General features: G+C 37.7%; 1 protein-coding gene and 1 long non-coding RNA gene across 3 annotated transcripts; one reads left to right on the forward strand and one right to left on the reverse strand.

Moving 5' to 3' along the window:
- Nucleotides 1–39,532: 39,532 nt before the first annotated feature.
- On the forward strand, nt 39,533–74,129 carry LOC107968300 (uncharacterized). Of its 2 annotated transcripts, XR_008538981.2 has the most exons (4): nt 39,533–39,736; nt 43,309–43,414; nt 43,594–43,662; nt 73,908–73,993. It is a non-coding gene; the product is annotated as an uncharacterized LOC107968300 (long non-coding RNA). The 2 variants fall into 2 exon arrangements; XR_008538980.2 differs by lacking the exon at nt 43,309–43,414 and having other exon boundaries at nt 73,908–74,129.
- Nucleotides 59,987–60,372, reverse strand: LOC129136964 (non-histone chromosomal protein HMG-17-like). The gene has a single exon (XM_054665927.2). It carries the CDS (start codon nt 60,338–60,340, stop codon nt 60,068–60,070), a length of 273 nt encoding a protein of 90 aa, XP_054521902.1. The 5' UTR covers nt 60,341–60,372; the 3' UTR covers nt 59,987–60,067.
- Nucleotides 74,130–144,179: the final 70,050 nt, after the last annotated feature.

Below are 144,179 nucleotides of genomic sequence, written 5' to 3' on the forward strand. Positions count from 1 at the left end.
AAATAAAACTAGCTGAATAGGGGATAGAGGATAGAAGATGGATTAAAGAGCTATCAAGGGGTTACAAGTATCACTAGCATTTGGTTAGTGGTTTATGCAGAAAGTAAGGAAAAGGGAGGAATCCAGGCTATTCTTAGGTGTTAATATGGATACTGTTCACCAAGAAAGAGAAAGTTAAAAAGTAGAACAGTTTAAGAGAAAGATGAGTTCTATTTTGGATGTGATGAAATGGGAATTTTCATAGGACATGTGAGTGGGAATGTCTGATAGGCTGTTGGCTTGAAGTGTGGTGGGGGAAAAAGGAGGGAGGGAAGGGAAAGAGAAAGAGGGAATACAGAGAGAAAGAGAGACAGAGAGAGACAGAGAGAGAGAGACAGAGAGAATCTGGGTTAGAGTGTTAGAGTGGTTTTCTTGGGATAGACCATCATTTAGAGTATAACTGATGTCAAAGAAATAGATGAACTCATCTCAGGAGAACATGCCAGGTGAGAGAAGAGAGCCTCAGATGGATCCCTTCTCCAACTCTCAAACTCATCTTTTTAAGTTGGTTTCTTGGTTAATCTGTGATATCAGTCAAGGTTTTATTTCTTCACTGAGATGGCTTTCTGCCACCAAACAGAAATGTTTCTTCTGATCTCATTTACCCTCACTGCAGCATTTAACATTGATTGTAACTTTGCCTTTTTGAAACTCCCTCCTTTTATGACATATGTGCCTGTGTAAGTGTATTACTGAGCAAATATGGCATTTAATAAAAATTCAATAGGAGAGAGTAAGGAGGATGTTTACATCTTGGGCTACATAGCATTTCCAGAAATTTCCTTTGGGTATCTGACTTCTTCCCTATCTCTCTTCTCAATTCTACAGCTTTGTCATTCTTTCATTCAGAGCAATTTTTTTCTTTTTGGCTTCTACCTGCAAGCTTTTCTACCACTACCCACTACTTAATACTGTCTTCAAGTACTCCATAGTCATTAAAAGAAGGATTAAGATTTTAATTGTTCTCAGGAAAAAAAAATCCACCTGTTACCAAAACCCATCCTTCTGTGAAGGCCTCAAGAGAATACATACAACAAATAATATTTAGCTGTTGATATCTAAATAAAAAATATATGCACTGAATGAGTCTTTTAAAATTTACCAACTGAATATGGAATTATGTTGATTTTTTTCTGGGAATATTTTAGCCCTTAGAGTTCATCACTCTGTGCAGCTGACAGTCTGCTTTTCAATCTGGCTCTACTACAACCCTTCCTTCTGATGAAGGGAAAAAGTGTGGCTGTTGCAGGGATGTGGGGTATGAGATTGAGGGGCATTAAAAGGAACACACACATTTGGTAAACACCTTCCCACACAGTTGACACTGTGATCTCTTCATTCAACATTTCATTAACAATTACAGTGTGAGTTAAATATTATTGTTCCCATTTTATAGATGGGAAAAGTGAGGATCAGAGGTAGAAAGTGAGGATAGAAAGTGAGGTAGAAAGTGAAGATCCACTTTGGGAGGCCGAGGCGGGCAGATCACGAGGTCAGGAGATCAAGACCATCCTGGCTAACACGGTGAAACCCCGTCTCTACTAAAAATACAAAAAATTAGCTGGGCACAGTGGCGGGCGCCTGTAGTCCCAGCTACTCAGGAGGCTGAGGCAGGAGAATGGCGTGAACCCAGGAGGCGGAGTTTGCAGTGAGCCAAGATCGCGCCACTGCACTCCAGCCTGGGTGATGGAGCGAGACTCCGTCTCGAAAAAAAAAAGTGAGGATCAAAGGTAAGGTAGTTATCTACCTTATTTCAAGTGGAAGAGCTCAGGATGTCCTGAGCTTGACAGCATATGCTCCTGCCACTGAGCCATACAACATCCGTAGAAAGACATCCTATGCAGGGCCATTTCCTATTTTTTGGCCTCAAGAAAAGAAAACAGCTTTGGTTCTGTCCTTTTGTTGTTGCTTATTTTAGACTTTCTGCACATGGTAAGACTAAACTTTCCATGCCCAGAGGCTAAAGATTGGCCTGAAATATGGGTAGCTGAATAGGGTTTAGGGTTCTAAATGTGTTGTTGTAAATTAGAAATCTTCTGTAGGTGAGGAGAGGGTCTTCCTAAAGTTATCAATTTGGAAATTTGCAGAATTGTGTTTGTGCTATTTGGAAATTGCCTATTTATCATTAACTTCATGATTTAGCAGCTAATGTATTTTTAATTAGGCCTCAGACTATTTGGGAGAGGACATCTATAATACAGTTTTTATAAGTAAGTCTATAAAGCAGTCACTGCAAGAATATGAGCACTGGCAGCCAAGATTGCCACATTCAGTCCAACATGTTACAATGTCTGTTGCCCTCAGATGAAATTTGAAAACTGTCATGTAATTGCAGTAATTCCAAGGGCACATAAAGCTGCTTCACTATGGAAGAAGGAAGAAAGCCTATCTTAATTTCCATTTCCATTTTATTTTGTTTTGTCTTTGAGCTAGACCCTTTTCATTTACTCCATGGATGCTTTCCAATTCATAATGTTACTTTCCATGAAGGGCTTTACAGGGCAAAGCTTTGACAACCACAAAAATTTATGAATAGGTGCCAAACTAGCCAACTGCTAAAGAATAAAAAATATTCTCCTGTTAAATAAGAATAACATCTCTAAATTGAAGTGCCCAAAGCAGTGATGGCAAATAAAAATTTACTGCTTTCAACATCTGTTGTTCCACTTCTCTGGTACTCAGAAGTAGGAATGTGTTTCTGTGGCAAAGTAATAGATCAGAAATCAAGACTAAAGCACAAAGAGGCAAACTTTTTGGAATAATGCAATCAGAGGCACCTCATGTGGCTTTTGGGTATTGAAGTCCATTAGTCACGATCATTGGCCTCATTCTTTTTTTCAGAGGTCTCCTTATTCAGATAGTTCAAATGATGATAACTCCCTTTTCACCTCAATTTCAATACCTTTAATATTTTTTAAAGATACTCTGCTTGAAGATGTAGGGGATGCAGACTAAATATGACGTATTTCTTTAAAATTTTTTTTATTTCAATAGGTTTTTGAGGAACAGATGGTGATTGGTTACATGAATAGGTTCCTTAGTGGTGATTTGTGAGATTTTGGTGGCCCCATCACCTAAGCAGTGTACACTGTATTTGATGTGCAGTCGTTTATCCCTCACCACCTGCCACACATTCCCCTGAGTCCCCAAAGTTCATTGTGTTATTCTTATGCCTTTGCACCCTCATAGCTTAGCTCCCACATATGAGAAAGAATATACAATGTTTGCTTTCCCATTCCTGAGTTACTTTACTTAGAATAACGGTCTCCAATTCCATTCAGGTGGCTGCAAGTACCATTATTTCATTCATTTTTATGGCTGAGTAGTATTCCATGTTATATATATACCACAGTTTATTTATCTACTCATTGGTTGATGGGCATTTGGGCTGGTTCCAAATTTTTGCAATTGCAAATTGTGCTGCTATAAACATGTGTGTGCAAGTATCTTTTTTGTATAATGGCTTCTTTTCCTCTGGGTAGGTACCTAGTAATGGGACTGCTGGATCAAATGGTAGATCTACTTTTAGTTCTTTTTTTTTTATTTTAATGGAGTTTCACTCTCGTTGCTCAGGCTGGAGTTCAATGGCACAATCTCAGCTCACTTCAACCTCCACCTCCTGGGTTCAAGTGATTCTCCTGCCTCAGGCTCCTGAGTAGTTGGGATTACAGGCGTGCGCCACCATGCCCAGCTAATTTTGTACTTTTTTAGTAGAGATGGGGTTTCTCCATGTTGGTCAGGCTGGTCTCGAACTCCTGACCTCAGGTGATCCGCCCACCTCGGCCTCCCAAAGTGCTGATATTACAGGTGTGAGCCACCATGCCCGACCTACTTTTATTTCTTTAAGGAATCTCCACACTGTTTTCCATAGTGGCTGTACTAGTTTACATTCCCATCAGCAGTGTAAAAGTGTTCCCTTTTCACCACATCCATGCCAACATCTATTATTTTTTAATTTTTTTATTATAGCCATTCTTGCAGGAGTGAGGTGATATTGCATTGTGGTTTTTATTTGCATTTCCCTGATAATTAGTGATGTTGAACATCTTTCCATATGCTTTTTGGCCATTTGTATATCTTTTGAGAATGTGTCTATTGATGTCCTTAGCCCACTTTTTTATAGGATTTTTTTTTCTTGCTGATTTGCTTGAGTTCTTTGTAGCAAATATGACGTATTTCTTAATTTTCAGAGTTTTGTAATCTTTGGATAGAAAACTCTTAATTTTTAGTTTTGTAATTCATTTTGTAATTCAGGTAACTACAAGGCAGATTGGCATAAGGAAAGGTCCATTATTGTAGTAGAGTTAGCATATTTGGGAAATAAGGGATAGAAATATTGATTCCAACAGTAGAAAATCTGGGGTGGAGAAGATGAAATCTGACCAAGTCTTTGAAGTATGCAGAAGACTTTATGCAGAAGAGGGAGAGAGGAACAGTTAGGGCAGATGTGATTGTATGATCAAAGGAGTAGGAATTGGACAGTCTGAAATTGTATAGTTGGAGATAAATTTGGATGGAAATCTGAGGTTACTAAAGGTATTGCATAAATGAAAGATAATGCCAGAGTACAATAAGAGTTTTCAGAATTACATTTTCTGATTTTGAGACTCTAGATATAATTTAGTAACTTTTTGCTCCAATATTCTCAATAGTTTTTTAGTACTAGATTTTACATTTTAATATATAATTTCTGTTATTATTTTTTTCCTAAACTTTTTCCTAAAATAATTTTTGTCTAGTCTAGTACACTGTCAGTTTATCCTTTTCCTATGGAAATACCTTATAACTGGTTTTCTTGTTTCCCTTTTTGCCCTCTTCCAACTTTTTTTCCTGTACAGTAGCCACAGTGACCATTTAAAAAAATAAAGCAAATTTTTTCACTCCTTTGCTTCAAACTTGTGGGTGGATTTCCATCATTCTATTTAAAAAAAATAGATTAATGAACATCTAGAAGACTTTAAAAAGAAATAGGCTATTTGCGATATATAAGGGAAAAGAGTTCAATACTTCTGAAAGAACTTTCTTTATGATCCATAAAGCAAGACTTCCTGTCAGGGGTTCAGATATAATATGTAATAGTAATAGTTCATTACCACTAGGCACTGCTTCAAGGACACACACATACACACACACACACACACACACACACACACACAATCCTCACCACTATTATATGCATAAGGTGCTAGTATCATCTCTATTTTATAGGTAAGAAGGCAAAGGCACAGATAATTTGTATCTAAAAATCCAGACAAAGAAACCTTAGTCAAACTAGTGATCCCCAGTTTCATGGTCTTCTAATTTTGTGATCCCACTGACTGCAGATCAGTGGTGTCTGCAAGACATTTTTCACTCATCATTTCTTGTTTCATGCCTTTCTACTAATGCTTTTCAATTTGCTATTTGCTTAAGTCTATCTAGAGTGAAAATCTGTGGGAGTGGGAATTTTCTTAATGTTTGTCTAAAAATGTGTTTATTTTGCCTACATTTTTTGAATGATAATTTAATAGGATATAGAACTCTAGACTAAGCTATTTTCCCCCAGCACAATGAAATATTATTTTTGGATGCTAGCCCCTGTTGCTGCAGTTGAGAAAGCTATTGTTTTTCTAATTGATTTGTTTTTCCTCTTTGGTTACTCTTATTTATTTTTAAAATTTTATTGATGTATAAAATACACATAGGAAGTGTACAAATCATAATTGTACAACTCTATTAATTTTGATATATATACACACTTACTTTACCACTCAGATCAAGGTTTAAAAACATTTCTAGTATCCAGACTGTTCCCTTATGTCCATTCTCAGTCAACATCCACCCTTTCCCCTCTAGCACTTGGATCTCTCTCCTTTTTTAAAATCATAAGCTCCTATCTACACTCAATTTTTTTTGCTCTTTTATCCAGCATTTCTAGGTGTTTATGGATGGAAGTTTTTCAAGTGATCTTACTTGAAATATGACGTAAAGTAGAAGTCTAAGGTAAAGGTTATTTCCCATTGCACTTAAAATAAAATCTCACCTACTTAACCTGGCCCACATTATTCTGTATGAACTGGCTCCTGTGCACCCCTTGAACCTCATCTCATACAACTCCCTTTCTCATTCAAGCAGCACTGGCCTCCTCTCTGTTGCAGAGTACAACGAGCCCTTTCCGAATGCCAGGCCTTGTATTTGCTGTCCCTCTGCTTAGAACCTTTTTTTCTGTAGTTCTTTGCATGGCTAGTTTACCCTTCAAGTCAGACTGCAATGTCAGCGCCTCAGTGTCCTCCTCAGTGTGACCTTAATCTCTACTCATCACTCTATATATTTCTTTCACAGCACTTATCACAGTGTATATCTTAATTGGTAATTTATTTTTATACTTCTTTAAAAAATCAGCTTTTATTTTAGATATAGGGAGTACATGTGTAGGATTGTTACATGGGTATATTGGACCCAGGTAGTGAGCATGGTACCCACTCCCTCCTGCCTCACTTTAGTAGTTGACAGCATCTATTGTCCTCGTGTTTATGTATATGTGTGCTGAATGTTTAGCTCCCACTTATATAAATGAGAACATGTGATATTTGGTTTTCTGTTCCTGTGTTAATTCACTTCAGATTATGGCCTTCAGCTACATCCATGTTGCTGCAAAGGACATGATTTCCTTATTTTTTATGGCTGTATAGTATTCCATAGTGTAGGAGGCATCACATTACCCAACTTGAAATTATACTACAAGGCTACAGTAATCAAAACAGCATGGTATGAGTACAAAAACAGACACACAGACCAATAGAACAGAATAGAAAACTCAAAAATAAAGCCATACACCTACAACAATATGATCTTCAACAAGGTTGACAAAAACAAGTAATGGGGAAAGAACTCCCTATTTAATAAATGGTGCTTGGATAACTGGCTAGCCATACACAGAAGAATGAAACTATACCTGTACCTTTCACCATATACACAAATTAACTCAAGATATCATTTCTTTTTCAAAAATTTAATTTTTTAATTTTTTGTTTCTGACTGCTTCTGTATCTCAAATGTCAGCTCTCTGAAATTAGGCACATTATCTGATTCATAACTATGTGATTCGTCACCACTATATTCATTTTCTAAATAAATGAATGAAATAACTTTTGTAGCTTCAGAAAATTTTAACTCCAGAGAACATATATGTTACGTATGCTTGATCACTGAACACTTAATCTGGTTCTCACACTGTGAACCAGATTCCTGCAGTGCTTAAGGCACTGCTCACTAGGCAAGTTAGACACCTTCTGAAATCTGGGCCAGTTGTGGCAAGTTAATGATAGACCATTTAATAGACTAGCAAATAAATGTATTAGGTTGATGCAACAGTAATTGTGGTTTTTGCCATTAATTTTCAATAGTATCTCAAAAGATATCAAAATGGCAATATTTCTGGGGTGGTTCATAAACAATCTAAGCCCCATTGATGTTGGGTCCCACTAACCCTTGTTATCTCACCCCCAACCTGCCTTCTGGGTCTAATTTTAAAGTTAAGCTCTATTTCTCCCTTATCTCTCTTTTCCAATATAAGCTACCAGCCCATTTCTTGCTATCAAGTTTTTAAACTATTTCTGCATTTCAAATAGAGTCCTGAAAATTCCTTTCATAAATCAGAAGGGTTATCTGCCATTTTCTAAGCAGCTGATTTAAGAGAATTGGATATATAATTGTGCCAGGTCCTTAGACAGCTCATTATATATGTAAGCTTATATTTTATTGCTTCTAGAAAACTGCATAAAAGCAAAATCACAAATTCCAGCAGCATACTGAAGTGACTACATTGAATGTAGATATTAATCTTTGCATTCTCCAATCTCTTATGTGCAAAACCATTTGTGAAAGCAAAGATAGCATGCAAGCCTCTTAATGAATATTTGTCCAGTGAACATAAGAATAACAACATTTTGATATTTTCAATCCAGGTGATAGAGCTTTCTTTTTCCCTCTGCTCTCTCAGATGTCTCTAGTGGAGTCAATGGTTAATTAATTGGTCAATATTTTAAATATTTATTTGCACTTTTACTATGTGTTTAGCAATGGGAGAGGGCTATTATGTGCAGGGGGAAGAGAGTGGCATCAGTAAGGAGGTGGAGACAAAGCTTTAAGACAGTGTTTTTACATGAAGATAAGAGAACAAAATAGTAGTCATTCAGCAAATATTTATTAAGTACCTATCATGTATTAGGTATTGTCTTAGACATTGGAGATACATTCTCAATTCTCATGGACTTTAAATACTACTGGAGTGAGAAAAACATTTAGCAAACATATTGGTAAATTAAATGATATATTATGGTGATAAGTATTAAGGAGTAAAATAAAGGAGTGAGGAAGTATAGGGTGTTCAAAGACTGGAGGCCTATAATTTAAATAGGGTGGTCTGGGAAAGGGACAGTGAGAACGTGATATTTGAGCGAAGACTTGAGAGAAGGTGCAAGTGATGTGGATATCACAGGAGTTTACGGTTATAGAAAAATTTAATATTAAGCAGATTATTTGTATTTGTTTCTAAATCTAATAAATAAATAAGAAAATAAATAAATAAGCAAAAAATCTTGAAACCTCTATGAATACTGTCAAATCAGCCTGATTAGTATATGGGTCTGCTCTGCTAGTCCTTTACAATCCTGTTCTTGCATCCAGTTGAGGTGGTGTCTGGCTGAGCAGATGGGCTGTTAATAAGCTTGAGTTCTATTGTGCCATCTGAATCTTCTTCATCTCTGTAGCATTAGATGTATCACAAGGTGAGTCAGGGAGCTGGTGAGGCAGATGGCACCTGTGTCTCACTGTGGTTCCATTAGGCAATGTCCTATGCATGCATATGGAAGTGCAGACAGACAGTGCAGCTGGGTGGGAGGAAACCAACTACCCAGAGAATTTTCACTAGAAATCTTCTCACAGCAGAAAACTGGAAGGTTGATCACCTTATATTTATTCCTTCATTACAATGAGGACCTGCAGAGTTTTACAGCCTAAGAAATGTGTTTTAAGAGGCAACTTCTCCAAGAACACTTCTCTAAAGAAGACTTTTTGTTGCTCTCTTAGACTGGTTCAGGTGTGACTTTACTATGACTTTCTAAACTTCTGCTGAATTCTGCTCTTTTCACCTCTGTACAGGAAAGGGCAGGCCTTGTTGACTATAGGATTGCTATGAAACTTTCTTAAAAGTTACCCAGAGGTGGTGTCTGTCTTTCAGAATGTGGAAGATAGTATCACTTTAATTTGGCCATCTCTGAAGATGGAAATAGGGAAGGGAGTTGGTATTATAAGGAGGAATTTTGATGTTATTTTTTCTACCACTTGCATATGATTAGTGGCCAATTATAGGTATTCCAAGTTAGTCATAGGATCCAGTTATTCTCATAAAATTCAAATGGTTCACCTAGAAGTCAAGTTTTTTTTCCCCATAAAATATTGGGAAAGATGTATTTGTTTTATTGCTTTTGTTTTGTTTTGTTTTGTTTTTGGAGACAGTGTCTTGCTCTGTTGCCTAGTCTGGAGTACAGTGGTGCTATCACAGCTAACTGAAGCTTCTATCTCCTGGGCTCAAGCTATCCTCTCACTTCCTGAGTAGCTATGACTACAGGTGTGCACCACCACACCCAGCAAGTTTTTATTTTTGGTAGAGACAGGGTCTCACCATGTTGCTTAAGCTGGTCTAGAACTCCTGGACTCAACTGATCCTCCTTCCTTGGCCTCTCAAAGTGCTGGGAGTGCAGGGGTGAGTCACCGCACCTGGGCCAGAAGGATTTATATATTACATTTTATGATATCTACAAAGGGAAACTTTTGCTAGAAGAAAATATGTCTATTAGGCAATCATTCATGTCCCAAATTGCAATTACAAGAATCAAAAAGGATGGGGAGAAATAAACATATGTTGAAAACTTTCTGTGTGTTGGCTGCTTTCCATATATGGTCATCTATTTAAACTTCACAAAAGCCCCATGAGGAAGGCATTGTCCTCAATTGATGGGTAGGAGAGTTTAGGAAACTTTCCCAAGGTCACACATCAAGAAAGAGGTAGAGTCTGAGTTGAATCCAGATCTGTTTGACTCCAAACTACTTCTCACTGTGCTATTTCCTCTCTGCATGGATGGTGCTTTCTGACTTTCCCATTAGTACCATTAGTTACTTGTTTTACATATTTTATTGTCTCTTTGGCAGATAATGGGTATTAGGTGCCAAGAATTCATTAAAACATTATACCATAAAACAATTATTTATAAAACAATATAATATAAAAATAGTATTAACTTTCTGTATTAGTTATCTATTGCTATGTAAAAATTATCCCAGTTGGGTAATAATGATGTGTCAATGTAAGTTCATCAATTGTAACATATGTACCACTCTGTTGGGGGATATTGACAATGGGGGCGGCTCCATGCACACCTGGAGGGAGAAAGGGTATATGGGATATTTCTGTACCTTTCTCTCAATTTTACTGTGAATGTGAAACTGCTAAAAAAAGAATTCTTAAAAAAATTTCGAAACTTATTTACCCCCAAACATAGCAAGTAATGACAATATATATTTATCACTTTCTAAGAGTTAGGAATCTGACAATGACTTAGGTGGGTGATTCTGGCTCAGGATCCCTTATGAGGCTGCATTCAAGCTGCTGGCTGGGGCTGCAGTCTTCTGAGGGCTTGTCTGGGGTAGGAGGACCCATGTGTAAGGTGGCTGTGAAGAAGAAGCCCCAGTTTTTTGCCACATGAGCCTCTCACTAGGTTACTTATGACATGGCAGCTAGTTTTCCCCAGACCATGTGCTACAAGAGAGAAAGAGAGTAAGCAAGCTGGAAGCTGTCCTGTGTTTTACAATCTGATTTTGGAAGTGGTATTTCATCACTTCTGCTGTATTCTGTTGGTCAGTGTGGGAAAGGACTGTATAGAGGTATGAATAATAGGAGGCTATCTGTGAGCCTTCCTGGAAGTTGGCTATCACACTTTCTACAATTTTAATACTTTTTCTTGGTTGAGAATTGGGAAAAACATCTTCCATGAATTGTCTTTTTGGGCAGCTTTTGCCCGCTTCTTCCATGATAATATTTAAAGGTTATCTAATTTGATCATTCTCTTGTTAGCTTAGTATCAAGCACATGTGCTGGAAAGAACTTTGATTATTACTTTTGTAGGGACTATTCAGGCTTCATATCCTGAACACTCTTTATAGAAAGAGATGCGGAATTCTTATCCTGTATCTTATTTTAGCTCTAACCCCAACCCCAAACCTAAGCATCATATGCCTGCAAATTGCCTCAATAATGTTTAAAAAATCCAATCATATCTGATCAAATATAGGGCCATCTTTCTATTCTGGAGTATCTTTTCTATTACTCTTTGACTGCGGCAATTTTTGTTTTATCTCCAATTGTCTCAGAGTTGAAGCTGGCAAAGTGAGAGTAAATATTCTTCCCCAGTGCAATGCACTCTGCTATTTAGACCATGTGCATTTGGTTTAATACATAAGTGCCCAGTGAATAAACATGAGTTGATTGTCTTTAAATGACAGCTCCATCTTCTCAGGACATCCAAGGTCCAAAAGACCATCTGTGTCATTGTGGTAGACGTTGTAGCTTCTCCCTGCCCATCTTAAGTGCAAGTTTTTACACCTCAGCTCTTCTCTACTCAGGTTGAGCCCCTTCCCTAATCCAAGGTGACCATTATCCCTCAGCAGCTTAGATAACTCACTCTAGGGATTCTAGTGTCAGCTTTTTATAAAGCTCTCTGGCCTCTCAATCAAAGTAGTCCTGAAGCCCATATCAAGAATATTTTATCTTATTATTTGTCAAAGTTCTACTTTTTGGAAGGTGGGAAAACACTTGTTAAAAAACGCACATTTCTAGGCCTTCTCCAGATATTCTGAATCAGAATCTCTGTAATTGGGTGGGTAGGGAGACTCAGACTATATCTGTGATTTTTTTTTTTTTTTTTTTTTGAGAAAGGGTCTCTCAGTATCACCCAGGCTGGAATGTAGTGTCATGATCATAGCTCACTGCAGCCTCAACCTCCCAGGCTCAAGCAGTCCTCCCACCTCAGCCTCCTGAGTAGCTGGGATTACAGGTGCACACCACCACTCCTGGCTAATTTTTGTCTTTTTGTAGAGATGGGGTTTTGCCATGTCACCAAGGCTGGTGGTTTTTAATTTAAATAATACATTTATTAAAACGAAATTTCATACAAAGAATTTACCTTTTTAAAGTATACAATTCAGTGGTTTTCAGTATATTCACAAAGGTTGGCAACCATCACCAGTAATTAATTTCAGAACATTTTTCATCACCCCCAGAACAAATCTTGAATTCTAGCAATCACTTTCCATATTCCCTCTCCCTAGCTCCTGGCAACCATGAATCTACTTTACTTTCCGTTTCTATGATTACTTATTCTGGTTATTTTATATATGGAATAATACAATATGTGTGGCCTTTGTATTGATTGGCTTCTTTCACTTAGCATAATGATTTCAAAGTTCATCAATGTTGAATCATAAATCAGTATTTCATTCCTTTTTATTGTCCAATAATAATCCATTGTATGGATATAGTATACTATGTTTACCCATTCATCAGTTGATGGACATTTGGTTTGCTTCAACTTCTAGCCATTATGAATGCTATGAACATTCATGTATAAGTTTTGTGTGGACATGTTTTCAGTTCTTTTAGATATTGTTATGGCCTAAGTTATGCCCTCCCCACAAATTCATATGTTGAATTCCCAACCCCAATATCCCAGAATGTGATTACATTTGGATACAAGGGTTTCAAAGAGATGATTAAATTAAAATGAGGCCATTAGGATGGACCCAAATCCAATCTGATGTAAGAAGAGATCATGACTACAGAGAGATACCTAGGGTACACATACACAGAGGGATGAACACCTGAAGAGGTGGCAAGAGGGCAGCCAGCTGCAAGGCAAGGAGAGAGGCTCCAGGAGAAAGCAGCCCTGGTTGGCACCTTGATCTTAGTTTTCCAGCTTTCAGAACTATGAGAAAATAAATTTCTGTTGTTTAAGCCACCCAGTCTATAGTATTTTGTTTTGACAGCCCTAGCAAATGAATATAGGTGTACAGCTAGAAGTGGAATTGCTGGCTCATATGGTAACTGTATATTTAACATTTTGAGGAATGGCCACACTGCTTTCCAAAAAATTGCACCATTTTACAATCCAATTCCTTCACATCCTTGCCAACACTTGTTGTCTGCTTTAATTTTTTTTTAGCTATCTTAGTGGGTATGAAGTGGTATCTCATTGCAATTTTGATTTACATTTCTTGAATGACTCATGATGTGTGCATTATTTCTTGTATGCTTGTGTTTTAAAACAAAGTTCACAAATAATTTTTATTCATTCCAAAATTTGAGAACTGCTGTGCAGATTTATCATAATTCAAAGTTGTTACCCAGCTTAAACGCTTTATCTGGGACTTCAGTTGTCCAAATTAAAGCGACCTATGCTATATTATGGTCAGTAGAAAATATCTATGTTAAAGTTAATTTATGAGTAGGCCAATCAGTCCTTAGGAGTATATGTGATGTGACCTCAGAAACTTCACACCAGCTTGTTTTCTTGCCTGCATCTGTGACATCTAACCTCTGAGAGCAGTAAGTGGCAAAGTCCACTTTGTCTTGGGAGCTAGTTAGTGGGAAAGAGAAGCCATCCTTGTGTGATATCCTGGGTGTGACCCTTGTTACCACTAGAGACACAACCATCACTGTGCCTCCTCATGGATTAACTGCAGGGTGGCTGAGCCTTTAGAAACAGTTCAGCATCCCCTAGTTTGGACTTACTGCTTTATCCACGTCCAGCTTCTGCTTTTGGCTTCACTCACCTTTTGAATTTACATTCTTTTTTGTCCAATTCTGAGAAACGTAGGTGTTTCCAAATTTACACTCTCTACATGTAACTGAGTGTTGATATAACGTGGCTCTGAAATACTGTTTGAGAGTCTGGGAAACAAAAAGTTGGGCAATCTCTTTGAGGAAATGCTGGGCGGTAGTTTTTACTTGTGTCTCTATTATAAGTCACATGTTCTTATAAATAAGCAAGAAAATTGCTTTAAAATTAAGTGCTGTGTAAGAAAACTGGATGGAAATATGTCACTTTTATTCCTCCTTACCATTGCTAGATTAAAGTGTGTCACTTAACTGCATGTTGGGGCCTTGAGATGCTGAGAATAGAAATCAAGTTCTGCTCTCTCTCCATGAACTTTTGGATCAGTAGGCCACCACTGTTAATAGCAGTAATACTAAACCCCTGAAAATGCAGTATTATTAGCTTGAAATTTCTAGGCAAGTTTTTTTTTAAAGATTTAACAATTTTTGGCAATTTCTACACATTTATATTATGTGGATTGTTATTTCTAATTCCTGCTATTAAATATCTGGCACAAAAGTAGGGATGTTAAATCTTTGCATTTCAGAGCTCAGCTCAACACACGTGGTGAAGTTTCATAACAACAAGTGGGATGCTAGTCTGTCAGTTTTCAGCAAAATGCTATCTCTCTTTGTTATGATGCTTCTTAGTGATGATAGTTTCTCTGTAAGGCAGTCCTTGGTATTAACTGAACATAATTAAGCTTTACTTCTGCATTGTAGCAATTAAAGTAAAACAGAAGAAAAATCTGGCCTGATGCATGTTAGAGTTGTTAGATTTTCATTTCCATCCTCTATTTCTATTTGTGGAAAATTCTCCATTCTCCCACCATTCTCCTTCTAAAGAAGCTTCAAGGGCCCTTTCTTCCTTTTCCCACCCTCTGGCATTGAGGATAAACTAGATCCCAAGATTCAGCAGCTACCTCAGCTGCCTAGGAGCCACCTCAAGATTTTTGTACATGTTAGATTGAAAGGCTTAATGGACTCCCAAGGGGGAGAGATCTAACAGGCAGTTGGACACATGGACAACACATTTATTTGACAAAGTTGGACAATGAAAACAATATATCAACTCAATGTTTCTGTTTCAGTAGCAAAATATTTGCAAGCATTATATAATAAAATATGAAATAATATAGAAGTAACCTGATAGATAATTTGTACATAATGTCCTAGTAATATCTAAGGAAAGTGGTAACATCAATCCAAATTACAGAATTATCATAATGGTTTAGTTATATGAAAAGACTGTTAACATTTCATTGGTCACCACTGATAATCTCTTTTTATTAGATTTATATTTAACAGTGATTAAGTACCACAATGTGCTGGCAACAGAATAGAATAAGGGCTCAGAAATTGTTCCTCTCCAGTGATCTTATAATCGTGCCTTATGCCCATGAATTTTCTTTTTTATTTCTTCTGTATGGACCATGGAACAGTTTGCATTATTACTGCTCATAAATTCTGCCCTGATGAGATTAGTTTTATAGATATAGAATCAATAATACTTGAACACATTTGCAGCTGTGTACTGCCCAGTATTGCTCATTAATGGCTTTAAAAGAATCAGTGCATTTTGCTAGAAGCAAAGATAATGAGCCATTGATTATCCCTGCACAGCACAATTTACAGCCCATTTTATTTTTAATGCAATGTTAAATTAATTTGTAAAAGATCAGAAGCATTGCTTTATTTTCAAGCTGTGATTAAACAGTTATTGAACTTTTCATGGAGAGCATTAATCAATTCTCATCTCTTCTGATTTCCCAGAGTTCTCTGAAAATAAAGATGAATAGCTTGTGATTACCCACACTTATTGTGAGGCAGCAAACATGGAGGAGAAAACATCCTTATGGGGTTCATCTCTATGTGATGGAATTTGTCAGGAAGGGTTCTAGTCCATGTATTTTTCCTTAAGTTCAGATTATGGATATATTCTAGATCAATGAGTGGGGATGGAAATTTCACTAGAGTTTTAACTAAAAGCACCTTGAAGAGTATGAAGATACATAGAAGTTAAGGCATGCACGTGTATTAGTTAATTCTTGCACTGCTATAAAGAAATACCTGGTCAGGCACAGTGCCTCACACCTGTAATCTCAGCACTTTGGGAGGCCAAGGTGGGTGGAGCACTTGAGGTCAGGAGTTTGAGACCAGCCTGGCCAATATGGTGAAACCCTGCCTCTTCTAAAAATACAAAAATCACACCTGAGTGTTGTGGCACACACCTGTAATCCTAGCTACTTGGGAGGCTGAGGCAGGAGAATCAGAACTCAGAGGCAGACTTTGCAGTGAGCCGATATCGTGCCACTGAACTCCAGCCTGGGTGACAGAGTGAGACTCCGTCAAGACCTGAGACTGGATAATTTATAAAGAAAAGAGGTCCACAATTCCACAGGCTCCACAGGAAGCACGGCTGAGGAGGCCTCAGGAAACTTACAATTATGGCAGAAGGTGAATGGGAGGCAGGCACATCTTGCAAGTTCAGAACAGGAGGAAGAGAGTGAAGGGCAGGTGCTACACACTTTTAAACAACCAGATCTCATGAGAATTCACTCACTATCACGAGAACAGCAAGGGAGAAATCTGTCCCCGTGATCCAGTCTCCTCCTACCAGGCTCTGACTCTTAACACTGGGGATTAAAATTCTGTATGAGATTTGGGTGGAAACACAGATCCAAACTATATCAGCAAGAGTCATGCTTTTGCTTTGGAATGGTGTATGATTTAACTATGCTCACCTACCTGTATTCTTTCTTCTTAAATGTCTTTTAAGCTCACTTTAAAAATATTTACAAACTCATATAGCTTTTACCTTCTTTATTAGCAAACTTCTATCCTTAACCGAGTCTAGCTAAATTAGATATTAATTGTACAGAAGGACTAACATCATTGTGGTGAATTGCTTAGGCCACTAAAATGACCTTCAGACACCTGTTTGACTTCAGAAGTAAAGGACTGATTTACATTCTCAGTGAAGTACTTCATAGTAGATACTAGGGAGAAATTACAGGAAAATGAGATGAACAGAGTAGAAGAAAGTGCTATATAGAGTCAGATGTCACAATTTTTGATTAGATGGTGATAGAACTCTAATAGGAAAGACAAAACTGTTCTATCTGGGAATTAGCAGGATGTAGAGGCTTCTTAATTACAGTGGGAAGAATAGATTTAGAGGGGCTAAGAACAACAACCAGACTTTCCTATTAAGGGAAGGGCAAGTTCTAGAATGGTTGGGATAAGAAAATTATCCTGTAAGGGCTGGAAGAAGGTCCACGTTAAAGTTAGTATCCACGGAATAAAGTCAATCAGGCAAGCAGTTACATTAGGGGCCCAGAAACAGGCTATAGAAATCCAAGTAGTTTGTCAAAACCCAGAAATGGGGAATGAGGGACAAATTGATCTTACAGGCCCCGCAGGACAGTTAGGGAGAAACTATGAGCTCAGGATTCCAATCCCTACTTATCAGAACTAAGTAGCAGTCCTGTTTAAAGTTAGAATAAATTTAGTGGTGATGTTCACCCACCATCAAGTATCTACGACACATGCTTTGGCAGGTCTGATTTGTTGGATTAGATAACGGCAACATAGGCTGAACTTTAGGGACCTAGAGATGACCTATGGAGAGTGAAATGCCTTCAAATAATACTAACAGGGAACACTAATGAAAGTGTTTACAGGCTGGCCCAGTAAGCAGGTAGTCATCTAAAGATGTGGTTCAATGACTGATGAAAGGATGATCTGCTTCAAAATGGCTCTTTGACTGGCTTGTTGTCTGATTCAGTATCTTCAGACCTTCCCCACTCCCCGCCACTTGCTTTCTCTCTCTTTCTCCTAGATTTTATTTACTCTTTGAATTATTGTTTCTGAAATATAGATATGTTGCTTGGGTAAAAAGTCTTAATGATTTGAGGTTGACATGTTTTAGACTGAGGCACAGAGAGAGTAAGACACAGAACAAATTTGCTTTGTGTAGGGTAGGAGAGGACAGAAGAAATTAGACACTTAGATAGATATCTCCACAGATTGCAAGCCTGGGTTAAAAGTAGTGAGTGGTGCTGAACATCTGGGGAATTGTGAAGGCTCTTGTTGCTCTGAGGGAGTGGAGAAATTCCAATAAAGGAATGCAGAGATTTGGTAAGGGCAAACTTCAGTTACCTTAAAATGTTGTCCGCGACTGTTCTGTACAGCAGTAAATCAACAGGTTAAGTAAGGTTTACATTGGAAGGAAGGATGGGTTGTGACTCTTTCTTGCTTGTGTATGTTTTTGTGTGTGTGTTGTAGTTCAAAAAAATACATAAATAAATGAAATTAGATTGAAATCCACAAATGGGAAGGCAGTGGGATGCACTAACATGAGAGGCACTAAGTGGTCACATGGGAACTGTTCAGGTAGTGGTGTTGTCAGAGTCAGATGTGTAGATTCCTAGGTAAAGGGAAGGCATGGTTAGACAAAGAAAAATGAGGGACACATAGGTTATATGCATTAAAAGGATGTAGTGAGGTGTGCCTCAAGGAATTGTAATAAGTGACTTAAGGAGAAATTGATATAAGATTGAGGAGGTGTTCAGTATTTATAGATTCAGGATATGGGGCTATAAAGTTACATAAAATATTTGTAGCAGCAAAGAGCTTGTGTGAAATCATTGTACTTGTTCAGCTTTGAACCCAGATCATTGCTATTATCTTTTCTGTGTCAAAGAGAGGTGTATGCTGTTTTGGGAAAACTGAATATACAAAAGTATATATTCATATATATAAAAATACATGTTGGAAGTGATTTGTTACGTTAGAAAAGGGTTCATTTCAGCATGACCATGCATTCTTGGGGGACTATTGCCTTTGAACTGGCATGGCCATAGGGGAAATCTGATCCAAGCTTTTACCAAGGCAGGGAGCCCATCCATAGCAAATCTGTTACACAGGTATTGCCTTTGTGTTAACACTTCACAGTATGCAGTAAAGAAATCACTGTCTCAGTTTTACAGATGGGAAATTAAAGTAAGAAGATATCTAAAGTTATTTAGCAAACTACCCCTGATTTCTAATTCAGAGCTTTTCCCAGCCGGCTCTCCAGTTGCTCATCTTCCACCAATATTATCAGATGCCTCTTTGCTCTGAGACTTTCCATTAGGTGGGGTATTATTGAGACAACTGGAAGATGATGCAGCTTTGGGCTCAGCCCTGGGTTTAGACATTGGCTCTGTGATCTATTAGCTACAATTAACTAAACCTCTTTGAGTCTATTTGCTCACTTTTAAAATGGAATCAGATGTCTACTTTATTTTTTTCTACAAGGATTAACTGAGATACTGAATATAAACTGCCTAGGACAGTACCTGACACTTGGTAGGTGCTCAAAAAATGTTTGATTGCTTGCTCTACATATGCCTCAGTTGTTCACTTTGTCTATGAATACATGCAGAGCTATCTTAATGACAGACTAATTTCTGCAACGACATGTCCTTTCTAAATATATAGTTCATTTCTTTTTAACACATGCCATTCATCTAAGCCTCTCTGTGGGCTGTAAAAGATTCATAAAATTCTTGATTTTGACATATTTCTAGTGATCGTTTTGAATTAGAGATTAAAGTTTGAACTACTGCAGAACTTTGCATAGGAATTTGACTTATTTGTCTTATACCTTAACTGAAATAAACTTGATATTAGACCTTTGCTTAAGTTAGCTGAATTAATTCTGCTTTAATTCAAGTTCATCTCTGCAGTGGAAAATGACAGGCATTATTGAGTTATATACACTTCTCATCCTTGCAGGAGCAATTTAATACACTGCAGAGCCTGTCAAAATTCAATTCAAGGTTGAATGACTAATGCATAAAAGTCAGTTCCATATCCTATCACAGATAAAGCCAGTTATTTCTTTTTATCAAGTAGATGGGGATGCTATTTGGATCTAAGGTAGTAAAGGTTTGAAACTCCAAGCTTTGCAAAGTTAGAGGAGATGTGAGTGTGTGGAAAACTAGGGAGTTTCAGGAGTAACATCTGCCTAAAGAAATGAATGAACACAGAGTTTGACTTGGTCATTTTGTCCTTTATGCAAGTACAATTTCCATAGCTTTTGAATTTAGGAGTAAACTTAACACAAAGCCAAGAGCTGGAGGAATAAGAAAAGTTTTCTAAGGCTCTTACTTTCTAGCAATGCTGCTGTAATCTAAATTTATATGTGGGTATGTATGTGCATGTGTACATATGCATGTATATGTGTATTGGGGGAACCTGCCCCCGATAGTCGCATAGGTTCTTTTCTATTTTCCCTAAGTGTTGACTGGTCTGAGAAATAAAGGGACAGAGTACAAAAGAGAGAAATTTTAAAGCTGGGTGTCCGGGAAGACATCACATGTCAGCAGGTTCCGTGATGCCCCCTGAGCCTTAAAACCAACAAGTTTTTATTAGTGATTTTCAAAAGGGGAGGGAGTGTACGAATAGGGTGTGGGTCACAGAGATCACATGCTTCACAAGGTAATAAGATATCACAAGGTAAATGGAGGCAGGGGGAGATCACAGGACCACAGGACCAGGGCGAAATTAAAATTGCTAATGAAGTTTCGGGCACACATTGTCATTGATAACATCTTATCAGGAGACAGGGTTTGAGAGCAGACGGTCTGACCAAAATTTATTAGGCAGGAATTTCCTCGTCCTAATAAGCCTGGGAGTGCTACGGGAGACTAGGGCTTATTTCATCCCTACAGCTGTGACCGTAAAAGACAGCTGCCTCCAAAGCAGCCATTTCAGAGGCCTCCCCTCAGGGATGCATTCTCTTTCTCAGGAACATTCCTTGCTGAGAAAAAGAATTCAGCGATATTTCTCCCATTTGCTTTTGAAAGAAGAGAAATATGGCTCTGTTCCACCCAGCTCACTGGCAGTCAGAGTTTAAGGTTATCTCTCTTGTTCCCTGAACATTGCTGTTATCCTGTTCTTTCTTCAAGGTGCCCATATTTCATATTGTTCAAACATGCATTCTCTACAAACAATTTGTGCAGTTAACGCAATCATCACAGGGTCCTGAGGCGACATACATCCTCCTCAGTTTACAAAGATGATGGTATTAAGAGATTAGAGTAAAGACAGGCATGGGAAATCACAAGGGTATTGATTGGGGAAGTGATAAGTGTCCATGAAATCTTCACAATTTATGTTCAGAGACTGCAGTAAAGACAGGTGTAAGAAATTATAAAAGTATTAATTTGGGGAACTAATAAACGTCCATGAAATCTTCACAATTTATGTTCTTCTGCCATGGCTTCAGCTGGTCCCTCCATTCGGGGCTGCTGATTTCCCACAACATATGTGTATGTGCATATGTGTATGTCTGTGTGTGTATGTATGTGTGTGCATGCACATTAGTGTGTGCAAAAAGGCACAAGCATAAGCATAGGTCCTGGCACTGCAGGCAACCTGCCTGACATTTTTCTGGATGCTGAAGGTATAGGAGTGAAGAAAAATTCCTACCCTATGGAGCTTATATTTTAGTGGAGGGAGAAATACAATAAATAATAAAAATAATAAGTATATTATGCTGCATGTCTGATACTGGTAAGCGCTACAGAGAAAAATAAAACAGGGGCAGAGGAAAAGGAATATTGTGGGAGGTACAGCTTTGTTAAATAGAGTGAGCATGGAAGGCTGAAGTGAGCCATGGAATTATTTTGGGGAAAAAGCATTGTAAGTAGAAAGAGCAGCAATTACAGAAGCTCTGAGGCTGGGCATGCTGGCATGTTGGGAGAACACCAAGAAGGTCAGGGTTTTTGAAGAAAAGTGAGTGAAGGGGAGCAGTAGGAGATGAGATGAGGGAAAAACAGGAGTCTAGATCCTGTCCGCCTGTAGAGGTGACTTAATGGACTTTGTCTTTCTTTTGGAGTGAGATGAAAGCCATTGGAGGGTTTTGCAGGAAGGATATGATCTGAATTCTATTTCTGTGGCTGCTGTGCTCAGAATAGACTTTAGAGGAACATAGAGAAGCAGGGAGACCAACTAGAAGGCTAGGATATGACAGTAAGGTGCCAATTTTTTCATAATGCCACTGTTGAAGCATGGCTACAGGAGGAGAGGCTGAAGTAGGAGGAGGACAAGTTAACTGGAGGGGAGGAGGTCAGCCCACGAGGCCATGTTATTGTAAGGGTCATCTACATGTGTGAAGCTAAATGTTACCTCTTGAGGAGATTTGCTGGATATGACTTGGGGCTATACTCCTAAGTCTTAATGCCTGCTGTCATTGGGCCTGCAGAAACCATCAAGAACTTTCATTGGAAAAGACTACAGCAGGCTGGCTGGCATTTTACCTTTGTTGATATGTACCCACAGTCCTTCTCATTAGCCATTTGGCCAGATAATACCCAAACTCAGAGTTAATACAATGTCGGTGCATTTATTTTTTGTTATACTTTAAGTTCTGGGGTACATGTGCAGAATGTGCAGTTTCGTTACATAGGTATACACTTGCCATGGTGGTTTGCTGCAACCATCAACCCATCACCTACATTAGGTATTTCTCCTAATATTCTCCCTCCTCTAGTCCCCCATCCCCTGACAGGTCCCAGTGTGTGATGTTCCCCTCCCTACGTCCATGTGTTCTCATTGTTCAACTCCCACTTACGAGTGAGAACATGCGGTGTTTGGTTTTCTGTTCTTGTGATAGTAATATCAGTGCATTTATGATGAAATATTCTCTTCCACCAATATTCTCTATGTCCTGTCTTGGAGATTCTACTGATTAAATACATTTCTCATTCTCTTGGCATTGCATTTTCATTTTATTTCTTTTGATGAGAAATTCACTTTTAATAGGGAAAGTGAGCCTTATGCAGGCACATTTTTAGAAGTAATTTATATGGATAATTGTGTGTCTTTAAAAATTTTTGCATCATACAAAATGTTCTTATGTGATAAATATAAGCCAGGGTTTCTTTTATCAGTCAGCAAATCAAAGCATTTAATTAATTTTTGTGTGTGGAGAGCAAAATATAGAACTCAGGGAAGAGAGCTACAAAGGGAACAGAAGATATAATTTTTTTCCCATGAAACTTATGGAATAGTTTCAGCGTATACAGAGAAATCGAGAGAACAATAATTTTCAAAGGAGCCCACCAAGAGGTCATCTAGCCAAATTCCTGGTAGAGGTGTGAACAGAATTAGGCTTAATCACGGAAGCCTTCTTAGAAAGATGGACATTGATGGGGCCAGATTTTTATAATGAGCTTCTATCTTAGAGGTACAAAGGGAGAGGAAATTCCAAGGAGAGAATGAAATGAGTTCCATGCAGAAGATCCAAAGTCAGTATGTTTGGGGTAGAAAAATGCATGGAAGGAAAAATTTAGAAGTGAAGTTGGTGAGTCTTCACTGCTGCACTGGGGATTTGATATGAGAATCAAATAATGCTGGATAAGTAGTGTCATATAATGAAAAATGGTGCTGTTGTTTTTTTTTTTGGAGACAGGGTACTCCAGACTGGAGTTGTAGTGGCCCAATCAAGGCTCACTACAGCTTCAAAGTCCTAGGCTAAAACCATTCTCCTGAATAGCTGGGATTACAGGTGTAAGCCACCACTCTTGGCTAGTTTTTTATTTTTTATTTTTTTTTCTTTTAGACAGAATCTTGCTCTGCCACCAAGGCTGGAGTGCAGTGGCACCATCTTGGCTCAGTGCAACCTCTACCTCCTGGGTTCAAGCAATTCTCGTGCCCCAGACTCCTAAGTAGCTGGAATTACAGGTGTGTGCCACCATGCCTGGCTAATTTTTGTATTTTGAGTAGAAATGGGGTTTGCTATGTTGGCTAGGCTGATCTCAAACTCCTGGCCTCAAGTGATCCAGCCTCCTCAGCCTCCCAACATGCTGGGATTACAGACATTAGCCACTGGGCACAGCCCCTGCTTTATTTTCTTTGCACATTTATAATCAAACACAGTCTGAATGAGCTGTTTTAAAATTCCCTATATTATGCATCATTTTACTAGGATGTGAAGCCTGTGAGGCAGGAATTTCATTACTTTTTGTCATGGCCAGCATCTAGAACATTGTCTGCGCATAGTGGGTCCCAGCAGACACCTGCTAAATGAATTAGTGAATGAGCTGCAGAGTTAGCCAACAAAGGGAAGCACGTTAAGCCATAGGCCTGGTCTACAATGGATTAATGGATTTCCCATTGAACTTTCAGAATCTGCTGGCCTTCTATCACAGTTGCTCTGCTGCAGAGCACCATTTTTGCTATTATAGGCATTAAGCCAGCTAGCAAACAGCCATGCTGGGGTACTTGCCAAACTCAACAAATGCCATTTAGAAACAAAAGAACCTCTAATGGAGACATCAGCCGTTTGTTAAACAAACCATTAGTTTGGAAGCAGAAGCTGCACATGTGATGAATCTACTAATTTACAGAGCATTATTGGACATTAGTTAATTGCCAGACAACTTCATGTCCCAGGATACATTGAGGAAGCCTCTATCACTAAGGAGAGATTGGATGTCTTGCCTGTTAATGATTACAGGACGCATATACAAGAATGAACGAGTGAGTAGCTCCTGCATCATTCCTAGTGTTTCACTGCCACTTCTAGAATTATTTCTGAGTTTTTATTTTTAAATAAAAGTTATACTTACATGCTGAATATTTATTTATATTTATTTATTTATTCATTTATTTCTTGAGATGGAGTCTTGCTCTGTCCCCCAGGCTGCAGTGGCCTGATCTTGGCTCAGCAGAACCTCTGCCTCCCGGGTTCAAGCAATTCTCCCACCTCAGCCTCCCGAGTAGTAGCTGGGATCACAGGCATGCGCTACTGCTTCTGGCTAAATATATATATATATATATATATATATATATATATATATATATATATATATATATTTCAGTAGAGATAAGTTTTCACCATGTTGGCTAGCCTGGTCTCAAACTCCTGACCTCAGGTGATCCACCTGCCTCGGCCTCCCAAAGTGTTGGGATTACAGGTGTGAACCACCACGCCTGGCCTTTGCTGAATATTTAAATGTAACAGAACAATTAGATAAACAATTAGAATTAGTCTCTCTACCCGAAGTCCCTTTCCAGATGCATTTCTTTGGTCATTATCCACATATAAAATGTCACAAGCACTCCTCTTGAGATTTTACTTAATGCCACATTTAGGAGATTTTTACAGCACAAACAAATATAACCAATTCTTATTTAATGGTTGCATAGTGCTCTATTTTGTGTGTGTTTAATAATTTAATTAATGGGACAGTACTGATAGTTGGTATTTAGGTTTTTTTTTTAACTATTATGCAAAGAACAAGATAAATGTACCTGTAATGTCCCATGACATAATGTCATGAGTATATTTGTAAAGCAAGTTCCTGACAGAAGTATTTCTGAGACAAGGAATATTTGTGTTTAAAAATATGAAACTGCTATATTGGCATCTTGAATAGAAAGTGGCCATGAGAGTGCCTATTTCTCTTCACTGTTGCTAAACTTACATATTGTAACATTTCAGTTTGTGCCAATTTGAAAGTTAAAAAATTATGTCTAATTTTTATAGTTTGCATTTCTTTAATTCTGAGTAAGTTTGAATATCTTTTCTGTATACCAGTTGGTCTTGTATCTCTCTCTCTCTCTCTCCCCCTCCCTGCTTCACTCCCTCCCTCTCTCTCTCTCTCCCTCCCTCCCCCTCTGTGTGTGTGTGTGTGTGTGTGTGTGTGTGTGAAGGCAAGGTTAATATGCCATTCAAAAGCTTTGCCCATTTAAAAGGTGTGGTTGGCCTTTTCTAATAGATATATATCTGTGGATAGGACTTAGGTTCCATCCCTCCCCGCTGGACTGTGACTCTGTAATGAAAGGACTATACTGTATTTATCCCACAGTTTGGTAAATGGGTAGATTTCTTTTATGTATATGGATGGTGTAAAAATTTGACAAGAAGTCATTTGGTATAGTAAGCATCAGGAATAGTAAGGCTAATGGATAGAAAAATAATGAAGGAAATCAAGTAGCTTAAAGGAAGTTTGCAGCCAGTTGAAATGCAATTTGCTGAAAACTTAATGCAAATAAATAATTATATCTGCACAGTTTATGATGCTGCATCACATTTTCACTTTCAGTTTCTGACATTTGTAGGAAAATAATAAAATTTTAAAATGTCCTTATTATTCATTTGAGATCTGTTAATATTTTTAACATTAGTCTAGCAATGTTGATATTTTCTTTGTAAAGGGTAGTAAGCTCAGGGTGAGTTCTTAAATATCTAGGAACCCATTTTTTCCCTCTGTTAAAGCATGTATTTAATTTTATGAAGTAAGCAGAAATACAGAAATTATATGGAAAACAGAAAAATAGAAATTATATACTAGAATTTTATTTAACTTGCTGGGGAAATTTTTTAACATGGGTAGTGATGCAATCATTACTTTGAATAAACTTATGTATTTATTTAAGTATTATTTATAATATTTAGAATACTTTTTCAGACCAAATACATGTTGGAATTAAGTGTATTGTACATATTCTCTGCAGTTGAGTGCATAGCTGCAACATAGATATTAAAATCTTCTTTTCAAGCAATAAAAAACTTTAAGCATTGCCAACATAATTTAAATGCATATGTATGTTTCATTCTTTTCTCTATCATAAAAGTAATCGAAAGAGTGTTAGATACCATACCAATTGTTTCAAAATCATGACTGCCCTCATTTTTGTTTGTGGTCTTAAAGTATAAATATGTGAAGGCTACATGTAAACATAAAGAGAGCCCCTTTGCAACCAATAGTCCTTAAAGTAATATACTGGCACATCAAAAACCTGACACAGTCTTAAATCTTTACCGAAGGTGTTGTAAGAAAAAGCAAACAGAAGAATGAAGTCGTATATATAAGAACATATGAGGTAGGTAAAGCAATCAGCTTTGGTTCAAGACAATAAATCAGAGCAGGTTACATTATTTCCTGGCCACAATCCTTTTGAATGAAAAGCAAAGGAAAAGAAAACACAAAGCCGTGGAAGCATAGTTGTTTTGGGTTGAAAGTGAAAGTTGGTGGACCTAAATAAATGTGAACCTGCTTGGTAGACAGGCCTCTCAAGTGTGACTTGTCTGCAGTAAATTTAACTTTTAACCGCATATTCTTTCCCAAATCAATGAGATATTTGTTTGTTTTATGGGCTGGAAAAACAAAATGATTGTTTTCTAAAAGCCAAAATATTTTATTTCTTTTCTGGATTATGGAAAGTAAAAAGCAAAAAGATGGAAAACTGAGAAAAAGCCCCAGAGCACAACTCTGAGTAATTACTATAGCTAAGTGCTCTTTCTTCTTTCTTTCTTTCTTTCTTTCTTTTTTTTTTTTTTTGAGACAGAGTCTCGCTGTGTCACCCAGGCTGGAGTTCAGTGCCGCAATCAATACCCACTGCAACCTCTGCCACCTGGGTTCAAGCAATTCTCCTGTCTCAGCCTCCCAAGTAGCTGGGACTACATGCACAGGCCACCACACCCGGCTAATTTTTGTATTTTTAGTAGAGACAGGGTTTCACCATATTGGTCAGGCTGGTCTCGAACTCCTGACCTCAGGTGATCCACCCGCCTCAGCCTCCCAAAATGCTGGGATTACAGGCGTCAGCCACCTTGCCCAGCCTGCTAAGTGCTCTTTCTATTCACGTTATAAGTAGTTTTATTTAGAGATTATTTTCCCTTCTGCAATTTCTCTGTCTAGTCTTCCCTGTCATTCTTTAGCAGCCAAGATCACTTTTTGTCTAGGGCTCCAGGCCCTCTCAGTCATTTGGACTGGTCTCTGTGGGCCTTTGTTTCCAATGGTCAACACTTTCAATGACTTTTTTGCCTAATAGGTCTTCAAAGAGTTCACAGAAAATGCATATTATTAAAAAAAATGTTGTTCTTTGCCCATTTTTAAAATGAGGTTGCTTTTTGCTTGTTGACATGAAGAGACACTTCTCAAAAGAAGATATACGGCCGGGCGCGGTGGCTCAAGCCTGTAATCCCAGCACTTTGGGAGGCCGAGGTGGGTGGATCACGAGGTCAGGAGATCGAGACCATCCTGGCTAATACGGTGAAACCCCGTCTCTACTAAAAATACAAAAAATTAGCCGGGTGAGGTGGAGGGCGCCTGTAGTCCCAGCTACTCGGGAGGCTGAGGCAGGAGAATGGCGTGAACTCTGGGGGGCGGAGCCTGCAGTGAGCCGAGATCGCGCCACTGCACTCCAGCCTGGGCGACAGCGACACTCCGTCTCAAAAAAAAAAAAAAAAAAAAGAAGACATACAAGTGACCAATAAACATATGAAAAAATGTTCATCCTCACTAATCATCAGAGAAATGTAAATCAAAACCACAATGAGATACCATCTCATATCAGTCAGAATGGCTATCATTAAAAAGTCTAAAAACAACAGATGCTGGTGAGGCTGTGGAGAAAAGGGAATGCTTAAACACTCTTGGTGGGAATGTAACTTAGGTTAGCCACTGTGGAAAGCAGTTTGGAGATTTCTCAAAGAACTGAAAACAGAGCTACTGTTTGACCCAGCAATCCCATTACTGGGTATATATCCAAAGGAATATAGATCATTATACCAAAAAGACACATACTTGCAAATTTATTGCCATGCTATTCACAATAGCAAAGAGATGGAATCAATGTAGGTGACATCAATGGTGGATTGAATAAAGAAAATGTCGTACACACACAACATGGAATACTACATAGCTGTGAAAAAGAACTAAATCATGTTCTTTGCAGCAACATGGATGGAGCTGGAGGCCGTAATTCTAAGTGAATTAACATAGGAGCAGAAAACCAAATACCACATGTTCTCACTTATAACAGAGAGCTAAACATTCAGCACTCATGGACATAAACATGGGAACAATAGACACTGTGGACTACAGGAAAGTGGAGGAAGAAGTGGGAGATGGGTTGAAAAACTGCCTACTTGGTACTTTGCTCACTACCTGAGGTCAATATACCCATGTAACTAAACTGCACATGTACCACCTATATCTAAAATAAAAGTTGAAAAAAAACCCACAGCTATGCACAGATTTCAAAAAAAATTTTGTGCCAAAATTAACTTGTACTAACTTATAACACTGAATAGAATCTAGTTTGAGGTACTAAGAAAGATAAGACATGAGTTTGAAAAGAGCTCCTATCAGAACAGCATGACTTCTTCGAAAATTGAAGAAAGAACAAACACCAGACTTATTGTGAAGCTTGGGTGGAAGAAAGAATGGTAAAATCATTGATCCTTTATGAAAAGTTTATGGGGATAATACCCCAAAGAAATCAGCAGTTTATAAATGGATAACTCATTTTAAAAAGGGATGAGATGATGTTGAAGATGAAGCTCACAATGTCAGACCATCCACATAAAGTTTCCAGGAAAAAATTAATCTTGTTTGTGCCCTAATTGAAGAGGATTGATGATTAACAGCAGAAAAAATAGCCAACACAATAGACATCTCAACTGGTGTGGCTTACACAGTTCTGACTGAAAAAGTTGAGCAAACTTTCCACATGATGGGTAGAGAACTGTTCCACCCAGACCAGCTGCAGACAAGAGCAGAGCTTTCAATGGAACTTTTAAATAAGTGGGATCAATTTCCTAAAGCACTGGTTCCAAGAATTGCAACAAGAGATGAAACATGGCTTTACCAGTACAATCCTGAAGCTAAAACACAACCAGAGCAATGACTATCAAACGTTAGAGGTGGTCCAGTCAAAGCCAGAGCAGATCAATCAAGAGCAAAGGTCATGACAACAGTTTTTTGAGATGCTCAAGGCATTTTGCTTGTTGACCTTCTGGAGGACCAACGAATGATAACTTCTGCATATTATGAGAGTGTTTTGGGAAAGTGATCCCAAGCTTCAGCAGAAAAACCCCCAGGAAAGCTTCACTGGAGTCTTTCTCTACTGCGACAATACTCCTGCTCCTTCCTCTCATCAAACAAAGGAAGTTTTGCAAGAATTTTGATGGAAAATCATAAGGTATCCACCTTACAGTTTTTATTTGATGCTTTCTTACTTATTTTGTTTCCTAATCTTAAAAAAAACTTTAAAGGGAACCAATTTTTCTTCAGTTTATAATGTAAAAAAGTCTTCATTGACATGGCTAAATTCTCAGGACCTTCAGTTCTTTAGGGATGGACTAAATGGCTGATATCGCTTATAAAAGTGTCTTAAACTTGATGGAACTTATGTTGAGAAATAAAGCTTATAGTTTTAATTTTTATCTTCTAATTCTATTATTCTATAACCTTTTTGAAGTTCCTTGTATTTGGAGTACTAGAAGTGCTTTATGCTGCCTGTAGCATTCGTTGCATGTGTATGTGGATGAGGGCGCATACACACACACACACACACACAAGCTGAAAGTGAATCCATACATACATATGTGCATGAGGGTACACACACACACACACACATACACGAGCTGAAAGTGCATCCATGCATGTATATGTGCATGAGGGTGCACACACACACACACAAGCTGAAAGTGTATCCATGCATGTATATGTGCATGAGGGTGTACACACACTGACACACAAACACAAACACAAGCTGAAAGTGCTTGGAGTTGTATGTCCTCCAGGACGTCATGGGCTTTCATAGCCTTATGTGATGAGGGCTTTGAAAGTCCAGCTCCCTTACCTTCAGCTGAGACAAACTTTATACCCCAGAGCTGCCCTGAGAATCTGGCAAAGCCTGGGACTTGGCTTGTCCTCTTCCCCTTTCCTGTCCTGTTTCCTCATTCTTTTCCTGGTTTCTCTGGGAGCAGTTTCTTAATAAATCACTAGCACAGAAATCTCCCTCTCATGTTTACTTTTGGGGAATCTGATTAAGAGAGCTTGGTATATTGGAGCTTACCCTGAGTCAATGAACAGTAGCACAAGACAGTACATCTGAATGAGTCTGAACTACAATTTCAGGTTTTCTTCTTTGTGGTCTTATTTGGAGTATCACAGAAAATTTGTGAAATGTGCCAGACATAGTTGTGCTCCCAACTCACAGATGGGAAACAAAGGGCCAAATGACTTGATCCAGCTCGTGGAGCAATCACGGCCCGGGATGCCTGTTCTTCAATGTTTCATCTTGTGCTTGCTCGGCTTCACTGTTCAGCTTCTTCAAGTTAGAGATTTTGTTCTCTCCCAGCGCCCCCATGAGGCACTGAAAGAAAACTAGGTCCCTTTTAGCTTCTCGACCCTGTACTGTCCAAAATAACAGCCCCTAACCCCATGTGGTTATTTAAATGTAAATAAAGTTAAAAACTCAGTCAGACTAGCCACATTTCAAGTGATGAATACTCACAACCTTGCAGAAAGTTCTTTGGATAGTGCTGTCTTAGACCCTTTACTCCTCAGAAGTTTTAAGTATTTTTCTCTTTGCGTGTATCTGCTAACTTGATATGTTTTTCTTTTTTTAAAACGATCTTGGGACCAACATCAGGGTGATTGCTACCTTGAATTCACCATTACAGGCATCTGAATCTGCATAAACACATGCTAGATGGGCTTTGGGTAAAAGAGAAGGGGAGTGGCCACAAATACACATGTAATTAGGAAAGAAAATTTCATAAGGACCCCATTTTTCTCTCCCTGAAATACTAGTGAAATAATTCCTGCTTTTGCCTACTACACAGATGTAGAATTGAGGTGAAATTATAGAAATAAATTAGAGCACCGAGAATGAATTAGAACAATTCTAAAACTTATCTTTGAGCTTATTTATGTAGGCATAATGTCAGTATATGGGATCATTAGATTTTAATTAAATGTTATCTGTTAATTAACAGAAGACTGCTATTTTCTACAAAATGAAGAATACATTTTTTAAACAGTAATAAAAAGATTTAGAAAAAAATGACAAACTTATGATTTTAACCTTTGAATATGTATTATCAACGAAGACAGTCAATTTTTTTGTGCTCTGGAGTAGAGTGAAAAAAACAACAGCATCAAACAATGGTAAAGAAGTGAAATGATAGGGATCATAAAATTTGGCAGGATGGTGACGCTTGCTGTGAGAATTTGAAGGCTGCCATATACCACCAGAGGCTGAGGAGGCTTTGTGAGATGATGGGAAGAATTAGAGAAGCTGCAAGTGGTAGGCATTTTTGGAAATGGAATTAAATTTAGAAACCAGTGTTTTTACAATTTAAGGCTAGAATGAAAATAAAGTGTTTATGCAAAATTTAAATAGAAGTTCTTTCTTTCCTCTTTATAAGTACTTTTAAAGCAAGAGACATCGAATTGATAGCAATAGAACAGAAAGAAAACATTACATATTTTGGAAAAAAATTAAAGATTTATTTTCAGAAAGCCCACATTACCCGCCAAAATTTCCAATACATAATTTCAACTATAGAGATAGAGATTTATCTTTTGGGCAAATTATTTTTTTCTAAGGCTTGGCAAATATTGCATAATAAGTCACAAAATGCTAAGACGAATGAAGGTAATTGAAATCACATTTCTCAGTATAATCACATACTCAGTTGAGTATAATGCTGGATAATGAGGACACACACACAAAATATGTATATGATGAAAAAGTCTTCATGTTTGTTAACATTTTAGTTTCAATGAGATGGACTCACTTGTTTATTTACTTTTAAATTTGATTTAATGAGGTTTTAAAAGCAGAACTATTCCATCTAAGTAAATTTGAGAACTAAAAGTGCTAATGACACCAGATGTCAGTCTCAATTTCAAAAAGTAAGATCAAGACTTCTGTAGGTAAAAGAAAAATAGTTACTGGGGAATTATTTTATATTATTTAAAAGAAAGGGCGCTATTAAGAGAAAGCGTAGCTATGTCTACTGAAAGGAATAAGAGAACATGAGAAAGCTAAATTGTTCTGCATAAAAAGGCCAAGGGGGTTGGGGGGATGGAGAAAGAGGAGTGGCATTACCTCTGATGATTCAGGAGGTAGGAAAGGTGCCTCTAAGCCATATAGAGAAAGGATGAAGAGGTAGGTGGGAGCTAGAGAGGAGAATTGGAGATGGGAGGTGTTCAGTCATTCAGTGTTGCATACAAATTACCCCCAAACTTAGTGACATAAAATGAAAATTTACTATATTCACAGATTCTGTGAGTCAGGAGTTCTTAGATTTGTTTGGGCAGTCTCTCATGTAGTTGCAGTCATATGCTGGTTGGGGCTTCACACACCTGAAAATTTGATGAGGGTGCTGGAGAACTCACTAGCATAGCTGGTAAGTTAGTACTGGCTGTTGACTTGAGGCCTCAGTTCTCCATGTGGGCCGCTGCATGGAGCTGCTTGAGTGTCCACATAACACAATAACTGGCTTTTCCCAAAGCAAGCAATCCAAGAGGGCAAGTTGGAAGCCATGCTTCCACTATATACTCTTGATCACTCAGAGCCAGTGCTGATTCAGTATAGGAGGAGATTACTCAAGGTCATAAAAATCAGGAAACATGGATCAGTGGGGTCCATCCTGGAGGCTAGCCACCACAGAACAAGGCCACAGATATATTTATTAGAAATTTGAAAATTATTTTTACACATAATGTGCCATTAACCATTCCTCAGCCTCCTCACCCAATTTTCAGTAAATCTAATACACTCATTAATGTTTTGTGGAGTTGGATTTGCTCCTGAGGTCTGCTTTAAGTGGGCTTGAGACAAGAGGAGAGGACATCTACAGTTTTGGACACATCTGAGTTACGTACATATTTTGACATTTTTCCCAAATGAAGCAGGGAGTCTCTGAATTACGTTATAAAAACTCCTGTAAAAGTGATAGGAATATCTAAGGTTTCTTTTTCTATTCTTCTTGCAAGTGACAGATTACTCTCATTTTGTCACCACAATTACAGTGAGAACATCTAATTATTTTCCTTCCCCTAGGCAACATATACCTCAGGGTGAAGAGAATAGCTTTCTTCTATATTTGACCTTTTATATTGGCTTGAGACCAAAAAGCTCATGTAGGAGATTCCACCTAGTCCGATTTTTGCCATATACACATCCTCAGAGGGTCACTTAAAACTCTCTCCTTCCATGCAAGAGCACCTTCCCTCCCACCTCTCTTTTCCTGATACCTTCACAAGGAGAAACAAGAGCCATGAGGATCCAGAATGAGAAATAGGAAGACTTAGGGAGGAAATGTCCTCATCCCAGAAGTTCTGGGAAGTCAGAACTTCTCTTTTCAGTTCAGCTCATCTTCTGTTTCACAGGGAAAATGATTAGTCCTGAAGAATTAACTGTTCATCAAAAATAAAATCAAGTAAAAACAAAGGTAAAGGAAATTGACTCTTTACCATTGTGGAAAGGGCTGAAGATCTGTCATTCCTATTTCAGATTTAGTCAGAGAGAATTTGGGTAAGCACTGGCTTTCATAAATGCACTTCATGGCACACAGCTCCATGAATGTTCTCTCACAAATCGTCCATGTGAATTGATGTAATACTCAATAGCATTTCCCTTTGGAACCTGTTTTAAAAGAGCTATTATTGTGATGGCAAGAATATGCTAAGCACACAGACTATTATCCATTTGATTTTCTGCTGAAGAGAATTATTGCAAAGGTACCAAAGCAGTTTGATTATCACAGGGAGAGTTTTTATTTTCAGCTTTTTCAAGCTGTGTATTGAGTTGCTTTGCCTTCATTTAAACATTACATTCTATAATTAATTTACAATACACTCAGGGAAAAGACTCCTTGGTGTAAAGCAAAAAGCTACAAAAAAGTAGAAGATTTAATTCCCTCAAAGCCTTCAAATTAAATTTCAATTCAATGCAATTAACATTTATTGAATGTCTGCAGGGATCATGGCACTGTGTGGGTACTAGAATTCAAACTATGCAGAAGTTCAAGAGGGTTTCAAAGTTAATTTTATAAATATAGGTAGAGAAAAATCAGAATCATTTAAACTATATTCTTTTTGAAGTCTAGATTTCCTTTGACAGATTCTCAAAGTGGTGTGTAATCTGATTGGGAGCTCCCTTGGAATACGGCAAAGAGCACAAAAAACATTCTTTCTTGAGTCTTAAATTTGGAGTAAATAAATTTTTATTACTACCTCAAGAAATGGCTTAAATGATAGAAGAAACTAGTTTAAAATATTTTAACTGTAATTAGTGAATGATAGTGTTGCTTTCAGAAAGATACCATAACATAAAAAGACTCCTGTTATACATGGAATTTAACATTTCAGATTTGGAACATATTTACTCTTTAAGTGTCATTGAAAAAATAACAAGTAGTAGTCTGGTTATCACCAGGAACTAGGAATAATTTGGAAAAAGAGTAGAGATACTTTTAGAACTGCTGGAATTTTTCAAAAGACCTACCAAAATCTAGCAAAAGAAGTCCATCAAAATTTCTCCAGAGCCCTCCTTACCTAAGAATGTTTCATATATCTGCCAGCCCTTTTCCTGCAAAAGTCAAAGATGGGTCTAGATACAAAGCAGATGCAATGAGTTCCTTTCTTAGGATCAAAAACCACACCTCATCTGCAGACGAGATCCTGAACACAAAAACACTGTTTCTTTGTCTATGTTTTATTATCAATTTGTCCTGTTTATCCTGTGAGATTCTTTCTTAAAATTTTGTTAATGTGATTCTATGCAGCCATAAAAAAGAATGAGATCATGTCTTTTGCAGGGACAGGAATGGAGCTGGAGGCCTTTACTCTTAGCAGACTAATGCAGGAACAGAAAACCAAATACCACATGTTCTCACTTATAAGTGGCAGCTAACCGATGAGACCCTGTGGACACAAAGAGGGGAATAACGCACATTGGGGCCTATTGGAGGAGGGAGGGTGGGAGAAGGGAGAGGATCAGGAAAAATAACTAGCGGGTGCTAGGCTTAATACCTGGGTGATGAAGTAATCTGTACAACAAACTCTCATGACACAAGTTTACCTATGTAACAAACCCACACATGTACCCTTAAACTAAAAATTAAAAAAAATTAATTTAATTTTGAGTCAGTACTGTTTACTGAAAAGTACTTCCTTTCCCCCTGCCCTATGGTGGAAAGTGCCACCACTTTCACTGTATATTAGCCAACTGTATATTTGTGAGTCTGTTTCTGCACTCTATTTTGTGTCATTTTTCTATTTGTCTATCCTTGCATCCATTCCATTTTAACTGTTATTTATTGACCGTTGCAATCTGAAAATCCTCTAACTTTATTTTTCTTTTAAGTTTGTTTTGGGTGTTCTTAAGAGTTTTTATGTCCATACAAGTTTTAGTTCAGCATCAGCTTGTTAATATCAACAATTGAAAACAGTAGCAACAACAATAACAACAACAACAACAACCAAAGCCGAAAACCAACCAACCAGACAAATAAACCTCTTGGGATTTTATTTGAAATTGCATTTAATCTATGGAGCAATTTGAGGAGACCTGAAGCTTTACAGTATTGAGTTTTCTAGTATGCAGACGTGGTGCATTTTATCATTTATATGGGTAGCTTTAATTTCTCTTATAAATGCTTTCCAGATAGAAGTCTTGTGTAAGTTGCATTAGATTTATTCCTGTATTTGACTGATATTTTTGAAGCTATTATAAAGGGTAGAAGTAAAAAAAAATCCAGTTGTTTGTTGCTAGCATGTAGAAATACAGTTGATTTTGTATATTGATTTTGTATCTAGAGACGTTTAAAAATCACTTATTTGTTCTAATATTTCACCTGTAGACTCTGCTGGATTTTCTAAGTACAAAACTATGTTGTGTGCAAATAATGGTAGTAATCGTTTTTCCCTTAAAATCTTTATAGTGTTTCTTTCATTTGCATTACTGTACTAGCTAGGATATCCAGATCAAAATCGAATAGATGAGGTAAAAGCAAACATCTCTGTATCGTTCTTGATTTCCGGGAGAATGATTTTAATGCTTTACCATTAAGTATGGTATTTACTATAAGGATTTTTGTAGATAAGGATTGATTTTTATTATATCTATTTTAGTTGTTAATAATTGTTAATCGTTGTTTCATGTCTTTTTCTTTAGCCTACTTTCTTTCAGCCTGAGACTGGGTCCTCCTACAGCCTCCAACAGCTTTGTAAACAGTTTTGTAAAATGCCTCTTGATTTTCCACATTGTCAAATCTGCCAGTTAATCAGATCCATTCCTTTTTTTCCTTTTCTGGAGACATGTAGATTGTTTGCACTCCACCTGGGTGCTTCTAGGACTCCCTTTGCCATCATTCTGGGAATTTCAGTTGCCTTTTTGTGATTTCCAGGGGCTGTTCTTGGTTCCTTCATTTTCTTTCTTCTTGGCTTCTTCCCATGTTTCCGTGGTAAACAACTTTAGCCATTTCCTGTAGGCACCCGAGCTCACAGTGCAGCATGGAGCATCAGGGTAGGTCTGTGGGAGACTGATTTGAGAAAACTCAAATGAGCAGAGGGGCTTTAGGACAGAAAGTGAGGAGGGGAAAATGGGAAGAAACAGCTGCTATGCTTCAATCCATGACCATAATGAGGCCATTTTGAGTAACACAAAATTTGGTCAATACCATATCTAAGAATGTATTTTCCATACCATTTATCAAAATGGCTAAAGCACATTAAAAAAATTCAAGTAAAATATTCACAGAATTCCTGAAAACCACTAAGATTTATTAAAATTTGAAATTAATTACCAAAGATTCCAATGAACTTTTCTGTAAATAATTAATATTCATTCAATAAATATTAAAAAATATTCAGTATTTTTATATGCTCCTAGATGTTTGAAATGCATAATTGAACAAAATAGACAAATCTCTGCTTTCATGGGGGAAGATAGGCAATAAACATAGTAAGTTACTTTGTAGCATAATAGAAAGTGATAAGAGATGTAGAGAGGATATGGATGACTAGGAGTCCTGGGCAGGATGAAAAGTGCAATTTTAAATAAGGTTGTCAGAGTAGGCTTCATGGAGAAGGTGGTATTTGAGCAGAGATTTGAAGAGGAGCACTGCAGGCAGAGAAAATAGCCAATGCAAAGGCCCAAAGGTGGGCACATATCTGGCATGTTCAGCAACATGGGGGGCCAGTGTGGCTGAAGTAGAGTGAATGAGAGACAGCATAACAAGAGGTTAGGTCAGAGAGATGATGAGGGCTAAGCCATGTTGAACCATAATGGCCATGATAGTACTTGGGCACTCACTCAGAATGAATATAGGAGCCCTGAGTAGCGTAGATTTGGAGCAGAGTGACATGATCTGGCTTGTATTTTGAAGCAATCACTTAGGGGTGGTGTTGAGAAGAGGCTGTAGGGGCCAAGGACAGGAGGAGGAAGGCCAGGCAGAAGCTACTGAAGTGATTCCGGCTGGTGGCTCCAATCAAAATGGCAGCAGTGCAAGTGGCAGTGCAGGTAGTGAGAAGTGAACATCATCACTGCTGGGTAACACTGCCCTAAAACCAAGTGGCTTAAAATAATTTATTATCCTCATTCTGTGAGCTGGCCAAGTGGTTCTTCTGACGGTTTCTTCTGGACTCATTCATGTGGCTGCATCTGCGGCAAGGCTGGCTCCCTCACATGGCCAGGGGACCTTGGTTCTCCTTCATCCAGCCTCCAGCCTTTCATCCCCCAGTGCTAGGCCAGCCTCCTTATGTGGTGGCCTTAGGGAGTATTCCAAGAGCGGGAGTGGGGATGCTACAAAGTACCTACCTTGAAGTCACATAATATCATTTCTGCCACATTCTACATTTTTAAACCAAGTCACAAGGGCAGTTTAGATATAAGTGGTGAGGGAAATAGACTCCATGTCATGATGGGAGGAATAGCAAAGTTAATTGCAAAGGAACCTGCATCCTGGGGTAGGAGGAGTTTTTATCCAATTTTTTAATCCACCAAAGAAGTACTTAGCATGCTCTTTTTTTTTGTTTTTGTTTTTGTTTTTTTTTTTTTTTTTAGACAGGGTCTTACTCTGTCACTCAGGCACAATCATAGCTCACTGGAGCCTCGAACATCAGGGCTCAAGTCGTTTTCCTGCCTCAGGCTCCTGAGTAGCTGGGACTATAGGCATGTACCACCATGCCCAGCTAATCAGTTAATTTGTCAGTTTTTTGTTTTTTTAAAGAAGGGGTATTTTTATATTGCCTAGGGTGGTCTTGAACCCCTGGGCTCAAGGGATCCTCCTGCCTCAGCCTCCCAAAGTGTTGGGATTATACTTTGTAAACCCAAAGTGTGAGCCATCACGTCCAGCCAAAAAGTATTCAGTATTTTGAGAGTATAAGTTGGATATGTGATGTGAGAGAAAGAGAGGAATCAGGGATGACTTTGAGATTTCTGGCTTAAGCAACTGGCAAGTAGGAGTTTTTAATCAACTGAGGTGGGGAAGACTGTGGGTAGACTAAGTTTTGGGTGACAAGAGCAGGATTCAGTCAGGGGAACCGAAGGGCAGGCTCTCTGTACCAGCACTCAGTATGCAGTTTCATATCAAGTCAAAGGCTGTCTGAGGCCAACACTGGTCTTTGAGAGTGGGAAGTCCAAGCAAGCAGAAGATGACAAGTAGGTGTCACTGGCTCTAATGGAAGATGGGCAAGAGAAGACCTCTACATTCTAGAAAGTGAACTTGCTATGTGGTTTGCCTGGCAACGGACAAGGTGAGGTAAATAATGCCACAGAAGTTCCAGGATGAAGGATTACAAGAGGTTTGTAAGAAAACTCAAGGGGTACGGTGGTTCAGAAATGGACATAACAGCCTAGAGGAAGACCTGGGAGAAGCCCTTGAATAACCATTGGTCCATTGTGCATCTAGGGTCCTTAACAAAAAGATAAAAGACAAGTGTATAATATGTTGGAAAAAAATTTCCCATTCCCACACAGGTAAGTGTCTACAGCAAAGCTATCCCTGGATCTTGTAAATGTGGAATATGGCCCACAATTTAAAGTCAGCTTCTTTTTTTTTGAGTGAGGAAAAATCTCATAAGGAAATGCCTGATCCTTCTTTAGGCATAAAAAGAGCATGATTCACACCCAAGGAAGAGAATGTTGAGGGGGAGTGCACCCACGCTGTGTGAAACTTCATTGTCATGCCTCTGTGTGAGGGTGTGTGGATACAGTGTCTGGGTATTTGCACACATGTTTATTTCGGCAAATATTGGTAACTGCCTGATTGACCTTTCTTTAGGGCAAGGACTCAGATGGTTAGGAGGGAGAAACAGGTTGCTCCTCAGGCTGGTGCACATTCTTGGCTACATTTTACAAATAAGCTGTAAAAGATGGAATATATTTGCTGGCTGGTTTGACAGTCTACCCAGAGGTAGGAGGATGGACTCTATGACCTTTGAAAGTCAATTTTCATCCCAAGATTTCATGTTCCAATGATGGCTGATGGACTATTTAAATAAATGATGGTTTTTCTATTAGGAAAGAAAATTGACTGGAATTCATTCTATTTGAGCCACAAAAATTTGAAAATAGGTCAACTCTTAATTACCCAGGGTAATAGGGAACATCTTGGATGGATTATCCCAAACCACAGGTAATTAACAAAATGTGCAAATTAGGCACTGATTCATAGCATTCATTAAAATTTACATTTAAACTACTACTTAAGCAGCATAGATTTATAGATGAGCAACTCAACATGGTAAAAATAATTTTAAGATGAATATACGCATTTTAAATAAAATGTAGAGTTGAAGATATTGCCAAAAGACTGGACAATCTGAAATATTTTCATACTCTAAAATTCAGAACATTTACCTAGTGCTCCATAAGACATTTGGCAGATTTAAAAAAAATCTCATTTTTATAAAAGGCAAGGGAGAGATCAACAGAGGTTTTTCACCCCCTGGAAACTCCTGTGCCCGCCCAATGCTGGACCCTTCCCTTTGTGCTGGTGTTCAGGCCCACAAAGCCACCTCTTTCTCTCCCCGACACACTTCTGTGAAAAACGTTGACAGAAGAACAAAGACTAGGGTGAGTCAGGAAGTGAGAAAAAGAAACTAGAGACAGGAATAATTATAGCACAATCCTTAACCGATTATGGAAACCAAAATTTTAGTGCCATTTCTATCTTACCCAAGGAAAACAATGAAATGAACTTTACTAAAATTTAATATGGGTTAGCACATAACACATACATTTATATATAAATTTACATACATTGGCTGCAGCTATTAAACCCTGGCTCACATAATCTTGGTCTTCCTTTGTACTCTATTGTATGGCATCCAGTCGTGCACAGGTGCGATCTGTCAGCCTCATGCTTCAGCTCCTCCATATCTCTATCATCTATTATTCTTTCTCTACCTCTCTCCAGCCATGCTCAAGCATGCACAAATATGGAAGTGTGAGAAACTTGACTCAATGGGAGCTGAGAGCCAATGGATAAATACTTACCTTTCCTGTGTCCTGGATGAACAATTCTAAAGTGCATTCTACATGGTTCTTCAGAGGGACCTCATTGGCCCTTATTGGCCCTTAATAGTAACCAGCCCAATGATGTCCCCTTTGAATTGGCCTCTGCCCTTCCCTGTTTTCCCTTTTCCAGCCCCTACTATCCTGTTCTCCTTGGTAGGATTATTCCTGCAAATAAACTCCCTTTATGGAAGCCATTGTCTTAGACTCTTTTTGAGTCTTAGACTCTGTTCTTTTGAGGAAGAAACCAGGCTATGCAAGATGTATACTAAAACATCTTTATGAAAGGGTATAAGACAAATATTTTTGAGACTACTAATCTAAAGCATCGATTGTCAATGTATTTGTAAAAAATAAGCCCACAATATACTAATATTTGTATATGTGGCAAGCTATGTGCCACACATGTGCTGTTTTTATGAGCATATTAAGTATACCTCTACCCCTTTTTCTCCCACCCCATGCAGCATATTGACACAAATCAGAAAGAGTACTTCTATTATGGGGATGTTCTTACATTTACTCAAAGTTATAAATAAAGCTAATCAAGTGTAGGCTGTAGTACTTTATTATTAATACCAAATTTCTTTGAAGGCCTGGTAACTAATTGTGATTCAAAATGTTTTAGGTGGGATGCTTTGGTTGAAATCTCTAAAGCAAACAGATTCAGGTTTAGAACGTGGAACTCGATGCTAACAACTATTTTTCATATTTAAGCAACTTCTCAAGTTATTTACTTATAAGCTATACATATAACTTTACATCTTTATATAAGAGATTACATACAACTTTTTGCCATCTTAGTCCTCGCTCAAAAACAGCTCAGAGGTTTCCTTCATATATGCCAAGAATATTAAAAAATTAAGAGTAAGTTAAGAAAACAGCTCAGGGGTGTTATGAGAAGGGTACTTTACCTCTTTAGCATTTTTCGTCAAAATTTGTAACTTCAGTCTAATGAGAAAATATCAGACAATCCAAATTGAGGAGCATTCTACAAAATGTCCAGTACTCTTCAAAAGTGTCAAGATCCCCCAAAACAAGACAAGACTAGAAAACTGTCATAGATCAGAGAAGAATGGAGAGACCTGGTGACTAAATGCTTTGGGATATCCTAGATTGGATTCTAGAATAGCAAATAAGGTGAGTGGGAAAAGTGGTGAAATACGAATAAAGTCTATAGTTTAGTTTAGTATTGTTTAGTATTGTGCTAATATTCATTTCTTAATTTTCAAAAATGCAGCATGGTTTTATAAGTACTAACATCATGGGAAGCTGGGAGAAGGGTATAGGGAAATACTCTGTACTATCTTTGTAACTTTCCTGGAAATCTAAAATTATTTCAAAGATTAAAATGGAAATATATTTTAAAATAATGTCCAATTTAAAACAAACAAACAAAGCAACTCAGGTAGACAACTCTGGTTAATTTGGGCAGACTCTTGCCTGTAAGTCTTAATTAGGAAATACTTAAGGAGACATGGTCTATAAAAGCAGAAGTGTGTGTATAGAGAAGTGATGTCTACTCAGTCAGAAGAAAGTGCTCCCCTGAGCTTTAGAGAGCCTATTTGTACCATGAAGACCCAAAGTCTACTTTTTTCCTCATTTAGGGCATTTTTGTTACAGAATTATCTAATCACTTCAAGATGCCACTTGGCACAGCCAATAAATCCAGCTCTCTTTCTTCAGGGAGTTAAGTGGTAGCTCATCATTTTTTTTTTTGTAATTATTTTTCTATTAGCAACTTTCAGTAAATACTTTTTTAATTGCCCATGAGTTGTCAAGCACTCATGAGATGAAGTTCCAACTCTACAGATGAAAGCCCTGTTTTTGAATCAAGCACTTCATGAGTAAGGATTTCACAAAGCTGCAAAATCTGCCCTTGAGAACCCCTGACAACTAAATATTCCATGGCTTCCACTGATAATCATGCTGTCAGTTAAGTATTTTGCTTTTTTTAAACAGCTGGGTATATTTTTTTCTCTATGAAATTCTGTGAAGAGAGTTTGATGTAGCAAATTTTTTTTTTAAAAAAGGCTTGTCATATACCAGGAGGTATCAACAATCACCAAGCTCTCGTGCATTAACTACCTGTTTCACCTCCATTGAGGGATATGTCTCATGTCAATAATTGGATCTATGGTGAGTTATACCAGCTGCATTTTTGGATTCATTTTTATATTTAACCCAAATATATGCTTAAACATTTTTGGTCATTTTTAACATCATAAAAAGCAACATTCTGAATCATAAAGTTATCTTTAATCAAAAACTAAACTTGGTTCAAATAAAATGTATTTCCATTTTAATCCTTTTCTTAGAAACCTGGCTGTGATAAATACCAAGGAATTCTATGCCAGTTCACAGCAGTAAGAGTGCAGAAGTGCCAGGTTAGTACAGCATGATCATTATGTTATATGACTAGATGTGTGTAAATAGATCCATCAAAATCTGTCTGTCCTTTGGTAGGTGACAAAATTAGATCAGGAGACCTGGTATCTATCCCAGATGATTTCCTTTTCTTTCTCTATCAGAAACTTGATATTGAAGCTTGAATGGATCTTGATTTTGGACAATTAAAAAATGAAATTGTGGGGAGAAGGAAAATCTTTCAACTTTGAATTCAGACAGAACCAACAGTGAACCAAAAAAACACTTACAATTTTGCCTATTATAACTTGCATTTTTAACATCTAATGGGCACTTAAAATTCATGAATTTAAATTTGTCATTTTGACTAATGGAAGGCCAGAGCAGAACTGCTGTTTTTGAGTACATCACATGAGTGGCAACCTAGATTTGCACAACACAATGCTACTGCCCCAAAGCTCACGTCTCTCACATTTTATCAATGTGTTGAGGGATACCTTGGAGTCATGGGTTTTTAGGATGGTATGCAAGTTGACACCCTTTTGGCTGGTGAATATGCCATGCTTGCCACCCAGCAACTACATCTCAATTGACTTGTTATATATGCAGACAATATATTTGTAGATTATAAAAGTAAATTTACAGAGAAATCTGAAGCTGATTATAGTAGTGATGGAAGAGAAGATAAAGTTAATAAGCTGGAGGAAAAAAATGTAAAAATCAATTTTTCAGGTGTGTGAAAATCTCAGTTTTATGCCTGTCAAATGTCAGGAACTTCAGAACATAAAATTGCAGCATGTCATTCCCTTTATTATCTAAGAAGGTAATCAGTCCATTAGTAAACACATCTTCAACAACTATTTTTTGTTTTAGCATGATTCTTGAGGCTTAAGACAAGTGAAAGAATGACCAGAGGTGATATCAATCATCAGTTCTTCAAACCTTTTTGAGAAGACAAAAGGAGCCTAGAGGAGACAGGAACAGTAACAGTGTTGTTATAAAAGCCTGTCTAGAAAAAAAAGAGCACTGATTGGGAGTCAGGAGAAGCAAATTTAAGTTCCAGTTCTTAACAATAATTTTTCTCCACTACCTTCCAGAAGCTGACGTGCCCAAGAACTGAGCCCAAGTCTTAGCACAGATCTTCATCCATCACATAACTGTAATTTATCACCCAGACTGAGACATTTCTGAGAGTGAAAGGGAGCTTCATGAGTAATTATTCCAGAACAACTGGAGTATATTGGGACTGTCTTAGACAAACTAAAAGGCAAAGTCATTCTACTCCCATTCTACTCCCAAACTTCTAGACTCTGGCTGATTCTCTCCACAGACCTCTTCCCAATGAAAATATCCTCCTCTTTGTAGCATATTTGTACTTCTACTGAATGATAAATGATTATATGCATTCCTTGTTTTTATGTAAGAAAATACAGTTTCCTGATATTGTTTGAGAATTTTAGAAATTATGTCCTCATTTTGGTATTTTAATCCATTAATGGGAAATTTCAGACTGGAAGAAAGAAAACCAGTAACCCTAGGGAGATATTTTCATCTAGACCAGTACTTTTGGTCACTTTCAAGTCTCCTGCCTAGGCAGCTGTCTGGTCAGCCCATTTAAAATAATCACTGAGATAAGTACTAATAAAGTGAATTCAAGAAAATTGCTTTCTGGATGTTAAGTTGATAAGAATATATGCCTATTAATAAGTACCTGTGTGCTTACTCTGCACAGGGTTATGGTATGTACAGTTTGTGCACATGGCATATATATGATCAATGAAAACATGAAACTTGTTTTAACAAAATCAGTAACAGGGAGTAACATATGCCAAATGTGTGTTGGAGAAAACAAGAACCACGGGACCCAGAAAAGGAGAGAAATTGAATTTGACATGTACCAGGAAGGTGGATGGAGCTTATATGGGTGGTGTGTATGTAGGGCAGCTGGCGGGTGGGGGGTGGGGGGTAGGTTCGGAGCATGCTGGCGGGAGGACAACCGGATTGTCTTTTAGTCTGCCAGTGGTGACATAAAAAAATTCTGCTCTTTAAATTTGGCTGACCAAATTCTATAAGATTTGAATCACATTTTCCCATCAGAAACTAATTCACATCACACCGAACTGTGAAAGTTCAATCTGCAAGACAGATTTGATTTAACAGTCCATGCATTCCGCTTGTGTGTGTGACGTTATTGAAGTAGGTGTGCTCTAAAGGCATTTTGTAGAAATGCCTTTGTCTAAACGGTGCTTAGGCACAACACGAGTGGCCTTGATGATGTACTTTACGCTAAGGTAAATGTGTAGAGAAGCCTCACGTGTGAATGTGTCGTAGTAAATCCACAGCAGACTGCAGATTTATGGATATCGTTATTCCGTTGTACAGACGGCACCTCCATTGAATTTAATGAGCTGAACTAGGTGAAAAGTTCATTCTAATCTCCTGGTGCCTGGAACTCAAGCACTCCCTGAAATCACAGAACATATGTCCTTCTCTTGTTTTAAAAACTGAAGGTGACTTTCTGATAAACAAGTCTCTCTTGAGGGTAATGACATAGGAAGTTATTTTGAAGACGTTTCCTTCAGTGTCTTGACTGAATATTAACCTACAACAGCTACCTGTTGCAAAGCTGAGAGGTGATTTGTCAAATTTAAGATCGATGGCAGATTTGCTTTAATTGATTTTTGTTCCCTAGAGTGAGTTTATTACTTTGAGAATGGCTTAGATTCTCTCACCCATGTTTCCTTTGCTATTCAGAATAAGCATTAGCAAGTGATTTCTCTTCTGCAGTCTTTTACATGGTAATTCTGAACTAATTCTAACATGTTTATCGTAATTAGGTAAAATGTTTATGAAAGATGTCTCCAAAACTAACCTGATGTTCCCTCCATATTTAAAAAACACTCAACAATGAATTTAGGTAAAGAAGACTTTTTTGAGACAGTCTCGCTCTGTCACCCAGGCTGGAGTGCAGTGGTGCGATCTCGGCTCTCTGCAAGCTCCGCCTCCCAGGTTCACGCCATTCTCCTGCCTCAGCCTCCCAAGTAGCTGGGACTACAGGCGCCCGCCACCACACCCGGCTAATTTTTTTGTATTTTTTGGTAGAGACGGGGTTTCACCATGTTAGCCAGTATGGTCTCTATCTCTTGACCTCATGATCTGCCCGCCTCGGCCTCCCAAAGTGCTGGGATTACAGGCGTGAGTCACCGCGCCCGGCCTTTTTTTTTGACAGTCTCTCGCTCTGTCACCCAGGCTGGAGTGCATGATTTCGGCTCACTGCAACCTCTGCCTCTTGGGTTCAAGCGATTCTCCTGCCTCAGGCTCCGAAGTAATTGGGATTACAGGCACCAGCCACCATGCCCAGCTAATTTTTGTATTTTTAGTAGAGACAGAGTTTCTCCATGTTGGCCAGGCTGGTCTCGAACTCCTGACCTCGGGTGATCTGCCCACCTTGGCCTCCCAAAGTGCTGGGATTACAGGCGTGAACTACTATGCCTGATCAGAGAATACTTTTGTTGTTGTTATTGTTTGTTCTTGTTTTTTCCACTATCCTCCGCTAGAATAGAACTTTTAATGTCTCTGATGGAAGCTTTGAATTCTCACAGTGCTGCATTCACACATGGGAAGCACATCAGTGAAGTGAAACAATGGGTGTATCTCAATGGGGAGGCTCCTGGCATTTTGTGGGTGTGGGGACATTTTGTGTGTGTGCAAGTCTGTCTACCTTATTAAAGGACTTTTACAATCACTGGACCCTACACTGTAAATGCCAGGATCACACTCCAGTTACTGCAACCACCAAAAACATCCCAACACAGCTATCTAGCAACTCTTAAGGTATAACTCATTGCAGATGGTAAAAGGGCAACTGCTACCTAGATGTAAGTAATTTCTAACTTGAACAGTTTATGTTTTCAAAGATGACTTTGTTAAGTCGAAATGTAGAACACATCACTCTACATGTAACGCAGAATATAAATGGCGACTATGTCTCCAGGCTGGTGACACCTGCCTGGCTTCCATGACCCCTATTCACAATCCCTACTTCAAGTTCTCAGACTAAGACAACTTAATTCCAATCTTTCAATCTCTTTCCCTCTTCCTAAAATAGGCTCTTCTTAAAGTCTCTTTGATCCAGGAGAATTTACGGAGCCATATTTCAGGAGTATATTGATTTCAGATCAGAGTTTTGCTTGATCAGAACTTGTTGTGGCTCTCACCGTATCCCCAGTGAGCTGGTTCTTTTCTTACATCCCAGTTACTGATGTAATCTCTATCTGGGTCTCATTCGCTTTATGTCCTGCTTTACTTCTCTCTTTGCTGCCACTGGCAGACTCCCGGATGGTTGTTCTTCATGTCCCACGGGGCCACTTGTTTGCCGCTTTTGTGGAGACTTTTTGTTATCAACACCTAATGGGGCATCTGATTATTCCTTCCTTCCAGGCTGAAGAGGCCATGTCCATCTGCTTATTGCAATTTCTTCCTGAAGATTGTTTTTGGGTGCTTTATCAATTGTCCACATTGTTCTGGGAGGTAGGTCTCTAGCTCCTGACTCTTTCCTAGGAAGGGCTTGCCTGAGCACCAAGCGTTAACAGCTATCTCACTCTGCTGCAGACATGACCCAGCCCAAATCAGGAAACTGGATAAAAAACATGGAAGCAATGCTATTGCAGTATGGAAATTAAACGAAACTGGAAACAAATCGAATAAGAGTTTCTAAATCTTTAAATCTGATGCATAAAGTAGTCTTAATTAAAGTAAAAGAGGAGATACCTGAGAATTTACTTAAAAATTTGAATTTTCTGAGCCTTTAAGGCAAGGTCTTTAGAAACTGGTGGCAATGACTTTTTATTATGGTTAATTTCCCTTCAGAACTTGTGAATTTACTGTTCCTTCATATGGAAATATTAACACTACTCTTAGGCAGATCAGACATAATTAGGATAATTTTTTGCCACACAAGTGAAATGAAAAGATAGATTTCCCTATCCTTCCTACAAGATAATTGGGCAAAAAATGAAATAGCGAGCTAAATGAAGAAAAGTTTTAAAAATAAATGGGTGTGGGTAAGCAAAATGAACAGCTTGATGGGGAGATGGAAATAGCAGATAATGCACCTTAATACACCTTATTATTATTTTGTGGGTAAAATAATTTTGTCTTATTTGTTAAATAAGTCTGTATTTGCGAAATCAAAAGAGACAAAAAGATAACTACTGAAAAAAGTGAGTCTTCCTCATACCTCTTTAATCCTGCTGACCCAGTTGCTTTCCCTAGGAGAAGAGTGTACATTGTGGATTTATTATGTATCTTTCCAGAGATACTATTAGTTTGTTTTTATTTCAATAGCTTTTGGGGTACAAGTGTTTTTCAGTTATATGGATGAATTGTACAGTGGTAAAGGCTGATATTTCAGTGTACCAGAGATATTCTATGAATAGGCAAGTGTTTGTATGTATACATGCATTAACACACACATACATATCTAAAAATCTGAATTACTTGGATAGATTTATGCGCAATTGGCATTGAAGTTGTTGAGGACCCGAAGGCTCTTGTCAAGAAGTTCAGTAAGACGGTTATGTCAGGCTTTATTAAAAGCCTTTATTATTAGAAACATATTTTCTTTTTTTTTTTTTGAGATGGAGTTTCACTCTATCGCCCAGGTTCGAGTGTAGTGGCGTAATCTCAGCTCACTGCAACCTCCACCTCCCAGGTTCAAGCAACTCTCCTGCCTCAACCTCACAAGTAGCTGGGACCACAGGTGCCCACCACCACACCTGGCTAATTTTTGTATGTTTGGTAGAGATGGGGTTTCACCATGTTGGCCAGACTGGTCTCAAAGTCCTGACCTCAAGTGATCCACCTGCCTCGGCTTCCCAAAGTGCTGGGATTACAGGTGTGAGCCACTACACCTGGCTGAAGCATATTTCTGTATAGTCTCATCTTTCAGTTGCAGCCATATGCCATCTTTAGTGTGGATAACATCAATAAAATGGTGGTTTGGTTGACCTTATCCACGTCTACTTGTTCCCTCTGAATGGATGGATGACTATGATATGGTGCCTTGTGCTGTCCTTGGGCACAAATTTTCTAATATGTCCTGATCTAAACCAGTTTCCCTCTATCTTGGAATGCAGTGGTTAACCTGGATTCTTCCTTCCCCATTACCCTGGACATTCTCTTCACTGTTCTGTTTGGTTGAAGGCATTTTTTCTTACATTTTATATATTCTTCTTTCTTAGTTTGCTTCCTCATTTTGTTGGAACACATAACTACCAGTTACGTTTTGAGAAAGGGTATGTGACAAATAAATTTGAGATGTTGTACATCAGTAAATATCGTTAGTTTACTTTTCCACCTGCTTGATAATTTGACACGTATAGAATTCTATGTCGGAAGTAATTTCCTTTCAGAATTTTGCCGGTATTGCTTCACAATCCTTCAGCTTCCAGGGTTGCTGGTAAGTCAGAAGCCATTCTGATGCTGCATTTTGGTTTTGCAGTATATTATCTGTTTTTTGTTTTTTTAATTCCCAGGAGCTTTCAGTATCTTCTCCATGTCCTCAATGTTTTGAAAAGTTCCCACCTATTGTGTTGAGCAGTTGGTGGCTCCTTTCAACCTGGAAAATCAGGTCTATTAGTCCTGGGAAATTTTCTTAAATTATTTTATTTATGATATCCTCCCACCTTTTATTTTGCATTCTGGAACTCTTATTCAAATTAACCTAATATTTGAACATGATACTTTTTGCTTCCTTCTTCAATTTCTTTTTTTTTTTTTTTCTGTTTGTTTATCTTTCTACTTTACTTTCTGGGAGATTTTCTCAAATTTATCTTCTAATCATTCTATTGATTTTAAAAACTTTTCTGTTACCGTATTTTTAATTTTCAAGAGCTTTAAAAAAAGGTAGCATCATACTTCATGGAAGTAGCTTCTCCTCTTATTACTCTGAGGGTAAGTATGGATTATTTTAAGTTTTTTTTTTCTAGTGGCATTATCTCTGTTTTCTGTAAATTATTATTTACAGAATAATAATTTGTTTTTGTCTTTATCTGTCTTATTAACTGATTTCTTCAAATGTTCCTTGACCCTTGGTTGTCTGCTTGGATTAAAAGCGAGAGCCTACAGTGCTCACGGAATGTGGGGCGATTTGAGTTTCACTTAGGATGATTTGGTTTTCTTTCCTTATCTTATTCTCTGAGGTTATTCAGGTAAATTTTTCAGCTCTTTCTAATGGGGTGAAGCCTGGCTCCCAGAGTTGTGGGAAGTTAGGGCCAGGTGGCTAAAGGTCTCAGCACTTAGTGTAAAGCAATTAATAAGCATTTGATGTCTTAATTTCCCTTTTATGTATGGCACCCAATTCTTCAATTATGACTGAGTTATTCCCTGGTTCAGAAACCCTGTTTTATCCTTCTGAAGGCAAAACTCTACGTTTCTCCTGGTGTTGGGAAAGACGGTCATCTTTCAGCATGCTGTGGGGGAAAGGATCTAACTGCTACACACACAACTATAATTAAATTTTCCTTATGTTAACCTCTTTGTCTTCATTGCTTACTCCTAGTTCTACAGGTAGCTGGAATTTACAGTGTAGATCATCTAATTTATCAGCTTTCTTAGCCGTTGGCTTTAGACATCTTTGCCTTGGGTTTGTAAGTCAGTTCCCTCTCATGATCTGCTTTCCATCTTCCAAAATTTTGTTGCTGTTTCTCCAGGACTTCCCATCTTTGTGGATTTATTTCTTAAAAAAATTCCTTTATTGTAGTTTAATTGTGTTGGATGAGGAAATAAAATATGCATTTTAATTATTAAATCACCTGAATGTGGGCAGTTCATTAGTGTTATCCTCTGTCACCCAGGCTGGAGGGTAGTGGCACAATCACAGTTCACTGCAGCCTTGACCACCTCAGCTCAAGGGATCTTCCCATCTTAGCCTCTTGAGTAGCTAGGATTACAGGTGTGGGCCACCATGCCTGGCTATTAGTGTTAGTTTGGATGGTGGGTTTAAATGTGATTTTTTTTTTTTTACATTTTAAAATACTTTTACATTTTTATCTTACTTTTTGTGATTTTAATTTGTGAATTCTATATATTCTGAATTTACTACACTTGTTAATATTTTACTTTGGTAAAAACAAAACAAAACAAAATACAAAATATAAGCTCATAGAATTATTTTGAAAATTCTAAACATTTTCTTGCCCCCAGAGATAGAAGTTACTTGAGGTGAAATAAACAGTTATGTGTAATGAAAGAGTGGAATCACTATTCAGTAGCATCCTTTTATCTGCAGGGCATGTGTTTCAACATGCCCAGTGGATGCCTGGAACTTTGGATAGTACTGGACCCTGCTGCCATAAATTAGAACACATTTCTGTTTATATCTTACCCACAAATTTAATGTGTTTTCTATCTTAACTAAGCACTTATCATTTACTGTGGCTGTAACTTTTGCAGTTTGAGGCAAGACAGCAAAACTAGCACAAATTTCTTTTCTCTTCTTTACAGTTTCATGGATGAAAGATTCAATCTTACTGTAGATCTCAGCAATTTCAGCATAATTTTTTTTTCTTTCTTAAGTAGAACATGTTCCACTTAATGAAAGCACTTGACAGCTTCTCTTTGGCATATCTGAATTGCCATTATCACTACTCCTGTGCTGTGGGGTCATTATTAAGTAAAATAGGGTTTACTTGAGCACAAACACTGTGATATGCAATAGCAGATCTGATAACCAAGACAGCTACTAAGTTATTAAGCGTGGACAGCATGAATACGCTGGGCAAAGGAAAATTCAGATCCCAAACTGGAAGGAGCAGGAAGGAGATTTCATTGCACTACTTAGAATGGCATACAATTTAAAACTTATGAATTGCTTATTTCTGGAATTTTCTATTTGATATTTTTGGACTGTGGTTGGCTGCAGGTAACTGAAACTGCAGAAAGTGAAACCACCAATAGGCTTGGGGACACTACTGTATGCATTTGATCTCCTGAGGAAGAAGGTGGTTTGGGCAGTCTTTTGTGGCAACCACCAGATGATGCCATTGACCAAGGTCAGCTTGGTTGTGGTTTAGCTTTGAGGGAGGGGGGTGGGGTATTGTTTTGAGATTCATAAGGATTGAGGAACATCATCTATCAACTTTCCATGTATGGTGTGTATGTAAGTTTGGCATGCTTTCATTCAGTATATTTGGTCTGTCCATTCTCAGATGTAGAATGAGTTTTGGTGGCAGTTTTTCAGTTGGTGTTTGTTTCAGCTGCTTTGAGATTTTGCCTTGAAGGTCAAGGGATCTAGCTGATTTAAATGATGTATTTTATTCAGTGAGAACCCTATTAAATGTATTAAGAGAGCTCACTTTTGATTAGTCATGGAGATAATGAATGAGGAAGAAAAAGCTGATGTAAATCCACCCACAATCCTAAAGTCTCATTTGTAAAGTCTGGTGTTTTCTTCCTTGATATTTTATGTATTTCTACTAGGGAAACCAGTTTCTTGAATTGCATAATAATTGAAAAATAAAGAAAGTGAAATCAATAAAAACAATGTTACTAGCTGGTGCTAAATGTGACCTGAAGCTGATATCCTTTAGATAAACACGTCAGGGTTGGGAGCCCAACTCGTAACTATTTTTATAAATACTATTTTTTTTAACAAAAAGATTCTTAAAAATCTTCTTCTTATTAAAAAAATTACTTTTCAAAAGGCAGCTCTTGATTTTTGTTTTTACCAGTTTTCATCTGGCTAAACACTGATTTAAATAAATGTAACTAATGGTAATTTTACATAAACCTACAATGGGTCATTGGAAGGATTTAATACCTGCATAAATGAAACCATAACTGGGTCTGAGGGTTTCAGGCTCAATTTTATAGAAGCTGATAGTAATGAACTTTATGTAGAATAATGAAGTTCTCTGAATTTCAACAATTTTTTCTTTTCCTTTTTCTTTAATTTTTTCCCCTTATCATACTTTTTATAGGAGAATGAGCTAATTCAGCTAATGAGAAACGTATTAGCTAAAAGGACTGGAAAGCAGGTTGTGGCCAGGTGTGGTGGCTCATGCCTGTAATCCTAGCACTTTGGGAGGCTGAGGCGGGTGTATCACCTGAGGTCAGGAGTTCAAGACCAGCCTGACCAAACATGGAGAAACCCCGTCTCTACTAAAAATACAAAATTAGCCAGGCGTGGTGGCACACGCCTGTAATTCTAGGTACTTGGGAGGCTGAGGCAGGAGAATCGCTTGAACCTGGGAGGCAGAGGCTGCAGTGAGCAGAGATCGTGCCATTACACTCCAGCCTGGGCAACAAGAGAGAAACTCCACCTCAAAAACAAAACAAAACAAAAAAAAGCAAAAACAACAACAAAAAACGAAAGTAGATTGTAAGAGTTAAAGTGGTTGGGTGTGGTGGCTCACACCTGTAAATTCAGCACTTTGGGAGGCCAAGGTGGAAGATTTCTGGAATCCAGGAGTTTGAGTTCAGCTTGGATAACATAGGGAGACCCCATCTCAACACACACACACACACACACACACACACACACACACACACACACTGGGTGTGGTGGTGCATTCCTGTAGTCTCAGCTACTCAAAAGACTGAGGCAGGAGGATCACTTGAGCCCAGGAGGTTGAGGCTGCAGTAAGCTGTGGTTACACACTGCACTCCAACCTGGGTGACAGAGCAATACCCTGTCTCAAAAAAAAAAAAAAAAAAAAAAAAAGAAAACTTTAGGTAGTACTCAGGAACAGATACGACAAAAGGGGTTTAGGAATATACAGACCATATAACATAAAAATGGATTCATAAACTAAAATAATTTGAACACAACTGTTCTTATGAAGCTTCTTGAAATTATGATTTTAGGACTTTATCATTTTTCTTGCTTCACCTTCTCTTTCACATTTATAATGGAAATTAAATAGGAATGAAAATCGGTTGGAGGCTAACTGCCCAAATGAATTAGGTTGAAAAGATGAGATAAAGAAATGCTTCGTAAGTATTTCTTGGTAAGGTTTAAAGGAAATGAGAACCAGAGAGAAGATTGGAAACAATATATTTTGCCTCTGGTATTATTATACAGATTATTTACAAACTATGTAGTTGTGGTTCAAAATGCAAAATTTTATCTCTGCAAATACTACTACTTGGTAAATATGCTTTATCTACCAAGACTGGAAAATAGAAATGGAAAAGTGAAAATGTAGGTGCATATGCCAGATATGTACCTGTATAACCTGAGGAAGGAGCAACAGTGGGGCACCCCGATTGATCCTTGAATTTTCTTAACATTTATCTATATATAGTTCATGTCTGTGTCATATTCTACTTTCTGGGAGACTATTTAAACTTTATTTTTCAACAATTCTATGGACATATTCATTACTCATATCATATTTTTAATTTTCAAGAGCCCTTCTTTAATTTATTATAGCATATTCTTCTCACTTCATCTGAAGATATTAAAGGAACTTTTTATTCATAAAATTTTCTTTGGATCCCTACATTATCTCTTTTTCACCTGAATTTTTTTATTTGGGTTTATCTACTCACTGTTATGAATGCCTTTTTTTTTTTTTTTTTTTTTTTTTGAGACAGAGTCTCACTGGAGACCCAGGCTGGAGTGCAGTGGTGCGATCTCGGCTCATTGCAACCTCCGCCTCCTGGGTTCAAGCGATTCTCCTGCCTCAGCCTCCTGAGTAGCTGGGACCACAGGCGCGTGCCACCATGCCTGGCTAATTTTTTGTATTTTTAGCAGAGACGGAGTTTCACCGTGTTAGCCAGGATGGTCTCGATCTCCTGACATTTTGATCCGCCTGCCTCGGCCTCCCAAAGTGCTGGGATTACAGGCATGAGCCATTGCACGTGAGCCACTGCGCCTGGCCTTATGAATGCTTTTTATCTAAAATCTCATTTAATCTTTACAACAACCTTATGAAGTAAAAATCTTATTCTATTTTACAGATATGAACATTGAGGTAAAGAAAGATTAATTAGATTGACAATGGTCACACACTTAGTAAGTGTTGGAGTCAGGATATGAACCTAGGCTGTCTGTCTCAAACATCTTGTGTCTTGTCTACCCATCCATATTTTAGAGTGGAGCTCTAAACTACTGTGAGGAAATTCTGTGCGCATAGCTGGGGCCTCTCAGCTGCCAGACTTCTCTGTAGGGAACAAAGCAAGAACCAGATGATTGCTGATGGACCCTGACATGCTGCATCTGGAGATGTTTCCTCAGAGAGAAACCCTCTGTTCCCCTGTGCTGAGAGACTGTGAGTCTAGGGAAGGGGTTGGCATCTTCATCATTCAGTAAGCAGATGGTTTTCAGCCTTGTGCCTCAGCCCTTCCCTCCACTGTCCCAGATTTTATCAAATTTGGAGCTTCCCTGGTTCCATTTTTCTAGAACATAAAATACTCTGCTCCTGTGATGATGGGAGAGGAGATGTCACCTGGCTACATAAGGTAAGAGAGGAGAACTGGCGGTCAAAGTCCTCCTTATCTAGACTTCCTATTGACCTGTTTTTCTGCCTTTTTCTGACACCACCTTCAGAAGTGTCTGTGGCTTCCAGTTCCTGAGTCTACCCAAGTTCTGTGGTGTGAATTGATGTGTAGTTTCCTGTTGCTACTGTAACAAATTACTATAAATTTAGTGCCTTAAAACAAGACAAATTTATTATCTCAGAGTTTTCAAGTCCAAAATGAGTTTTAATGGAGCTAAAATCAAGGTGTTGGCAGGGTTGTGTTCCTTCTGGTGGCTTCTGGATGGAATGTTTTCTTTTTTTTTTTAAATTAAAAAAATTTCACTAGTTTGTGGAGGAACAGGTGGTTTTCGGTTACATGGATAAGTTCTTTAGTGATAATTTCTGAGATTGTGGTGCACCCATCACCTGAGCAGTGTACATTGTACCCAATGTGTAGTCTTTTATTTCTTCCCCCGGACCCTCTTCTACCCAGGTCCCCAAAGTCCATTGTATCATTGTTATGCCTTCGTGTCCTCATAGCTTAGCTCCCACTTATAGGTGAGAACATACAATATTTGTTTTTCCATTCTGGAGTTACTTTACATAGAATAATGGTCTCCAACTCCATCCAACTTGCTGCAAAAGACATTCTTTTATTCCTTTTTATGGCTGAGTAATATTTGATTGTGTGTATTTACCACATTTTCTTTATCCGCTCTTTTTTTGTTTGTTTGTTTGTTTATTGAGATGGAGTTTCACTCTTATTGACCAGGCTGGAGTGCAATGGCATGGTCTTGGCTCACTGCAACCTCCATCTCCGCCTCCCGGGTTCAAGGGATTCTCCTGCTTCAGCCTCCCCAGTAGTTGAAATTATGGGAGCCTGCCACCATGCCTGGCTAATTTTTGTATTTTTAGTAGAGATGGGGTTTTACCATGTTGGCCAGGCTTGTCCTGAACTCCTGACCTCAGGTGATCTACACGCCTCAGTCTCCCAAAGTGCTGGGATTACAGGCATGAGCTACTATGCCCAGCTATCCACTCCTTGGTTGATGGACATTTAGGATGGTTCCATATTTTTGCCATTGTGAATTGTGCTGCTATAAACATGTGTGTTCAAGTGTCTTTTTCATATAATGACGTTTTTCCCTCTGTGTAGATGTCCAGTAGTGGGATTGCTGGATCAAATAGTAGTCCTACTTTTAACTTTTTAAGGAGTCTCCACACTGTATTCCATAGTGGTTGTACTAGTTTACATTCCCACCAGCAGTGTAAAAGTGTTCCATTTTCACCACATCCATGCCAACATCTATTATTTTTTGATTTTTAAATCATGGCCATTCTCGCAGAAGTAAGGTGGCATCTCATCGTGCTTTTTAATTTGCATTTCCCCTAATAATTAGTGATGTTAAGCATTTTTCATAGTTTTTTGGCCATTTGTATATCTTCTTTTGAGAATTGTCTATTCATGTTCTTAGACCACTTTTTGTATTTCTGTGGTCTCAGTTGTAATATCTCCTTTTTCGTTTCTAATTGAGTTTATTTGGGTCTTTTCTTTTCTTGGTTAATCTTGCTAACGGTCTGTTGATTTTGTTTATATTTTAAAAGAACTAGTTTTTGGCTGGGCATGGTGGCTCATGCCTATAATTCCAGCCCTTTGGGAGGCTGACGAGGGCGGATCATGAAGTCAGGAGTTTGAGACCAGCCTGACCAACATGGTGAAACCCCATCTCTACTAAAAATACAAAAATTAGCCAGGCATGGTAGTAATTTTTGTATTTTGTGCCTGTAATCCCAGCTACTCAGGAGGCTGAGGAAGGAGAATCGCTTGAACCCAGGAGGCGAAGGTTGCAGTGAGCTGAGATCGTGCCACTGCACTCCAGCCTGGGAGACAGAGCAAGACTTAATCTCCTAAAAACAAACAAACAAACAAACAAACAAACAAACAAACAAACAGCTAGTTTTTTGTTCCATTTATCTTTTGTATTTCTTATTTAGTTTTGTTCTGATCTTTGTTATGTCTTTCTTCTGCTGGGTTTGGGTTTGGTTTTGGTTTGTTCTTATTTCTCTAGATTCTTAAGGTGTGAGCTTAGATTGTCTATTTGTGCTCTTTCAGAGTTTTGATGTAGGTATTTAATGCTGTAAACTTTTCCTTTAGCACTGTTTTTGCTGTATCCCAGAGGTTTTGATAAGTTGTGTCACTATTATTGTTCAGCTCATATAATTTTTTAAATTTCCATTTGATTTCATTATTGGCCAAAGATCATTCAAGAGCAGATTATATAATTTCCTTGTATTTGTATAGTTTAGGGTATAGAATAAACCCTAAATTTATAAATATATATATATTTATATATTAAACTATACTATTTTATATATATATAAATTATACTATTTATATATTAAACTAAACTAATAAACTATACTATATGTATAGTTTAGGGTATAGTTTAGTGTATAGAATAAACCCCTTTGGAGTTAATTTCCAGTTTTATTCTACTGTGGTCTGAGAGGATATTTGATGTAATTTCTATTTTCTTAAATTTATTAAGACTTATTTTGTGATTTATCATATGATCCAGCTTGGAGAATGGATCCATCTCGGAGAATGTTCCATGTGCTGAAAAAAGAATGTATATCCTGCAGCTATTGGGTAGAATGTTCTGTAAATATCTGTTAAGTCCATTTGTTCTAGGTTATAGTTTAAGTCCATAGTTTATTTGTTGACTTTCTGTCTTGGTGACCTGTTTAGTGCTATCAGTGGAGTATTGAAGTCCCCCACTATTATTGCATTGCCATCCATCTCATTTCTTTGGTCTAGTAGTAATTGTTTTATAAATTTGCGATTGTCAGTGTTAGCTGCATATATATTCAGGATTATGATATTTTCCTGTTGGACTAGTCCTTTAATCATTATATAATATCCATCTTTATCGTTTTAACTGTTGTTGCTTTACAGTTTGTTTTGTCTGATATAAGAACAGCTACTCCTTCTCACTTTTGGCTTCCATTTGTGTGGACTATCTTTTTCCACCCCTTTACCTTAAGTTTATGTGAATCTTTTATGTGTTAGGTAAATCTCTTGAAGACAGCAGAAACTTGGTTGGTGAATTCTTATGCATTCTGCCATTCTGTGTCTTCTTTTTTTTTTTTTCAAACCATATCCAGCTTTATTAAAGATACTTTCCATGAACAATCATGGTATTTCAGGCAGGACATGGGCAGACAATTGTTAACAGTATACAACAACTTTCAAACTCCCTTCTTCAATGGACTACCAAAAATCAGAAAGCCACTATAAAACCCAATGAAGTCTTCATCTGATGCTCTGAACAGGGAAAGTTTAGAGTGAGGGTTGACATTTCACATTTAGCATGTTGTTTAACAACTTTTCACAAGCCAACCCTGACTTTCAGGAAGTGAAACGAAAATGGCAGAATTTATCTGAAGATCCACAATCTAGAAATGGAACCACTGCTCTTTTGACAGGTGCCATCTCAGTGGCATCACTGGAAAGTCCAGTTTGCCTGACACACTGGTAACCAATGACTGGGGGTCAGGTCCCAACAGATGTCTCGGCTTAAGGGAGTTAAGTCTATGCTGAAAGATGGAAAAGGAGAAGAGGACATAAAAACGAATTTGTTTTTCTATACCACAAGGCTTTTGTGCCAAGGTGGCCATGTGTGTCAGAGTCAGGGAATCCCTCCTCCTGGGAGCCAAGAGGAAGTCTCTCAAAACTAGAAGGGAAAGGTGTTTTCCTCACATCAATCCAGCTTTGGAGACTTTCTGTTAGTGACATATGCCCCTTCCCCCATAAACAACAATGAAGTGTTCTGTGTGCTAACAACATAGCTTAAAAAAAAAAAAGTAAAACAAAATTCTGCATTTTTATAAAACTTGATAAAAATAATATTTCAAACTGTACAGTCACCAGAAGTACACAGTTATCAAAAATGCACACACTTCACTTGGCATCTCCAGCACCTTCAGCTTTCTGTGCCTGGTCTGTTTTGGCATCTCCATTTTCTGCAGGGTTATTCCCCTCCTTGCCAGCATCAGCTTTTCCCTTTTTCCCTTTGGGTACCTTCTCTCCCTTCTTTACAGGGGCCTTTTTAGTCTTGGGCTCTGGCTTTGGAGGAGCAGGTTTAGCAGACAACCTCGCGGATCTTCTCTGTGGTTCGTCCTTCACCTTGGCTTTATCTCCCTTAGCATCCCCTTCAACCTTTCTCTTGGGCATTGTGGCGGCCACGACGGTGGCGGGATGTAGGTGCTGGATGCCGGATGCAGCCTCGCGCGCGGGCTTTGGTCAGTCCGGGGGTCGTTCTCGCCTCTTCTTCCTCACACTACTTCTGTAACCTCTAAGTGGAGCATTTAGGCTATTTACATTCAATGTTAGTATTGAGATGTGAGGTATTGTTCCATTCATCATGTTAATTGTTGCTTTAATACTTTTTTTTTCTCTGTTGTGTTTAGGCCCTGTGAGATTTATGCTTTAAGGAGGTTCTATTTTTGTGTATTTTGAGGTTTTGTTTCAAGATTTAGAATTCCTTTTAGCATTTCTTGTAGTTCTGACTTAGCAGTGACAAATTCTCTCTGTTTCTTTGTCTGAAAAATACTTTCTCTCTCGTTTATTTGTGAAGCTTAGTTTCACTGTATACAAAATCCTTGGCTGACTATTATTTTGTTTCAGGAGGCTGAAGATGGGACCTAATCCCTGTGGCCTGTAAGGTTTCTGCTGGGAAGTCTGCTGTCAATCTGATAAGTTTTCCTTTATAGGTTATCTGATGATTTTTGTCTCACAGCTCTTAAGATTCTTTCCTTTGTCTTGACTTTAGATAACCTGATGACTAAGTGCCTAAGTGATTATCTTTTTGTGATGAATTTCCCAGGTGTTCTTTGAGCTTCTTGTATTTGGATGTCTAGATATCTAGCAAGGCCAGGGAAGTTTTTCTCAATTATTCCCTCAAATAAGTTTTCCAAATTTTTAGGTTTTTCTTCTACCTCGGCAACACCAATTAGTCTTAGGTTTGGCTGTTTAACATAATCCCAAATTTCTTGGAGGCTTGGTTCATTTTTTAAAATTCCTTTTTCTTTGTCTTTCTCTGGTTGGGTTAATTTAAAAGCCTTGTCTTTGAGCTCTAAAGTTATTTCTTCTATTTGTTCTAGTCTATTGTTGAAAGTTTCCAGTGTATTTTGTACTTCTCTAAGTGTGTCTTTTATTTCCAGAAGTTGTGATTGCTTTTTCTTTATGATATCTATTTCTCTGTAAAATTTTTCATCCATATCCTGCATTTAAAAAAAAAATTTCTGAGTTGGTTTTCACTTTTCTTTGGTATCTCCTTTAATACTTTAATAGTCAACATTTTAAATTCTGTATCTGGCAATTCAGAGATTTCTTCTTGGTTTGGATCCATTGCTAGGGAGCTGTTGTGATTTTTTGGGGTATTATGGAATCCTGTTTTTTCATTTTACCAGAATTACTTTTCTGGTTCCTTATCATTTTATCATTTGGGTAGACTATTTCAGTGGAAAGTTCTGAAACTCAAGGTCTGCTGTTCAGATTCTTTTGTTTCATGGGGTGATCCCTTGATGTGGTGCTCTTCCCATTCCCCTGGGGTGGGGCTTCTTGAGAGCTGGATTGCAGTGATTGTTATTGCTCTTCTGGGTCTAGTCACCCAGTGGGGCTTCCAGGCTCCAGGCTGGTGCTAAAGGATGTCTGCAGAGTCCCATGATGTGATCCATCTTCAGGTCTCCCAGCCTTGGATACCAGTACCTGCTCTGGTAGATGTGGAAGGAAAGTGAGGTAGACTCTGTGAGAGTCCTTGGTTGTATATATGTTTAGTGTGCTGGCTTTCTTGAATGCTGGTCATGCTAGCAGTGAAGTTGTCACATGGACATACTCAGAAGCTTGGATTTGTCAGGATGTTGCAGGCAGTGGAGTTAGATGTTATCTTCTTCCTGGGATCAGGGTTATTCTGTCATGAGTTGCTGTAATGGCCTGAGTTGGTTGGCCTTCAGCCAGGAGGTAGTGCTTTCAAGAGACCACTAGCAGTGGTGGTAGTAGTAGCAGGCGCTAAGATTGCCCTAAGATAGCCAGGGTAAGTATTTTGGTTTCTCAGGCAACGGGCATGGCCATAAAGGTCCCAAGAGTTTCTATCTTTTATATTTGGCTACCAGGGTGGGGAGGGAAATTCCATTAGGTGGGGGTAGAGGTAGGCAGTTCTGGGCTCAGCTTATCCTTTGGTGGGGCTTGCTATGGCCACTGTGGGGATGGAGGGATTGTGGTTCTTTGGCCAATGGGTTTATGTTCCAGAGGGGGTTAGTTCCAGAGTGCTGCCTCTGCTGTATCATATAGTTTGCCAGGGAAGTAGAGGAAAGCGGGTGGCGAGAGGCCTCACCAAGCTCCCATGGAGTTGGTAAGGCTGGTCTCACTCCTGCAGTGTGTTGCTCAGACCTTACCCCAGGCCATGTGCTACCCCACTGAGAAAGCAGTTATGGCTTTCAGATCTCACCCTTCCCCACCTGCCCACTCTATCGGCTGCTCCTGCACTCATACCTGCAGCAGCTCCCACTCATCCCCCAAACTTTGCTCAATAAAATTTGTACACAGTTGAAACCACTACCAATTTCAGTTGGGAGCTTCCTTTGCCTTGTGACCCCTCCCCAATTCCACTGGCTGCCTTTCCCAAGGGCCTTTGTTGTATATAGTCAAGAATGGCTTCCCTAGGCTCGAGCTGGATACTGGGAGTACCTGCAAGGCACTTTCCTGCTGCTACTTCTACTTTTATATTTCGCACGACTCTCTAAATTCATTTCTTCTCTAGATAAGGTTAAATCCTTCTCCCATAAGCTGGATTTTCAGATTCCCCAGGAGGAATGTGTATTTGGAGGCTGGTTTTCCCCCGTCACACTCTGGGAACTCACAGCTTTTCACCATTTCATGGAATTTGCATCAGTGTACTGCCTCTTTCAAAGGATCTGTGAGTTCTTTCGGTTTTCCTGGTACATTCCTCTGGTGGTTCTTGGAGCAAAAGATTACAGTGTGAGTCTCCACACGATCTTCCATCTGTCCATGTGGAAGCTGCATGTTAGCCCTGTCTCCTAACCACTATCTTCCTATCTACCCATAGGGTGGGCTGTTTTCTTGCCTTTTCTAGCTTGCAAAGCTTGCTGCATACCTTAGCTCAGACCTCGCATCACTCCAGCCTCTGCTTCCATCATCATGTCTTTTTCTCTATATTTGACTTGCTTATTCCCTTCTTTCTCTTTTCAGGACCCTTATGATTATATTGGGCCCACCCAGATAATCCAGGACAACATCTCCATCTCAAGATCCTACTGAATCTCATCTGCCATGTAAGATTACATATTTACAGTGCCAGGGATTGAGATGTGGATATCTTGGAGGCCATTACTTATCCTACCACAGTTGCGTTGCTTCTTACTGACTTTCTCCTGTGCTGACAATTTGGTTGCAGTTGTGTGTCTCTGCAATTACCATCATCTATCTGCTATTCATCCTCTACAGTCTCTTATCTTCTGTTGTCTTTTCTCCCATTCCCTGTTTTTGTGGATTTATAGGTTTTACAAACTTTTACTATCATTTTGAAGTATGTTCAACTTTGGTTTTTAACAGGAACTCCTCACTTATGGGTAATTTCAGATGCATAGTGTCTTAGTCTGTTTGTGTCGCTATAACAAAATGTCTGAGACTGGATAATTTATGAAGAACAGAGATTTATTTCCTTATAAATAAATATGAGAGGCTGGGAAATCCAAGAATAAGTCAGTTATCTGGTGAGGGCCCTGCATCTTCTGGAGGGAAGAAATGCTCTGCTCTCACATGGTGAAAGGTGGAAGAGCAAGAGACAAAATGCTATATGAAGCCTTATAAAATAAGGGCCTTAATTCCATTCATGAGGAAGGAGCCCTTGAGACCTAACTTCTTAATATTATCACATTGGCAACACCTAAATTTTGGAGGAAATATATTCAAACCATAGCATAGATAATTTACGTGACTTGCTCAAGGTCATAGAGATAATTAATGGCAGGAATAAAAAAGCAGGTGTGCAAGACTCTCAGGTTATTTAACAGTCTTTTAAAAACTATATATGCTGCTTCCCCACCCCAATGGCCCAAGCTTTCTATGTATGAGCTAAAGAAACTATATTGATGCAACTAGGAGAAAAGATAAGAAATTTTTACTTATGGGCCTCCATGTTTGCAGACTCTCCAAGATAAGGGTCATAATAACTAATATTCACTGAGCGTTCATCATGTGCCATTCTGTCTTCTAAAAGCTCTATTTCTTGTGACAACCTTATGAAATATGTGCTTATATGATCCTTATTTTTCAGGTAGGCAATGAAAGCAAGAAGAAATTCATTTACTTGCATAGATTGTATAGGAATTACATAGATTGTATAGGAAGGATGTGACAGAGAACATATTTGAAGGCAAGCATTCTGGCTCCAGAAACTTCGCTTTTGATTGCTATCCAAGGTTGGAGCCCTAATAAAGGATGGGAGAAGTAGACAATGCAGTCTACTTTCATATACCCAGTGCTTTAGTAAAACTGGATTAGAAGTTCTTCCTGTACACATTTTGTAATTTCTCAACTCTATACCTTGAGTCATACATTTCTCTTTGCTCAAAATGCCTTTCCTTCCAAATACTATATATGCTTCTCTTTATATACCCTCCTCCCAATTAAAAAAAATAGCCAGTATTAGAAGCTTTTCTAAGATACTTAGTAGGAATTAATTGCTCCTTTATCTGAACTCCTGAGGCATTTTGTTTTCCTGTTTAGTGGTACTTATTATTCTCTACTTTTTATTTATTGAATCTTCTCCATTAAGTAGTAAATTACTTGAAAACAGAGGGATTTACTTCTGTATCCTTTTAAATTCCAGATTTAGGCTGCCTACAAGTTTGTTTAATAACCATTGCTGATAGACATTTTCAAATTGCATGTCATTTTCTTGTAGGGAAAATCGAGACCCTGGGCAGTGGTTCACATACACTCTCTCTTTCTGTGCCTAGATAAAATTGCTTCCTGTGTAGTAGTCTCATTGGGGCAGTAATGTGATTTTCAGAAAGATATCCATGGATACAGTTAGAGGCCTAAAGTTTATTTAATTGCAAAAAGAATAGGTAGATTTTCAGAGATATTTACTTAAGGCAAGTGATAACATAGAGATTAGACAGAGATATGGTTTCCCCAGTCTTCCAAAATTTCCTATAGGGAACTATAGCTGTGGATCGTATCATATATAAAGAATGAAGATTCAGACATTTAACTGTTCTGGAGAAAGGCCGCATTTCAGCCTCCCTAATAGGTAAAATTTACCTTTGCAAACAGCCCTAGCATATTCCTCAGAGGACTGTGAGACTGGATAAAGCAAAGGCCAGTTTTTAATGAGATGCCTCAATATATTTCAGCTTTATCCAAAGTCACTGCTAAAAGATGTAAGTTCTGAGAGTGGGCCACTCTTACCCTTGAGATTTCAAGACATGATTTTTCTAAATAATTTCAGGTGAGGTCTTGAATGCATATTGAAGACTTCTTAATTTAGCTGTCTTAGAAAAAAAAACCCACAGTAGTGCATGCTGTTTCAATTGTTTCTCTTAAGGAAGGTATTGCAATTCTTGACCAAAAATACCTTATCTGTTAGGGTGCCTGGTGTTTCTCATATTATCATCTTTCCTTAATGTTCTTTAGCCAATTTCTTAAAATTATGCCATTCCTCTTCCTTCGCTACAATTGCATGCAAACAAAGCTGAGTTGCCAATGTAACTGAAAGTTTTTCTGGGACAATGGGAAAGACTTTAGATATTTCTGTTTTCAGTTAGTAGAGAAAGCAACTTGGCATTTAATTCACAGCCCTTTCAGACTGCCAGCCATGAAGTATTCCTTACCAGTCTCCCACTGCTGAGTCTTGGTTCATCTGTCCCCTCCAGTTGAGTCTTTGTTTTTCTATAAATAAATTCATCTGGTTTACCTTTTTTTTTGTAAATCTGCCTTACATTGGCTAGACCTAAATGAGGCCAGACTTCCTGAAAATGGAGGCAGTCTCAGCTCTTAGGCCACTCAAAGACCCCTGAGAGAACTTGGGCTGGACTTGGTGCATGGGCGTGGGGCTGCCCTTTCCTCCTTTCATCGGGAGCACTCAGAAGTGGGGCGGCAGCTCTTCTAGACAAGACAATTCTTAGTGCCTTAATTTTTTTTAATTCAAGGAGTCAACTTTCATTGGAATTTCTAACACATTAGAGTAGAAATTAGGTTTAAAAGAATAGTACCCAGAACTGAGAAATTGTGAGGGGTCAAAGAGGTCAGGATGAAAAGCCAGTCAGGAAGCTGTAATGAAAGGGCACTGGTTGGGTGGGGGGTGGTATGTGGTGAAAGAAGGCATGGAAAAGAGGTAGTGAGGGACATGTGCTCAGCACAGAGAATCACCAGCTGTTCTCCTAGTCTTGGGGGAGTGTTGGGATCTGTGTGTACATGAAAGCCATTAATATTTGTAGCCAGGGGGACTTGCACTGAGGCTTAAATACAGATTATATATATATATATATATATATATATATATATACACACACACACACACACAGAAATATATATCTATAAAGAACATATATATACACACATGCATAATATATATATATTCAACTTTATGACCCATTAAGAAGGCCAGGTTTTTTTTTTTTTATAAGGGGTAGGGAAAGAAAGGCATTTTTTTTCCCCTAAGTACTACTAGGGAGCTAATGGTCTCCTGTTTGTTTGAACTCTTCTAGCTACAAGTCTAAGAGGAAAAAATGAGACAGCATGGAGAGGGGCCTGAGAGTTGAGCCAGTTGGCATTTACCTGACATGACACATTCATTTCCTTCCTGTCTCAATACTAAGGCTAGACCTGGAAAACCTTTTAAAGGAAGCAGTACCCAAGAAAAGAAGTGTAATGCAAAAAAAAAAAAAAAATTATTTAGTGCATGCCAATCAGGATAGACTCAAAAAAATCCACTTTCAGATACGTCTATAATTAAACTGTTGAAAACCAAAGACAAAGACAAAGAATCTCGAAAGCAGCCACAGAAAAACGAAGCATTGCTTATAGGGGAACAATGATTGGAATGACTGTAATTCTTTATCAGAAAACCCAGAGACCAGAAGACAGTAGAACAACATTTTTTGAAGTGCTTCACACAGAATTGTATGCCTAGAGGTTCCAGAGGGAATGTGGTACAGGTGGCTATTTTATAATTTGACTGGAAGAGGTGGAAGAAGCAGCTCATGGAGACTGCTTAGTTGCTCTCTTGTTCTGCTGTTTTGCAGAGTGTTCCGCTCTTGTGTTTTGTAGAGTTAAAGCAGAGAAACAAATTTTACCAAATGATGAAACACTGGTAAATGTGAGCACCAACCCGCCTCAGCTGCTTGCTTCATTTCATCCAATCCATGTTTTTATGTAAACATTCTTTCTTTTAAATTTGCATCCCCTTTTCAGTTCTACTCTTCTCCCTCTTATTTTCTTATAGCAATTTATTTTCATTATAATTAACGTTCCTCCGGGTCCCTAGTGTCTATTCAAAGGTCTGCTGCTCTTATGCAATTTCATCTTTTCCAATATCCTGGGGACATTTTCATTCTCTAGTTTCCCTCCTGCTTCAGTTACTCTTTTGTTACTCCCATTTCACTTCTTTTTCTTTTTTTGCTTTTTCTCAGATTGTAGCTGGAACCAATAATGGAAACACTTTCTTCATTGTAGCATCCCTTCTTCCCTTGGGAAAAAAAATTCCCTGTATGACTATGAATAGGGTCTGCAAAGAAAGACCCATAACTTCAAAACATTCACGCAGTTCATAGGGGAGAGCAATAAGTTGGTAGTCAGGAAGGCAAGTAAACAACATATTATTCTGAAAAACCTTCAATAGTTTTGAAGCAAGTGCCTGCTTGGTGACAAATGATACAAAAGGAAGTAGGAGAGAGGGCACTTAGCTCTCAGATATTGCTGAATCTCCTTCCAAACCATCAAAAATAATGATAAACAATACAGTCTTGTCTGTGGAAGAGATATTATTTTGTTCCATAATGTTATATATATTTGTCAAGTGCTGTAAGCCTTCCATGCTTTAAAATGTTTTGGTGCTTTGGGGTAATTGTTTTGAATGGTTATGTTAAAAAAAGAATTCACATAACCAGCTTCTCCTTTAACTAGGGTCACTTTTCTACCATGATTAAGGTCTGTAAGCATCGCCTACAGTGAGCCTACCCCATTTTTCAAGATGGTAACATTCTTTACGACTTAGCTTATTACACGAAATTAGCTACAATTCAAAACACCCGCCTAAAGTGCCTAAAGTGAAACAATCCCAAATAGGCTGATGTTATACGACTGGCTTCTAATTATGCTCTGTATTTGGATTTGTTACACAAAACCATTTGGGAAGAATTATGGATTCCATTGTTTCAAGCATTCATTGGTTATTTTTCAGCATGTTTATTACCAGCTCTGCTGATACCCAGTGCCACATAGATGTCTTGCCCACAGTGATCAGTGGGACTGGAGAAGGAAGGAAAACATCTTTGGTTCTTTCTGTAAGAATTCTTTACAGAAATAGGCAAGTGTAACATCCCTAGGTGTGTCAGTTGACATTGCTAGTTGTAATTTTTTGATGTAAAAATTAGCAAACTGTGATGAAGAGATGGATTTCCCATGTTTCAGAGTGTATGCTTAAGTATTCTAGGAAAAGAAAGTTCTATTCATGTTCTGAGCCTGCCAGCTATATGGGGGCCTATATTCTAACTGGTAGGAACAGCACAGAGTAACTGAATAATAGAATGAAAGCATTTAGCACGGGCAGATGTATGTTTCCAGTCAGGCGTAAGATTCACAGGACTGCAGGTAATATTTTCAATGCAGCCAATGACTGGGGAGGCCTGGTATGAAATAAGGAAAAAGACCTCAAATGAGGATGATGAAGGGAAGTGTCTGTGCAGGGCTTTTAACCCTTCAGGGGTTTGGCCCAGTTCATCAGAGAGAAAAGGGTGTAGGTACTTGTCACAAAGTTTGGCTTCAGTATCAAGTTTTCATATGGCTGGCTAGAACCTGTATAAGGACCCAGGAATGGATAGAGCTACTTTGTAATGAGAGACTTTGACACATTTGACCCCACTTAAACTGAAGCTGGATGTCCTCTTAGTTGAAAAATACTCTAAAACATAGAAAACCCACTTCCAAGGTGGGTATCTTTAAAAAAAAGATACCTTTTTTATCTTTAGTGGGTATCTTTAAAAAAAAGATACCTTTTTTTCCCTAGAATTTTACATCATCATGCATATCTCAGAATTTGGAGAATCTTATTATCCAGATATTCAAAAATTTTCCTTCTAGCATTTAAAATTTTTTCTTGTGTGCATATGTTTGGGTATTTTATGTATTTTATTAATTATTCTTGGAATCCTTAAACATTTAAGTTGGTTTTGACTTTTTAGTATTAAAAATAATGTTGGTATAAGCAAATTTTACATAACGCTTTGTATTTAAAATTACTTTTCCTGGCAAGATAACTATAAAAAGAATTACTGATTTAAAAGCTATAAGCAATTTTAGGCTTTAGATGTATATTGCTATTTTTTCCCCAGAAAGAATGAATTAATTAACATGTCTATCAGCAGAAGAGAATTGCCCAGTTTATTGTATCCTCATCAGCATTGGGCATAATCTGTGCTAATTTAGTTATTGTTTTTTAATTTTGATTTTGGGTTATTACTTGCATTGAATATTCTGATATGTTTATTACCTATTAAAATTTTAGTTACTTAACTGAGATTCAAATATATATTATCTATTAAAATCTTAATAGATAATAAACATATTATGTACTTGAATCTCAGTGAATTAACTTTTTATATTTCCTGTTGAAATGTGGAAAAAATTTCCTGGCACATCTCATCTGACCATTAACATTTCTTGGATTTGTATTTTTTTTTAAGAATACAAAGATTGTCTATTTTAATAATTCTGCAACCTTCATATAATAAGAATTTTAGCTTTCTTAATTTTGACTGATGTTCCTATAACTCTTACTACAGGTAAAACTCAACTCATCAGGGTAACTAAAGTATTTATTAAATGCCTACTTTCATATGACATTGTGCTAGAGGCAAAACAGAAGCAGTTTTTCCAGCCACATGCCCTGTTAATTCCCAAGCTTGGCCCTTGTGGTAATAACAGCTGATGAATTCACGCACTTGTTTTGAAAACTAGTTATTCTGTGCCCAGTATTTGAAACTATTAATGAGTACTTTGGCCACCTTGGGATGCTAGTGACTTTAAATATTCTCTGTATTTATTTCCCCCCCACTTTTCAGCTTTGCCACACAAGCTGAAAACCATCACCAGGCATCTACGATTGCATGTCAGTTCCCCTCCAACCTTAAGATATATTACTCACCATCCAGAATGAATGAGGAACAACAGCTTTAAATAAAAGGGAGTTCCTTGTGTTAACTTTGACAGCACTTCCCCCCGTTAAATTTAAACATTCCTCAATACCCACAGGGATGAATACGTGTCTGGGTTATTGGAACATTACTGAGGCTCCAGCTCCTTGACCTTGGCATGCAAGCTTCTTCACCTTTGAACTAAAAGCTTTCTCTGGGTTGTGGGTGTGATGATGTCTTTCCAAAGCCATTCAAAGCAGTGCTGCCACTTGGGAGCTGTTTTAAGGTCTCTCATAGAGCCTGAGATGTATTTCTTTGCTTTAACAGTGACCTGTCAAAGCCTCTGTGCTGTGGCCAAAGACTTCCCTCTGCTCCTGGGATCCTGTGTTGCTACTGGAGGAAACAGGGGTACCAACCATCCCGAGGTGGCCACACTGGGTCACTGCCTTAGCAGAGGGCACACTGAGCCACATCACACCACGCTCTGATTCTTGGTGACTACACTTCAGATATGTCTCTTAGCCTCAGTCTCCTCATTTGTCAAATAACAGAACAGGAGTAGATAGTTACAAAGATTTCTTCAATATGTATGAAAGAATCAATGAATGAGTTTATGAATGAATGAATCTAACTCTACCGGCCTCTGTAGTCTTAATTAAAAAAAAAAAAAGATTCACATCCTCTTACCGCAGAACATTAATTATTTTAATATACATTTCTTATAACCATGTACCAACCATGAGCATCAGTCAGGAATCTAGTTTTTACTCTCCCCCAATTATAGAATCAAATCAAATGTTTCTTAAAATATGTAAAGAACCAACAAGGTTGAGCAATCATACGGTGAAGTCATAGTTGTCAGATGTGGGCTGTGAGGCTGTGAGCCTAGATGATGGTGCATCCATGACGGTAGACACAGTCAGAGGAAGCTTAGGCAGGAAGGGACAGCGGTTATGGTAGAGAAGTCCTGTAGAAACTATTTCTATGATTAATACAAGACAGGTTTTGCATTGTAAGACAAGATATTCTGTGGAATTATAGGGCTGACAGCTCTCTTCCACAAAGCTATGAAGAAAGTAAATGTAGAAGTACAGATGAAACATTGGAAACCAAAGCAGCTCTGGGCCACAGAGCCAGTGGCTTGACAGCAGGACTTGAGAGCCTATTTTGAATGGTGTATGGAATGATTTGAAATGTTTAAGGTTTAACAAATTTGTAATTGGTTTATCTAAGTTGTGTTTTTTTTATTTTCGAATAATTTCCTTGTTTATAAAATTTCAATGAAAGTTTTAGTTAAATATAGTTGGAATTGAGAAATGTAATCTTAGGTAGAACCAATCATACATCTGATATTAAGTTCCAGTAGTATCAACAGACAGCAGGCACCCTGAGCATTAATGTTACCCTGACTAGGGACCCTGTTTAAACTGGCACCTGCAAAGATGGTCTTATGACTCTACCTGTAAGCACAGTTACTGGGTTTATTTGTTAATGCAATATTCGGAAATGTTATCAACTAAGAACAAGCCTTCAAAGTAAAAAGTAAACTAAATCACTTTCTTGAGCTGTCTTATTTTAAGTTTGATTGTAAATAAGTATAACTGCAAAAGATAAACACATGTTTAAGATTATAGTAAAAAAAATTTGGAATCCTACCAAACAGCATTTAAAAAATTCCTGATTGTTTTGAGTGTAAAGTCCACATTAAGTACATTTTGCTATTTAGTTGTACATTTAATATTGGTAGTTTGAAAGGAAATTTTTCACTGGGATTGAAATAATGAAAAAAATTAACTTAAATTTCTATTCCAAATGAATTAGGTATTGGAGTACTTGAAGTATAAAAAGCACTGGGAAAGCTTATAGCTCTGTATCCATACCCATACCTTTATCTATACTTTTAAAATAGTTATCAATAGTCCGTATGATCAGATAATAGAAATACTGTATAAAAATATTTCAAGGAAAATCAAACAGATTTCTACTTTTTAACTTTAAGTCTTTGGAGGAAGTATAAGTAGTTTGACCCAGGGTTAGAGCTGAGCTTGAGAGCATTAGGCTCACAGAAGTGAGGAAGTCTGTTGTCCTGGCTGGTTCTGCCTGTGTCAACCCTTTTGGTATTTATCTCATTGAATCCACTAGTCTTGATCAGTTTGAAAAAGATGAAGCCATTTTATACAGCTGATTGTCCACTGCCAAAGTCCACTGTTCACAAAATTGACTAGAATTTAACGTCTTATATGGCATTTTGTACTACATTCTAACTTCTAGAGAATATAGTTCATTTATTTTGAAAGTATTATAAAATAAGAATTCTCAAATAAACTCTTTGTGGTATTCCACTTAGGAAATATAGAGCCCAATAGCTTAGAGATGCTCACATCTGGGGCTTTATTATTTGTGTTTTAGGTTCAGCAATAGTAACTGCTGAGCAACTCTTAAAAGTTTCGATGATTAGCTTAGCCAGTAAGTTCCCAGACAGCTTTAAAACACTGATCTATGATCTTACATCTTCTACATCAGCTCACAATTCTATGGCTATATTTTCTGTGTAGTAGGAATTAATGTTTAGAGAGAAATGTGATGGCCTAATTGATTCTGAACCTAGAACCTCAAGGTAGCTTTTGCTACAGTTATCTGAAAATGTCTCTCCCACTCTGTATTAGACAATTCTACCCCAGATTTTTACACACTGGGTAGAAAGCAGTGTCCACCTGCTTTCCCTGTTAGGCTCCAGGCCATCTGCCATGGTACTGCCCTGTCCCAATGGTACCACCACTTCTGCCCATTCCTGCTGCTGCTTTTCCAGGCACCACCACCAAAGCTCCCAGGCACCCCTGCTGATTCCACTGGGAATGGCTGTATTTGTTGGGGCTGTGATTGCCCTGGATCACTGGAGGGGCAGAGTCTCCATCATTTCATATGGTAAAACTTCCCAGCACTAAGCTCAAGGTTGGGTACAGAGCAGGCACACAATGCTTTACTCCTCTTCCTTATATATTACTCTGCTAAAGGGGTACCAAAGTATTTCCACCTTGAGGCCATGTTTTAAAGAAACTTTAGTGTAAGCAACTCTTTTGCTTTTCTCTAACAAATGACCTTCATTCCCATAGAAGTAGTCCAGAAGTTCCTGGGAAGACAGGTTGGGGCAGATCTGAGAGAGATTCTACCCTTTCTCAGAAGTATCCCTAATGCCTCATGACTAATTATTATTTCAAGCTGACTTACCTATCTCCCTTCAATGTCATTTTTCTCCAGTAGGATCTCCAGCACCTTATGAAAATAAATTTATGTGAAATTTAACACACATTATGTGAAATGTAACAATATCAAAACAAATATAAAATTTGAATATCTTCCAGGGTATACAAGCAAATCATCTAAAGAAGACCAAGAATCAGATTGACATCAAATTTATAACAAGAATCAGAATGATATCAGATTTCTCAATAGTAGCAATGCATACAAAAAGATAATGAAGAAATAATTTTAAAGAAGATAAGTAACACTGAATTTATAATTTTATATCCATCCAAACTGTTATTCAAATAAAAGGGAAGAATAAAAACATTATCAGGCATGAAGGACCTCATACAATTTGCTATGCAAAGATTCACATTAAAAACATTTGGAAGAAATACTCAAATAATAAGAGAAACGAATCCAGAAAATGATCTAGGAGATGTGAGACCACCAGTTAGAATGGACACTGGCCATAAACAACTGTCATGGCTAAACTGGGGCATGTTGGCAGAATATCAGCCTGGGCGTTAGGGAGATCAGATAACTTAGTAAGATTTATGATTGTCTTAGGGGAAAAAAGTTAGGACAAAAGAAGAGACATAGAGAAAGCATATAGAATGCCTATGCAAACCCAGAACTGCAATTTTGGACTATCAGCATGATGGAATTTGGGGTGGGCAAGTTAAGTGAGCAAGTGATACAAGAGCTTGCAAAAGGAATTTTCTTGTTAGGGGAAAATATAGATATTGATTGACTTAACATATCTGTTTTTACCTTCATGAATCTCTCCTCCACTTTTTCTATCATTAACATTATTATTATTATTATTATTATTATTATTTTTTGAGACGGAGTCTCACTCTGTCACCCAGGCTGGAGTGTAGTGGCGCGATCTCGGCTCACTGTGTCATTAACTTATTTACTTTTTCCTTTCACCTGCATCCTTCTTTATTTCTTCTTTTCTTTATCTTTACCTTCTAACTACCATTCCCATTCAAAATTTCTACAATCAGAGGTGTTTATTATAAAATACAGAATGGAATATCAAAGGTATAGTTGGTGTCTTTGGAAAGAGTACAGAAAGGTGAATGTTTGATAAATATTAATCTAAAGTAGAGGGCTCCATAACCTATAGCCCATATAATTTATTTAAAACATAATGCCAGAAACAGCATGTATACTTTTATTCCCTTTTGTAATTATTGCTTCCTCTAACAATTACATATACTCAGTGGATATTTCCATCCGCAAAATGATTCTTAGATTTACTTTTTTTTTTTTTTTAAAGATAGGGTCTCTGTCTGTCACCCAGGTGGCTGAGATGCAGTGGCACAATCATAGCTTCAGCCTCCAACTCCTGGGCTCAAGGGATCACACCCCCACAACCCCCACCTCGCCAACACTCCTCTTCCTTACCTGCAGTCTCCTGAGTAGCTGGGATTACAGCAGGTACATTCCAACATGCTTGGCTCCAAATGTTTCTAAAGCAAAGGTTTGTTCAATCAAGTTTAGCCTAAAGCTGCCTCCCTATGTATTTTAACCTCAGCCTCCCTGTGTATTTTAACTTCAGCCTCTGTACATAGTGAACTACAACCTAAATAGAGATGTAAACAGACTGTGACAAACTATTGTGCCAGTTACCGAGTTTTGGCCAATCAAAGGGGGCCGATTTTTCAAAATGTGTTCAGATAAGGCAAATGCCAAGTTGTAACCAATCTGGCTATTTCTGTCCCTCACTTCCCTTTTCTGTACCTCACTTTCCTTTTTCTGTTAATAAACCTTTTTCCACCATGTGGCTGTGCTAGAGTCTCTCTGAGCCTACTCTGGCTTGGGAGGCTGCCTGATTCTCAAATTGTTCTTTGCTCAATTAAATGCTGTTAAATTTAAGTTGGCTAAGATATCTCTTTTAACAGATCAAGCCTTAAATCATTGCCACACATCTATTAGGCTATGTATTATAGATCACCTTTTATTTGCCCATTAACATATAAAGAGAGCACATTGATTTTTCTTACAATATTAGCCCAATGTTTAGGCTAACCTTACTTACTGTAATCTTTCCTAAAACTAATATTTCAATGTGTCTCAGTGGCAACCACTATATTTTCAGAAAATCCACTTTGGCAGGGTTCTCTTAGAGGGACAGAACTAATAGGATATATATATATATATATCTCCTATTAGAGAGATACCTATATATCTATATATCATATAGATATAAAGGGGAGTTTGTTAAGTATTAACTTACATGATCACAAGGTCCCACAATAGGCTGTCTGCAAGCTGATGAGCAAGGAGAGCCAGTCTGAGTCCCTAAACTGAAGAACTTGGAGTCCAGTGTTCCAGGGCAGGAAGCATCCATGTGATGCAAGGGAGAAAGATATAGGCTAGGAGGCTAGGCTTGTCTCACCTCTTCACATTTTTCTGCCTGCTTTGTATTCACTGGTGGCTTATTAGATGGTGCCCACCTGATTAAGGGTGGGTCTGCCTTCCCCAGCCCACTGACTCAAATGTTAATCTCCTTTGGCAACACCCTCACAGACACACCCAGGATCAATACTTGCATCCTTCAATCCAATCAAGTTGACACTCAATATTAACCATTACAAGTCCACCACTTGTCAACTTCAACCCATACACATCTCCTGAGATCACACACAGTCTTCAGATAAAGACAATAAGGTCAAAATTATGCCTAACACAATACAACTATCCTTCATACAACCAGAAACCCACCAATCCCCAACCCAAATACTATTACATAAAGTTAACAATACTTAAATGCTGATATGAAGTTAGTAAATCTTATGTCACATGATAAAGGAAAAGAAAATGAAGATATTTTCTTAGTACAGGTATATACACGCACAAACATGTTTTTAACAAAAGAAGGAGGAAATACTTATGGTAGTTACAGTCCTCGTTTCTGCAGCTGGTCATGTGGTCATAGCTGGTATTGATGACTACCTTCTTCTACTACCCATTCTGTATTCCCTTTGTTTTCAGCAAACACCCCAGCAGGTTGTGGTTTCTTTCCTGGTGGAGTGACCCAAACCTTCATTCCTTAGGGGTCTGGACCATTTGTAGTTCTGCCTGGATTGGGCTGTTGTAGTTTTCCATTGAGCTCAATCACAGGGCGTGGTAATAGTAAGAGACACCCTAATGGATCCCCTGTATTCCATGCATACTCTTCCTTAGCTCTGTTTTGGAGCAGTAGATTGGTTTCATCTTGATAGTCTGGGTCAATCACCCCAGCAAACACTGTATTTCCCTGCTTAGCCTGTTGACTTAAAGGTAGGGGGAACCCAAAGTGTCCAGGTGGCAATCATAACTTTCAGTTTAATTGAATAGTTGTGTCTGCCGGTGGTAGCATTCCTCCCTCTGGAAGTAAGACCTCTAGGTCAGCAGAACGTAATGTCACAGGAACAGGAAGCAAAAATTTTGATAGTGGATCACTATGGGTGATAGTGAGTGGTGCCACTTCCACTTCTACCCCTTGATTCCTGACTTGTGAATTCTGGCTATGGGAAAAACGGTAGTGTATATTGGACCCTGATTCAGAGTATACATGGCCTTCTGGAGAACTTTGCCCCAGTCCGGCAAAGTATTGTCACCTAGTTGGCATTGTAATTGTGATTCCAAATGGCCATTCCACCGTTCTATCAACCCACCTGTTTCAGGATGATGGGGAACATGGTAAGATCAGTGAATTCCATGAGCATGAGCCTACTACCACACTTCTTTAGCTGTAAAGTGAACGCCTTGGTCAGAGGCAATGCTGTGTGGAATACCATAATGGTGGATAAGGCATTCTGTGAGTCCATGGATGGTAGTCTTGGCAGAAGCATTGTGTGCAAGATAGGCAAACCCATATCCAGAGTAAGTGTCTATTCCAGTGAGTACAAACCTCTTTCCTTTCTATGATGGAAGATGTCCAATATAATCAACCTGCCACCAGGTAGCTGGCGGATCACCCTGAAGAATGGTACCATATCAAAGGCTCAGTGTTGGTCTCTGCTGCTGGCAAATTGGGCACTCAACAGTGGGCGTAGCCAGGTCACCCTTGGTAAGTGGAAGTCCATGTTGCTGAGCCATGTGTAACTTTCATCCCTGCCACCATGGCCACTTTGTTCATGGGCCCATTGGGCGATGACAGGGGTGGCTGGGGAAAGAGGCTGAGTGTTGTCCACAGAACAAGTCATCCTATCCACTTGATTATTAAACACCGCCTCTGCTGGGGTCACCCATTGGTGAGCATTCACATGGGATACAAATATCTTCACAGGTTTTGACTATTCAGAGAGGTCCATCCACATACCTATTCCCCAAATTTCTTAGTCACCAATTTTCCAATCATGGTTCTTCCAAATCCCTGACCATTCAGCCAAACCACTGGCTACAGCCCATGAATCAGTATATAATTCCACATGTGGCCATTTTTTCTTCCATGCAAAGTGCACAACCAGGTGCACTGCTCGAAGTTCTGCCTACTGAGGAGATTTCCCTTCACCACTGTCCTTCAGGGATGTCCTAGAAAGGGGCTGTAGTGCTGCAGCTGTCCACGTCCAGGTGGTGCCTGCATATTGTGCAGAACCATCTGTGAACCAGGCCCTAGTCTTCTCTTCCTCTGTCAACTGATCATAGGGAACTCTCCATGAGGCCATCGGTGCAGGGGAAGAGAAGGCAGGGTGGCAGGAATGGAGACCATGGGCATTTGAGCCACTTCCTCATGTAACTTACTTGTGTCTTCAGGACCTGCTCGAGCCAGATCACATATATACTACTTTCATTTGATGATGGAAGGCTGCTGTGCACAACCCACTTTATGATTAGGTGGGTCAGACAGCACCCAATTCATGATAGGCAGTTCAGGTCGCAAGGTGACTTGATGACCCATAGTCAAACGTTCAGTTTCCACCAAAGCCCAGTAACAGGTGAAGAGCTATCTCTCAAAAGGAGAGTAGTTATCTGCAGAAGAGATGGCAGGGCCTTGCTCCAAAATCCTAGAGGCCTCCGCTGTGATTCACCTATGGGAGCCTGCCAAAGGTTCTAAATAGTATCCCTATATGCCACTGACACCTCAAGCAAAGCACCATTGGATCTGCTGGGTCATATGGCCCAAGTGGCAGAGCAGCTTGCACAACAGCCTGGACCTGTTGCAGAGCCTTCTCCTGTTCTGAACCCAATTCAAAACTGGCAGCCATTTGGGTCACTTGATAAATGGGCCAAAGTAACACCTAAATGAAGAATGTGTTGCCTGTAAAATCCAAATAGTCCCACTAGGCGTTGTGCCCCTTTCTTTGTTGTAAGAGGGGCCAAACGCAGAAACTTATCCTTTACCTTAGAAGGAATATCTCGACAGGCCCCACACCACTGGACCCCTAGAAATTTTACTGAGGTAGAAGGTCCCTGAATTTTAGTCATTTATTTCCCATCCTCTGGCATGCAAATGTCTCACCAATAAGTTCAGTGTGTTTGCTGCTTCTTCCTCACTAGATCCAATGAGCATAATGTCATCATGCCATGCACCAGTGTGATATCTTGCAGAAGTGAAAAGTGATCAAGGTTTCTTCATATAAAATTATGACACAAAGCTGGAGAATCTATATACCCCTGAGGTAGGACAATGAAGGTATATTGCTGGCCTTGCCAGCTGAAGGCAAATTTCTTCTGGTGGGCCTTATGGACAGGAATGGAGAAAAAGGCATTTGCCAAGTCAATGCCAAGTCAATTGATGTGTTAATTTGCTCAAGCAATGAAACCACATCTGGTACAGCAGCTGCAATTGGAGTCACCACTTGGTTAAGCTTACAGTAATCCACTGTCATTCTCCAAGATTCATCAGTCTTATGCACAAATGGAAGAGTTGAGTAGGGATGTGGTGGGAATCACCACCCCTGCATCATTCAAGTATTTGATGGTGACACTAATCTCTGCAGTCCCTCTAGGGATGAGATATTGTTTTTGATTTACTATTTTTCTAGGTAGGGGCGGCTTTACTGGCTTCCATTTTGCCTTTCCCAGCATAGTAGCCCTCACCCTACTAGTCAGGGAGCCAGTGTGGGGGTTCTGCCAGCTGGTAAGTATGTCTATGCCAATTATGCATTCTGGCACTGGGGAAATGACCACAGGATGAGTCCGGGGACCCACTGGACCCACTGTAAGTCAGACCTGAGCTAAAACTCCATGTTACCTGACCCCCATAAGCCCCTACATTAAGTGGAGGACCACAGTGATGTTTTTGGTCCCCTGGAATCAACATCAGCTCAGAGCCGGTGTCCAGTAGTCCCTGAAATGTCTGATTATTTCCCCTTCCCCAGTGCTCAGTTACCCTGGTGAAAGGCTGGAAGTCTCCTTGGGGAAGGATGGGAGAAAGATTCACTGCATAAATTATTGGTAATGGGGTCCTTCCTCAAGGAGACCTGGCCTCCCCTTCATTCAACGGGTTTTGGGTCTGTAAACTGGCTCGAGTCTGGAAATTGATTGAGGGGCCATATTCTCTGTTTTTATAATTCAAGTTAGTCTTTTTTCCATTCGACCTAGAAGTTTTCTGTTTGTATAATTAAAGTAGGAATGCAGTAAGCTTCCTATCAATTTCACTTCTAGGAACACTGTGATTAATTAGCCAGTGCAAGAGCTGTACATGATTCTGATTGATGCTTTGCCTCTGCTGTCCATTACAGTAGCTATGCCCACCTTGCTTTTGAAAGTTGAATACTGCCACTTGGCTCCTGTGACCTTGGGATCCAATTATTCCCATTGTATTTACATTTTGTAGTTGAGTGACTGTGGTTCCCACCATTAGATCTGACATACAGAGAAGAGCAATTATAGGGCTCTTCAAAGATGCAAGTGCTGCCCTCACAACTCTGTTTTGCAAGGCATTTGTCAAGAGTATATCTTCTGGACCCTCCCAGCTGGAATGAATAGGTCTAAAGTGACTAATCTATTCAGCCATCCCAATCTCTCTAAGCCTTTGGATCCCTTCCTCTACATTAAACCAAGGGATATTAGGCATTTCCAGCTCCTTCATAGTGGGCCATCTTTTAATCCATATTTCAGCTAACCAAGCAGATAAACTATTAGAACCATTTTTTAGCCCCCTAAGCTGCAACATTAAAAGCAGAGTCCCTACTTAGTGGGCTCCTTTTCGAGGGTAGCACACCTCCTCATGGGTCACACTCTCAACCTCACTTGTAGGGGCCCACTGGGATTTTATTCTAAAAGCAAACAGAGGTGTTGGGGGTGGCTTCTGAGGAGAATCAACATTTTCCTGCCTGGCAACTGCCTCAGGGGAGGCCATCACTGTTGCCTCAGGCAGCACAGACTCTATCTCCTTAGACAAAGGTGGAAAGTCTGATGGCAGCATGGGTCAGGGAGGGGATGTTGCCACTACTGGGGATGGGGAAGCTGTTCCATCTGGCAAAAATGTTTAATCAGAGTTTACAAACTCAGTGTCCCCAGTGTCATCAGGGTCCTCCCACACATCCCTATTCCAAGTTGCATGGTCCCATTCTTTTCCAATCAATGTTCTCACTTTAACAGTAGACACCTGGTGAGGCTGTGCATGCATCTTTTGTTGCAGGTCAGCCACTTGCATGATAAGAGCTTGTGTCTGTTTTTCCACAATTTCAGCTCTCACTCAAGGCAGTCTTAGCAGATTTGAGGCTCAGTATCTGCTTCTGAACCCGGGAGGCAGAATCCCTGAGTTCATCATTTTCTTTTCTCACTTTGTCCACTGAACTTAGGAGCAACCAACCAGCTTCATTATATTCCTTGGTTCTCCAAATATGGTCAGAGGTATTATGTAGAGGGTCACTAAACTCCTTGCCTCTCACGAGTGGTGAATCAGGAGTGTCAAATCATTTATTTTGCATAAGTCTCTAAACAGTTTCCACCAAGGACTATCAGTGTTCTCCATACAATTAGAAGTAGAGTCCTCTGTTCCTGTAGAACCACTCCTAGTACCAAAATCTGTATTAGTCAGGGTTCTGTTAGAGGGACAGAACTAATATATATATCTATATGTGTGTATATATGTGTGTGTGTGTGTATATATATGTATATACACACATACACATACACACATACATACACACAAAGGGGAGTTTATTAAGTATTAACTTACATGATCACAAGGTCCCCCATAGGCTGTCTGCAAGCTGAGGAGCAAGGAGAGCCAGTCTGAGTCCCAAAACTGAAGAACCTGGAGTCCAATGTTCCAGGGCAGGAAGCATCCATGTGATGCATGGGAGAAAGATATAGGCTGGGAGGCTAGGCCCATCTCATCACTGCACATTTTTCTGCCTGCTTTATATTTGCTGGCAGCTAATTAGATGGTGTCTAGCCAATTAAAGGTGGGTCTGCCTTCCTCAGCCCATTGGCTCAAATGTTAATCTCCTTTGGCAACACCCTCACATACACACCCAGGATCAATACTTGCATTTTTCAATACAAGTTGACACTCAGTATTAACTATCACACTTGTCAACCGTATGAACCACAAATTCAATGAAGTTTAATTCAACAAATACTTATTAAATATTATTATGCCCAGAGCATTCTGTTAGATACTATGGATTAATATGAAGAAGTCTTAGGTTTTGCTATTTTATTAGGAGAGACATATATAAAATACCATTTAGTTCAGTTTAATTGAGTAAATTTTACTGTGAATGAACCATATGGTAGGCACTGTTTGGTGCCGGAGACACAAACAGAGTCTATGTGCTTGAGAAATATATAGTCTAGCAAGGAGAAAACAGAAATCTGTGGAGAACATTGATTTTTCTCCATACATGGAGCAATGGTGGAGAACAGTAATTTTTGTCATGATTGCCATATCCATAAACATTGTAGACACGCACACACACATATACACACACACACACCACTTCAGACATCAGTATTGCAATTGAGACTAGGCTTAATCTTGTTACAGATTGGTGATAAACATACTAAGAGGAGGAGACAACATTTCATCTGAGCCTTGTGCTATGTCTAATACTGTGCTGACTGGACAAGAGAGAGAAGGACATTCTAAGTAGACTGAACTGCATGAGTTAATGTAAAAAGGCAGAAAATATATTACAGCCTCAATGCATGTGGTCTGAAATTGGTGAAATGGTAGAGCAGCAGACTGCCAGAAATCTATTTAGACAAAGAATTCAGGAGACTCCTGGGAGATAACTCATCCCAGGAGGAGAACATCGAATGGACAAGCTTGACTCAGGAATAAACCACTCCCTCAGTTATTAAAAAGTGACTGAATGCAGTTTCATGGATTGCTCTTGTCAAGGTTGACTCAGTAATAAAGCATTTGGAAAATGAAAATAAGTTTAATTGCTAAGATTGCAAGAGAGATCAGGCTTTAAAAGTTTTAACTCACAAACTTAAATATAAAGCGATTCTTTAAAGAAAACACTCTCTACAAGATTACTAAGGTGACCATGTTTATTAGCCAGCACTTATCAAAATGCTGTGTAACAAACAACTACAAAATCTGCTGGCTTAACAAGCATATAAGTACATTAGCTGAGGTGTATTAGTTCTAGTCAGGGTTTGGCTGGTGGCTCCAACCTTACGATTGGTCTTAAGCCTACTCCAAGTGTCTTGCATCCTGTCTTCCTTGGTCCAGTGGGCTAGCTGGGGCCTATTCTCAGGTGATGACTGAAGCTCAGGGATGAATAGATAAAGGTGATGTCTCTCAAGGAATGAGACCTAAACTAGCAAGCTGTCACTTTCACTTACTTCCCATTGGTCAAAACAAATTATGTGGTGAAGCCCAAAACCAATGGTGTGGGGAAGCATACTCACCTCCACTGGGTGAGACTGCAAAGCTACATGTCAAAAAGCAAGGTTGGAGGGAGGGTAAAGAACTGAAAACATTCTGCTATGCTGACAGTTCACGGTGGAGAACAGTAAGTTTTGTCATGATTGCTGTATTCATAAACATTGTAGACACACACACATATACCTTTCAGACATCGGTACTGCAAAAGTTAAAAAGAACTTTATTTTTGTTTGGGAATCAGTTATGGGAAAAGCTTAAGGTGTCACTTATTTTGGAGACTAGAACTAGACAAGGCAACCCTGTTTTTTTTAAAATTTTTTTTTTGCTTATTTGGGGATTATTGCTTGTTTGTTTTTCCTGACTGTGAGATGTGATGGTCATGCTTCTCCATGAAGGTAGCAGGTACCCTCTGTTCTGCATAAAGACCTCCTGCCTAAAGCTGACTTAGGGGTTGGGATAGTATAACATGATATGAGGCTGGAAAAAAATTGGCTGGGATCAGGTTGTAAATTATATGTATATCAGGTTAAGGAGGTTGACTTTACCCTCTGAGGAGTCTTCAGAAAGCTTTGAATACATTGAATTTGAATATATCAGATTTATATTGTAGAAATTTGACCCTAATGATAATTGAATAAAGACACAAGGAAAAATACATGAATAGAGACAAATGTAATTTGGTGCAAGGTAAACAATAATTATTATTTAAAAAATACAGCAGAGGGAGAACAGAGAGTGAAAGAATTAATTCCATCGGGGAGATTTTGGGAAGATCAATAAATAAGATAGGCATCAAAATGACTTTCATAAATGGAAAACAAGTAATGGGGAGGGAAAGCAAACAAGAAAGACAGTAGAACATTCATTTATTTAGCAAATAGTTACTGAGTACTACTAGATTCTGGGTACTGTATTAAATATTGGGGGTGTAATTTTGGGCAAAACCAAAAATATTTTTTGCCATTGAAAAGTTTATTTCTATTGGAGTCAAACTTTAACCAGACAGTAACTAAAAGTAAATGTAAAACTGCATATGTAGCAAGCCCTGTGAATGATAGCTATACAACGCTAAGACTTTTCAACAAAGAGTTTTCCATGGTAGGGTCAGGGAGATCAGGGAATTCTTCCATGAGGAAGCAACACTTAAGCTGAGACCTGGAGGATTAAAAGGGGTTAATTAGGTAATGAGTGGAGGGATGGTGTCTGACAATGTGGAGGGCTTACTCTGTACCAGATGTTTACTAAATGCCTTACATATAACCAATCTTTTCATTTTCTGAATAACTCTATGATATAGACTGTTATTATCCCCATTTTGCAGATATTAAAACTATGGTTTTCAGAGAGTTTAAGATTATACAGCTAGTACAGGGTACACCTGGCATTTGAACCCTTCTGTTTCAGTGATTCTGTTATCTCTGTTTTTATTATGTCATCTTTCCAGGTAAGGAGGAGAATTTCAGGCAGAAGAAATGACATGTTCCAAGGTCTAGAGGTAGTGTTTCTAAAATGAGGACCTGAAATGAGGCAATGTCAAGCAAGCAAAGGTAGTAAGCAGCAGGGAGTAATGGGGTCAGGCAGGAAAGGCAAATAAGGAGCATGGATACAAGCTCCGTAGTCCAGCTGAAGGAATCTTCTTCCCTCCCCTGTCGTCCTCCCTCCCTCCCTCCTCCCTCCCTTCCTTCCTTCATCTCTTTCTCTCTTTCTCTTTCTTTCTAAAGGAAATGTAAGATATTGAAGCATTTTAAACAGAGTTCACATTTTTAGATATTCATTTTGAAAATATTGTGGGGAGAGAGTAGGGGGAGCAGCAGAGATACAACTGGGCCATTTCAGGGCCATTGTGTCACGCCAAACAAGAAGTTATGGTAGTTTAGACAAGGCTGCTGCTGCAAAAAATGGGAGGTTGGCATGGATCTGAAAGCTTTTCAGCAGGTAAAATTGCAAGGACTTTGTGAATTGAATTTTAGAGAGGCAAAAGAAGTGTCAAGAATGGCTTGGTTTCTGGCTTGTACAACTGGGTGGACGGTGACACTACTGAGGACAGAGTTGCTTAATGGATTATTTTTGGGACTAGGTTAAGTCCACTCTGGCATGTTTGAGGATTGAAATAAGGGGAAAAGAAATGCAGTCTAGGATAACTAGCAGAGAGAGTCCTGTTTGTCTATGGCTTTTCCTCTTACTGTTGCAAATTAGTAGTTGTCAGTTGCCACAAAAATATAGATACAATTAAAAGTAGAGAAAGAAATTCACTTCCTCTGGTGAACAAAATTAAATATAGAGACAAGAATTACCTTATTAAGTTCAGGATTATTCTCATATCCATTATACAACATATGGCTTTATATATAATGTAAGTATAGAATATATAGATCATATAAATTATATATAGATTTTTTTACATAAATGGTAGAAGAATCATAAAGCTGGATAATTGTAAGTAGTTTTGATTCAAGATGAGTTGTATTTTTTCATTGTCTAGAATCTGATAAAATAGAGGGCCCTAAGATTAGATCACAGCTCAAGAGGTTAAAGTGTACTCCTTTTCCTCCAAGCTCAAATGCATTCAGATTGCCACAAACTATTTTTCCCCTTAAACATAGCCATAGAAAACTAGCATTTATTTACTTATTTATTGGCAGAGTATTTGCTTTCCAAAAATGAGAAGAAAAAAATCTTGCTAGCTCCTTTCCATATGAAAATCAGATGGATTGAAAGCAATGCTTTGCCTTAAAGAACAGACCTACTCTGTTGCAAAAATTTAATTAAGCTTAAAAGTGCCATGAAATGCAATTGAACATTGCAAGCAAGTGGATTGGAATAGTACCTTCAGGTGATAAAAAGGGTAGTAAATGTATTTCAAAGTAAGGTTCAGATATAAAAGGAACTGCCTCACTAGAAGCTGTTTTTAATTAATGCTTTACTTTTGGCTCACTTGTTGTATAAGAGCTAATAAGGATACTTAAACACAAAAATTTAACTTTGCTTTTATGCCCTTTCTTGAGACACAAATTATCATGAACTGTAAAGCACATATGGGAGATTATTTTCAAACTCTTGATTACATTCATTGCAAGAACTTCACAGCTCAATCAAAAACATGGTCTAGGCAGTTTTTCAGTGAATTTGGGTCACACAGATAAGCAAGATACTTTAGACCACTGGTTCTCACAACAATGCCATTATGATCCTATGCAGATTGTTTTAGAAATTTATGGAAGTCTTCTTTTGAAAAGTGTCTGTTCATGTCCTTTGCCCTGGGTATATACCCAAAGGAATAGAAATCATTCTATTATAAAGACACACGCACACATATGTTCATTGTAGCACTATTTATAATAGCAAAAATGTGGAATCAACCTAAATGCCTAGAAATAATAGATTGGATAAAGAAAATATGGTACATGCACACCATGGAATACTATGCAGCCACAAAAAAGATGAGATCATGTCCTTTGCAGGAACATGAATGGAGCTGGAGGCCATTACTTTTGGCAAACTAACACAGGAACAGAAAACCAAATACTTCATATTCTCATTTATAAGTGGGAGTTAAATAATGAGAAACATTGACACATAGAGGGAAACAACACACACTGGGGCCTATTGGGGAGTTGAGGGTGGGAAGAGAGATATGATCAGGAAAAGTAACTAATGGGTACCAGGCTTAATACCTGGGTGGTGAAATAATTTGTACAACAAACCCCCATGATACAAGTTTACCTATGTAACAAACCTGAACGTGTACCCCTGAACTTAAAATAAAAGTTAGAAAAAACAAATATGTGGAAGTATTTTGGGCTGTCACAATGACTGTGACACTTTACTGCTGTTCGATGGGTGGGATCAAGATGTTGAGTATCCAGCCATGTGCAGGACAGTTTTATAAATCATGTAATTTTACCCTACATTGCACAATTTCTGAATATTCTATTCGTCATTCACATAGGTGAGAACCTCCTTTACACTTATTTGAGCCTAAAACCTAACTTGGTTTTACATATCAACACAAAGTCTTTTTTTTTAGAGCTTTAATATACACTGAATATTTCAGAATAACAGTTGCAATGTATACTGAAGAAAAATTTTATATTATTTTATTTTCAATTTTACAAAGATGTGTTTTCCGCTTTGATAAATCATGTCATCAGTGGGAATATGTGCTGCTTATAGTAGATATCTGAGTAACTAATACACTGCCTCTCATCAGTCTGCATTTACTGCTATTGTCCAGTTCATGGTGATTCTATATAGAGGTGTAAGAATCTGACTTCTTCATTATGCCTTCCAGAGTAGGTGCAGTATTGCAAATGTAGCTACCTGATAACTTATATCTCTAAATACCAATTATTTTAGTATTCATTGTTTAAAAAGTTTAATATATATTTATATATATTTGGTAATGATGAATATAGACAAGTTATATTATCTATGAGAGTGCTCATTACAAAATGTATGTTACAAAAGGGGAGTTTTTGGTCTAAAAAGGTTGAGTTTTAACATTATGCAAACATATATGTGACATATATCAATTTTAAAAGGCCAAGGAGAGATATTTGAGCCCACTGCAGTCAGAGACTAGGTTATAGACAGTATAAATCAATACCTGAACTTTGTATATGGGTATTTGATTGAAATATCAAATTCAAGTAAAAAAATACTAACAATTATTTACGTTATACTACACATATATACATCAGAATATTTTGAAGGTGAGCACATATTTGGCAAATCATGCATAAATCTATATGCATTTTAAATAAAGGCACTCAAATTTCTACTCTTAATTAGACACTATATTTAAATTTGGTTTGGACAGTTTCTCTGTCTTATTTTTAGAGCACTCCATTTAGAGGTAAAATAAAACTAATTTATAAAAAGTTAGTGTTTGACCTATTATATTGAAAATGTTAATATTGTTTCAAAAATGTACTATTGAGCAGTTAGAATATTTTGATTGACATAAATATTGCATGTACATGCCAAGATGATATAGGCACACTCTTTTTAGCCAAATTGTTCAAGTCTTGACTTCATGACTTTGATGCTTTATATGTATTATTTATATATAAAACAACACAACACGACAGAATATATTTTAGATGAGGGAGTAGATTTGGAATATCTAAGACAAAATCTCCACTTCTTATCACAGCTTTTTCTCCATTTAACCTCACTAATAATCTCAATATACACTTTGTTTGCCTAGAAGATTCAGGTCATGAACGAATGGGTGAGACAAATAAACTCTAAAATTTGGGAGCTGAATTATTATGTTAAATTCTGCCAGAGCTAATATTCAGACTGAGAATACATATCTCACTATAAAGTAACATGTTATAGTTATGTAAGAAAATATGCAGCTCTCAACTCTCATAATTCAACATTCTTATAATCAACATTGATACAATCAACATAAGCATCTTTATACTGTCTTATCTATACTAAATTCAGATTTTCACTACATCAGCTAGACAATACATTTTTAAAAATATTACACAGAAGTGACTAGCCATCACGCCATCTTACTAAATGTTTCCTTTGCTTACTAGCTATGAAATCATATGCAAATGACTTTAACTTGCTAAGCTTCAGTTTCAAATGGAACAATTGTGGCATCTTATAGTATTGCAGTATTAAATGGAATAATGCATATAAAGTTGTTTTATATAGTCCTTACATAAAAGAAACTCTTAGAAAAATTTAATACTAGGAATATTAACTATTGGTAGTAGCAAAGTTCACAACTATCTGAACATTTTACTTTATTTTCTTATTTTTTTAAGAAACATGAGGAATAATAAAAGTTAAGGTGCTTATATTATTGCTAAAATGCTTAGTCTCACAAAATTAAAATAACACAGAGTTGGAAATTATTAGCTAAAGGCTTAATGTGTCGAGTTGTTAGTATTAAACTCACACTCATTGAAGCTAAGCTCAAGTTTACATACACTGAGCTTATATATGAAGGAAAATATCAAAATTAGAGATGATGTATGAAATATGGAGGCTATATATTAGAAAAATTGTTTTGGAAAGATAACACATAATTTTATTTTTATAGTAGTTTTTAGCTCTTGGAATAAAAGTTTTATCCTTATAATATCTACTAAATGTTTTCACAGTAAATTTTTGTTTTAAAGAAATATATTATATATGAAAATAAAGAAAAGCCTGTATAGTAAATTCTAATTACAAATTTTTCTTTTCTTTTCTTTCTTTTTTTTGAGACAGAGTCTTGCTGTGTTGCCCAGGCTTGAGAGCAGTGGTATGATCTCGGATCACTGCAACTTCTGCCTCCCAGTTTCAAGTAATTCTCCTGCCTCAGCCTCCCAAGTAGCTGGGACTACAGGCCTGCACCACCACGCCTGGCTAAATTTTTTTGTATTTTTAGTAGAGATGGGGTTTCACAATGTTGGTCAGGCTGGTCTCGAACTCCTGATCTCAAATGATTCGCCTGCCTCAGCCTCCCAAAGTGCTGGGATTAAAGGCATGGGCCACCATGCCTGATCTTATTTTCAGTTTTAACTCATGGCTATGCTCTAACAATAAAATTCTGTTGCTAGTAGATGTGAACATACAGAAGGAACTGAGATAATATGTATGTGCTAACAGAATTTCTTTCCTTTAAAAAATTGAAAAAAGAAGTTATTAATGTAACTATCTTCTTATATACTGGCTTCCCTTGCAGAGGATGCTGCATAGGACACCCTATTTCTCATAATCTTATAGCGTATTTTTTGAAATTCTGTATTTTACATAATATATGGCTTTAAATTAAAAAAAATCTCTTTCTCAATTTACTTGTATCTTCCTGAGGGTCAAAGATGAAATGTTTTTGAAGAATATTACCATTATATTTCAAAGCAGCACATTTTCCCCCAGGAGTTTGGTTCTACATGGTTTCCAATGTGCCAAATTTTTAAAATATTTGCATGTACATTCTATTAAAAACCTATTACGTACCTCTCATATAGTGAAACTAAGAAATATTCTTATTCTTCAAGGCAAAATTGTTACATGGTAATTTAAAAAATTGCTGAGAGTGATAGTAAGAAATTATGTATATTACCTACTCGTTCTTTTCTTTGAGTGAAGGGACACAATTAATTTGGCCCATGGTCCCATTGATGATAATGTATATGGATCTAGAAAGTCAATGGTCAAGGTTTAATAAATGAGCCTATTTGTAAAGGCAATAAGCTAATAAACTGACTTAAAATACAGAACGTCTAACAAAGAGATGGAAGAACAAAAATTAGAGAAGTTAGTTATCTTCAGGGGATGAATAGTAGAGATCATATTGAAGTTGTCACCGACAATGTAATGATCAAATGCTGGCAGATACTTCATGGCACAAAAATGATAAAATTTATATATTTAATTGGCTCTGGTTTTAGGAAGTAATTTCTAAGTTCTGTATTTTAAAGCATAATTGACTTAGGGCAATTCTATAGAATGTACTATTTGTAAACTGTTGATGTTTTGGTAACGACTAAATTTTCCTGAACTTATTCTCTCCATTTTATCTTCATCTATAAGTGTGTGGGACCTGGGAGCCAATGTGGGGATTCTGCTGAGAGATGGGCATGTCAAATTTCAATTACCTATTCAGGAACAGGGGATGCAACCACAGGGACTGCACATGGAGACATGGGGCACACTGCAAATGTAAGAAGAGCCTGAGCTTAAAACTCCAGGTATCGCCAATTACTGGTATATCACCACAGGTATCACCACTTTGACTGGTGGACCACCTTTGTGCTTTGAATCCCTAAGGAAAGGCCAGGCTTAGTGGCTCATGCCTGTAATCCCAGCACTTTGGGAGGCTGAAGCCAGCGAATCACTTGGGGTTAGGAGTTCAAGACCAGCCTGACCAACATGGCAAAACCCCATCTCCATTAAAAATATAATTAGTTGGGCATGGTGCTGTACGCCTGTAATCCCGACTGCTCAGGATGCTAAGGCACGAGAATCGCTTGAACCCAGGAGAATCGCTTGAACCCAGGAGGAAGAGGTTGCAGTGAGCCAAGATTGTGCCACTGCACTCATTTGGGCAACAGAGTGACATTCTGTCTCAAAAAATAAAATAAAGAATCCCTAGGAAACAGTTCATTGAGAGCCTGTGTCTAGAGACCTCTGAAAGATCTTGGTATTTCCTTTCTCCTGTGTGTGGTCACTTAAGAAAATGGGAAGTTACTTTAGGGAAGAAAAGTAAAAAAAGTCAGTATGCATTTGTATAGTGTTACACAGCCCTTCCTCAAGGGCTTCTTCAAACTTTTCTTCAGGTAAGAAACTTGAAGTCCATGAACTGGCTTCATTGTGAAAACTGAATGGGAGGTTTTGGCTCTCCTGTGTGAAACTTAAAGTCCAATTTCTAGCCCTGGGTTTTTCTATTAAACGCATCAGGCGACATTTTAGAACCTCCCCATCTATTTCCTTCCTTGGAAAAACATAATCAGTTAACAACTGTCAGCTCTATGAGGGTCAAAACATTCAGATTACCACATTATCTCTACTTTCTGCTGCCCCTTATGGAAATCATTTTTACTTTGCTTCCCATGGCTAACTATTGCCATTTGGTTTTTGCCACTTGGAGATCCCATCAGCTCCACTAAAACCAGGGACCACATCTCACTACTGACACATCCTTCTTTCATCCTGGCCTACACAGACAAACCCCATAGAAATTTCCAAAGATATTGGTACTCCTATCACTGATGTATTTTTTCAATGTCTTAATAAAGTAAGTATTTTTTTTCCAGGAAGATATAGCGATCATGGGGATGTGCAGTTTCACAAGACAAATTTACTGCAACATCTCTATCTTCTTATCTTTTGGTTTCCTTCCTCTACATGATGTTAAGAAAGCTATGGCTTCTCAACTCTACCAAATAAACTGTTATAGGCACTTCCAGCTGCTAGAGCTAGCACATGACATCCAGGATCTCTTGCAATGCCCTCACCAGTAAATTTAAACTTAATATTAAATTCCATTCTCCTTGATTTAACATTCTTAGAGTCCATTCACATGTATTTCTCAGATTTCTGCCAATACAAATTGGCATAACCTTGCAATTCCTTTGAGTATAAGTTATTTTCTTCTGCTCGTACTTTGCAGTTTTCTTTCCAGAGCATGATGAGATCTGACTCTACTTATTGGTCTAATGGCCTTGAGGGATGATGGGGTCGACTTTGAGGAGAATGGGTATCCCTTTGTAGGATGGGACTGGAAAGTTAGGATCAAGATCACATGTGAAAGAGTTATTATCTTGTCTCAGCAGCTTCTTCCTCACCCTGGACAGAGGCCTGGGCCTCTGAGCTCACGTAAGCATCCCTGTGCTTGGAAAGGGAGTCTTACCACCTTGGGGTTCCAAATGGTTACCTAGATTGATGGGACCCTGAAATCTTTTGAAACAAAATCTAAAAGCCTGATGCCACTGGTACTGTCAAGGAAGATTTGTTCTTGTCTGCAACTAATTGGCTTTTACATAGCTTTGTATGTAAAATTCATCACGGTTTTATTAGAATTTGGGAAATGCTGAATCAGGGAATTGTTTGAATAAGAATGATGTAAAGGATGCTATCACAGAAGGATAATATCATTATCATCAACTAATGGTCAGGTAGTTCTCAGTGAATTAAAAGTACTGAGGCTGGGCTTAAGGAATATATCAAGGTTGCCTGACTCAGACACTGACTGGCTGTGACTTTGGGAAAATCATTTAATCTGAGCCCCAAGTATTTTTTATGTGAGATGGTAAAGTAATGCCACCTGACTACCCACAAGACAATTATAAGGATAAAATAAGGGTGAGGTTTGCTAGAATGGTACACAGTACAGGGCAAAGGATTTAAGGATAAAAATGTGGATATCTACACAAAAAAAATCTGTTCTAATTCTTATTTTCTGTTGTGAGACAAGAATGAGATTGATATATGATTGCAGTGGTCATGCATTGATTTTATTTTATTTTAAGGAATATAACTCCCTGTTGAAGCATATGGGAATTTGTTATATTATTCTGTTTTTGTGTATGTATTGATTCTACATGATAATGTTAAGAAGTTAAAAAACTACAGGTCCATAATTTAGAATCATTCTATATTTGGAGTGGTGTTAAGGAATAAAGCTTTTGTTACAAAAGAAAGATGATTAGAAACAATTATGAAAAAAGTAAAAGTGTAAGAAGGAGGGTGATGAAGATAATAATGAATCAAAAAGTAAGAGTTATGCTTGATGCTGGAAAGGAATTGAGAAGGGGCAAATGAAATCTGTTTTTTTCTAAAGAAACAAAGGGTAGAAAATAGTAGTAAAAAGAAAAGAGAGGAAATCAAAAGACATTAAATACAATAATTTAGTGGATGGACAGGCAAGAGGCTCCCCATCCATGCCCAAGATTTCTGCTACCATATATGTGTGGAAGAGTTTCAAATCTATGAGACTTTAACCTGGACTAGTTTCCAGAAGCCTATGCCCAATGGGTTACTGGATATGTCTTCTTAAAGTCCTGCAGTCCTTCAAACTCGGCATGTCCGAGGCAGCAATTATTTCCAATTCCTCCCTGCCCCAAAATCACACACACTTGCATATGCACATGTGTGCACACACATGCACACATACTCACTTGCTCTTCATTCTTATTCTCCTTGTCCTGGCTAATGCCACCCAAACATTCACTCACCCACACACTTTTTCTTCTCCATTCCTCCCCGTATCCAATTGGCTATCAAGTCTCACTGCTTCTGCCTTCTGAACATATTTGTCATATTTGAACAAATTTGTCATATACTTAATTTGTATTCTTTTCAGATGTATTACAGAATGTTCCTAGCTGATCATCCTACTGATCATCCTTTCAGTGCTAACTTTGTCTAAAGTGTGGTCTTTCTAAAGCCCAGATCTGATAGTGCTACGCCTCTGCTTAAAAGTCAAACAGTTTTGCTTTATAGGCCCTCTATGATCGATTCCTTGCCTGCCTATTTAGCATTATTAGGTGCTAATTCACACTTGCCACCTTTCTACTGGTATAAGACTAATTGCAGTTTTTCCAACATGGCATGCATATTTATACTTATGTGTTTTTTACACCTGCTTTTTTCTCCACATGGAGTGTTTTTCTGTCTAGTTGATGAACTTTTGCTCAATCTTTTAAGAGCAGATTTAATAACCCCTTTCTCTGTGAAGCCTTCATTGACACAAATACCATGCCAACTCAAGCATAACATAATTAATATTCCCTTTAAGCTAACCATTGTCTCTTGTACATACCACTGATATGATACCTGATGCCATGTGTTTTCATGTCTGTCTCATCTTATAGTCTGAACTTGTCGAGGTCAGAAATCTTGTTTTGGATATTTCTATATCCTCAAAGACCAGCTCAATACCTGGTACATAAAAGGCTTTCATTCAGTGTTTAATGAGGAATGAATGCATACCTTCAATATCTGATTACTGGAGTTTGACATTAGCAGATCCTATTGATGTTTTTATGTCCTGAGCATAGTGCCATTTGTAATGAGTCCACATGGCTGCTTTGAGACTCCAATGCCACCTGCTTTCATCACTGGTTATCTCTGGCTGCAGTTGCTCCATGGCAGAAATAGCATATATTTCATGGACAACAAAGATATTTCAGAGTGAGTCCTCAAAGCCAAAGCCCTTTCACTGGTCATCCTACCTATCTTTGTGGTCACTGATTGGTAACTGTTTAGAGTTATTTCCAGATATGAATCCTGTGCCATTCTCACTTAGGAAGTGATATTTTGTCGTTTATCCTGGTTTTTGCCGAGGTAGGGGAAAATCTCTTGTTTAGCGAGAGAAAATGCAAGTGCTATAGATAGCCAGAAGAGAGATGACAGTCCTAGATCTAATAGTTTATAGTGCCTATTTCCCAGCTACCCTCTCCTGATAGTTGACCTCAGTTCTGGTGAAAATGTTTGGCTGCATTTTTCCAGCCCCATCACAAATGTTAATTTAATTATCAAACACCAGTGATGTCAGCATTGTCACTCATCCTGCTTAGGCTTAGGTGCTTTTTGAGTTACTTTTATAACACTTTTTCAAATGGTAGGTAAAGTAATTGGGGAAAGGGTTACATTTACAAGTTAGCTATGCTTCCCTCAGTATGCTTTCTCTGATTTGCTTGTATTTGACTTGAAAATCAAAAGTCAGTGTTCAGTGGTACTGCTATTCATTGGCTGTGATATTTATTTTATGAGATACTCATAAAGGGAGGGAGTATTTTGAAATAGAGCTATTTACCTTTAGTAGCTCTAATGCATGTGCTCGTTAATGGCACTTTCTCATTATCCAAGATAGGGCACTTGAATTGATAAACTGATGCTGCTTGGTTTGGATAATCAACTTCTGTGAACTGAGTGTGCAATACACTTAGCAAGCACAGTGTGGGAAACTAGAATTTTGAGGAATATGCTTCCTAGGTAACTAGTTTTCAAAGCAGAATCACTACACTTCCTTAATAAAAATAAGACCATAGAGTATGCAAAACATACTAACATTTTAGTTAATGTATCCTTGCTTCTTGGAAATACAAAGCTAAAATTTACCTTTAAAAGTCATCTTGTAAAGAATTCTGAGATGGAAAATCTGTAAATGTTTGAAGGGCATGGAGAATTTGAGATATTTCCTAGCCAAGAGTTTAGATGAAAATCTAGGCAATTATGGTGGCCTTTTATAGCCTTCAAGCGTATCTAAAGACATATTAAGCACACAGTGCTTTGATGAAGCAGGGGAAAAATGTAAAATAATTTGTTGGAAAATGTTTTGTAACTAATGGATTGTGGTATTAAAAAGTGAGAATGGATTAATATTCATTGAAATCTCAAAGGAGTTTATAAAAATCCTATGGGACAATTGAGTGACAGCTACAGGATAATGACTTAAAGATGTGATTATTTCCTGTGAAATCTTAAACAAGGGGATCTTTGGAACCAAAGGATTCTAGGACTCTTGGTGCCAACAGAGCTACTCTACTATTTATTTGAAGCCAGTTGACTGAACCTACCTTATACCACAATCAAACCCCCAAGGGCATCAAATAGGATAAAAGAAAAAAGCACCCATCCAAAAGATAACAGCCTCAAAGCCTGAAGAAACATCAGCCCACAAAAATGAGGAAAAAACAGCACAAGAACTCTGACACTCAAAAAGTCAGAGTGTCTTCTTTTCTCTAAACAACCACAGTAGTTCTCCTGCCAGGCTTCTTAACTGGGCTGAGATGGCTGAAATGACAGAAATAGAATTCAGAATATGGATAGAAACAAAGGTCATTGAGATTCAGGAGAACATTGAAACTCAATCCAATAGGAACAAAGATCATAAAGATTCAGGAGAAAATTGAATCCTAATTCTTAGGAAGCTAAGAATCACCATAAAATGATACAGGAGCTGACAGACAAAATAGCCAGGATAGAAAAGAAGGTAACTGACCTGATAAAACTGAAAAACATAAGAATTTTATAATGCAATTGCAGGTCTTAACAGCAGAATAACCAAGGTGAGGAAAGAATCACAAAGCTTCAAGACTGGTTTTCTGAAATAAGACAATCAGACAATAATTTTAAAAAAGAATAAAAAGGAACAAATAAAACCTCCAAGAAATATGGGATTATGTAAAAGACTAAATCTATGATTCATTGGTGTCCCTGAAAGAGGTGAGGAGAATGGAAGCAACTTGGAAAATATATTTAAGGATATAATCCATGAAAACTTCCCCAACCTAGCTAGAAAGGCCAAAATTCAAATTCAGAAAATGCAGAGAACCCCCACATGACACTTAACTAAAAGGTCACCTTCAAGACACATAATCGTCAGATTCTCCAAAGTCAAAATGAAAGAAGAAATGTTAAAGGCAGCTGGAGAGAAAGGACAGGTCACCTACAAAGGCAAATCCATCAGACTAACAGCAGACTGCTCAGCAGAAATTCTACAAGCCAGGAGAGATTAGGGGCCTATATTCAACATTCTTTTTTATTTTATTTTATTTTATTTTTTATTTTTAGAGACAGAGTTTCACTCTGTCGCCCAGGCTAGACTGCAGTGGCGCGATCTCCGCTCACTGCAAGCTCCGCCTCCCGGGTTCAAGCCATTCTCCTGCCTCAGCCTCCCGAATAGCTGGGCCTGCAGGCGCCCGCCACCGCGCCCGGCTAATTTTTTGTATTTTTAGTACAGACGGGGTTTCACCGTGTTAGCCAGGGTGGTCTCGATCTCCTGACCTCATGCTCCACCCGCCTCGGCCTCCCAAAGTGCTGGGATTACAGGCGTGAGCCACTGCGCCCAGCCCAACATTCTTAAAGGAAAGAAATTCCAATCAAAAATTACACATCCAGTGAAAATAAGCTTCATAAGCATAGGAGAAATATCCTTTTTAGACAAGCAAATGCTGAGGAAATTTGTTACCACCAGACCTGCCTTAGAAGACTTTCTGAAAGAAGCACTAAATATGAAAGGAAAGACCATTACCAGCCATTACAAAACCACATTTAAGTACACAGACCAGTGACACTATAAAGCAACCACAGAAACAAGTTGGCATAATAAGCAGCTAAACATGATGACTGGATCAAATCCATACATACTAATACTAACCTGGGATGTAAATTGGCTAAATACCCCAGTTAAAAGGCACAGAGTGGAAAGCTAATTAAAGAAGCAAGACATAATGGTATGGTCTTCAAGAGACCCATTTCACCTGCAATGACAGCCGTAGGCTCAAAATAAAGAAATGAAAAATAATCTACCCAGGAAATGGAAAACACAAAAAAGCAGGGATTACAATCCTAGTTTCTGATAAAACAAACATTAAACCAAGAAGGATCAAAAAAGACAAAGAAGGGAATTACATAATGTTAAAGTATTCAATTTAACAAGAAGACATAACTATCCTAAATATATATGCACCCAATATAGGAGCACCCAGATTCATAAAGCAAGTTCTTAGAGACCTTCAAAGAGACCTAGACTCCCACACGATAATAGTGGGAGACTTCAACACCTTACTGACAGTATTGGACAGATCATTGAGGCAGAAAATTAACAAAGATATTCTGGACTGCACTTAACACTGGACCAAAGGGATGTGATAGACATCTACAGAACTCTCCCCACCAAAACAAAAGAATACATTCTTCTCATCACCACACAGCACGTACTCTGAAACTGACCACACAATGGAACATAAAACACTCCTCAGCAAATACAAAAGAACGAAAATCATAGCAACCACTCTCTCAGACCACAGCACAATAAAAATAAAAGGACCAAGAAAATCACTTAAAACCATACAATTACATGAAAATTTAACAACCTGCTCCTGAATGACTTTTGGGTAAATAATGAAATTAAGGCAGAAGTCAAGAAGTGCTTTGAAACTAATGAGAACAAAAACAAAACATATCAGATTCTACTGGACACAGCTAAGGCAGTGTTAAGAGGGAAATTTACAGCACTAAATGCCCACAATACAAAGTTAGAAAGATCTCAAATTAACAAACTAACATCACAACAAAAAGTACTACAGAAGCATGAGCAAACCAACCCCAAAGCTAGCAGAAGACAAAAATAATTGAAGTCAGAGCTGAAATGAAAGCGATTGAGACACACAAAAGAATTGTCTAAAATATCAACAAATCCCAGCTACTCGGGAGGCTGAGGTAGGAGAATCGCTGAAACCCGGGAGGCAGAGGCTGCAGTGACCTGAGATCATGCCACTTCAGTCCAGCCTGGGCAACATAGTGAGACTGCATCTCAAAATAAATAAAATAACAAATCCAGGAGTTGTTTTTTTTTAATTAATAAGGTAAATAGATCACTAGCTAGACTAATAAAGAAGAAAAGCGAGAAGATCCAAATAAACGCAATTAGAAATGACGAAGGGGATATTACCATTGATGCGACAGAAATACAAATATCCATCAGAGACTATGATGAATACCTCTATGCACACAAACTAGAAAATCTAGAAGAAATTGATAAATTTCTGGACACATACACCCTCCCAAGACTGAAGCAGGAAGAAATGAAATCACTGAACAGACCAATAATGAGCTCCAAAATTGAATCAGTAATAAATAGCCTAACAATCAAAAAAATCCCAGGACTGGATGGATTCACAGATGAATTCTACAAGATGTACAAAGAAGAGCTCATGCCATTTCTACTAAAACTATTAAAAAGCAATGAGTAGAAAGGACTCCTTCCCAACTCATTCTATGAGACCAGCATCATCCTAATACCAAAACATGGCAGGGCCACGACAAAAAAAGAAAACTTCAGGCCAATATTCTTGATGAACTTTGATGCAAAAATCCTGTACAAAATACTAGCAAACTGAATCCACCAGCACATCAAAAAGCTTATCCACCATGATCAATTAGGCTATATCCCTGAGATGCAAGGTTGGTTCAACACACTTAAATCAATAAATGTGATTTATCACATAAACAGAACTAAAAATAACCACATGATTATTTAAATAGATGCAGAAAGGCTTTAGATAAAATCCAACAACACTTCATGTTAAAACCTTACAACAAACTAGGTGTTGAAGGAACATACCCCAAAATAATAATCACTATCTATGACAAAACCACAGTCAACATCATACTGAATGTGCAAAAGCTGGAATCATCCCCCTTGAAAACTGGCACAGGACAAGGATGCTCTCTCTCACCACTCCTACTCAACATAGTAGTGGAAGTCCTGGCCAGAGCAAACAGGCAAGAGAAAGAAATAAAAGGCATTCGAATAGGAAGACAGGAAGTCAAACTATCCCTGTTTGCAGATGACATGATTCTATATCTAGAAAACCCCATAGTCGAGAACAAAAAGTTCTGTAAGCTGAGAACCAACTTCAGCAAAGTCTCAGGACACAAAAATCAATGTACAAAAATGACTAACATTCCTCTACACCAACAATAGCCAAGCAAACAACCAAATCGGGACCACAATTTCATTCACAACTGCCACAAAAAGAGTAAAATACCTAGGAATACAGCTAACCAGGGAGGTGGAAAATCTCCATTATGAGTAGTAACAAAACATTGCTCAAAGAAATTAGAGATGATAACAAACAAATGGAAAAAACATTTTATGCTCACGGATAGAAAGAAACAATATAATTAAAATGGCCATACTGTCCAAAGCAATGTATAGTTTAAATGCTATTCCTATCAAACTACCAATGTCATTCTTCTCAGAACTAGAAAAAAAACTATTTTAAAATTTATATGGAACTAAGAAAGAGCCCAAAATACTGTTCAAACCAGAAATCCCATTACTGGGTATATGCCCAAAGGAATATAAATCATTCTATCATAAATACATGTGTACTTGAATGTTCAATGCAAAACTATTTACAATAGCAAAGACATGAAATCAACCTAAGTACCCATAACAATAGATTGGATAAAGGTAATATGGTACATATACACCATGGAATACAATGTAGCCATAAAAAGAATAAAATCATGTCTTTCGTGTGCATGGATGGAGCCGGAGGTCATTACTTTTGGCAAACTAACACAGAAACAGAAAACCAAATACTGCATGTTCTCACTTATAAGTGGGAGCTAAATGATGAGAACACATGGACACAAAGTGGGGAACAACAGACACCGGGGCCTGCTTCAGGGTGGAGGGTGGGAATAGGAAGAGGATCAGAAAAAATAACTATTTGGTACTAGGCTTAGTATCTGGGTGACAGAATAGTCTGTACAACAAACTCCTGTGAGTTTACCTACATAACAAACCTGCACATATATTCCTGAACCTAAAATAAAATATTTTTTAATGAAGTGAGAAAGCTCAGGACCTTCCAATTATGAGACTGGTGGATTTGTTAATAAACTTGACTTAGTCATTTACAGTGTATACATGTATTAAAACATCATGTTAAGACCATAGATATATCCAAATTTTGTCAATTAAAAATAAATAATTTTAAGAAGACATGTATGTAAAAAGTGAGAATGCAAAGATGTTACTTATGAATCTTATTTAAAGAAAAAGATAAGAATTTATAGTGCATATTCAAATTATGTTCAATCTTTTCTAAGTAAGAAATCCTGATTCAGTCCCATAGAAGTTGTAATAAAAGCTCAGTTTTATTATACTCTATTATGTTAATAATACCCTCTTGTATTATTTATGGTCTCATGATCCTGTCCACAGAAATAGAATAACAGGGTACTAGATCCAAGTTGAGACAGGATGGCCTTCAAGATTCCTGGTGAGGAGCAAGTACAAACGGAGATATTCCAGGAGCAAACCTAAAGAGAAAGCACTGTAGGAAATATAGCCAAGACATCAGTCCACAGGGGCTTCGCTAATTTCATAAGGGGCCTGGGCCCTTGATAAGCATGAAGGGTGAACAGTTAAGAGTCTTAAACTGGCTCAGACAGCAGTCAAATGTGTAGGAAATGTGTATAAATGGCATTTAAAAGAGAATTCTTGAATATCATATGTGACAATGATTTCAACATACAGTTAAGAAAAAAATAGAACATAAAGTTGTGTATGCAACATGATCCAGATTTTACACACACACACACACACACACACACGCACACACACACACACACACATACAAGTAGCCATAAGGAAAAAAAGCTAGAAACCATCTCTAGGTAGCATTATGGTTATTTTTTATGACTTCTTTGGCAGGTTCTGTGTCCCAAATATTCTATTACAAGCACACATTACTTTTGAAATCAATAATTAAAAAATGCAAGCATGGAAACTAATGGAAAAATGGCAGATAGGAGACAGGACTAACACACAGCTCCCACTTAGATGGACAGAACAGCATGTGGAGACTCACACTGTGAACTTTTGCTCCAAGAACCAGTGCAAGAACATACCAGGAAAACTGAAAGAACTCACAGTCCCTTTGAAAGTAGTAACTTGCCACTGCAAACTCTGCAATAGAGCTGAAAAACTGAGTTCCCAAAATGTGTGAGAGAGAAAGTCTGTCTCTGAACACACATCCCCACTGGGGAACCTGAAAATCCAGATCGGGGAGAGGGATTTAACCTTACCTAAGATTTAGGGGGGCAAGTGAAATATAAAAGTAGGAGAAAAGGCAGGAAGAGCCCTGTAGGCACTCCCAGTTCCTAGCTCAAACCCAGGGAAGCCACTCCTGGCTTTATCACACAGGGGTCCTTGGGGAAGGCAGCCAGTGGAATAGGGGAGAGGGCCACAGGATGAAGGAATCTTCCAACTGAATTTTGTAATAATTTTGACTGTGCATGAACTTTCCTGAGCAGAATCTGGGAGGGCAAATTGGGAGTGCAGATACAAGAGTAGAAGCTACAGCCAATGGTACAGGCAGGCAGAGAGGAGTGAGGCCTGAGAGCCCTGCTTGGTTTCTCAGCTGGGAGGCTTATAGCCTAGGACAGGATCTCAGACCTGCTCCCAGCTGCTTGGATATAAACTCAGTGCTCTTGTTGGGCACTGGGGGAATGAGACAGGCCTTGCTGGCTGTCTGAGAGCTGGGCGAGGCCTGTCACTTCCGGCTTTCTCTCAATTCCCTGATAACCTGTATGCCCCAGCAGAGGGAGCCGTAATTTTCCAGGAAACACAACTCCATTGGCCTGAGAACTAGCCCTTCATCCCCAACAGTGGCTGCAGCAAGCCCTATCCAAGGAGAGTCTGAGCTCAGACCCACCTAACCCTGCCCCCACCTGATAGTTTTTCTCTACCTTCCTGGTAGCTGAAGACAACAGACATAAACTCTTGGGAGCTCTGTGGCTCTGCCCATCACCTGAGAAAACAAATACTTATCCTGGCCAATGTAGGGAAATATTATATCCTTCTTCCACTACTGTAGCTGGTGCTCTCTTGAAAGAACCACCTTCTGGTTGAAGGCCAACCAATTCTAGTCATTACAGCAACTCATAACAGAACAACCCTGCTTCAAAGAGGAAAAAAACACCATGGCTAACAAGAGGTCCTGAGTCTGTTCACGTGACAAATTCACTACTAGCATCACCAGCACACTAAACCAAACTACAACCAAGGACTCCCAGACGGTCCAGTCCACTCACCTGCCACCTCTACCAAAGCAGGTGCTGGTATCTACAACTGGGAGACCCGAAAACAGATCAAATCACAGGACTCTTTGTAGCCATTCCCTAGCACCAGCCCAGAGCCCAATAGCCCAGCTGGGTGGCTAGACCAGAAGAATAATAGCAATCACTGAAGTCTGGCTCTCAGGAAGCCCCATCCCTAGGGGAAGGGAAAGAGCACCAAATCAAAGGATCACCCCATGAGACAAAAGAATCTGAACAGCAGCCATTGAGTTCCAGATCTTTCCACTGAATCAGTCTACCCAAATGAGAAGGAATCAGAAAAGTAATTCTGGTAATATGACAAAATATGACTCTACAACACCCCTGAAAGATCACACTAGCTCTCCAGCCATGGATCTAAACCAAGAAAAAAAATATCTGAATTGCTAGGTAAAGAATTCAGAAGATTGATTATTAAGCTACTCAACAAGGTACCAGAGAAAGGTATAAACCAACTTAAATACATTTAAAAATATATAGGATATTGATTAAAAAGTCCATCAAAAAGTGGGCTAAGGACATGAATAGACAATTCTCAAAAGAAGATAAACAAATGGCCAATAAACATATGAAAAAATGTTCAACATTACTAATTATCAGGGAAATGTAAATTAAAATCACAATGTAATACTACCTTACTCCTGCAGAAGTGGTAATAATTTAGAAGATCAAAAAATAAGAGATGTTGGTGTGGATATGGTGAAAAGGGAACACTTTTACAATGCTGGTGGCAATGTAAACTTGTACAACCACCATGGAAAACAGTATGGAGATTCCTTAAAGAACTGAAAGTAGAACTACCATTTCATTCAGCAATCCCACACTAGGTATCTACCAAGAGTAAAAGAAGTCATTATGTGAAAAAGACTCTTGCACATGCATGTTTATAGCAGCACAATTCATAATTGCAAAAATATGGAACCAGCCTAAATATCCATCAACCAATGAGTGGATAAATAAAATGTGGTATGTATATACCATGGAATACTATTCAGCCATAAAAAGGAATGAAGTAATGGCATTCACAGGAGCCTGAATGGAGTTGGAGACCATTATTCTAAGTGAAGTAACTCAGGAATGGAAAACCAAATGTTGTATGTTCTCACTTATAATTGGGAGCCAAGCTATGAGGACACAAAGGCATAAGAATGACATAATGGACTCTGGGGACTCAGGGGGAAAGGTAGGAAAAGGGTGAGGGATAAAAGATTACACATTGGGTGCAGTATGCACTGCTTGGGTGATGGTGGCACCAAAATCTCAGAAATCACCGCTACAGAACTTATCCATGTAACCAAAAACCACCTGTTTCCCCAAAACTATTGAAATTTAAAAAAAAAAGCATGGAAGCTGAAATATCTAACATTTTGTGACACCATGGTTTGTGAATTTTAGGGGATGGTTCAATAGAAGATATAGACAAAAATGGAAATTTAATTAGAGAGCTGAAGAAAAAAATATGAGTTGCAAGTAAAGTAAGAATGTCTCATTAGGAGAGAGAAAATATTTGGTCATTTTGATGAGGACTTAATTACATAGAGGCTGTTAAAGAGGGTGATAGCTGCAAGTTTGTGGCAGTGGGCTATGGTGATTCACTGTTAGTTAAGATTATAGGAGGAATAAACTGTTTAAATATGCCATGACTTTTTCCACAGGTAATGAAGGCAAATTATAATGCTACATAAAAGGAGCAAATAGCATAATTTAAAAGTAATAGGAAAATAATATCAAGGTAGGTCACAAAATGAATATGACTGTATCTTTGAAGTAACAGCCATACATATGGGCACTGAAATGAGAGACTAGGAGCAAGTTTATGTGAGAAGAACACACTTTTCCTACTGTGCAATTTTGCCAGATATTGGCTCTAATAATGTCGAAACTAATGATACACCATATGACCCTAAAATCCTACTTAAATGAGTAATGTTTTCTTCCAAATCATGTAGCTAGCAATTTTCTCAAAATAGAAAACAACTCACTTTTGAAAAATATAAGAAATTAACTTAGAGATAATTTAAATTTCAATGAGGAAAAATAAAAGTCCAATAATGGAGAAAATACTGTTCTAACTTTGATAGGAGGAAATATGTTTTTTTTTCCCCTAAGGAAGTTCCTCAGATAAATGTTTAAATGTGTTAAATTTTTCCTCCAGATACCTTCTTTTTTCAATCCCTTATCTGCTTGATAATTTTTAGTTTTTCTTCTTCCCACTTGAGTGGTTTCACTTTTGCCTCATCTTTCTTAGCTCACTCTTTGGAAAATGTCTACTGTTATTTACAATGCATCCTGAAATTAAGTTAATTATTTCAGTAGTATTTACTCTTTCGTCCTCAAAACTAATTTTTAAAAGAAGTATGTGGCCTTCACTCCTCATATTTTAAGTCTTAGGCAAAAGGAGGCTTGGATATGCAATGGTAACAAGAAATTCCAAAATCTCAGAGACTTGAAAGAACCAAGTTTATTTCTTGCTCACACTGCCGGTTGGTTCATTATGGGTTGACAGGGTATCTGCCCATTGTAATGAGCGTTGCAGGCTGACAGAAGCTCCATCTTAACCCATGCTTCCATAATAATGACAGGGAAAAGAAAATATACAGTGCGTTCTGTGTTCTTTTATGTGATGGTTAGTCAGGTGGGACCATGAGAGAAGATGCCGGATAGGCTGAGGAGAACAAAGTTTATTATACTCACAGGTCCTAGCAACAAGAGGCATGGCATACCACCTAGGGCCACATGTGAAAATACCTGGGTCAGTCTGGAGGCAGAAGGGATAGGCATGAGGGGAAGGAATCGGACACAGTCTTTATTGTAGTTTTAGAGGGAACAGCAAGGCAGGACAGGATAAACATCTTAGGACTGGCTAATTTAAAAGAATTCCAGTGAGCTCTAAGCTGTAAGAATGGTCCCTAGTTGCCTGGAACCTAGCCCTGGGTGGTTAAGGTAGAGGAATATTGCCCCTTGAGGTGTATGGAACAGATAAAGGAGGTATGCGTCTGGATTGGTTAGGTTGCATGTTGAAGGCATGCTCCCAGAGAAGCCCCTTGCTATCTCTAAGGATCGACTAGCCCTGGGAGGAGCAGACTTTCCAGCCAGAAAAGCTTTTAAGATGTCAAAACCTAATATACAGAAAATAAAAATATAAACAATACATAGGGAAATACACACTGGCTTTTAAAATTTCTGCTTGGAAGAGACCCACTTTATTATTCTCACTTTTTAATGGCCCAAGCAAGTCACAAGGCCATGCACGAGTTCAAGTGGACAGGATACCTTCCCCATGCATGTGGATATTGATGAACAATAAGTTTATCATAGAGGGGAAGTTGTATTTGTTGCAAGTGTTTTCACCTAACCCCTTGCTCTTTCTCCAGTGCAAGATTACCTGTTGCTTCAGTTAGACTGATCGCTTGAGCACAGACACAATGGATGCCATTTTACCCAGCATGGCCTCAAGAATTTATTAGGCCCATTACTTCTTTAAGAACTTGGAAGAGTGAGAATTTTTTTTTCTTGTGGGGCTTCAGTGGTCAATAGGAAGTTACTTGAATACTAGGCAGGATCTGTCCCTACTTTCATTTCTGACTTTATTTGAGTACTCCTTTTTGTTTTTATTTAGTCTAGCTAAAGTTTTGTTCATCTTGTCAATCTTTACAAAGAACAGGTTTTGATGCCATTAATACTCTCTTCTGTTTTTTATTCTCTATTTCATGTATCTCCATTTTAATCTGTAATATTTCCTTCCTTCTACTAGCCAAGTAAAATAAATTTCTAATTATTGTTTTATTCATTTTTCTTTTAAATTTTGTAGAGAACAAAAAGAGGAGTTACATAACAAAAATGCAATGTTAGTGGCTTTAGTATTTATCTATGTATTTACCTTTACGTAAGTTTTTTATTTATTCATATGGCTTCAAATTATTGTCTAATATTTCTTTAATTTCAGCCAGAAGGACTCCTTTTATCATACTTAAAGGGAAAGTCTACTATCAACAAACTCAGTTAAGGTTTATTTGGGAATGTCTTAACTTTCTTTTTCGTTTTTGAAGGATAGTTTTACTGAATATAAAATTCGTGATTGATAGGTTTTTTTTTTTTTTTTAATCTGTTTCAGCACCTTCAACATGTTATCCTAATGCCTCTGGCCTCCATGGTTTCCAAAGAGAAACCAGATGTTAATCTAATCAAGGATCCCTTGCATGAGATGAATTGCTTCCCTCTTGCAGTTTCCAGGATTCTCTTTGTCTTTCAACAGCTATAGTGTGTTTCAGTATGGACCTCTTAGAGTTTATTCTGCTTGGAGTTCATTCAGCTTCTTGAATATGTAGTTTTATACCTTTTATTATGTTTGGAAAGCTTTTATTTATTATTTTTTCAGATGTTTATTCTCTCCTTTTTTGTCCCTTCTCTTTTTCTTCCAAGACTCCCATTATATGTATGTTAGGTATGCAATGGTAACAAGAAATTGTATACAATTGTTGATGTCCTAAAGCTTTCTTCAACTCTGTTCAAGTTTTTTTTCTTTTTGTCTCCCTGCCCTCAGACTGAATAATTTCAACTGACATATTATCAAGTTCACTGGTTGTTTCTTTTGCCTACTTAAATCTGCTATTAGAATGTTCTCAGCTTTCCATTTCAGTTTATAGTACTTTTTAGCTTCAAATTTTCTGTAAGTTTTTTGTTAATGCTTTTAAAAAATTTGAAGTTCTTTTTTCTTATACCATTCTCTTGGTGTTTATTCCTGGTTTCATTTAACTCTTTGAACATGTTTAAAACAAAAGTTTTGAAGTTTTTGTCCAGTAATTCCAACGTCTGTGTTTCCTTAGGAGCTGTTTCTGTTAATTTCTCCTGTAAATGGGCCATACTTCCTTATATCTTTGATGCTCTCTATTTTTTACTAAAAACTAGATGTTTTGTTTTTATAGTGTGGTAACTCTGGATAAGAAATACTTTCCCCTCCTTGGAGTTTGTCCTTGTTGCCTGCTGTGTGCTGTAGCTATTCATTTATTGACTTGTCTAAACTATTTTTGTAAAATATGTATTTGCATGTGTGGTCTCTGAAGTCTCTGTTTCCTTAGCTTATGTTCAGCTTGTGTTTTGAAGGACTTTTCCTTGAATGCAAGGAAAAAAAATTGGGAAAGGAAGCAGTGAAGGAAAGAAGAAAAACAGAAAGAGTAAAATGAGAAAAATACTTAATTCTTGGTGATTGGTTTTCTTTTGGGGCACCTTTTTGATACTTAACCAGGCTGTTTATAACTCTGCCTTAGCCCTCACTTGCTGATGGTGCTGAGTATAGAGATCAGCCAGAGGTTAAAACTTAGGGTATTTTTAGGAATTTTCTGAGCATGCCTCCTGCTCTGGTCATGCATGGGGCTTTCTAAATTCCCCAGCATACATGGGTATAATTGAACCCTAATGTCTCAAACCCCAGATTTTCCTATAAGCCTTTCAGCAATCTGTTTTTTGCCTCAACTGTAATATTTGGCCCCAGGTGATAACTCGCTGTTTGTTTGGTTTACAATGTCTTTAAGAAATTTCTTTTGCGTTTTCTACCCAGAATGAGTTTAAGTTAGGTGGAACCGACTCGAGTGCCTTGTTTCAGTCCTTCTGGTAGTTTCTCATAGCATCCAGACAGGTAAAAATAGAGAACAACATTTATTTGAAAATAAGGTCTGCTTGGCTTCCTCCATAACTAGAGACCACACGGGGGAACATACGTTATCATTTCCACAACCGATGGTTAAACAGGGTGGTTGATGGGGTTAAGAACATATTAAAATAGCAAAAGGCTTTCGTTTTAAACTTCCTTTATTTATGTTAAAAGTTGTACTCTATAAACATTTGACTATGTTCCAGAGTACTTATGAAGGTGATGCTGACAGATTTTGATTTATATTTTGATATTTCTGTGGAGGGCAGACACTTAGAGCTACCTAGCCCTCCATTATTGCTGATGTCTTACCCTACATATGCCTTTATAAATGAGCATAAGACCTGCTAGGTTTGTAAACCAATAATGGTAACATTTTTAATACATTCTATGTAATGGATATATATCATATTATATAGTAGTTTAACTATTTAGAATCAATAAGATATGAGATGAATACACCCCACCAGCAACAAGCAAACAAACAAAACCCATCAAAATTGTGCAAATATGTAAAATCTTCTTATCTCCCAGGGCTTTGCTGAGGACTTGTCAGCTCTTTTCTAGTTTTCCTCCAAATGCAGATCAGAAACAGCAAATTAAAAGGTTAAGAACTGGAAGCCTTAAGAAGGAGAAAAAATCTGCACTAATGGAAGAAGTATACAGATAAGTTAAAAGCAGACATGGACTCAAAATACAGGAATTTGTTCAATTTTGTGTTTTAATTTTTGTGGGTACAGAGTAGGTGTATAGACTCACATCAGGTTAAATGGGGTATCCATTGCCTCAAGCATTTATCCTTTGCGTTATAAAAAATCCAATTATACTCTTTCAGTTATTTTAATATGTACAATTAAATCATTTTTGACTACAATTGCCCTGCTGACCTAGAAAATACTAGGTCTTATTCTTTCTATTTTTTTTTTTGTAACCATTAACCACCCCACTATCTCCCACCCTCTACTATCCTTCTCAGCCTCTGGTAACTGTCCTTCTACTCTATCTTGATGAGTTCAGTTATTTTAATTTTTACTTCCCACAAATAAGTGAGAACATGCTAAGTTTGTCTTCTGTGTCTGGCTTATTTCATTTAACATTATGACCTCCAGTTTCTTTCCTTTTTTTTTATACTTTAAGTTTTAGGGTACATGTGCACAACGTGCAGGTTTGTTACATATGTATACATCCGCCATGTTGGTGTGCTGCACCCATTAGCTCGTCATTTAACATTAGGTATATCTCCTAATGCTATCCCTCCCCCCTCCCCCCACCCCACAACAGGCCCTGGTGTGTGATGTTCCCCTTCCTGTGTCCATGTGTTCTCATTATTCAATTCCCACCTATGAGTGAGAACATGCGGTGTTTGGTGTTTTGTCCTTGCGATAGTTTGCTGAGAATGATGGTTTCCAGCTCCATCCATGTCCCTACAAAGGACATGAACTCATCCTTTTTTATGGCTGCATAGTATTCCATGGTGTATATGTGCCACATTTTCTTAATCCAGTCTACCATTGTTGGACATTTGGGTTGGTTCCAAGTCTTTGCTATTGTGAATAGTGCATTATGGCCTCCAGTTTTATCCATGTTGTTGCAAATGACAGGATCTCATTCTTTTTTATGGCTGAATAGTACTCCATTGCATATATGTACCATATTTTCTTTATCAAGTCATGTGTTTATGGAAACTTAGGTTGCATTGAAATCTTGGCTATTGTAAATAGTGCTGCAATAAACATGAGAATGCAAATATCTTTTTTACATACTGATTTCTGTTCTTTTGGGTATATATCTAGGAGTGGGATTGCTGAATCATATGGAAGCTCTATTTTTAGTTTTTGGAAGCTCCAAGCTGTAGTGGTTGTAATAATTTGCATTCCCACCAAAAGTGAATGAGGATTCCCTTTTCTTTACATCCTCACCAGCATTTGTTATTGCCTGACATTTGGATAAAAGCCATTCTAATTGGGGTGAGATGATATTTCACTGTAGTTTTGATTTACATTTCTCTGATGATCAGTGATGTACAGCACCTTTTTATATACCTATTTGCCATTTGTATGTCTTCTTTTAAGAAATGCTCTATTCAGATATTTTGCCCATTTTTTAATTGGATTATTAGATTTCTTCCTATAGAGTTGAGTTCCTTACATATTCTGGTTATTAAACCATTGTCAGATGGGTAGTTTGCAGATTTATTTTTCCTATTTTGTGGGTTGTATCTTTACATTGTTAATTGTTTCCTTTGCTGTGCAGAAGACTTTTAACTTGATATGATCCCATTTGTCCATTTTTGCTTTGGTTGCCTATATGCTTGTAGGGTATTAGTCAAGAAATCTTTGCCCAGTCCAATATCCTGGAGAGTTTCTCCAATATTTTCTTGAAGTAGTTTCATAGTTCGAGATCTTACATGTAAGTCTTTAATCCATCTTGACTTGATTTTTGTAAATGGTAAGGAATAGGGTCTAATTTCTTTGGCATATAGATATCCAGTTTTCCCAGCACCATTTATTGAAGAGACTGTTCATTCCCTAGTGTATATTCTTTGTACCTTTGTGAAAAACAAAATTACTGTAGATGTGTGGGTTTGTCTTTGGGTTCTTTATTCTGTTACACTGATCCATGTTTCTGCTTTTATGCCAGTTCCAAGTTGTCTTGGTTACTATAACTCTGTACTATATCTTAAAGTCAGGTAGTGTGATTCTTTCAGTTTTGTTCTTTTTGCTTAAGCTAGCTTTGACTATTCTGCATCTTTTGTGGTTTCATATAAATTTTAGGGTTGTGTTTTCTACTTCTGTGAAGATTGTCATTGGTACTTTGATAGAGGTTGCATTAAATCTGTAGACTGTTTTGGGTAGTATGAACATTTTAATAATATTAATTCTTCCAGTCCATAAATATGGAATATCTTTTGGTGTGTCTTCTTCAAGGTCTTTCTTCAGTGTTTTATAGTTTTCATTGTAGAGATCTTTCAATTATTTGGTTAATTTCTAACATGTTTTTCTTCATTTGTTGCTATTGTGAATATGATTACTTTCTTAATTTTTTTCTTAAGATGGTTGGCCGTTGGCATATAGAAATGCTCCTGATTTTTGTATGATGATTTTGTATTCTGCAACTTCACTGAATTTGTTTATTAGTTCTAATAGCTTTTTGGTGGAGTCCCTAGGTTTTTCCAAATATAAGATTATATAATCTATAAACAAGAATAATTTGACTTCTACTTTCCAATTTGGATGCCTTTTTTTTTTCTCTTGTCTGATTGCTCTAGCTAGAAATTCCAGTCCTATGTTGAATAACTGTGGTGAAAGTGTGCATTCTTTCTTTGTCCCCAACCTTAGAGGAAAGGCTTTTATTTTTTCATCATTCAGTATGATACTAGCTGTGCTTCTGTCATATATGGCTTTTATTATGTTGAGGTATGTTCCTTCTATACCCATTTTTCAGGGTTTTTATAATGAAGAGATTTTCAGTTTTATCAGATGTTTTTTTCAGCATCAATTAAAATGATCATATGGTTTTTATCCTTCATTCTGTTGTTATAATGTATGACATAAATTGATTTACATATGTTGAGCCATCCTTGCATCACCCACTTGGTCATGATGAATGTTTTTAATGTGTTTTTAAACTTGGTTTGCTAGCATTTTGTTGAGAATTTGTGCATCAATATTTATCAGAGATATTGGCCTATTGTTTAATTTTTATATGTATTTTTGTCTGGTTTAACTATCAGGGTAAAGTTGGCCTTGTATAATGAGTTTGAAATTATTCCCTCTACTCTATTTCTCAGAATAGTTTGAGTAGGATTGGTATTAGTTCTTCTTTAAATGTTTGGTGTCATCCATCAGCGAAGTGATCAGGTCTGGGCTTTATTTTATTTTATTTTTTTGCTGGGAGACTTTTTATTACAGCATCAACCTCATTTTTATTTATCTGTTTAGGTTTTGAATTTCCTTGTGAGTTCAATATTGGTAACTTGTGAGTGTCTAGAAATTTATTCATTTCTTCTGAATTTTCCAATTTACTGGCATATAGTTGTTCATAGTAGCCACTAATGATTCTCTGAATTTCTGAGGTATCAGTCATAATGTCTTCTTTTTCATCTCTGATCTTGTTTATTTAGGACTTCTCTCCTTTTTTTTCTTAGTCTGGCTACATGTCAATTTTATTTATCTTTTCAAAACACCAGCTTTTTGTTTTGTTGATCTGCTTTTTTCCTCATTTCAAATTTATTTCTTCTCTTACCTTTATAATTTCTTTTATTCTACTAATTTTGGGTTTGCTTTGCTTTTGCTTTTCTAGTTCATTAAGAGGCATTCTTAGGTTGTTTATGTGACATTTTTCTCCTTCTTTGATGTAGGCATTAATGGCTATAAACTTCTCTCTTAGTACTACTTGTATTATATCCCATAGATTTTGGGATTTTGTGTTTTTATTATCATTTGTTTCAATAAATTTTTCAATTTCATTCTTAATTTCTTTATCGAACCACTGATTATTCAGGAGCACATTGTGTAATTTCCATGTGTTTGTATAATTTTTAAAAATTCTTTTTGTTATTTATTTCTAGTATTATTCCATTGTGGTCAGAGAAGATATTTGGTATTTCAATATTTTGAATGTTTTTAGACTTGTTTTTTTATCTAGGATATGATCTATCCTTGAGAATGATCCATGTGCTAATGAAAATAATGTGTATTCTGCAGCTGTTGGATGAAATGTTCTGTAAATATCTATTAAGTCCATTTGGTCTATAGTACAGATTAATTGTGATATTTCTTTTTTTTAATTTTCTGTCTAGATAATCTGTTCAATGCTGAGAGTGGGGTGCTGAAGCCTCCAGATATTATTTTATTGGGATAAATCTCTCTCTTTTGCTTTAATAGTGTTTGCTTTGATATATCTGTGTGCTCCAGTGTTGGGCGCATATATATTTACAATTGCTATACTCTCTCTTGCTGAATTGACCCCTTTATCATTATGTGATTACCTTCTTTGTCTCTTTTTATATTTTTTGTTTTAAAATTTATTTTTTTCTGATGTAAGTATAGCTACTCCCACTCTTTTTTGTTGTTTATTTCAATTGACATGGAATATCTTTTTTTTTTTCAGTCTATGTGTGTCTTTATAAGTTAAGTATGTTTCTTGTGGGCAACAGATCATTGGGTCTTTTTAAAAAAATGTATTCAGCCACTTTAGTTTATTTACATTCAATGTTATTATTGATATGTAAGGATTTACTCCTGCCATTTTGTTATTCAGTTTCTCTTTTTTAATGGTCTTCTTTGCTCTTCTTTCTTTCTTTCATTCCTTCCTGTCTTCCTTTCAGTGAAAGTGATTTTATCTGTTGGTATGATTTAATTTCTTGCTTTTTATTTTTTTGTATGCATTGTATGAATTTTAATTTGAGATTACTGTGAGACTTGCAAATAATACCTTATAATTCATTATTTTAAGCTGATAACACTGTTTTCATAAACAAGCAAGCAAAAAGAAAACTAATAAAAATGCTACACCTTAACTTTGTCCCCTTTCGGCTTTTTAACTTTTTGTTGTTTCTATTTATATCTATTGTACTATATCATGAAAAACTGTTGTTATTATTATTTTTGATTAGTTCATCATTTAGTTTTTCTTAAGATAAAAGTAGTTTACACACCATAGTTACAGTGTTATAATATTCTGTAGTTTTATGTGTACTTACTATTGCCAGTGAGTTTTGTAATTTCACATGATTTCTTCTTCCTTATTAATATCCTTTTCTTTCTGATTGAAGAACTCTCTTTAGCATTTTTTTAGGACAGGTCCTGTGTTGATAAAATCATTCAGTTTTTGTTTGTCTGGGAAAGTCTTTATTTCTCCTTCATGTTTGAAGAATATATTTTGCCAGATATACTATTCTAGGGTATAAGTATTTTTTTCTTCAGCACTTTAAGTATGTCATGGCACTCTCTCCTGGCCTCTACAGTTTCCACTGAAAATCTGCTGCTAGATGTACTGGAGTTCTATCATATGTTGTTTCTTTTCTCTTGATGCTTTTAGAATCCTTTCTTTATCCTTGATCCTTAGGAATTTGATTATTAAATGCCTGGAGCTAGTCATCTTTGGGTTAAATCTGCTTGATGTTCTATAACCTTCTTGTACTTAAATATTGATCTCTTTTTCTAGGTTTGGGACGTTTTCTGATATTATCTCTTTGAATAAACTTTCCATCCCTATCTTCTTCTCTACTTCCTTTATAAGGCCTATGAGTCTTAGATTTGCTCTTCTGAGGTTATTTTCTAGATCCTGAAGGCATGCTTCAGTTTATTTTTATTTTTTTCTTCTCCTACTGTATATTTTCAAATAGCCTGCCTTCAAGCTCACCATTTTTTTCTGCTTGATTAATTCTGCCATTAAAAGACTGATGCATTCCTTCTTATGCCAATTATATTTTTCAACTCCAGAATTTCTGCTTTATTATTTTAAATTATTTCAATTTCTTTGTTAAATTTATATGATAGAATTCTGAATTCCTTCTCTGTGTTATCTTGAATTTCTTTGAGTTTCCTCAAAAGAGCTATTTTTAATTATTTCTCTGAAAGGTCACATACCTGTTTCTTCAGGATTAGTCCCTTGTGCATTAGTTAGTTCATTTAATGAGGTGGTATTTTTCTGGGTGTTCTTGATGCAGGTGGGTGTTTACTTGTGTCTGGGCATTGAAGAGTTAGATATTTATTGCAGTCGTCACAGTCTGGGCTTCCTTCTACCCATCTTTCTGGGAAAGGATTTTTGGGTATTCAAAATGACTTGGCTGTTGTAATCTAAGCCATATCTCTATTAGGGTGCACCAAAACTCAGTAATGCTGTGGTTCTTGCAGACTCAGAGAGGTACTACTTTGGTCATCTTGGATAATATCTGGAAGAAATATCTGCATTACCTGGAAAAGAATCTAGTTCTCTTTCCTTACTTTGTCCCAAACAAGCATAGTCTCTTTCCCCGTTCTGAGCTGCCTGGAGCTGGGGGTGTGGTGTTACAAGTTCCCCTGTGGCCACCACCACTAAGACTGTGATGAATCAGACCTGAAGCCCACTACCTGTCCTTTGCCTATGTTTGTTAAGGCACTGGAGCTCTACTATCACCAAGTGGTGAAGCTAGCCAGGCTTATGTCCTTTGTTTCAGGGCAATGAGCTCTGTCAGGCCCTGGGTGCGTGTAGAAGTGCCATCCAGGAGCCAGGGACTGGAGTAGAAAACCTGGTGTTCTACTGTACTGCAACTGAGCTGACACTCAAACCATGAGATGCAGACCTTCCCACTCTTCCTCCCCTTTCCACAGGCAGTGGAGCTTCACTCCATGGCCACCAGTGTCACAGGCCCGTGGGGAGTATTGCCAGACTACCAGTGATGTTCCCTTCAGGCCCAAGGGCTCTTCAGTCAACTTTCAGTGAATGCTGCCTGTTCTGGGACTCGCTCTTCAGGGAAGTGGGCTTCCCTGTGGCACAGAGAAGGTCCAGAAATGCTATCCAAGTGTCACGGCCTGGAATCAGGGACCCCAGTAGCCTTCTTGGTCTTCACACCCCTGTGACTGAGCTAGTACCTAAGGTGCAAGACAAAGTCCCTTTTCTTTTTCCTCCTCTTTTCTCAAGCAGAAGGAGTCTCTCCCCATAGCTACCATGCCTTGGAATGTGCTGAGTCTCAGTTGAAGCCAGCAAGTCTCACAATCTCACCTAAGTCCCATGGTGTACTACCTAGGTATTGCTGCTGGTTATTCAGGGTTCAAGGGGTCTTTAGTCAGAAGGTGATGGGTCATCCCAGGGCTGGGTGATTCTCTTCAAGGCAGTGGGTTTCCTTTTGGCCTAGGATGTGTCTAGAAATGTTATCTGGGAGTCAGGGCCTGGAATGGGGGACTCATGACTCTGATTGTTGTCTTATCCTACTGTTGCTGAGCTGGTATCCAAGATGCAAGACAAATATCCTCATCATTCTTCTTTCTCCTCTCCTCAAGTGAAAGAAAGGGGTCTCTTTTGGAGTCATGAGCTATGCAGCCTGAGGTTGGGGGGTGGGTGGAACCCTGGAAGGTATCTGAGTATGTCTCATGCCCCTGAAGTCCACTAGTTCTGAGCCCAATTCAGCACCAGAACTCACCTAGAAGTTGCAGTCCTTGTGGCCTAGGGTACCTTTCGAGTTTATAGGCCCTGAGCAAATTAGCCCACAGTGGCAAGGCTTGCTGGAACTCAAGTTCTGACCACTGGGATGTGCAATTTCCCTCTTGATAGGCCTGGTTTAAATAATCTTTCATGGACAGGCATCAGCTGAGTTCATCCAGGTTTTGCTTTCTGCTGTGACAAGGCAGCACTGAGTTTAATGTAATGTCTCACAGTTGCTGCACTTTTCCTCTCCCAAGAGCACAAATTCTCTGTGCTGTGTGGCTGTTGCCAGGAGATGGGGGAAGGGTGGCATTGGTGATTTGAGACTCTTTCCTACCATCTTCAATGCCTCTTTCATCGATATGAAGTTAAAACTAGGTACTGTGAGTGCTTACCTGATTTTTTGGTTCTTATAAAGGTGCTCTTGTGTGTGTGTGTGTGTGTGTGTGTGTGTGTGTGTAGATAGTTGCTAAATTGGTGTTTTTGCAGAGGGAATAATTGGTGTAGCCTTCTATTCAGGCATCTTGCTGTGTCCTGCTTTTCAAGATACAGATATTTGGGTGGTATATGTAATATATGAGTGAAAAATCAGTAGCCATCAAGGATATTATTATACAGTAGGGCTCAACTAAAAATTAAACAACTGATATCTTTTGCAATGTGAGATCTCACAGTAATAAGTATAGACTAATGATGTTAACAATAATAATAGCTTATGGTTTGATTTTCACTTTATTCCAGACTGTGATCTAAGAGTTCTATATCTATAAACCTATTTAATCATCATCAGGTATACTGATAGTAGCCCCTGTTTACAGTGAATGCACAGACATGTCACAAGGTCACATAGCAATGTCAGAGAATGGCCAAGAAGGGATTCAGACCCAGGCTTTACAGCCCATGCTTCCAAACATTTCAGTGTGTCAATAAACATGGAATTTGAAATCTGATTATTATACCAATGACTACCAAGACCGAAGTATATCCAATTCTCAAATGAATTATACATCCATTTATCTCTTGGTCCCCTTCCCTTTTCTCACTGCCACAGAAAAATTATAATTTTTAATAGTTATTAATAATCAAATTTTATCCTTAGTATTATACTTAGACCTCCTGGAACCTCATCTCCACTCCAAGACAATGCTTGAACTAGACCCTTTTATGCAGAGTGAGGTTACCAATAGACTGGGAAGATTAGGTCTGAATACAAAAAAGAGATGAAGGGTGGCTTCTGGGTCAATTGCATGGAGTATTCCAGAAAGTTAGAAACAAATCATAGTAGGTTATTCAAAGTCCTAAGTTATAATCTTTTTTTTTTAAGTTTTTTTTTCTTTTATTATTATACTTTAAGTTTTAGGGTACATATGCACATTGTGCAGGTTAGTTACATATGTATACATGTGCCATGCTGGTGCGCTGCACCCACTAACTTGTCATCTAGCATTAGGTATATCTCCCAATGCTATCCCTCCCCCCTCCCCCCACCCCACAACAGTCCCCAGAGTGTGATGTTCCCCTTCCTGTGTCCATGTGATCTCACTGTTCAATTCCCACCTATGAGTGAGAATATGCGGTGTTTGGTTTTTTGTTCTTGCGATAGTTTACTGAGAATGATGATTTCCAATTTCATCCATGTCCCTACAAAGGACATGAACTCATCATTTTTTATGGCTGCATAGTATTCCATGGTGTATATGTGCCACATTTTCTTAATCCAGTCTATCATTGTTGGACACTTGGGTTGGTTCCAAGTCTTTGCTATTGTGAATAATGCCACAATAAACATATGTGTGCATGTGTCTTTATAGCAGCATGATTTATAGTCCTTTGGGTATATACCCAGTAATGGGATGGCTAGGTCAAATGGTATTTCTAGTTCTGGATCCCTGAGGAATCGCCATTACAAGAAAAAAACAAACAACCCCATCAAAAAGTGGGCGAAGGACATGAACAGACACTTCTCAAAAGAAGACATTTATGCAGCCAAAAAACACATGAAAAAATGCTCATCATCACTGGCCATCAGAGAAATGCCAATCAAAACCACAATGAGATACCATCTCACACCAGTTAGAATGGCAATCATTAAAAAGTCAGGAAACAACAGGTGCTGGAGAGGATGTGGAGAAATAGGGACACTTTTACACTGTTGGTGGGACTGTAAACTAGTTCAACCTAAGTTATAATCTTACACTATTTAATCAAGCTGTTCATTTGTGCAGGTTACTAAACCTCTTCTCTGATATTTCCTAGACAATAAAATGGGGATGCTAATACTTAACTAGTGGCTTAATTATTCATTTTATAAATGTATTTTGAGCATCTATTATGTCCAGGAGTACATTAAACCAATCATGTTTGGGCCCTCACTCAACTTACAGTCCAGTTGAGAAGACAGAAAAAGTATAAGCAAATCAATAATTTCAAAGAATGATAAGTACTCTGAAAGAAATTCAAGAACAATGGGATGAAGTGAATAGTGGGGGAGGTCAGGGATAACTTATTAGTTAAATGAAGTTTGGACTGACAAATAAATGATGTGATGGAACTGATACAATAATGATGAGAGAGAAGACAGCAGAAACAGAAGGAATAGCCTGGGGAAAAGCATCAAGGTGGGGATGCACTTTACATACAGAAAATACAAAAACAGGCCAGATAACTCAGATGACATGACCCAGAGGGAGTAAGGAGGGAGGTGAGGTTGAAGAGAAAGCCCAGAGCCAGACCATATTAGTTGGAACTTAGGGTAACATTTGCTGTGAAATCATGGTATGCATCATTATGTTTTGAGAACATGGTAAATTTATCAACAATTTTATATAAAATTTATCTTGGAGAGGATGGGCTAAAGGTGGGTTGCACTAGCCTTCCTTATATGTGGTTATCCTCTGTGTAGCATCAGATGTTATTTTCTTGGCAGTCCCCATGTTTCCGCACATTGACTGTTGTTGCTGCTACCTATACTATCATGCTTATTTTGTGTATTCCCATTTTAGCACTTCACAGAAATCATATAATCTTAATGCTGGAAGGCCTCCAGGGATCAGGTAGGCCAATGTCTTAATTTTACAGATGTGGAGACAGAGACCCAAAACAGGAAAAGTTTTCAATGCTTTTTGCAGAACCTCTGCAGTCTCTGTGAGAGTTTTTTTCTTCTGTTTATGAACTTTTAAATCCTTCAGTACTTCTGTGCCTTTAATGGTTCTGGTCATTTCCACATCCCCAGGGCAAGCATCCTGAATACTGATTCTTTCAGATATTTTGCAAACTCACTTCCCATTTTAAGATGGGACAAGAGCAGTTTCTCCCTAACAACTTGTTATTGTACCTGCTTCTGTTCAAATTTAGTTAATTTTCTCATGAATAGTAAAATTTCCAGCACCGTAAGCCAGCTCCTTTTTTCTTGCTCTCCTTCAGGTTATGGCTGCTTAGTGAAGCAGAACCCATTTTTTTTGTAGAGACCTGTGGATTTATCAACTGTCTGCAGGAAAAGTTCTTATTCACATTGCTCTTTTTGCCTGAGCTATAAGTTGTTGTAAATGTCTGAAGTCTCTTGCCTGGGTGGGAAAATAAAGTGATCTTTTCTCACTTGCTTAGTCTGACTCCAGCAGTTTGCACTTTTGAAGTGAAACATTGCTTAAATTGTTCCCAGTTTTCTTTGACATTTCCTGAAAGGCAGAGTTTAGGCAGGATTTTTCCATTATCATTCTTTCTTTGCTTGTGCCATTTCTGGTTGTGTTGAAGGAGATTGATAGATACCAGCATAATATCTCACAAATGGAACTGTTGTTGAAAGACTGTTTCTATGTGTGGCACTGGGCTCATTCTACCTGAGTAAACGTTTCTAAACCATTTGCTTCAGGCTTGATTCTCATGTTTGTCAAATAGAAAGTATTGTTCTACTAGCTCTGGATCTGAACTCAACTTTTATGAACTTCTTGAAAAAAGGAAATAAAGACTTTAGACATGACATGGTTTCTAGTTCACTTATTTATTAAAAATAAAACTTTATAGAAAATTTGCAAAAATGTAAATGATATAGAATAGGGAAAACATGATGGACCTATGTAGAAAACAAATTACTTAGGTACAACTTCCCAAATAATGCACAATGTCCCTTTGTATCTTTTCTTTATTGTTATTATTATTGTGTAAGTTCTGGGGTACATGTGCAGAATGTGCAGATTTGTTAAATAGGTATACACGTGCCATGGTGTTTTGCTGCACCTATCCACCCGTCATCTACATTAGTTATTTCTTCTAATGCTATCCTTTGCCTAGCCCCCCACACCCCAACAGGCCCCAGTATGTGATGTTCCCCTCCCTGTGTCCGTGTGTTCTTATTGTTCAACTCCCATGTATGAGTGAGAACATGTGGTGTTTGGTTTTCTGTTGTTCTGTTAGTTTGCTGAGAATGATGGTTTCCAGCTTCATCCATGTCCCTGCAAAGGACATGAACTCATCCTTTTGTACGACTGCATAGTATTCCATGGTGTATATGTGCCACATTTTCTTTATCCATTCTATCATTGATGGTCATTTCGGTTGGTTCCAACTGTTTGCTATTGTGAACAGTGCTGCAATAAACATATGTGTGCATGTGGCTTTATAGTAGAATGACCTATAATCCTTTGGCTATATACACAGTAATGGGATTGCTGGGTCAAATGGTATTTTTGCTTCTAGATCCTTGAGGAATCACCACACTATTTTCCACAATGGTTGAACTAATTTACACTTCCATCAGCAGCGTAAAAGCGTTCCTATTTCTCCACATCCTCTCCAGCATCTGTTGTTTCCTGACTTTTTAATGATTGCCGTTCTAATTGGTATGCAGTGGTATCTCATTGTGGCTTTGATTTGCATTTCTCTAATGACCAGTGATGATGAACTTTTTTTCATGTGTTTGTTGGCTGCATAAATGTCTTCTTTTGAGAAGTATCTCTTCATATCCTTCACCCACTTTTTGATGGGATTGTTTTTTTCTTGTAAATCTGGTTAAGTTCTTTGTCGATTCTGAATATTAGCCCTTTGTCAGATGGATAGATTGCAAAAATTTTCTCCCATTCTGCAGGTTGCCTGTTCACTCTGATGATAGTTTCCTTTTCTGTGCAGAAGCTCTTTAGTTTAATTAGTATAATTTAGTTTAATTAAGTCCCATTTGTCAATTTTGGCTTGTGTTGCCATTGCTTTTGGTGTTTCAGTCATGAAGTCTTTGCCCATGCCTATGTCCTGAATGGTATTGCCTAGGTTTTCTTCTAGGGTTTTTATGGTTTTAGGTCTTACATTTAAGTCTTTAATGCATATTGAGTTAATTTTTGTGTAAGGTGTAAGGAAGGGGTCCAGTTTCAGTTTTCTGCATATAGCTAGCCAGTTTACCCAACGCAACTTATTAAATAGGGAATCCTTTTCCCATTGCTTGTTTTTGTCAAGTTTGTCAAAGATCGGATGGTTGTAGATGTGTGGCATTTTTTATGAGACCTCTGTTTTGTTTCATTGGTCTATCTCTCTGTTTTGGTACCAGTACCGTGATATTTTGGTTACTGTAGCTTTGTAGTACTGTTTGAAGTCAGGTAGCATCATGCTTCCAGCTTTGTTCTTTTTGCTTAGAATTGTCGTGGCTACGTGGGCTCTTTTTTGCTTCCATATGAAATTTAAAGTAGTTTTTTCAATTCTGTGAAGAAAGTCAATGGTAGCTTGATGGGGATAGCATTGAATCTATAAATTACTTTGGGCAGTATGGTCATTTTCATGATATTGATTCTTCCAATCCATGAGCATGGAATGTTGTTTCATTTGTAGTTCTCCTTGAAGAGGTCCTTCACAGCCCTTGTACAAACTACCATCAGAGAATACTATAAACACCTCTATGTGAATAAACTAGAAAATCTAGAAGAAATGGATAAGTTCCTGGACACATATACCCTCCGAAGTCTAAACCAGGAAGAAGTCAAATCCCTGAATAGACCAAGAACAAGTTCTGAAATTGAGGTAGTAATTAATAGCCTACCAACCAAAAAGAGTCCAGGACCAGGTGGATTTATGGCTGAATTCTACCAGAGGTACAAAGAGCTGGTAGCATTCCTTCTGAAACTATTCCAAACAATATAAAAAGAGGGAATCCTCTCTAACTCATTTTATGAGGTCAGCATTACCCTGATACCAAAACCTCACAGAGACACAACAAGAAAAGAAAATCTCAGGCCAATATCCCTGATGAACATTGATGCGAAAATCCTCAACAAAATACTGGCAAACTGAAACCAGCAGCACATCAAAAAGCTTATTCACCACAATCAAGTCAGTATCACCCCTGGGATGCAAGGCTGGTTCAACATATGCAAATAAATAAATGTAATCCATCACATAAACAGAATCACTAATAAAAACCACATGATTATCTCAATAGATGCAGAAAAGGCCTTCAACAAAATTCAACAGAGCTTCATGCTGAAAACTCTCAATAAGCTTGGTATTGATGGAAGGTATCTCAAAATAATAAGAGCTATTTATGACAAACCCACAGCCAATATCATAACGAATGGGCAAAAACTGGAAGCATTCCCTTTGAAAACCAGCACAAGACAAGGATGCTTTCTCTCACCACTCCTATTCAACATAGTATTGGAAGTTCTGGCCAGGGCAATCAGGCAAGAGAAAGAAAAGAAAGCATATCCAAATAGCAAAAGAGGAAGTCAAATTGTCCCTGTTTGCAGATGACATGATTGTACATTTAGAAAACCCCATCGTCTCAGCCCAAAATCTCCTTAAGCTGATAAGCAATTTCAGCAATGTCTCAGGATACAAAATCAATGTGCAAAAATCACAAGCATTCCTATACACCAATGACAAACAGAGAGCCAAATCATGAGTGAACTCCCGTTCACAATTGCTAAAAAGAGAATAAAATACCTAGGTATACAACCTTTGTATCTTTTCTCTGCATCTTTTGTTTTAGTATCTGTACGACTTGGAAAAAGAAATGTTTATTTAGGAGGGGCTTCAAGATGGCTGACTAGATGTATCTGGTACTCATCTCTTGTATAGTGGGGACCAAAATACCAAGTAGATCATCACACTTCATATAGATCATCTAAGAGAGAACACTGGAAATCAACAAAGTGATGGGAAGTCCTAACAGCAAGAAAGGAGATGGAAACAAGGCAGCCTGTTTGACCAGGATCCACTGGGCATCTGAAGTGGCTCCCTAATAAGGGGGGAAAGTAAGTGAAAATCCCCCAGCAATCCATGTTCCTGCATGAACTCCTATAATATACACTGTTGGAGAGCCTGTCAACTCTCTTGAGCCTCTAGGGAACTGCCTGGAGACTGTGAGAAAGCTTTACTCCAGAGAGAGAGCTCACACTGGATCTCACAAACCCATAAGTCCTGAGCTGCTGCAGCACAGCACCATTTTGAAAGCACAGCCCCTGGCAGCCTACATCCTGCCCTGCTGCCAGGGTCAAGGAAGGAGCCATGGGCAGCAATCTCATTTCCCCCTACCTCCAGCAGAAAGGCAGCCATGCATTTTCATATGTCCTAAGGACAAATTCCACTGCCTGTGTAACACCAAGACTGCAGGGTGCTGCAGGGCTGAGGAGCAGCTGCCTGCCTATGGCTGCATCCAGGGATAACATCCCTCCTATATCTAGCAGCAGGGCTGCAGTGCAGCTGTGGCCGCCCCTACTTGAGCATTCCACTGGTTTCCTGGGGATTGCCCCATTTCTATCACAAGGAGCACCTGCATGGAACATGGGGGAGCCTGAAGGCAGGTTTGCCCAGCTTTGCTCCACTGCCTCCAGTACCTGAGCATACCATCCAGGGGTCTTACAATTACCCTCACACACCATCTAGGGGCTTGGGGAATCACCCAGCCCGGTTTACTAACAGTGGCACCTGAGAACTCCTCCAAAGGTTTGAAATCAGGCCCACTCAACGTGCCACTACCCCTGTAGGTGGCACCCACCCACATGCACCACCTATAGGTTAGAGAAATGGCCCACCCAACACATTGCAACCAATGCCAACTTCAGCGTGGGTTGCTTGGGTCCCTGAGGGTTGTCCCACTACTGTTACTGTCATTGCCCATGCCATGCTTGTTGCCCAGGGGCTTGAGAAACCATTCACCTATTTGACCCACCATATCCAATTTTCGCATCAAAAAAAGCCAGCTGGAGGCTTAAGAATTGACCTGTCTATACCTACCAATGCAAATTCCAGCATACACTGCCCTGGGTCCCATGAAAAGGCACTCTCAGTCCACAGCTGCCATTCCTGGGGCCTGAAGACTGGCCCACTGAGCATCCCAGTTCCCAGAAAAAATTCATCACAGCCTCCACTAACAATTATACCCTAAGCCACCAGGAAATCACAGACACCACTGACACTGTTTACAGCTAAAGAAAACAGAGACTACACTACTGAACACACCCAGAATAAAAACCAAAGTGCCCTACCCAGCTATCATTATAGATACATCATCAGGAAAAATTCTTCCCCTATGACAGAAATTTTTAAAAATTGGAAGAAGTTACTGTTACAGCAGGTGCACAGATATCAATTTAAGGAAACAAGAAACATGATAAAGCAAGAAAATATGACATCTCCAAAGGAAAATAATAATTCTCCAGTAACAGATTGCAACTAAAAAGACATTTAGAAAATCCTGGGGAAATAATTTGAAACATTAATAGTAAGGAAACTCAGTGAGATACAAGAGAATTGTGGAAAAACAATACAAAGAAACCAGAAAAACAATTCAGGATATGAATGAGAAATTTACCAAAGAGATAGATATAAAGATGAACCAAACAAATTCTGGAGCTAAATAATTCGTTGAATAAAATACAAAATACATTTGAAAGCTTAAACAACAGACTAGATTAAGCAGACAAAGAATCTCAGAACTTGAAGACAGGTCTTTTGAAATAACCAAGTCATATAAAAAATAAGAAAAAATAATAAAAGAATGAGCAAAGCATTCATGACATCTGGATATATGGGACACTATAAAGTGATGAAATATTCAAAATTTTGGCATCCCAAATGTGAATAGACAACAAAAGGGTTAGAAAAACTATGTAACAAATAATAGCTAAAAACGTCCCAAGTCTAGTAAGAGATTTAGACATCCAGATACAAGATTTCCAAATAGATACAATGTAGAAAGGTCTTCTCCATGGCACATTATAGTCGAACTGTCAAAAGTCAATGACAAATAGAAAATTCTGAAAACAGTAATCAAAAAGTATCTGTCACCTATAAAGGAATCCTTATCAGTAACAGCGAATTTCTCAGCAGACACTTTAGATGCCAGGAAAGAATGAGATGATACATTCAAAGTGCTGAAGGAAAAACAAAACAAAACAAAAAAACACTGTCAGCTAACTTACTCTCTTCCCCCTTAGAAGAAACAGAATGGCTAAATAAATTTTTTTAAATGACCTAACTGTATTCTGTCTACCAGAAACTCATCTCACCTATAAAAACACATATAGAAAAATAATGAGATGGAAATAGATATTTCATGCAAATGGAAGCCAAATGTGAGCAGGAATAGCTATATTTATGTCACATAAAACAGATTTTAAGCCAAAACAGTAAAAATTGAAAAAGTCATTATACAATGATAAAGGAATCAATTCAACAAGAGAATATAATTCTGAATATATATGTACCCAATATTGAAGCACCCAGATATATAAAGCAAATATTATTGGATCTAAAGCAAGAGACAGATTCCAATACAAGAATATTTGGGGACTTCAACACTTCACTTTCAGCATTAGACAGCTCACCCAGACAGAAAATTAATGTGAAACATTGTACTTAAATTGCACATTAGATCAAATGTACCTAACTGATATTTATAGAATATTTTATCCAACAGCTGCAGAATATATATTCTTCTCTTCAGCACACAGAAATTTCTCCAGGATAGACCATATGTCAAGACACAAAACAAATCTCAACAAATTTTTTTTAAGTTAAAATCATATCAGGTATTTTCTCAGACCATAGTGAAATAAAATTATAAATCAATACTGAGAAAAATTTTGAAAACTATAAGCACATGGATATTAAACACTGTACTTCTGAATGACCATAGGGTCAAGAAATAAATTAAGGAGGAAATAAAAAAACTTGAAACAAACAAAAATGAAGATGCAACACACTAAAAACCAATGCAATACAACAAAATCACTGCTAAAGGTGTTTATAGTAATAAACACATACCAAAAAAGTAGAAAGAGTTAAACAATTTAAGGAGGTACCTCAAGGAACTAGAGAAGCAAAAACAAATCAAACTCAAAAATTACTGGAAGGAAAAATAATAAAGATCACAGTAGAACTAAACAAAATAGAGACTAAAAAAAGTACAAAGAATCAATGAAATAAAAGGTGTTTTGTGAAAAGATAAATAAAATTGATGAATCACTTGCTAGACTAATCACAAAAAGGGGATACGCAAATAAAACCAGAAATGAAAAAGGAGACACTACAACTGATACCATCAAAATACAAAAGACCTTCAAAGATTATTATAAACAACTGTACACTAACTAGAAAACCTATAAGAAATAGATAAATCACTAGACACATATAACCTGCCAAGATTGAATTAGAAAGAAACAGAAAACCTGAACAGACCAATAATGAGTAATGAGATTGAATCAGTAATCATCTCCCAAAAAAGAAAAGTCCAGGACCAGGTGGCTTTACTGACAAATTCTACCAAACTTTCAAAGAAGATCTAACACCAGTTCTCCTTAAATTAGTCCAAAAAATTGAAGATGAGGAGTTTCTTCCTAACTCATTCTATATGGCCAGCATTATCTTGTGTCTTGGTCTATTTGTATTGCTCTAAAGGATTACCTGAGGCTACGTAATTTATAAAGAAAAGAGCTTTATTTGGCTCATGGTTTTGCAAGTTGTACAAAAAGCATGACACCAATATCTGCTTCTGGTAAGGACCTCAGACTGCTTTGACACATGATAGATGGCGAAGGGGAGCCAGAATATCACGTGGCAAGAGAGGGAGAAAGAATGACAAGGGAGAGAGGTGCCAGGCTATTTTTATACCATCAGTTATCACAGGAAGTAAAAGAGTGAGAAGTCACTCGTTATGGTAAGGATGGCACAAAGCCATTCATGAGAGATCTACCCCCATGATCCAAACACCTCTTACTAGGCTCCACCCTAAACATTGAGGATTAAGTTTCAACATGAGATATTTGTGGAGGGACAAATATCTAAATTATATTACTTTGCAACCAAAACCAGACAAAGGATACAACAACAACAACAACAACAACAAAGAAAACTAATATCCCTGGCTAACACAGACTCAAAAATTCTCAACAAAATACTGAATCCAACAGCACATCAATAAAGTAATACACCATGATCAAGTGGGATTTATCCCGGGGATTCAAGGATAGCTCAATGTATGCAAATGAATAAATGTGATATATCATTACACAATGAAGGACAAAAAACACTATGATCATCCTAATAGATGTAGAAAAAGCATTTGGTAAAATTCAACATCTTTCATTATAAAAGCCTCAACAAACTAGGCAAAGAAGGAACATACCTCAACATAATAAAGACTATATATGACAAGCAATAGCTAACATCATACTTGCTGGGGAAAAGTTGAAAACCTTTCTCCTGAGAACTGGATCAAGACTAGAATGCCCACTTTTACCACTGCTATTCAACAAAGTACTGGAAATCTAAGCCAGAGCAATCAGGCAAGAAAAAAACGAATAAATAAAAGGTGTCCAAATTGGAAAAGAGAAAGTCAAATTGTCACTCTTGGCTGATGATTTCATCTTATACCTAGAAAAACATAAAGGTATTTCCGAAAAAAAACAAAAACCTCTTTGGTCTAATAAATAAATTTAGTAAGGTAGCAAGATACCAAATCAACATACAAAAATCAGAAGCATTTATATATACCAATAATATACTGTCTGAGAAAGAAATCAAGAAGGCAATCCCATTTACAATAGCTACAAATAATAAAATAAAACGCCTAGGAATACATTTAACAAAGGAAGTGAAATACAAAGAAAATTACAAAACCCTAATAAAAGAAATTGAATAAGACACAAACAAATGGAAAAATATCCCTTGTTTATGAATTAGAATAATTAATACTGCTAAAATGACGATACTGCTTAAAGAAATCTACACAGTCAATGTAATTTCTATCAAGATAGCAATGTCATTTTTCACGAAGTAGAAAACAATCCTAAAATTTGTGTAGAACCAAAAAAGAGCTTGAATAACCAAATCAGTATGGGCACTGTATTAATCCATTTTCTCACTGTTAATAAATACATACCCAAGACTGGGTAATTTATACAGGATAAAGGTTTAATGGACTCATAGTTCCGCATGGCTGGGGAAGCCTCACAATCATGGCAGAAAACAAGGAGGAGCAAGTCATGTCTTATGTGAATGGATGGCAGCAGGCAAAGAAAGAGCTTGAGCAGGGAAACTTCCCCTTATAAAGCTATCAGATCTTCTGAGACTTATTAACTATCATGAGAACAGTATAGGAAAGACCTGCTCCATAATTCAATTAACCCCCACTGGGTCCCTCCCACAACATATGGAAATTCAAGATGAGATTTGGGTGAGGACACAGCCAAATTATATCGGGCACAAAAAACAAAGCTGGAGCCATCTTCACACTACCTGATTTGAAAATATGTTTCAAGGCTATATTAACCAAAACAACATGGTATTGGCCAAAAAAAAAAAAAAAAAACACAAAAAACAAACAAAAAACCCCCAGAGACATAGAACGATAGAACAAAATAGAGAATCCAGAAATAAATCCATTGATTGCTCTTACAGCAATCTGTTTTTCAATAAAGACATCAAAAGCATACGTCAGGAAAAGGACATGCCCTTCAATAAATGTTGCTGGGAAAATTGGGCATTCATATTCAGAAGAATGAAACTGGACCCCATTTCTCATAACATAAAAAAAATGGACTAAAGACTTAAATATAAGATTTTATAAAACTATAAGCTACTAGATGAAAACATAGGGAAAACACTTTAGGACATTGGTCTAGGCAAAGATTTTATGGATAAGACCTCAAAAGTACAGAAAACAAAAACAAAAGATAAATGGTACTATATTAAACTATTAATGTGGTGCAAATTAATTGCAGTTTATATTGTTACTTTTAATGGCAAAAACCACAATTTCTTTTGCACCGACCTAAGAAAAGGCTTATGCAAATAAAATTAGTCAACAGAGTGAAGAGACAGTCTGTTGAATGGGAAAAAATATTTGCAAACTATGCATCTGACAAGGAATTTATATCCAAAATATAAAATAAATTCGAATAACTCAACAGAAAAAAAAAGAATTCCATTAAAAAATGGGCAAAGGACATGAAGAGACATTTCTGAAAAGAGGACATACAAAGGCAAACAGGTATATGAAAAAAATGCTCAACATCTGTAATCATTAGAGAAATGCAAACCAAAGCTACAATGAGTTATCACCTTACCCCAGTTGGAATGGCTGTTATTAAAAAGTCAGAAAATTACAGGTGCTGTTGAGAATGTGGAGAAAAGTGAACTCATACACTGTTGGTGGGACAGTAAATTAATACAGCCACTATGGAAAACAGTGTGTAAATTTCTCCAAAACTAAAAGTACCATATGATTCAGCAATCCCACTATTGTTTATCCAAAGAAAAAGAAATGAGTATATTAGAGGGATACCTGCACTACCATGTTTATTCCAGCACTATTCACGATTGCAAAAATATGGAATCAACCTAAGTGTCTGTCAACAGATGAATAGATAAAGAAAATGTTGTATACACACACAGTGGAATATATTTGGCCATAACAAAATGAAATTCTGTCATTTGCAGCAACACAGATGGAACTGGAGATTATTCTGTTAAATGAAATAGCATAATATTTATGTTATGTTATTAGGCATAGAAAGCTAGGCAGAGAAAGACAAATTTCCCCCATGTTCTCACTTATATGTAGGAGCTGAAAAAATTGACTTCATCAAGGCACAGATTAGAATGATAGATACTAGAGGCTGGGAAGGGTGTGTGGGTTGGGCCAGGTGCAGGCGGTGAAGAGAGATTGGTCAATGGCTAAAAATACACAGTTAGATAGAAGGTATAAGTTCTAATGTTCGATAACAGAGTAGGATGACAATAGTTAGGAGCAATATATTGTATATTTCATGGCAGCCTGAAGAGAGATCTTGAAATGTTTCCAACACATAAAAATGATAATTACTCAAGATGACAGATATGCCAAATACACTGACATTATCATTACACATTCTATGCATGCAAGAAATATCACATGTACCCAATAAATATGTAAAGTATTTGTATCAATAAAAAGTATTATATAGTATCTCTATAATATATGTATCCATAAAAATAAGCTTATCAAATAAAAAATAATAAAAATATTTATTTGAATTAGTTAATTATGAATTAAAATTTTAATTCATCAGATCATCTCTTTTCCTTTTTTAATTAATTAATCTTTTAACATTTAACAAATCATTTATTGGAAGTTTTTTAGAAAAATACTTTAAATTCTGGGATACATGTGCAGAACATGCAGGTTTGTTAAATTGGTATACACGTGCCATGGTGGTTTGCTGCACTCATCAATCCGTCATCCTCATTAGTTATTTCTCCTAATGCTATCCCTCCCCTAGCCCCCCACACCCCGACAGGCCCCAGTGTGTGTTATTCCACTCCCTGTGTCCATGTGTTCTCATTGTTCGACTCCCGCTTATGAGTGAGAACATGTGGTGTTTGGCTTTCTGTTCTTGTGTTAGTTTGCTGAGAATGATGGTTTCCAGCTTCATCCATGTCCCTGCAAAGGACATGAACTCATCCTTTTGTATGACTGCATAGTATTCCATGGTGTATATGTGCCACATTTTCTTTATCCATTCTATCATTGATGGTCATTTGGGTTGGTTCCAACTCTTTGCTATTGTGAACAATGCTGCAATATACATATGTGTGCTGTGTCTTTATAGTAGAATAATTTATAATCCTTTAAGAATATACCCAGTAATGGGATTGCTGGGTCAAATCGTACTTCTGGTTGTAGATCCTTGAGGAATCACCACACTGTTTTCCACAATGGTTGAACTAATTTACACTTCCATCAACAGTGTAAAATTGTTCATATTTCTCCACATCCTCTCCAGCATCTGTAGTTTCCTGACTTTTTAATGATCACCATTCTAACTGGCATGAGATGGTATCTCATTGTGGTTTTGATCTGCATTTCTCTAATGACCAGTGATGATTAGCTTTTTTTTTTCATGTTTGTTGGCTGCATAAATGTCTTCTTTTGAGAAATGTCTGTTCTTATTATTTGCCCACCTTTTTATGAGGTTGTTTGTTTTTTTCTTGTAAATTTGTTAAGCTCCTCATAGATTCTGGATATTAGCCCTTTGTCAGATGGATAGATTGCAAAAACTTTCTCCCATTCTGCCTGTTCACTCTGATGATAGTTTCTTTTGTTGTGCAAAAGCTCTTTAGTTTAATTAGATCCCATTTGTCAATTTTGGCTTGTGTTGCCATTGCTTTTGGTGTTTTAGTCATGAAGTCTTCACTCATGCATATGTCCTGAATGGTATTGCCTAGGATTTCTTCTAGGGCTTTTATGATTTTAGGTCTAATGTTTAAGTCTTTAATCCATCTTGAGTTAATTTTTGTATAAGGTGTAAGGAAGGGGTCCAGTTTCAGTTTTCTGCATATGGCTAGCCAGTTTTCCCAACATCATTTATTAAATAGGGAATCCTTCCCCCATTGTTTGTTTTTGTCAAGTTCGTCAAAGATCAGATGGTTGTAGATGTGTGGCGTTATTTCTGAGGCCTCTATTCTGTTCCATTGGTGTGTATATCTGTTTTGGCACAAGTACCATGCTGTTTTGGTTGCTGTAGCCTTGTAATATAGTTTGAAGTCAGGTAGCATGATGACTCCAGCTTTATTCTTTTGCTTAGGATTGTTTTGGCTATACAGGCTATTTTTTTGGTTCTATATGAAATTTAAATTAGTTTTTTCTAATTCTGTGAAGAAAGTCAGTGGTAGCTTGATGGGGATAGCACTGAGTCTATAAATTACTTTGGGCAGCATGGCCATATTCATGATATTGATTCTTCTCATCCATGAGCATGGAATGTTTTTCCATTTGTTTGTGTCCTCTCTTATTTCCTTGAGCAGTGGTTTGTAGTTCTCCTTGAAGTGGTCCTTCACATCCCTTGTAAATTGTATTCCTAGGTATTTTATTCTCTTGTGAATAGCAATTGTGAATGGAAATTCACTCATAATTTGGCTCTCTGTTACTGGTGTATAGAAATGTTTGTGATTTTTGCGAATGGATTGTGTATCCTGAGACTTTGCTGAAGTTGCTTATCAGCTTAAGAAGATTTTGGGCTGCAACGAGGGGGTTTTCTAAATATAAAATCATGTCATCTGCAAATAGAGACAATTTGACTTCCTCTCCTTATTTGAATACCCTTTATTTCTTTCTCTTGCCTGATTTCCATGGCCAGAACTTCCAATACTATGTGGAATAGGAGTGGTGAGACAGGGCATCCTTGTCTTGTGCCGGTTTTCAAAGGGAATGCTTCCAGTTTTTGCACATTTGGTATGATATTGGCCATGAGTTTGTCATAAATAGCTCTTATTACTTGGAGGTATGTTTCATCAATACCTGGTTTATTGGGAGTTTTTCACATGAAGGGCTGTTTAATTTTATCACAAGCCTTTTCTGCATCTATTGAGATAATCATGTCGTTTTTGTCATTGGTTCTGTTTAACTGATGGATTACATTTATTGATTTCCGTATGTTGAACCAGGGTTGCATCTCAGGGATGAAGCTGACTTAATTGTGGTGGATAAGCTTTCTAATGTTTTGGTGGATTCGGTTTGCCAGTGTTTTATTGAGGATTTTCACATTGATGTTCATCAAGGATATTGGCCTGATATTTTCTGTTTTTATTGTGTTTCTGTCAGGTTTTTGTATCCAGATTATGCTGGCCTTATAAAATGGGTTAGGGAGGATTCCCTCTTTTGCTGTTGTTTGGAATAGTTTCAGAAGGAATGGGACCACCTTCTCTTTGTACCTCTGGTAGAATTCGGCTGTGAGTCCATCTAATCCTGGGCTTCATTTTTGGTTGGTAGACTATTAATTACTGCCTGCATTTCAGAACTGTTATTGGCCTATTCAGGGATTTGACTTCTTCCTGGTTTAGACTTGGGAGGGTGTATGTGTCCAGAAATTTATTTTTTTTTCTAGATTTTCTAGTTTATTTGCACAGAGGTGTTCACAGTATTCTCTGATGGTAATTTGTATTTCTGTGGGATCAGTGGTGATATCCTCTTTGTCATTTTTTATTGCATCTATTTGATTCTTCTCTCTTTTCTTCTTTATTAGTCTGGCTAGCGGCCTATTTTGTTGATATTTTCAAAAAATCAGATCCTGGATTCATTGATTTTTTGAAGCATTTTTCATGTATATATCTCCTTCAGTTTTGCTCTGATCTTAGTTATTTCTTGTCTTCTGCTAGCTTTTGAATTTGCTTGCTCTTGCTTCTTTATTTCTTTTAATTGTTATGTTAGGGTGTTGATTTTAGATCTTTCCTGCTTTCTCTTGTGGGCATTTAGTGCTATAAATTTCCCTCTAAAAACTGCTTTACCCATGTCTGAGATTCTGGTATGTTGTGTCTTTGTTCTTATTGGTTTCTAAGAACTCATTTATTTCTGTGTTAATTTTGTTATTTACCCAGTAGTCATTCAGGAGCAGGTTCATGCATGTTCAGTTTCCATGCAGTTGTGCGGTTTTGAGTGAATTTCTTAATCCTGAGCTTGAATTTGATTGCACTGTGATCTGAGAGACTGTTATGATTTCCATTCTTTTGCATTTGGCCTCCAGACACTTTTAAGTTTTTCTTTTAATGTCTTCATTGACCCATTGGTTGTTCAAGAGTCTGTTGTCTAATTTCCATGTATTTGTGAATTTTTTGAAGTTCCTTCTGTTATTGAGTTCTAGTGTTATACCATTATAGTAAGAAAAAGTATTTGATATTGTTTCAATCTTCTTGAATTTGTTAAGACTTGTTTTCTGACCTAACATATAATCCATCTGTAGAATTTTCCATGTACAGTTGAGAAGTACTCTGCGGCTGTTGAATGGAATATTCTGTATAGTCTGTTAGGTTCATGTGGTCTAGAAGAGTGCTTAAGTTCAAAGTTTCTTCATTGATTTTCTCTCTGGATGGCCTGTTTGTTGCTAAAAGTGGGGTGTCAAAGTCCTCTGCTACTATATTGCACTCTCTGTCTTCAGATCTATTAATATTTGCTTTATATATTAAGGTGTGCTGGTGTTGGATGCTTATATGTTTTAAATTGTTATATCTTCTTGCTGAATTAACACCTTTGTTATTATATGATCTTGTCTCTTTTTGCTGATTTTGACTTGAAATCTATTTTGTCTGATGTAAGTATAGCCATTCCTGCCCTATTTTGGCTCAGTTTGCATAAAATATCTTTTTACATTCCTTCAATTTCAGTCTATTTGTGTCCTTGAAGGTGAAGTGAGTTTCTTAGAGGCAGGCAGCATATGGTTGGGTCTTTTTTTTATTCTTCTTCTTCTTCTTTTTTTTTTTTATCCATTCAGTCACTCCACGTTGTTTGATTAAATAATTTAATCCATTTACATTCAAAATAATTATTGATAGATAAAAGACTTATTGTTTCTACTTTGTTAATTGTTTTCTATTTGTTTTGTGGGTTTTTTTGTTTCTTTCTTTTTTGTGGCTAAGTGATTTTCTCTAGTGTTGTGTTTTCATTGCTTGATTTTTATTTTTTGTGTATGTACTATAGGTTTTTTTCTTTGTGGTTAGCATGAGGCTTAAAAGTCATCTTAATAAACAGATTGTTTTAAGCTTATAACAAACTTAACTTTGATCACAAAAAACTTTATATTTTTACTCCATATCCTCACTAGCATTTTAATTTACGATGTTACAGCTACATCTTTTTATATTGCTTATCTCTTAACAAATTATTATAGTTATTATTATTTTTTGTAGTTTTGTCTTTCACTATTTATACTAAAGATATAAATGATTCATACACCATCATTACAGTATTAGAATGTTCCAAATTTGACTGTGTACTTACTTTTACTAGTGAATTTTATACTTTCAGCTATTTATCTTACTCATTAACTCATTAGCTCCCTTTAGCATTTCCTTTTTTTGTTGTTGTTGTTGTTGAGATGGAGTCTTGCTCTGTCACCCAGGCTGGAGTGCAGTAACCCAGTGGCTCACTGCAACTGTGTCTCCTGGGTTCAAGCAATTCTTCTGCCTCAGCCTCTGAGTAGCTGGGATTACAGGTGCCCACCACCACACCCAGCTAATTTTTGTCTTTTTAGTAGAGGCAGGGTTTCACCATGTTGGCCAGGCTGGTCCCGAATTCCTGACCTCAGGTAATCTGCCTGCCTTGACCTCCTAAAGTGCTGGGATTACAGGTGAGAGCCACCATGCCTGGATAGCATTTTTAGTAAGACAGGTTTAATGATGATAAACTTCCTTAGCTTTTGTTTATCTGGGAAAGTCCTTACCTCTCCTTTATTTTTGATGCACAGTTTTGCCAGTTATAGTATTCTTGTTGACAGGGTTGGTTTTTTTTTTTTCTTCTTCAGCACTTTGAATTTATCATCCCACCATCTCCTGGCCTGTAATGTTTCTAATGAGAAGTCTACAGCTAGCTGTGTCAAAACCCTTTTACATGTGATTTGCTTCTTTTCTCTTGCTGCTTTCAGAATCTTCTCTTTGTCTTTGATTTTTGACAGTTAGATTGTAATATGTCTTGTGGTAGTCTTACTTGGATCAAAACCGATTAGAGACCTTCTTGTACCTGGATACTTACATATTTCTGAAGGTTTGGATACTTTTCTGTTATTTTTTAAATTATATTTCTACTCCTTTATCTTTATTTTCTCCCTGTGACTTGAAAATTTTCTCCTTTATTTCCTCTTATGACTTGAAAATTTGCTCTTTTGATCCTGTACCATAAATCCTGTATGCTTTCTTCATTTCTTTTCATTCTTTGTTCTTTTCTCTCCTCTGACCATATATGTTCAGATAACCTGTTTTGGGGTTCATGTATTTTTTTCTTCTGCTTGATCAGTTCTGCTGTTGATGCTATCTATTGCATTTTCCATTTTAGTCATTGTATTTTTCAGCTGCATAATTTGTTTGATGTTTTACAATTCCAATATCTTGGTTAATTTTTTTGTTCTGGCCACTTACTCTTTTCCTCATTTGGTTAAACTGTTTCTTTGGATTTTCTTGAAACTTGCTGAGCTTATTTAAAGAAGTAATTTTAAATTTTTTGTCTAGGAAGTACATATATCCATTTTTATGGTGTAAGTCATTGGCATTTTATTTTGTTCCTTCAGTGATGTTATATTTCCCTGATTGTTCTAGATCCTTGTGACCATGCATCAGTGTCTGTGCATTTGAAGAAGTAGGTACTTATTTCAGTCCTTGCAGACTGGCTGTATCTGGAAAAGACTTTAAGTAGTTTGTCTAGCAGGACATGGTTGTGGGCGCCTGTAATCCCAGCTACTTGGGAGGCTGAGGCAGGAGAATCACTTGAACACAGAGGTGGAGGTTACAGTGAGACAAGATCACGCCACTGCACTCCAGCCCAGGGTGACAGGATGCGACTCTGTCAAAACAAACAAACAAAAAAAACAAAAAGAAAACAGTTTGTTGAGAGATTCTGGGCAAATCAAAATTCTCCTGTATCAGGGGAACCCGCCCCCAATATTTCAATGTAAGTTCTTTCTATTTTCCCTAAGTGTCAGCCGGTCTGAGAAATAAAGAGAAAGAGTACAAAGAGAGGAATTTTACAGCTGGGCCGCCGGGGGTGACATCACATATCGGTAGGTCTGTGATGCCCACCTGAGCTGCAAAACCAGCAGGTTTTCATTAAGGACTTCAAAAGAGGAGGGGGTGTACGAACAGGGAGTAGGTCATAAAGATCACAAGGCAAAGGGCAAAGCAAAGATCACAAGGCAAAGGGCAAGATCAAAAACTCCTGATAAAGGTCTATGTTCAGCTGTGCATGTATTGTCTTGATAAACATCTTAAACAACAGAAAACAAGGTTTGAGAGCAGAGAACCGGGCTGACCTCAAATTTACCAGGGCTGGGGTTTCCCAATCCTAGTAAGCCTGAGGTTACTGCAGGATACCAGGGTGTATCTCAGTCCTTATCCCAACTGCATAAAACAGACACTCCCAGAGCGGCCATTTATAGACCTCCCCACAGGAATGCAATTCTTTTCCTAGGGTCTTAATATTCCTTGCTAGGAAAAGAATTTACCAATATCTCTCCTACTTGCATGTCCGTTTATAGGCTCTCTGCAAGAAGAAAAATATGGCTCTTTTTGCCCGACCCCACTGGCAGTCAGACCTTATGGTTGTCTTCCCTTGTTCCCTAAAATCGCTGTTATTCTGTACTTTTTCAAGGTGCACTGATTTCATATTGTTCAAACACATGTGTTTTATAACCAATTTGTACAATAGTGGTCCTGAGGTGACATACATCCTCAGCTTACGAAGAGTAACAGGATTAAGAGATTAAAGTAAGACAGGCGTAAGAAATTATAAGAGTATTATTTGGGAACTGATAAATGTCCATATTAAAATGAAATCTTCACAATTTATGTTCAGAGATTGCAGTAAAGACAGGTGTAAGAAATTATAAAAGTATTAATTTTGGGAACTGATATATGTCCATATTAAGATGAAATCTTCACAATTTATGTTCCTCTGCCACGGCTCCATCTGGTCCCTCCGTTCGGGGTCCCTGACTTCCTGCAACACTCCTGCGGCCACGGGAGATGATGAGGTGTTGGAGAAGAGGATCCTGCAGCCTCTGAAGCTGTGGTGATGCTGGAGCATACCTGGGCTTGCTGCAGCTGGCAGAACCCTGAGGTGGGCCAGAGGTTGATTGTGCACTTCAAGCATGAAGCCTGGGACTGTGTGGTTCCACTTGGCATTGAGATTGGTCTGAAGGCTTTGTCTGCTGGTATCAGCCTGGAGTTTGGGGCCAAGAGGGGCTGCTTGGTGCTGGGTTTTACTGTGGTGGGCCTGGCGTTGAGGTCTGATACAATGTCCTGTGCTCATTTATCTCTCTTTTTTCCCATTGGATGGCCTGTCTTTGAGGTGGACAGAAGGGGAATATAGGTAACGTAAAACTCCTTCCTTCCCTCTTCAATGCATCTCTTATTATTGTGTTATGCCAGGTACTGTGATCTCTCACCTGATTTTCTGAGCTCTTATGAAAATATTTTTCTGCATGGATAGTTGTTCTAATTGATGTTTCTGTGGATGGACAATTGCTGGAGAGTCCTATTTCACCATCTTGCTCTACCCCTTTCTAATCTCCATTTAAAAGATAAAATTAAAGAATAGACTGATTAAATAGCTTGCCTGGGTCACATATTTCATATCTGCTGGGTGGCTACAATACCTGTGCTCTGGGTTTTAGATGCTTTTCTGAACTTTAATGTTTGTTGTTCTAAACACTTTTTAGACCACTTGAATATAGATTAAGCTCCATGTATTTAGAAAGGTTAAGGTTGACCTTTGTGCCAGTCATTCATTTGTTCACATGGTTTTGGTTTAAACTTGACCCTAATATCATTTAAGGTGAAAGGTTGAACTGGAATGGCTTTTTTTCATTAAGGAATTAAAAGTAAGAAAATTATTGCATTTCAAATATGGCCATGTTTTAACTCTTCTATGGTAACATATATGAAGCCAGACTTTCTTTCTTTTGCAGAGGAAATTACTTCTATAGAATCTGCTTATCATTATGCTGTGATAAACCCAGCTACTGTGACAAATCCCAAATCACCATACACATCTGGTAAATGTCAACTGACTTTACTGGCTTTCTAGGTTTAGGAAAACATAAATTCATATGTAAGAAGAGAATTTTTTAAATAATTAAGTATATCTTTAAACTGCAAGGGTTCTAAGCTACAACATCACTAGAATGGAGTAACTGCCAGGAAAGCTTCTCTGTTTTATCAAAATTCTTCATTTGTCTGAAATTTAGAAGCATTTGCTATATCAAGTTCAGGCTAGGATCAGAGTTTATGATAGGAACATTTCTAAAATTGCAATTCTATATAAGTCAATCTGATTTATTAATAGTCCATTATTCAGTAAGACAACCCCAATATTAATGCTCTACAGGAATTTATGGAACCAATTACTCTTCAGAGATTGTCACTTGTTTACTGTGTACCATGCAGTAATGTTTGGTTAGGAATAATTCATAAGTCAACATAAATGTAGTATGCAAGTAAATCAGAGAGGAAAAGTTTTGGAATGAAGAGAGAAAATTTCCACGATAAAGGGTTACAATATAAAGTTGAAAAGACATGAGAGCCCAAGGCAGGAGGATCAGTTGAGACCAGGGTTTGAGACCAGCCTGGGCAATATAGCAAGATTGCATTTCTTTATTTTTACTTTTATTTTAGGTTCAGAGGGTACATGTGCAGGTTTTTTATGCAGGGAAACTTGTGTCATGGGGTTTGTTGTACAGATTATTTAATCACTCAGGTACTAATCCTAGTACCCAACAGTTATTTTTTCTGATCCTCTCCCTCCTCCCACCTTCCACCCTCAAGTAGGCCCCAGTGTCTGTTGTTCCCCTCTTTGTAAGACTCTATTTCTTAAAAAAATATATATATAGTCAGGCATGGTGGTGCACACCTGTAGTCCTAGCTGCTTGAGATACTGAGGTGGGAGGATTGCTTGATCCCAGGAGTTCAAGGTTATAGTGAGCTATGATTGTGCTGTTGTACTCCAGCCTGGGTGACAGAGTAAGACCCTGTATGAAAAAAAGATCGAAAAGAAGGTCAACCAGAATATTAGGGAATAGAATAGGATAATTACCTATAAAATCATTAGTATATGAATATTTTCTGTTTCTGATGAAATAGAAACTCTTTGGAAAGGTTGGAGAAACATTGAGGCCATAGAAATAAAATAACAGTAAAAGAGTGAGAAGTAAATTAGTGTATTTCAGCCCTGGATGAACATTAGCATCACTTGAGGAGCTATTTAAAAATACTAATCAATCTGAGACAAGACTTGAGCACATTATTTGAAAGTCCCAGGTGAGTCTAATGTTCGTCTAGAGTTAAGAAACTCTAAATTAAATGATGCTTTGAAGGCTATTTATAGGTCTCTTACTTTTGAAAGATCAAAGATGTGAGCCATAAACAGCTTTATATCAAATTTTATCTTCATAACATTTCAAAATCTTTGTTTTCTGTGAAAGTTCTTAAAAAGAAATCTGACTTATTAGAACAATAAAAGCCCCTGATGGCTTATATTTCACAAACTTTTATATTTTATACTTTTATTAGGGTGATATATTCTTTAAAATTTGTGGTAACCCTTTCTTATTCATAGTAGCTATGGAAGAAATTAAAGAAAAACACAACCCTCATTTTAGAAACAACTTTAAAAAGACTATAGCTCTGTTTCTTCATGTTGATTTAAACAACAGCTGCCCTGCTTTTTATTCTTCTTTCTAGAGAAATCATCAAAAATTCTGTTTGGTATTTATATGATATGAAACATCTATTTTGTGTAAACATAGAATAACTTTCTACATGACATTATACATTTGTCAAAACCCATAGAATATACAACTTAAGAGTAAACCCTAACATGAATTATAAACTTTGAGCTATAATAATGTGATAATATTAGTTCATCAGTTGAAACAAATGTGCCACTATGGTGGGGGATGTTGATAGTGGGGGTATGTGGGGATAGGGAGTATATGGAAACTCTCTGTACTTTATACTCAATTTTGCTGTGAACCTAAAACTGCTCTAAAATTGAGTTTATTAGTTAAATTTTTTTCTTTACTTTTCTTAGGAATTCAAATAGTAGTAACCAGGACTATTGGCTTTTTAAACTAATTTACAGTCAGTTATAATTATAATGGCCAAAGATACTTTATTAGTTTTCTATGATTGCTGTAACAAATTGCCAATAAAGTTGTTGACTTAAAATAATATATATTTGTTCTTTCACAGTTCTGGAGGCCAGAAGTCCAAAATCTGTATCAGTAGGCTAAAATCAAGGTGTTGGCAGGGTCATGTTTCCTCTGGAGGCTCTAGGGAAAATCTGTTTCTTGCCTTTTCCAGTTTCTGGTGGCCGCCAGCATTCCTTGAGTCACGGCAGCATCATTTCATTCTCTGCCTTCATAGTCACTTTATGTGTGTGTGTGTGTGTGTGTGTGTAAAACCTCCCTCTGTTTTATTCCCATAAAGATACATGTGGTTGCATTTAAGGCCCACCTGGATAATCCAGGTTAATATCCCCATCTCCAGATCCTTAACTCAATCACCTCTGCAAAGACCACTCTGCCCCCAATTTTTGCCATATAAGATAACATTCACAGGGTCCAGGGATTAGGAAATGAACATATTTGGGGGTGGGGAGGGACACATTTTTCAGCCTGTTGCAAACACCAGGTAAAAAACTTGACCTTAGGAAAGTTTACTTTAAAACGTGTGCCATGGACATAGATAATAGAAGGATGGCTACCAGAGTCTGGGAAGGGTAGTAGGGATTGGGGGCATGGTGGGGGTGGTTAATGGGTACCACAAAAATAGAAATAACAAATAAGACCTACTATTTGATAGCACAGTAGGGTGACTATAGTCAATAATAATATATTTTAAAATACAGAATGTAATTGGATTGTTTGTAACTCAAAGGATAAATGCTTGTAGGGATGGATACCCCATCTAAAACAATAAAAAGTAAATAAAATGTGTCCCAGGTTAGAATGCCACCTAGTATCCTTCCATCATTCCTGATGCATCAATGGGAAGCATTGGTAATGTTCTCTTTTTATCCATTGCCTGAGCTTGTCTGTCTCTTTACATGGAAACCAGAGTGTGTCCTCTCCCCATCTCCAGTGACAGCTTCTGAGGAAAGTATTATATTTCATAAACGCTTACCTTCTACTGTGTTTCCTAGGCACATGATGGTTATATTTATAATAATCATAATTACAATAATACATATTTATTGCATTAATTAAATAACAAGATCCCCATCCTTATCCTGCCTTATTTAATGGAAAAGGCAAATCTTGATGAGGTATTCCTGTATGTATGATAACCAATGTAATAGAGAAGGCCTCAGGTTTGTAGGAAACAAAAGAAATGTTTCCATTTAGAGTAGCTGCAAGATAAAATTTAACGCAATTTCCAAGAACCCTGCCAATATGAGACTTGCTGCTTGCCGGTCTTGTCAGTCTGTTGCCTCTATAATATAACTAGTAAAATTAATTAAAATAAAATGGACTTTCAACAGAAATCATTCGGGAATTAGAAACAAGTGTTAGCCATTGAGCTTTTTAGGTTGTTAAAGCATGACCTTAAAATGCATAAACCTGAGTGAATTTGGCAACTTGAAAAAGGCTTAGGAAACTTTTTGAAGCATCAGTAGCAGTCTGACCCTTGGTTTCAGAAGATACTATTTCCAGTACTTCAGAGGCGTGTGGGTGGACTGAGTCATTCTCATTCCCTCCCAGTGCAATCTCTCCTTTCCATCCTCCCCCAGCA

This window comes from Pan troglodytes, chromosome 15 (assembly GCF_028858775.2).
Source record: "Pan troglodytes isolate AG18354 chromosome 15, NHGRI_mPanTro3-v2.0_pri, whole genome shotgun sequence".
Classification (NCBI taxonomy): Eukaryota; Metazoa; Chordata; class Mammalia; order Primates; family Hominidae; genus Pan; species Pan troglodytes.

What these genes read in the sequence shown, in the direction of transcription:
- LOC129136964 (XM_054665927.2), bottom strand. Translation starts at nt 60,340, where the DNA reads ATGCCCAAGAGAAAGGTTGAAGGGGATGCTAAGGGAGATAAAGCCAAG.